The sequence below is a fragment of the Micrasema longulum genome, unplaced genomic scaffold (assembly GCF_059751315.1).
Source record: "Micrasema longulum isolate JH-2025_06_02 unplaced genomic scaffold, ASM5975131v1 h1tg003068l, whole genome shotgun sequence".
NCBI lineage: Eukaryota > Metazoa > Arthropoda > Insecta > Trichoptera > Brachycentridae > Micrasema > Micrasema longulum.
In genome coordinates, this window is record NW_028280170.1 from 1 (window position 1) to 112,440 (window position 112,440).

Genomic DNA, 112,440 nt, shown 5'->3' on the forward strand with positions numbered 1-112,440 from the left:
TGTACAACATATATTATGTCACTTTTTTTGAGAAGAAAATATTAATTCTAGGCAATTACAGGGCTTATGACCTGTCATTGGCTGGTTTAAGTAGCCACTTTACACACTGTGTAACATTCACCATTCTGCCCATATTTGAACATCTTTATTCCTTCAATTCTTCCATCTGTTGATGTTTGTGAAGTTAAAGAGCTGAAACCTTTATTTATGCTGGTGAGATTCATCTAATTGAATTTTTCATCTACATACTAGGCAGCGCTCTATATTACCTTCTCTTAAATGTTCTTCATCTCTGTTGTAATATGTTACTATATACAATTGTTAATGAATCGGGTTGTGGGCCCGTGGCTAATGTTACGGACTCTCGGATCAGAGGTCTGAGGTTCGGACCCCACTCTACCCCAACTTGATTCCCATTTTCTAATAGTGAGTTATTAAAACTCGTTAAAAATGGCTCCAAAATTGAAATATTTGGGTAAATAATAAGAACACAAATGTTTCCATTTAAAAAAAAAAAATATATGAAATATATTTGGTTTAACAAGAAGGTACGATTTTAAACCTATCATTACTTTTTTAAACTAAGTTCAGACCAAACAGGTTCGACGGAAACACCTTCACGGTGTATGACGTAGAGACTTGCTTCATTAGAATTCATGCATATTTGAACTTGAGTTGCTGTTTCAATGGTAAATAATTCATTCAGGACACGAGTAATGAACACGCCCTCGACTTTACGATTTCAGCATGATGGATGATTAGAATTACCAATTATCAAGTATTTAAATGAATATTAAGGTACGATTAAATTTAAATGAATATTTAAACGGAATTAATCTTAGTAATACTATGACTGTTATTCACAGAGTCCCACAAGGAACGGTTCTTGGACCTTTGTTGTTTCTGATAATATAATAATGATCTTTGTAATATAGCTATCCCTAGTAAATTAGTTTCTTATGTAATTGATACTGTAATAATTGTACAAAGTGATACCTGGGATAATCTTGTGTCCTGGTGCACCAAAAATGCTCTTTTTCTCAACGTGGATAAGTTATGCGGTTTTCTCGAATATAAAATCCATTGGTTTTTCAATATAGTAACTCGTGTAAAGAGAATAAATGATCTTGGTATCATATTTGATGATAAATTAACTTTTGTTACCCATATAAATGAGAGGGTTAATAGAGCCACAAAAACCCAAGGCTGTGTTATCAGAACAACAAGAAAGTTTAAGTCTGTTGATGCATTAAAAATATCATACATGACCCAGTTAGAATGTGGGTCCTCATTATGTTACCCATATAAACAGTGTGGAGAAGGTCCAACACAAGTTTTTAAGATTTATGAATTTCAAACTAAAGATCCCAATTGAAGAGCTAAACTACAAATGTTTAATGAAGCAGTTAAAATTAATATGTGTTAGTGATTGTTAGATAAAGAGGTACTGAAGACCATAAAGAAAAGAAAACTTGAGTACATTGGGCTTGTGATGAGAGGCAAAAAAAAAATACAAGTCATTCTACAGGGAAGGATTGAAGGGAGACGCAGTGCAGGTAGAAGGCACCTCTCTTGGCTTAAGAACTTGCGCGACTGGTTCCATTGCAGCACTCAGCCCTTGTTCAGGGCAGCGCCAATAAATTAAGAATCGCAATGATGATTTCCAACCTCCATCGGGGAGAGGAACCATAAGAAGAAGAAGAAGAAGTGATTGAAGGGAAATTTCAGATTTAGTGCTGCTTTTCAAGTTATTAAATAATGTTCTTGAAAGTCTTGAACTTGTAAATTGTGAGAATTTTTATATGAGATAGCGTAGGACGAGACAAAATACTTCTTTTGGTGTTGATTTGCATAGTTCAAACTATGCTAAATATTCACCTATTTTACGGCTCCACGTGTTAGTAAACAAACATGGAAACTTAGATTTATTTCATTTCTTCTTCTTCTTTTCCACATCCGAACCTAAATTAAGCATGTGGACATCACCAGTTGCCTCCGAGAGACCCTATCGCCAGCCAGTATTTTTGCCTCTTTCCACGTCAATCCAGCGCCCCTCAATTCCACCGAATGAAGTCTAAAGATCGTCATCGACGGCCTTCCAGGACGGCGTGAGCCCACAGGTTTAAAGAGGAGGCAACTTGCGTTTAGGTTCTCCTGAGGCATGCGCAGCACGTGTCCAAGCCAGGTCCACCGCCGCATCTTCAAGACGCTCGTTATAGGAGGCTGCTGCGTCTGTTCTCGGACTTCAATGTTGGTTATAAAATCAAACCACCTTATACCTAATGTTCTTCTCAAGCACTTACTCTCAAAACTCAGAAGTTTGGTGTTCTGAGATTTGGTAAGGTGCCAAGATTCGCACCCATATAGGAGTACTGGCTTATACAAGAGTTGGATAATCGGCATTTCGTTTTGACCGAGTGTAGACTTGAGTTCCAGAAAACACGCATCATGTTAAAAGTTGCTCCAGCAATTCCTAGGCGGATTGCGAGCTTATTTATTTTATTTATATTTATACCAATTAAAATCATTACTTTATAATTACTTCTTTTCTAAATTATAAAAATGTGTTATACTTGTTTTACTCACTGTTTATGCTATGATTCATCGCCACTGTTACTTCAAAACTTTTAAAATTTAAACTCTATATTTATGTCTCTGCGAAGAAAAGCCCGGGAACAAATGTCTTGCGAACAAGTGTTGGTGAACAAATTTCCGAGAAACTTATAATGTGTATAATCTTTGTATATAGACCGCATTTATAAAGGCTATCTTCATCGGTACATACCGAGACTGTATACTCAACTTCTGTACTTATTCTATCTACCTCGGTATGTTCTACTGATTTGTCATCTCGACATCATATGACCGAATCCAACCAATGAATGACCCCGAAAATTTAGTCCGCATTCCTTAGAACTCTTTGGCCCGTCAAAGATTTCTGAATCGTCCGCTTAGCCTGACTGTTAAAAAGATAGAGCAGCCTTGCTCTATGTAAAACGTAGTCAGTATTATTCCCAAAGCAGTGAAGTAATATGACTGAACTGATTTTAGAGTGATGTACCGTTATTTAACCTCATGTACAAGTATTATAAAATACATGATTTTTTTCATATCATAAACCAGTTATAGAGGTTGAAGGCATAATTTTTAGGACGTTAAACCATTGACCCATTGAAAAAAATAACAAGTTTTATAAAAAAACTATTCTATCCTTTGAGACGCAATTTTAAAAAAATAATATTTTTAGAGTTTTTTTATCCACTCAAACATTTCAATTTTGGGAACCATTTTCAACGAGTTTTAAAAAACTCACCATGAGAAAATGGTTATCAAGTTGTGGTAGAGCGGTGTGCGAAAAAAAATCAGGTTGTGGTCCCGTGGCTAGTGTTGTAGACTCACTGATCAGAGGTCCGAGGTTCGAACCCCACTCGACTCCAACTTGATTTCCATTTTCTAACAGTGAGTTATTTACAATCCGTTGAAAATGGTCATCAAAATTGAAATAATTTGATAAATTATAAGAACACTAGTATTTCTTTTATTTTTAAAAAAAAAAAAACCTCGGAACTTTGACCCTTTATTCCACGATGCTAACCACTGGACAAAAATCCGATTTAAATTTTTTTAGTTTTTAAGATAATCTAAATATTAGAGTGTTTTAAAAAATAAACGTTTCTTTGAATAATAGTTTATTTATTACGTTTTTTTGAATAATAGTTTATTTATTACACGCAAGAGGACGGACTGCCACACACATCTATCCCGGCATACATTCCTAGCTTCTTTCACACTCAAACATCTTGTCATCCGTGGCCATGAGGTTCTGTCTGCTTTAGACATGACCAGACATAAAATTTTGGTTTATCTTATCATGCCATTTTTTCTTTGTTCGTCCTCGTCTTCCGTTACCGTTTATTCTCGCAATATTGATTTATTTTACTTACTCATGTTTATTCACGTTATAATCAGGCATAGAAGAAACCTTTACATTCTATAATTTCTTCGCAATATTTTAAATAATCCCACTTCGCCTGTTTATCTGAGAGAGCTCTTCCAACCTCTATCACAGCATGGGCTAACTCTTCGCTGTAGTCACAAGAGAACCCTTTCAATACCCATTCACGGCTCTAATTTTTCTGGCTCCTTTTTCACTGTAGTAGCCACTCGACTAGTTTCCGAATAGTTCATTTGGATCCAAACGTACTTTTACTATTTTTTTATTTCATTTTGGAAAAACTTAGCCGTACATTTAAAAACACTTATTTTTGGAGCAGGATTTTTTTTAAAAATCAAATTTCCTAAAGTTCTTCCTCATAACCCGGTTGTGAAAAATGAGAATTTCATAGTTAGCACCTTATAATTTATCCTATCATTAAAATCTAATAACAACGCCACATATTTATGCAATTAATAGCTGTGCAATATTTCAACTTATAGAAAAAACGTAAGCGGCTTTGTCAGATTATTAATTTTAATTTTATGTTTTTTTTTTGGGAAAATAACAGAATGGCCATTTATTATCATAAAGTCTTAAGGACTTTTTCTTTTAATGCTAAAAAAAAACAACGCATTTTAGTATGTATGTAAATGAAAAATACAGTTGTACGTGTGAAATAAAACCGGAATTTTGGACTTGTATTTATTCTTAGACTAACAAAGCTAGCATTTCATACTATATTTTATAATTTTAAAATTAAGATAATCAAAAACTAAGAAAGTGAGATTTTAGTTGAAATCTGAATTGATTGGGACTGTCGATAATTCGCACGTGTGAAGGCAATTGAGTGCATTGGAAGCAAAAATAGCAAACTACCGTTTTGGTATTTTAGAGAGAAATAACAAAACCTGCTACACTAATGCCAAAGAGAGTCTTCATGTTAGAAATGTTATTTTCACTGATTTTAACTTTAAGAAACTATTAAATTTGCTTTAATAGAAACACGCATATAAAAAGCTTTCGTTATATTTGTATGGCACGGCCATTTTAAAAATTTAAATCTCAAGCCTGTCGTTGGTCGAATAAAATATCTGGTGGATATTGCTAGGTTTGCTTCCAAACACTATTTTCAAACCATCAGAATTATGATTTTAAACTACATTTGCAACACAACTCATTATAGGAGCGAAGATTTTCACGGTCACTGTTATCAATATGTTTCTTTTTTGGGTGATACCGTGTGTGTTGGATTTGTTCCGACGTTTCGGCTACCATTGCAGGGGCCATCATTTGTACCGTGTCGCAGTCGACAAATTACTAGTACTTAAACACAATTTTTTTCTACAAAACACTCAGTTTACCTTGAAGATGGCTACTGCAGTGGTAGCCGAAACGTCGGAACAAATTCAACACACTCGGTATCACCCAAAAAGAAACATTTTATCAACTCATGATTTTTATTTTAAAAAGTTGATAAACTACAGAATGACAAAACCAAAAAAATTTTTTTTTGAGGTTGCTATCTTTGCTTCCAATGCCCTCAATTAAGGTAATTCTTAACGATAATTCGAAATTACTTATTCATAGATGGCGCTTTTATCATTTTTTATTAAAAAAATCAATTTATACGTTTATTTTCAATGGGATCTTTATAAAACTTGGTTTGCGGAAACTGTACACTATATTGATTGTAATGAATACCAAAACACTAAAATATAGGTTCTTTTCACGAAATGGTGTACAAAACAAAAAATAACATAAATGTTGTCAGTGGAATTTTTATATTTTTTAGTTTGTTTATAGATTATTAAACTGCACCATTTTTTTTTACATTTTTTATATATCGTATTATTAGCCCTTTATTTTTTTAAAGTTTGTTGTTTCTGAAATAATTCCGCGTGTGACGTCAGAGGTTCTCTTCCGTGTATTCTCGATCAGTTCTGCCATTGTTCCATTGACGGAAAGCAAACCAGAATTCTTCCATGACTCTCTTGTCATTGGTTGATTCATATGAAACTGTGAAGTCGTAGTTAGTTTTATTTAAAATATGTTTTATTATTTTTTCGTACATTTTTAGGAATCTTTGCCGTACAATTTAATGCTCCAATTTTCACCGTGTGCATGAAAACATTTACTGCATCAAATTGTAAGTTCCTCATTTTTTTTTTTTTTGTTTTCTTTTTTAAGTTTTTTTTTCAAAAATATTTACAAAATAGTCTTAAATTGAAGTTCTGCTGAGTAGCATACGTACAACTCGTCAGCAAGTTTTTATTAATTGCTAAAATTATTCATACTTAACCTACATTAAGAATAATTTTACTTGAAAGACATTACATATTACATTATCAAAATTTGACAGGGCAGGCGCCGTGGCGCAGTTGGTTAGACGGCTATCTGTGAAACTGGCGTCGCGGGTTCGATTCCCGCCAGTTGCAAGAAAAAAATCCAAGAAAGATTTTTTTCTCAATTGGTCTGGGTGTTGTGGTGTATTTTTCATTACCTTCTTCCATATCCCCTCTATCCCACCTGCTGACAAGCCTCAAAATAGAGGCTTAGCGGGTTATTCCTTAAAAAAAAAAAAAAACTATTACTATTACAAAAAACTTTTTTCTATTAACCATAATTTGAGCAAACGTCTCACTCCTGTATTTAACTCAATATTCTTAATATTGTTTGGTAACATGATAAATATTTTAGGCACAGTCTGTCAATAAAAAGTAGAAAACAAGGGAGGGCGCCACTGTTGTTTAAATGGCAATACTAAAAATAGAACACATGCTGGAAATGTAAAGATGTGTATCCTACAATTTTGTAAAATATTAATTACACAAAAATATTTTTTTTATATTTCGTTTACAGTATTCTGCATTTACAGTGTCATTATGCTTAAAGAGAACTGTCAAAAAAGCATGTAAACATAATCTAAAATAAATGTAATTTTCAAGTGTTTTCAAGCAACAGTGCTCAATATATCATTTCAAAGTGTTGCAGAATTAAAAATAAATAGCAAAAACTTGAATACATACCAGTCATCTTGGAAGTTCGCCCATAAACGTTCGTTAAATCCATTGAGATTTTTTCGGCTTTACATTCTTCCAAACAACGTTGAAAAACGTTAAAAATTACCTCCCTAGTGCCACTTTTTATTGTTTTATTCATGTTGATAATAGTTTTTATAATTAGTGAAATTTTTAAAATACATAAAGCCAATTTAAATATCAATATCACATGAAAACTCGTACGCCGACGCTAAACAAAATGTGTTTGATACTTTTGACAATTAAATATTGGTGTTGCCAGTCTACAAATTATTACTGTATACTGTATTGCAGTGTCCTTTTGCCATATTTATTGCAATATCTAGGAAGAGCTAGCCCTTCCATACTAGTAATCCTGGTGTTGTTATCAAATGAAAATGTAGTTTCATCATTAAATTTTAGTTTCTTTGAAATGTAGTTTCTCAGTATTTTTTAGAAATGTAAAAGTTTATTTTTATTTTTATTAATTTAGGTTGATTTGAAAGAAATATGGCTGTAATTATAATCCACTTTATTTGTAATTTATTTATGTTTTATTTAATTTAATTTGGTATAAATCTCAACTTTATTTAGTATCATTTATATTTAAGTACATACGATTTAGGCATCATTATAGTTATTTTTTACTGATATTATGTTTCAATCTTACTGTTGCATTCTATTATGTATACTTTTTTGTAGTTTTTTTATTTTATTTGAATTTAATTATACCCGAATACAATATGTTTCATATTATTGGTATTGTAAACTCGAGACAAGATCTGGACTTTTTTGGTGAAACTCTTTATAGTTTTAAAGACAGACCAGATCTTGTCTTGAGGTAGTAATTTTTTTTTTTTTTTGTCCTAGCTTTAATTTTATTAAGTTGTATTTTATTTTATTAGTGCCTGTATCTATTATAAGAAATTGTATTTACCATCGTTAGAATGGACTGCATAAGTCCGTCAAATAAATTAATAAATAAATTTTGTGTTACATTGAACTGTGTTCTCTGCTGTGATTATTTTTGTATTACAGTTTTTGCAAAAGGTTCATTATAAAATACATATTTTGAAAAGGTAAGGTGGGTTTTTATACGTAGAATACACATAAAAGTAATTATTTGTGACGACATGTAGTCATATTAACCTTGAAAAGTTTCTCTTAAAGAAAGTACATTCCTTCGTAATCGTTTCGTCCACTCGCCTGGGTCAGCCCATATCGAAAAAACGATAGTTTAGTATTACGACATACTTGAATGCACGCACGTTGCATTTGTATCTACCAGTGCGTAATCTATTTTTATAAACCGGTTACGAAAACCAGCACCTGGGCCTCGATTATGATGGGAAGATAAAGACGTCATACCTTCACCTTAACGTTATAGTTGGAGATAAATTCCCTCTGGCGATTATAAAGATATACTACGGACCCCCACCCTCAAGATTTGGGTCGGTACATCGATATGAAACAAGGGGAAGCGCACATCACGGTACACATATCTACGCTCTAAAATGACATAGCTTCAGTATTACGTTATTGTTGAAGATAAAAGTCTCCCGACCGACTACAAAGATATAGTACCGATAAGTTTTGATGTAAGTACACCGGTTTATACCGGCGGGTCTAGAACCCCCCGATACGTTTATCTACGCATTAAAAGTGTCAAAAATTTTGTTCCACCGAGCAATTTTTCCTTAAATTATGATTTATTCCAAATTTTAATCGTTTTGATGTTGGCACCTTTTTTCTTTAAAGCCTATTAAAAATATGAGAGAGAAATAAGTAAGTTTTGAAGTCGAATTTAATTCCGACGTTACGGTCACTTTAATAAAACGAACGCCATACAACAATGCAGACCGCACATAACACTTTACCAATCTTTACCACTTTACCAACCTCAAAAGCAAATATGTCTATAATAAAAATAAATAATCAAAAAACACACCGAACTTCCTCGTTAAAAAAGATAATGAAATTCAGAACCTTTTTTGAACTCCAATTTGTGCGCAATTGAAAAAATGATTGCATATTGAACACGTATCATAAAGTTACTAACACTCGTACTAGCCTTGAGACTGGCATTTTTGGTTCGCCGCGAACTCAACAAGATTTGAGTCAAGGTAATGAAATTAACATTAAACCACAGGTATACTGTAATCAATTCTCCCCTGTAGAACTTAACCGCTAAATGAATCTGAACATATGAATTTCATTTTATAATTATTACTGGCACTTATCGAGAATAGGTGTCTTTATTTTGGTAAAGTGCCTTTGTGAAAATGACGATAAAACATAAGGTCATCAGTAGCTCAATCACAAATAGTCTCACCATGGTTGTTTATCGTTTTCGCGATCGAAATGGAACGTCCTGCTGCGCAATCACATATTTGAATTTCACCGGTGTAAATATGGAAAATATTCCAAAACTGCTATTTTTATTTATTCAATTTTTATTTGTCATGCTATTAATTGCATTTAGCCGGCGGTTGGCAAGTCGACCAATTAAACCAGCCAGTGACAGGTCACCGCTCTAATTTTCTTGCCTCCTCTTTCACAGTAGTAGCCGCTCGATTGTGGAATAATCTACCCACTAATGTTAGAGACGCCCCTTCTTTATTTACATTTAAGTCAATATTGAAATGTCACTATCTTAAAAGTTAAATTTTTCCTTTATCCTTCTTCTTTTCTGAAAATCTTATTGTGCACGCGGAAAAAATGATTGACACAACGCAGTATATAAGTCGAGGTTAAGTTAATAGGAGTAATTGAATTATTGAACTTTGAACTTAAAAAATGTAACAAATTTTATTTACATAAAGCGGTTATTTTTATGTCATGTCAAATAATATATGAATGGCAAAGGCGTGAAAAATTTTACTACCCTGGCAACACTTACAAAATGTCCGTTTCGTTTTTTTGACAATCTGATAGTAAATTCTGAAGAACTGCTTTAAGTTTACGACTGACTTCGTTTACCTGATCATGCCACTCTCAATTCTTTTTTATGACAATACCCATGTTTTTGAAGGAAGTCATAAAAGGAATTTCTGTGCCATTTATTTTGAAAATGAGACGTGTGGGAACATTTGCTTTCGAATACATTTTTTTACTACCAACAACAACAACAACAACAAACCATCACGCCGTTTCTTCGTAAAGGTAGGCAGAGAGAATAGAACGCCACATCACTCTAACTTTGCATACAGATCTCGTTTCTATACATTCATATATCTTCTCATACACGCGCGCTGATTTTTCCTACTTTAAACATGTCCCTCTTTAAGTATTTGTTGGATTGGTCATGCCATGTCTTTCTCAGTCTTCCTCTATTTCTGCATCCATCAACATTACATTCTTAGCCGTTCTTTCACTGTCCATTCGCTCTACATGTTCAAACCAGCACAGAGCTCCTTTCTTGATTTTTTCGAAAATGCTTGTCTCAGCCTTACATAATGTACAGATCTGAACATTCGTGCATCTATCGTACATAGTTTTACCACACATTCGCCTGAGAGACCGCATTTCGACAGCATTCTTTATTCAGCATACTTCGCTCCCATACATCAGGGTCGGGACCAGGACTCCGTTGTGTGCGACAAACATTTATTTGCCAGGGTTGATTTAAGTGCACCGTTTACTCTGTTCCGGCACTCACCCTCCTTTCAATATCTTTCTCAGTCATTCCATCCCTAGTAAACATACTTTCCAGACACTTGTTTTAGTATAACTCCATTCACAGTGAATTCACATTAAGTCATACTTTAATTTCTCTCAAAAACCATCACATCCTATTTATAGCCATTCATCAGCATATCGCCTCCCTTGCATACATCGTAGACCTTTGTTACCAAGAATTGCAGTTCCTCTTAGTTGTAAGCAAGAAGCACGGCATTATCAGCATACAAAAGACAGTTGATATTTTTACTACTAACAAGTTCAATTTGGGTTTTTGATGGATTTATGATAAGTGCATTTTTTTTTCGTTTATGATATTACTTTGTGTGCTTTATCAATGTTATCAAAATGTTCAAAATGAATATATAATTGCAAATCACTGGCATGTAAATGGTATAAGTAATGATTTAAAGCTACAGTTGTATTGCATCCATGTAAAATTAAATTATTTACAAATCTAGGGTTTCGAGAATTTTGTAAATTAGTGGGTAAATTAGAATGTACATATGTACACGTATGATTATCATGTCATCGCTAATTTGTCCATAATGGTGTTATGCTAATTTAGAGCAATCAACAAAGGTCAACAACCTTAAAAATAAAATATTTGATACTAATGACTGACTGACGCGACATTTTATCGGTTCGGCAATTTTTATTGCGTATGTCGTTTGTCTTAATTTGATCAAGTCCCGAATCTTTGATAATGTTCTAAATATCTGCATCCGATAAAAATTACAGAAATTGCGTCATATGTTAATTTTACTGAAATTTTAATGTATTAATTTTTTTTTCTTTTGAAATTTATTTATTTACCCTTACGCATTCATTTCACAAAAAAATAATTTATAATTTTTACTTATATCTATAATTTTTACTTATATCTATAATTTTTACTTATATCTGTTGTTGATAATTATTTTTTTTACGCCTTTTGAAAAGTTTGTCCGAGTCTTTTGTTTAGTTTTGTCTGGTAGATTATTGTATAATTTCAGTCCCTGATTTATTAGTCTCGATTGTCCTTGTCTTGTTTTGAAATAATGTATGTGATATTTATTTATTTACGGTTCCATGAACCTTTTACATAATTACAATAATACCAGTGAAAAAAAAATACAAAAAAAAAAACATAATATTAAAAAAAGAACAAAAACATCGAGAAAAGTATACAATGGTACACAGTATTTATATAATCAGGTTGTGGTCCTGTGGCTAGTGTCCCGGACTCACGGACCAAAGGTCCGTGGTTCGAATCCTACTCTACCCCAACTTGATTCCCATTTTCCAATAGTGAGTTATTTACAACTCGTTGAAAATGGCCCTCAAAATGAAATATTTAGGTAAATCATAAGTACACAAATATTTCTTTTTCAAAAAAAAAAATATATTTATAAAAAAAAAATACATCTGAAACAAATATAAATATTAACCTTTATAAAAGAAAGGTTAATCAAAGAAAATACCAGTTTTTAGAAAAGAGAAAGAGAAAAAGAAAAAAAAGAAAATGCTTTAAAAGGAAAGTTAAAAAGTTTACTTCATGGTTTTATTTGTAGTTATTTCTTCAGATAACTCATCGTACAGCTTCAATCCCTTGTACAATGAGTTTCGAGATTCTGTTTTTTTCCTCATTGCTAATCTTATCTTTTTTTTACCCCTTGTTTCATATGTATGACATTGTTGGTTAAATTTTATTATTGTTTTTATTTTATTCATCCCCTTAATTATTTTATGTATAAAAATTGCCACATTATATTTAATGTGTTGCTTTCCTGTGAGCAAGCCAATTTTTTTGTGCATTCTTTCCACGTTAGAATATTTATTTCTTTTGAGTATAATCCAATCAATCCTATCCATTATGTCCATAATGTTCCCTCACTGGCGTGTCCTGTGCCGAAGGAAACCTTCTACAAAATGTGAAACATGCCTAAGATTAGCTATTTAACCAAGTTAACATAATAAAAACAATAAATAAACGTAGTTCATTCAATTAACCTAATTATCATTAACATAATAAACAACAAAAAACTAAAATAAACATAACCAATTTATTTATTGTGTATGCAGACAATTGGTAGAATTCCATATTTAATTTGGTAATGTATCCAAAATAAAACAAGTTTATTGGATTGTAATTCTACTTTATTTTTTATAAAATATACAAAGAGTATATTGTGACGCGTTTCGTCTTGTTAGGTCATTTTTAAACAAACTAACTTAAATATTTACAAAGTTTCCTTATATACTAAAAATAATTGCTATTTTATGTTTGTGGATTTCTATACAAGCCAAAATAAGTAGAGTAATTAAAATTCAATTAGGGTATACTGAGTATATTAGAGGAATATTTTAGTTAAATTGGGGAAAAACCTTACAATTATTTAAAAACATTTGTAATGGTATGACTTTAAAATTAATGTAATAATTATAAAAATATTGATTTCATTTATACAGGTTTATTTTGAAAATTATTGTTGAAATTCTACATTGGTGTTTTACACAGGTTTCATTCATGTTTAATGTATATACCCTTTGTATATTTTATAAAATATAAAGTAGAATTACAATCCAATAAACTTGTTTTATTTTGGATACATTACCAAATAAAATAACCAATAGAACAAATTTCGTAAACAGTACACATATTTTACCGATTTGACTTGATCCACTCATCGATCCATGCGCAACCCACCTCCACTATCCATATAAAAATGTTATTTTCATGTACTCTTAAATATTTTTCAATAATCAGAGATTTTTTTTTAAGAACAGTAAGTTATTGTAAATTGGGCGGAATTAGGACAAGGATGCTTGAAGAGAGGATAAGGATGGGAAGGGAGATGCACATATTTATTATTATAATTTCTGCCAAGTTATAAAATGCACTTTTAGTGTAAATTTTAAATCTGACAGAGTGATGTTTGTGTTATCGATGTCTTCAAATTTTGTATTATGCACTGAAGAAGTCCTACGAAAAAAAGCATTTTTAACATCCGATGTTTTACTTATTGGTACATGAAACAGGTGGTACCGTCTACAAATCCTGGCGGGCACATGTATTGTTATTAAACTAAGTAGTTCTGTAGAGTCAACTATTCCTGTCATATTTTTTTAAAGCAGTAGTTGGTCCGCACACACTCTGCGGTATTGTAGAGAAGTGATTATGCAGATGCATTCGTTTTTCTTAAGTAGTACGTAGTTTATCTGACGAATTTCTACTCGTGCGAATAAATAAAACAGGGGTAAATTGATTAATATGCAATATTGAGGGGAGACCCTTAAGCCTACCATCCACTCGCAGCTGTTATAGAGTCCCGAGGGACTCTCTGTCAGCTGCGCATAGAGGAAAGTTATTATAAATATTCCTAAGGAATACAAACTCTATGCAGATTAAGGAGGGGGGAGGAGGACGTATGGACAGAGGCCAACACGTCGTCCCCACCCCTCAGGATCCCCTCAATGCCTCTGTTTTTTTTATTTAAAAAAATATGTTAACAAATAATTTACATAAATAAACGTATTCAAATATACAAAAACATTTTCTTAAAAACTATAGTAACATAACAAACATAACTTACACAAAACATAAGTAAAAACACGGATATTTACATTAAGAGAACGACGTTGGATAAAGAAGGACTCCCTGGGTGGTCAGAGGCAGAGGATCCGAATACCACCCCCGTAAGGAAGCACAGACCCAACTGAATGAGCATCCTACAGGATTAATATGCAATAATTACAGGTCATGCATTACTAACAAAACAGCATAAAATACATTATATTTATTGGTTACTGAATAACAACAACAACAAACCATCACGCCGTTTCTCCGTAAGGGTAGACAGAGAGGATATAACGCCACTTCACTCTACCTTTGCATACAGATCTCGCTTTCTCTACATTCATTAATCTTTTCATGCATGCGCACCGATTATTCCGACTTTGGCTTCAGGGCTTTTGACCTGTCATTGGCTGGTTCAAGTGACCTGTCATTGGCTGGTTCAAATGGCCAATGACAGGTCGTAAGCCATGATGCCTAGACTTCTATATTACTTATCAAACTGTTATCCATCTCTGTTGCAATATGTTAATAAATTTGCGCGTTTGGTATGGCGATATGGAATTTTAAATTTGTCCTTTAAGGTCGGAACCGGAAACAGCAGAGTTGTTGACCCCAAATAATGTCCGTGAATTAAAATGTTTTGATTAATCATCTAACAATTACCCACCTTCTGCTTTGGCCTTAATATATCAACTCTAAGATTGTTTAATTATGTTTTAATTTCGCTTATTATTGTAGTTTCACTTATTCAAAGGCCCAGATTAAAGTTTTTTTATTTATTTATTCAAAGGATGTACATTTTAAATTTTTAAGACGTAAATCCCAACTCCATCAGACGTTTGTTTCAAATCTCACAGGCTGTTTGGAAAGGGCTATAATAAATATATTATAATTTATACATGTAGTGGAGAGTATTTTTTTTTATGTTCCAAATGACTACCTTAGACATAGGCAGCTTAAGCTATTTTATCTTCCTGCTTGCAGAACCAACCTGCCGATGGTAATGCCAGTAGGAAGAGCAATGTCTTTACTCAACCGTATTTCTTCGGATATTGACATTTTTCATATTAGTGAAAAAAAAAATCAGAGAAGAGAGCATTCTTTTTCTATAATTGCTGGGTATTTTTATTTTACCATTTTGTATATTTAAATTTATGTATTAATTTTCGTGTTTGTATGCATTTAAATATTTTTTATAATCTACATAAACGTAAATTCAATCAATAAATTGAAATTGAAATTAAAATAAAAATTCAAGTGGAGCGGGGCGCGAACCTTGGACCTCTGATTCGTGAGTAGCCACGGGACAGCCCGGTTCTTATCTTTTATTATATATTATCATCGGGGCCCAGCGTTCTGGTTCAATCACATGCAGAACACATATCTTCATGAATCTTCTTCATTATTTCTGGGCCCGGAAAATATTAAATATGTTACCCGTAAATTGCAAAACCATGACCCGGATTCCACTAAATAAATTTGTTAAAATTGGTTACTGGGTTTAGACAGAGAAAAATCGGAAAATTGACTTAGAAACATTCTAAAATAATAAATGGTATAATGGAATATTGCGTAATTGTATAATAAATTAACTTGTACGTGGAAATGTTATTGTTTATTTTGCATAAAAATGTCTGCCTTAAAACAGGTTGTACCTAGTTAGGCAGACTTGACATATACCAAAGAAATTTATTACCTCAAACATGTACTAGATAAAGAAATTGTATTTTTGTTAATAAACCGAGATATTAACATTTTTATCAAAGACACGAAAAAGCGTCTTTCTTTTTAATTAGTTTTGTAAAACCAATGGGCATTAAATACACCTACAGTATGTAGTTGTTATCAATAGAAAAATATTTGGTAACATTTCTTAAAGGTCAACAATCGCGAAAAAGGTAATGAACTCTTTTTAATTCCCCAAAGTCCAAGGACTTCTGCTTAATAAACAACAAATTGATTTCATTGGCAAAAATACACCACGAGTACATATTATAATTATGAATAAGATTAGAATCTTTAGTGTTTTATTGTTTACATTTAAAAAAAAAAATATTTACTGTTTGAATTTCAGAGTAATAATGCGCCAAGCTATAGAGGAGCCCAAACGTAGGAAAACCATTATTTGACTGTTGGGTATTAAGTTAGGTACAATTCGCAGCAAAACAATAAGCCGTACTCAGGTTGAAAATTGACAAATGGAAATAAAATTGCATTGAAAATACTTTTAAATATGTACCTGTGTATTTATTGTTGTAGGGTTATTCCAATTTATTTTTCCATAATTTGCCTATATTTATTTTGCAAAACTGAAAATAGGGGAAGGGTGTACAAAATGACATAGGCGGGTAAAATAACATAGTAATCATTTCTCAGAAACCAAACTCTTGGTCATGTTTGAACCCGCACAAGAATGAGCACTGGTACGACACATAAATACTCACCAATATTTAGTACGCTTATGGCGACCGCCCGAGGAGGACTTGTTGCGGGTTACTTTGTGAAATAAAACAATATTTTTGCTACGCGGACACCGAAAGTATTATTATTATTTTATTTGTATTATTCTACAACACAAACTGAAAGGATATGTTGTGTCATTGTTAATCTTCATGAAAAACTACAATTTTGTTAAAATTTACAAAGGGTAATGTGATATTTTTTAATGTTTTTAAAAACTCAGGTAGTGGAGCAAAACGACATATGTACCGGTAGGGTAAAATGACACACTATATCATTTTTCCCCGCTTAATACTTTTTTTCTTAGAATAATAATAATGCTTCGCAATTATGAGCGTAAAACATGATATTTGAATACAGCTCCAAATATATCAGAGGCTAAAGCTAAAGGTTCCAAAAAACTTATCCTGGAAAAGTGTAAACAAGGTATATGTAAAAAAATGATTATTGATTCAGACACTGAAGACCTTTTACTTACAGACGATGAAGATGACTGCTCATGCATTTATTGTAATGAGTTATATACGAGACCAAAGCCAAGTGAAATATGGTTAAAATGCAAGTGTGAAAACTGGGCTCATGCAGAATGTGCTGGTTTAAATAAAAAAAAAACAAGATTTTTGTTTGTGAAGTGCGCATTCAATATTTTAATTCTTTAATATTTATAAAAAAAACTTATCAATTCTGTTTTTAAAAAGTGTTAAATAATCATCCCATCCAAGTATATACCGTATGTCATTTTGTACACCCGGTGGGGCAAAACAGATTTTTGCAGTATGTTTTTATTTTTGTATTTTCATTTGATAGATTTGTATTTTTTACAACAACAGTCCGAACATGTTAAAAAATAGTGTACATTTTGAACCAAAAAGATTTTTTACTAAATATGTTACCAATTGATTTTTTTTTCATTTTACAAAAAAATCTACGTTATTTTGTACACCCTTCACTTACATGTTTGTGTTCATTTTTTTATTACTTATGTTACAATGTCCATTTTGTTATTTTTGCCAGTTTAGTATTTTTTTTTTACCCTACTTTGCTCATCCAATGAGAGAACTAATGAAAATTGGACCTCGGATTAAACAACTCTGTGGTGGATATTTAACCGATATTATCTTTAAAACATAAAATATTATTTCACATGATATAAAAATATCCGTTTTATGGAAAATAAAATTTGTTTTATATTTCAAGTTGAAAGTTCATTAATTCAATTACTCTTATTAAATGACTCTTTTTTTATCTACTCTGTTGTGTCAATCAATATTTCCGCTTGCACAATAAAATTTTAAAAAATTAACACATTGTTTTTTTTCACCTTACATTTGTGTTATGATTATATTTTTTATTAAAACTTTCGATTGCGTTCATTTAATCTATGTTATAAGAATTTTCATCGAGCTGAAGCAAAGCATTGCCGGGTTCAGCTCGTAAACTATAAAGCAACCTTTCTGCATTTTTGTGCTGCAAATTCCTTTATTTGCTCATCATATTGTAAGCCCTTTGTTAAATCGCAATTTGTGGAAAGAACTGATAGATAATTTAGTCGATAGTTCGACATTGTTGTCTTTTATTTGTTTTCAATATATGACACCCTGGAGAAAGAGCGCTTAGCAACTTTAAGATGGTACACATAATTTAAATTATTTCCTCATATTCCATTTTTGATAAGTAATATATTATCGGCTTTAGGCGCAGCTCTCGTTCAATATGTTCACTATATTGTCTATTGTTCTCAATGGAGGCTGGGGGCCTTTTGTATCCACGGGGCTCTGGGCTGCAGCCCAAAAAGCCCTTGTAGACCCGCTCCTAGGTTTGATAATGAGTGTATATACTCGGCCTTGTTGTGACAGCCTGATTACATATGCGGACAATGGACGCACGCACAGTTGGACCTTTATAAATATTGTGATCGTTATAAATATTGTGTAACGTCCATGTAATTTACGATGTGTAGCCAGCATGGCTACAAAACTACTTATTAATATTAATAAAATTGAATATTTGTAAATATTGAAATATATTCACGTTCGATCCTTGAACCAGTAAAAATAGCACAAAAAATTTTCCAATTTTTATACTTCTTCTTTTACCAGGTAGTAATTCAACAATGTTTGATTATGTCCAAATGCTTGCAGACTGGCTGGATTTCCTCCCTAGGGAGTTGTTCATATTTAAATTTATTTCAACAGAGAGGGAACAATTTTCTGAGAAGGGAATATGGAAGTCTATAAGAAAATTGTAAAATTGTTTTCAGGCGTTGCCTAGTAGGTGATTTGGTTCAGCCGGATGAATCTCACCCACGTGATAAAGGTTTCAGCTCTTTTACTTCACAAAAGTCAACAGATGGAAGAGTTGAGGAAATGTGGATGTTAAAACATGGGCAGAATGGTGAATGTTACACAGTGTGTAAAGTGGCCACTTAAACCAGCCAATGACAGGTCATAAGCCCTGTAAATGCCTAGACTTCCATATTTCCTTCTCAGAAAATTTTTCCCTCTCTGTTGAAATAAATTTAGAGAGGTCAAAAGAAGCCAACAGAATATAAACACTCGTTCAGCAACACAAATTAACTGTATTGTCCCATTTGTATCAACCGCCTTTGGTAAAAAGCAATACAATGTAATTGCTCCAAAAATATTTGATGATTTATTGCCAAATATAAATGGCTCAAAATGTAAAACAAATTTTAAAATAAAAATAGCTGCACATATAAATAGTGTAGAGAGAGATTTTTTTGAAAAATATATGTAAATCAATAAACGTAGTACTTTATATAATTGGTACACATATTATTTATATTTTTATGTATTTCATTGCTTTATATTTGTTTTATTATATATTATACCATATTATTTATGTTTAAGTAACATGTATTCTTGGCACATATATATACTTTATATTTGTATAATAATGATTTTTAATTTCTTACATTTGATTAGCTAGGCATTTATAATTAAGTAGTTTTAGTTTTTCTTCTTTATGTTATTGTTTTATTAGTATAGGACTACTTACGCTCTAAAGATAAACAATCTCCATCTTAGAACAGGCTATGCCATGTTAGATGGAGACTATCATAAACAGAGAACACTCCGTTTTCATTTTACATCAATTATTTTTTTTTTTTTAAATGTGTAAATTAAACAGAATTTATAATTATGTAATATTTTCATGGATATTTATGTGTGTATATGTATGTTCATATGTATCATGCGCGGTCCGTCCATAGATTGGATGGAACCAATGCTTCCTTTAAAACTTAACTTTTTTAAAAATGATTGCGATAATTCACAAGTCCGCGCATGCGTAAATTAAGATCTTTACTAGCTCTGTGGAAGCAATTCTAAGAAACCAATCAACGAATATTTAAATTATATTGTGATTATTTTAAAACAAATTTACCATTTAAATCAGTTGACTCTAGAGTATTTTAATATTAAACTATGAAATATAACTCTTTTTTGGTAAAATTATGAAACAAAATATCTTTTTAGGTTATTTTAAAGCACTTATATCAATTAACAGTGTTAGGCACATATTTACCTATGTACCAAATACCAAGTTACTGCTTCCCTAATCTAAAACCTCACCACACGCTCCTGAAATGTATGTATGTATGTGTATGTATGTGTATATATGTGTAGATATGTATGTGTGCATGAACGGGTATATATATATATGGATATGGATAAGGATATTATATGGATATAGACTTAGATATAGATATGTTAAGAAATAATGTTTTTAATAAAATGCTTTGTGCCTATTAAATATGTACACACTTGTGTGTTAAATTTTGCTACTCTGGTACTGTATTTATTTTTTATCTTATAATTGCGATATCATTTACTTATTTTTTGCTTTTTTTTACATTTTTCCAAATATTTTTTAAAAACATACATTAAATGTACTCTTTTTCGCTCCTTATATTTAAGTTAGTAGTAATTATTATTATGCAACTATATAGTGTTATCATATGATTTAATGTAAAGGATCTTTACCGACATGCCATATTAATTGGCTTGGTGAGTCCTGTAAAAAAAAGTTTAAAAAAATAATAAAGATTTAATATTGTATGTAAATAATAAATAAATAAAAAAAATAAAGAAAATAGAATCATGTGTTTCTATTTACTGCAAAACGAAGGTTCTTTCTGACTGCTCTAACTATTATCTAATCTGTATTAGTAAATTGAGTTTTTCTAGTGACATTTCTTGGTGGAACTGTATTTTATTTATAAAAGTAAAAAAATACGATTTCAAACTGCATATTCCCATAGAACAAAGCAAGTCCATGTCTTTGTTAAACTTTTTAAATTAACCTACTCTGGAGGATCGCAGGCAAATAACTGACATAATAATTAATATTTTTATATAAAATCATTCATTCTAAATTCGATTGTTGCGAACTCCTGTATTTAATAAACATTCATATATCAATACGTAGAACTAGACCAACTATCTTTGTCACTCACCAATACCGCGTGTACACAGACTAGGAAACGAACGTACCTCTCATATCGACATTTTTAACTATAGTCTGTGATTTCAAATTATCTCTTTATAAATATTTTATGATGTTCTATAGTAACGATAAACGAATTATTTGCAAAAGCTACTTAAGCTAATGATCGGGTTTTTATTCATTTTATATTTTTTATATCTATTGTATGCTGACATACATACATGTATGTATACATATTTTTTGTTATTTTTCTTTTTCTTTTTATGTCCATGTTTTAATATTGTTTTTAAATTTTTGTTTATCGAACTCATTATTTTGTATATTTTATATTGTAAAAGGCACTTGTGCCGTAAAATAAATAAATAAATAAATTCCGCTTTTATTTATAAATTTTAACAGTATAAATTACTAATCATTTACTCAGATTTTTTACTCTTGGGTTGAGAAGTGGGAAACTCTCAGGGGTACGCCATAAGTGGTGACCGATAAATGAATATGCAATAAAACCAGTAGAGGTCACACGTACCATCAAAAATTGCGTGTTCGCTTCCCTTTCAAGATCAAATATAATCCATAATTATTCGCATTATGCAAGACGAGTCTTGTATGTGCCATGCATACATATTAAACGCGACTAAACCAACCTTAATTAAAGAGCGAAGTCGTAAAGTAAATTAAAGTCACATTCAAATTCATTTTTACTAGCCAAAAACAACAAATTAAACATATTTAAGGTGTTAAAATTGGAACAACATATCAGACCAGTAACCCTCGAGCATGGATCGATATTATAAAGGCAAAATACTTTTTAATACCATGAATATTCTCACATCTCACATCTTTGAGATTTGCACTGGTTAAAAAGCCCAGAGATAATAAAATACAAGCTTTGTTGGACAGTATTCAAATCCTTTCATGAAATGGCTCCGAGATATCTATCGGACCTTTGTATAACGGAAAATCCATGTCAAAGAAAATCTACTCTTAGGTCAGAATTTGCTTCAGGCAGAGGAAAACTTGTTGAAATCCGGCGCTCCCCAGCAACTATAGTCGGAGATCGTGATTTCGCCGTGGTCGGCTCCTCTGCCTGGAACCAATTGCCTCCAATTTTACGAATCATCAACAGTCCCAGTCAGTTCAGGGGCCTTATGCTAGACTCGTTTGTCTTTAGAATCGTATGCGACCTCCGTAATTCGACGAGTGACAGTATCCTTGAACCCCCCATACGAATGCAGTCGATTGAAAACCAATCGACTTTATCTCGAGTGCCACAAACACTCGACATTGATAATCGAATGCGACATCGTAACTTCCGCTGTCAAACTTCCTTCTTGTAAAACGCTCGGCATTTGTGATTGAATAACGAGTACCTAGGTATTTTTGTTGTTATTTAACTCGAAACTTACAAGTTTATTATTTATTGTTTCAGCATTTACTTTGTGGAAAAATATTTTTAATCCATTTAAAATAAAACACTTTGTAAATTTACCACACAAGAGTTTAATACATTAAAACACGACTAGTTTTAAGTAATCAGTAGTTAAAATAAATTCTGGAATAAAATTCTATTCACTGGTCCGATATCTTTAAATATTAGTAAGTTCTTACCCCCCAATATCCAACCCGCGTTCTATACTAACAACAATTTAGGAAAAATACTTAAAAACGTGTTATGATTCATATCATTAATTGTAGTGCTTTCGCACTTATAGTTTACGCAGACAGGGTATAGTCTAAGCTTATAACCGAGTTACACAGTTTAAACCCGCGCTGTGCCAGCGGGTACCCTGCAAGACATCGGACCCTCCCTCGATAATAATAACTTGATAACTCGAAATCAAAAATAGAACTTTTAGGAAAAAGCGGTGTATATGAAATTACGTGTGGAGATTGCAACAGCAAATATATCGGCCAAACTGCTAGAAATAAAAAAATAGAATTAACGAACACCGCCGTGGACTTTCTAGTAATAGTTTTTCTGAATTCGCGAACCATATTAGAGATACAAACCATTCGCTTCATTCACACAAAATTAAACTTTTGCATACGGTCATAAATAAAGGAATCAAAATGAAAAATTTAGAAAATATTGAAAAACAAAAAAAAATAAATTCAGAGTAAACATTCATTAATAATATTATATTTCAAATTGCATCACCCCTGCTATCAATATTCCCCATAATTAGGAAAACCACACCCCCTCCACCACACATTGCCTTCCCCCTTCCGTCCGACCCTATCAGTACCTAAGTATTAATCTGTGTATGTATTTGAGTTTAGTTTATATTTACACCTGAAGATGGGTAATACTGATTACCCAAAACTAGTCGTGTTTTAATGTATTAAACTCTTGTGTGGTAAATTTACTAAGTGTTTTATTTTAAATAAATTGAAACATACAACACTGAGCAATGTTTTGATGATGACGAATCAACAAATATACAACAAATATAACTGTACTTATTTTCAATCCATTATCAAACAAAGTTACACTAGAAACATGATTTCAAAATTATTTTATCGCTCGCCAATGTCAAAATACGTATTTGAAATATATATTATACAATATGTTTTTGAAATCAATTAATTTTTTATAAATATATTTTTATGAAAGAAGGTAAAAAAACATGAACATATAATATAAAAGGAAAAATAATGAAACCCACTAAAATTTCCTTTTCCTTTACAAAGAGAAAGGTTAGAGAAATTAATTTAATTTAAAAAGTAATCTAAACATTATTAAAAACTAAAAGCATACCCAGTTTTCACGCAAAATTTATTTACAAAAATTCAAATAGATGACATTAAATGATAATCAATAAAAAGCTTTGTGACACATTAACCATTAAAATATTTTTTTTCTTAAAAGCTTTGTCAACATTTTATTTTAAAATCATCTAAGGAATCTTATTGAAAATTTTAGTAATTGCATAATGAAGTGTTCTTTGGCCATACTTGTTTACAAACCTCGGTACTAACAAGCTTTCACGTTGTGCTAGCCTTGTATTATGTGAATGTAAATACCTTTTCTGGTAGTTACTATTGTTGACGAAAAAGCGGACTGTAAATGAAAATCGAATTTCATTCAGTTTTGTGAATTGGGAAATATTTGAGAAAAGAGTACATGGAGTGGATACCTACCTTTAATATTATCTGAATGTTCTTCAATTTCTGGCCCTGGATCACAAAATGAACTATAAAATGAGACAATGTTTTCCACGACGCGCGACGATTCCAACCACTTATTTATCCGATTTTTTGTCAAGTCAAAAATGTTGTTTGGTTTTTGTTCTAAATCCGAATCTTTTAATTTTGAATATCTTCTATCTTGATGCTAGGTAGGTACCATAAGGATGGGTCAAAGGAAGGATGGGAACGAAAGGTAATCAGCCAGGAATAGTATCGATAAATGCTGTTATTTACTTAACAACTATCAAATCGATATCTAGTAACAAATTTGAGCCATAGAATAGCATTTACGGACAGGCACCCTTGCTTTTTAAAAAGATCGGGTACCTCTTCTTTGTCAAGTCTAGGTGATCTGTTAATTAATTTAAGAGCCAAGGTTTGTAAAGATTGAATTTTTTGAATGTTGGTTTTACAAGAAAGGCCCCAACTGGTAATACCGTACCTAATAATTGATTCTACTAATGATTGAAAAATAAGTCTTAATGTTTTTATCGGTACAAAATATTTTATTTTCAACATGCTGCCTATAACTGTCGTTAATCTTTTACATGATTTGGTAATATGTTTATCTCATTAAAAAAAATCAATAGTAATGCCCAAATGCACATATTCATCAACTACATCAATGAGTATGAAATATTTCTAATAACTTGTGGATGTGTGTTATGTCATCAGGTTTTAGAAACAACAACTCGTGTGAATCTGCAATTAATATTGTCATTGATACTTGGAAAAGGGAAATGGATAAAAATATGTATGTTTTAGCTGTGTTTTTGGACTTTAAAAGGGCATTTGAAACAATAGATCGAAAAAAATTACTACAAAAACTTGAAATAATAGGACTATCAAATGAGGCCCTCAATTTATTCAAAGAATATCTTCAAGGAAGAAAACAAGTAACTAAAATAGAAAACAAAATATCTGAACCATTGGAGAATAATTTAGGAGTTCCCCAAGGATCAGTTCTAGGGCCAATTTTATTTATAATATATATAAACGACATCACAAATATAATAAAACACTGCAAACTACAATTATTTGCCGATGATACATTAATCTATATAGCGGGAGAAAATTATACAGAGACTTTACAAAAACTAAACGAGGACTTAAACAGAATATCTGAGTGGCTCAAAATTAATAAACTTCAGCTTAATGTTGGAAAAACAAAATACATGGAGTTAGGAAGGAAAAAGCCAAACCCAAGGATGAATGTACTTATTGATAATGAAACCATAGAAAAGGTTAATGAAATGAAATATTTGGGGATAATACTTGATTCAAAATTGACATTAAATGCAAATTTTGAACACGTTAATAAAAAAATATTTAAAAAAATATTTTTCCTTAGTAGATTGAGAAATAAATTAAATAAAGATACTGCAGAACTAATTTACAAAACAATCATTCTTCCACATATAGATTACTGCTCAACAATATTATTTTTAGCAAACGAAGGAAATTTAAATAAACTAGAAATTTTACAAAATAAAGCGATGAGAATAGTTCTTAAGAAAAATAAATATAGCAATGTAAAAAAAATGAGAGATGAACTAAAATGGTTATCTGTAAGAAGGAGACTTAAATTTAATATGTTGATGTTTATACATAAATTTTTTCACGATAAATTACCAAAATATTTTAAGGATAAAGTTGTCTTAAATAAAAATTGTCATGAATATGCTACTAGATAAAAGGATAAAATAAGACTACCATTATTGAAAAGAGCTGAGTCGCAAAATTGTTTGATGCATAAGGGTTTAAAAATGTATGATGAGATGCCTGAATGTATGAAGAATGAAAAGTGTCTGAAAGAATTTAAAAATAAATGTATAAGTTACTGTAAGGAAATTTAAATATATATAGATGATGTAAATGTACATAATAGTTTATATTAGTTTTAATATAAGCTAACTTAAGAATAAATAAAAAAAATAAAAAAATAAGGTAAATGATAATTATCAATGTTGCAGTGTCTCAGTAAAACATTTTCTTATATTTTTTTCATAATATTTCGTAAAAAATATATTTAACGGAAGAAGTCCGACAAGAAACATTAAGAGTTTACGTGTGGCAGAAGAGCCATAGATAAATAAGGATTCGTTAGTGTTGCCACTTTCTCATTCGTCTTTGTAATTAAATTGTCGGAGGGTTTTCAAGAATAGCATTATGACAAAGCAATCGAGATGCCCAATCTACAAAACGTGTGTCAGACCAAATCATGGTGTATACAACAGAAGCGAGGATAGATTGAGAAAAAATAAAAAATACGAAAAACCAAGTAGAAAAACTAAATAGAAAAACTAAATAGAAAAACCAAATAACTGCTCAGAATGTCAGAGATGAAAGTAAAGTAAAGTTTGATTGAATAAGCTACAAAAATTATGTTGCATGACATTTTTAATTACAATACTTTTTGAGTTGCATTGAATAACAATAAAATTGCAAACTTAATGCTAATGATATGGAAAACTTTCACTTTTTATTAGGAACATAATCAATTGCAGTGTCTTGAATAATTATGTTCACACAGTTTATGACACAGTGTAATCATTAAGTCATGTTAACCGCCACATATCGACGTTTACGTTTACACGTATTTTACTCGATTCTACAAGAGTCTACTGGACAATAAGTTAGCTTCTGAAGCCCATGACAACGCAATAGGAAAATATCACATACTACGAATACCGAGAAAAATATATGAAATGGATTTAAAATAATTAATTGTATTTTCAAAATCAATATGGAGAAATATTTTCATACATATATTTATTTACATACATAAGTTTACTGTTCATTTTTTGAGACAATAAGTCCCAACTCCATGGGACTAAAAGTCCTGTGTTGAGATGGGACGAGCAATTATATGACACAGACACACGAGTAATAAAAAAATATATAAAAATATTTACAAAAAACAAATATATGGCACATCAATATGGTAAACATTACTCAAGCATTTTGAAAATCTTTAAGGAGTTTCCCACTAAAATCCCTCCCACTAAGGAGAGAATTCAGTCCTTAACTCCTTTCTTGAAAACTATTTTTGTCCTTGATAGCTTAATACGTTCTTCCAAAATATTGAACACTCTCGGTGCGATAAATGAGAGATTTATCTGAGCAAAAGTCGTACGGGTTTTGGGTATGACATAATTCATGCTCTGGGAAAACCTCGTACGGACATTCTGCTGAGACCTCTCCTTATTGTTTGACCAGAAGTGTGTAAGTGCTTCTTTTAGGTACAGTTGTCTCATATCCAGCACCTTCATGTATTGGAACAGCTGTTCTGACGGGTATGTTGGAGGGCGCCGGAACATTATTCTCAATAATAATTTCTGTGAAATAGCGGCTTGAACCCCCCCAGCCAGCTATTCCATCGGTTGCCGTGGATTGAAACAGAGCAAAGTACACACTTCTGAGAGTGTCAATATCCAGAATGTCTCTTGGAGAGCAGAACAGATGGCACAGCTTTCTCAACCTAGAGTCTAGTGACTGAACCTGAGCCTCCCATGGCAAAATCCTATCAATGATAACACCAAGGTATTTTATGGAATCTACCCGTTGCAGAAGTTGATATGTTTTATCACAGTAAATTCCTAGATTAAGCATATTGCTTGGTAGTGAACTATTATTTATACAAAATTTTATGAATAATTATATATCATATCATATATTAAATATATGTATATTTTTTTTTTTTTTAATACGCTCGTAGAAAAACGCGACGTGTTTAGCCTTGGTTGTTGTTACGTCAAGATTCGTGATGTCCTACACAAATTTCAATAACAGGAACAAATAAAGATGAATCGTGACTTATTAGGGGCGTGGCCAATGCAATCGCCGTTTTTGCGGGAATTCAAAATTACAAATTTAAAAGTATTTTTTATGCCACTAATAAAAAGCAAAAAAAAATATTTTTTTACTGGACTGTATTTAATAGAGCTTTGTTTCTTTAAAAATGTTAAAAAAATAAATTGCATACGAACTTTGAAATCAAAATATAAAACAAATGTTATTTACATAAAACGGATATTTTTATGTCATGATAAATAATATTTGATGTTCTAAAGATAATGTCGGTCAAATGTCCACCACGGCGTTGTTTAATCAGAGAGGTCCAATTTTCATTCGTTCTCTCATTAGATGAGCAAAGTAGCGTAAAAAAATTGGTTTTCTATTACAATCTGACAAATGGAAAAATAGTTCAATTTTTAAGTAATGCATTTGCTACTTACACATGAAATGTGATCCCATCTTGTTTCTCTTTTATCCCAGCAGTATTTCTACACATTAAAACGACACAACACGGCATAGTTAACATCAAATCGGGAGTTGCGTACTGAGCGACGTCTACAAAGAAACTAATGATTCAAAACGTAAAACTACTCCTTTAAGAGTAGTTTAGTCGCCTTCTGTTTGATGCGCGTATGCGGTTTCTCGACTATGCTTAATTCTGTGGCCGTACAATTAAAGGCCCTAATTTTTACCGCGCGCAAGAAAACATTTTTTGTATCCAATTTCCCGTAGGGCTGAAATTCCTCATTGTTAAAACGGTGACAGGTCAAAAATCACGTAAAGGATTTCGTTCGATATTATTTCGTCGTAATTATAAATGCTCTTTTGCTTGCTCTTTTACTTGCGCAAAAGTATGCATGTTGACACGATAAATCAAATTGCATAATATGATATAATCATGTTAATTCAGTCTGCAATAATGAAACAATGGATTTTAATTATCAGAATGTAAAGACATCATAGTTATTGCTACGTATTGTTTCTTTCAAACGTTCTTGTGCAGAGTATAATTTCAATATTTGAAAATTAATTATTGAATGTTTTGAAATTCAACCATGAATTAAATTTAATATTTGACTTTTAATAATTTTTAGTTTTGGAATTCAATAAAAAACAAATACCTAGGTACCAACTTTTCAACGAAAGATCTTTTTCCTTTTATCCGGACTGTTTTACGGGCTTTCACGACACAGTCATTTTTCTTTTCTTTTGGTTTCAAATCAAATGTCAAGATCACATCAAAACCCGACTAGCGGTTAAACAATGACTAGATTCGCGTTGAGCATGAGTTGAGTGTCATAATTTTAGAATGCTCAGGGTAAATCGCGCTCTGAATTTTATTCATTAACATGTATTCCCGTTTTTTCTCACTGGTTTATGGCACTAGAGAAGTGATTTTTGCACAGTTTTGAGCATGGCGAGGACTCTTAGCCAATAACACGAGGAGATGAAACGAAAAACTAACCGTTATTACGAATATATAAATGGCTCATGAAAGTTCAAAATAAATAACCTGTGCCTAATTAATGAAAAATAAATATAGATAATAGCAGGCTAGCCAACGCTCGGGCAGGACAACGTCTGTCGTGTGCGTTAGTACTTTATATAAAAAGCAGTTTATTTGAATAGTAGACAAAAATTTAATTTTTCTATTTATTAAAATTTAGTTTATCCCACCCTGTTATCCTTTTATTTAGCATATAAAATATTCTGCAGAAATAAATCATTTTTATTATCCAAATGATACCGTAAAATGATTTTATTGAAATTATTTTTATGAGGTCGAAAATCAATTTAAATTGAGTTCTAAGTCTGCGAATAAAGGATAAATCAGACATAAAATTTAGCCACTTAACCTAATAATGTTGGGTCTCACATAAATTCTATTGTTGAAAAAGCTTTCCAAATGCTGGGCTTCATTTTAAAAATTTCCAAACCCTTATACATTGAAGACTCTATACAACACTTATGTACGCAGTAACATCTGTTGTGTGGAGCCCACAATACATCATAACAAACATCGAAAGGATTGAAAATGTTCAACAAAATTGTTTTAAATACCTAGATTATAAAAACAATAAAACGTTTTGCACTTACAGCCAATCTGCTAAACAAAATGGATTTCTAACCCTTGAAAATAGGAGCACTTCATCTGAATTATGCTATTTAAATATATTATTAAATAATAAAGTAGACTCTTTTAACCTACTCTCCAAAATTAATCTCAATGTCCCCTTTTGCATGACAAGAAATAAGTGTTTATTCCATCTGCCAGTCTGTAGCACTAACTATGCACAACACTCTTTCCTTTATCGTTCTTGCTCAAACTACAATGCTTTTTTTCATCTTTTGAAATATTTAACATGCCCCTAAATTTATTTAAAAATAAAAGAAGACTCATTCTTTCTGGCTGCGATTCGCTCCCACTTGCTATTTAATGATTCTCAAGATTACGAACACCTGAACACATAGTCCTACACAAACACACCTTTACACTTTCTCTCATACAAATACACACAAACACACCCTTTTGTTGCACTACAATTTAATATGTATGATTTTTATTTAGAAACTTCGTTGGTTTGTCTTTAAACTGTATATTTTTTAATTATAAAAATAAAAATACTTTATAGTTTTATTCCACTTTTATTTATATTTTTTTTACCAGTGACTGGGTTTCGTCGTGACCGACATCGTCAGACTGGTGGGAGACTAAACAAATTTCTATGTTATATACAAGTGCAAGCAGGGGTTGCAAATCATGATTTTATATAATTATGGAAATGAAAAAAGAAAATGTTAACTAATGATAAAGATCAAAGATACTAACTCAGGTTCATATTTATTATGCTGCGGTTCATGCTAAGCCGGGTACGTGGGCCAAACGGGAAGGTCGTTCAAAACTAGGATTAATGAACACTTAAAAAATTGGAGAAAAATAAAAAACTCATTGTATCTTTTTTATGTTATAATATCATTATTGACTTTGTTTTTATAAAATAAATAAATAAATAATACAACGGAATAAAAAGTATAATTTCTACAGTTTAGCAGTTATCTGCTTTCTATTTATTATCTTCTACCTTGCATTAACAGACGTTACAAAATTCATCCTTAAAAAAAATAATGAAAACTTTTTTGAGAAGGGAACATGAAAATTAAAAAAAAAAACTTTTCTTGTAATTTTTTTTTCATTATTTTCAGATAAAACAAAGGTGAAAAGTGCAGACAGTCCACATAAAAACAGTTCAAAGACAACAAGACAAAAACTGCTGGTAAAATGCCGCCTGCAGATCCTGAATTCGACCTCATTCGAAATGGGGAGGTGTCGGATGTTGCCGATTGGTACAAGGACCGATCTGCGTTGATTACAGGAGCTACAGGCTTCCTTGGGAAGGTGCTGATAGAGAGGATCCTCAGGGTTACTCCAGCACACAAGTTATACCTGATGCTGAGACCGAAGAAGGGCAAAGACGTGAAGGAGAGGCTTGAAGAATTCTTAAGCAGCCAGGTAATTTTGATAATAGGGTATTATCATACGAGAAGAATATCGGATTCAACCTACTCTACAAATAAAGGATTAGTGTTTATTATATAAACCTTTATAATAAGTATTTTTATTCATTATTTTCCTTTCGAAAACGATCGTTTCGTAAGTTGGTAATAAATTTTGTCACAGAAGTTCACGAGTAATGCATTCATTTTAATGTTGGTTATGCCACAGGCCACAGATAGAAATATAAGGAGAGTTGTCTATTATTATCTTACCCCCTTACCAACTCCTCACTCCAGTTCCAGTCACTGACAGATGTAAATGAAAACGGATAACGTCTTACATCTCGAATTTCTTTTATTATTTTCTGGTTTTTAACCTTTTCTAAATATTAATTTATTGTGATAATGATAAATTGAATTATCAATTTATCATGAAAATCATTAACCACAACTCGTAGCGTTTGATAAGTGACAGGACGCAATAAATGTAAACAAACGATACATAGAAAAAGGAAGCTATCTACAATACTCTATAAAATTCATAGACATTGATAAAAATTAAATCCGATGACGTCACAAACATCCGAAGACGTCATACTTGATGACGTCACGAATTGTTTGTTTTTGGCATTATTCAAATTACTAGAATTTAATCCTTTATATCTCCCTTATTTCTTAATGGATTTTAACAAAAAAAGTACTGATCGGCTTATGATTTTTCAGATTAATTTATTAGTTTATAAAAAAACAATTGATTTGATGACACTTACCTTAAAAAAAAACATTGAGGTAAAATTAAATACAGATGATGCTTTATAAACTCTTGTGTGGCTGTGATGTCACACTAGTCGACATAGGACACAAGACTTGATATATATCTCTATTTTTTTAAATGATGAATTCATGTTTTTGTAATTTTCAAATGGACATTTTCACACCGGATTTGGAAAGTAAAATTTGTATAACCATGCTAAATGTTAATTAAAAAAATATGTGTATTTGCTACGCGAAGAATGAATGTCCGCTAATTCAGCAACACACCTGCATAAGAAAGAGCACTAATATAGAATTCATAACAAGGAAGACAGAGACGCTGTTTTTTGGCGGGTGTTGTGTATAACCTATTCAGTATTCAGTCGGTTGATGACAGTGATAGAAGACGCACGTGCGTAATATGAGCGACGTATTGATGATATTTATTTGATTTTGCTATTCAAGTGCTCAATTATACGTTTATTTGCATACATTATGAATAAGAAATTATTAAACAGTATGTCACCATGTTTTTTTTTCAGATGTCTATACTTTAGAATATTCCGTCTTTTACTAGTCGTAACACGAGGTTACATCACCGCGCGCAAAGGGATTATTTACCACAGTCTTTTTGGAGTTAAACAATTATTTGAAATCATGTTGCCGTACAAAACGCGCAGTAGAGTAAAAAAGAGTAACTGTCTATGCCAGTTTACTGTGAATTCAAAGCTGTATGTCGGGCCTTTTTACGCTGCTTCGCGTTTACTGATTACGAGTAATGTTCCGGAACTTAGGTTGACTGGAACGCAAGACGGGTTCTTAGTGCTGCATCTAGTGTAAGCATAGATATAAATTTAAAAAAAAAAACATATTTTTTATAACAGAGATGAAAAACATTGTAGAGAAGGTAATATAGAAGTCTAGGCATTTACAGGGCTTATGACCTGAAAAAATTTAATAAGATGAATCTCACACGCATAAATAAAGGTTTCAGCTCTTTTACTTCACAAACATCAACAGATGAAAGAATTTAAGAAATATAGATGTTTAAATATGGGTGTCGGCCTCGTGGTGTAATGGTCAGTGTATTTGTCTACCATGCAAGAGGTCTCGGGGTCGATTCCCAACATGGTTGATATGAAATATTATTTGAAAGAGTTTTTTTACACTAAAATATTTTATAGTCCCAGGAGGGTACCTGAAGCGTAAGACTGATCATCTTACCTTCATGTAAACAAATATCAATATACGCTGCGATTGGTGTACCAATACAGTGCCCTATGCACCATTAGGTGCGGAAAGGGAATGATGATGATAATGAAATATGGGTGAAATGGTGAATGTTACACAGTATGTAAAGTGGCCACTTAAACCAGCCAATGACATGTCATAAGTCCTGTAAATGCCTAGACTTCTATATTACCTGCTCTAAAATGTTCTTAATCTCTGTCATAATATGTTAATATTAACAGCTCCCCAGAGAGTTAAATCCAGTCCTTGTCCACAAAAATTGGGACAAACTCAGATTATGGTTGATGTGTTCATCTGGTCCATGAAGAAGTATAGGTATTGAAAAATGTTTAGGCGTTGCCTAGTTTGTAGGTGAAATAATTCAATTAGATGAATCTCACACGCATAAATAAAGGTTTTAGCTCTTTAACTTCACAAACATCAAGAGATGAAAGAATTGAAGGAATATAGATGTTCAAATATGGGCACAATAGTGAGCGTTACACAGGGTGTAATGTGCTAATTTCATTTTATTATTTTTTTGTTTTAACAATATACATAGAGGTAAAAAAGAGTATTAAAAAATTAAAGATATTTATATACCAATGAAATACATATTAAAAGCAAAAAAAGTAAACAAAAAATCCCACAAAGAAATTGCCTGTCTGGATATACAAGATTTTTTTATGAATTTTTGCTCCTATAATAAATAGACAGTTATATTATTTTTGTGTAATTTAAGAAACAGAAAAGAAAATATTTTTTAAAGAATTATTAGGTTTTTTTATAGCAATTAAAAATGGAATTAAAAAATGTAAAAAACATAAAAATATTCCTTATTGTTAAAGGGCAACAAAATATATCATTGAAAAAGAGTTCATATCTTTTGTTTGAATCCAGGATAGTGAGTGTTTTTTAAAAGAAGGAAAATTTTGAAAGTTTGGAATCAATGAAACATTATCAGTAAAAAAAGAATGAATTTTTTTGGACCGATAAAATATGCATGTCTCTGTGCTAGCCTCGTTTTACAGTGTGATATTTTATTTATTTATTTAAATCTTAAAGTAGGGCACACATATCATACATATTGTTATGTGTGTTCTAATAATAACATTGCAAATATATTTAATTTATAAATTGTTTATCACATATGTCTTGACCATTATTTTAAATTTTGATATGTTTTTTTCTTCATAAATATATTTTTCCATTTCGTAATACTTTTTAATTGCTTTAAATAAAATTGAATTTTGTGACTTTGCCTTTTTCCTAAATGGAAGTCTAATTTTGTTCTTTTCTCTAGCATTGTGATCGTGTTCATGTTTCTAACATGACGATGTCTTGACTTCTACATTACCGTCTTTAAAATGTTTTTCATCTCTGTTGTAATGTGTTAATATTAACAGCTCCCCGGGGAGTTGAATCCAGTCTTTGTCTACAAAATTTGGACGAACTTAAAATATTGTTGATAATTTTTAATGTTATTTTTTCTACCAGGTGTTTGACAGCCTCCGAGCGAACTTTCCGGAACGCCTTTCGCAGGTCGTCGCCATCAGAGGAGATATTCTACAAGAGGAACTCGGCATATCTTCAGTTGACAAACAAGAACTGATCAAGAACTGCCAAATCGTCTTCCATTGTGCAGCTAACGTCAGGTATAAAATTCAACTACCATAGGTAGTTTTTTACATACACTTTTTTTTGTTAAAGTACATAGCGTTCAAACATAACCAAAAATAGCCTGTGCGTAGAATATACTGATTTACATTTAATAACATATATATACAAAAATCAAAAAAATGTTACTTGTGTCGATATTCGCTAATAAGCGGAATGGGGAATGTTGTAAAACGTAAAGTGGCCACTTAACCTAGCCAATGACAGGTCATAAGCCCTGTAAACGCTCGAATATCCATAATCCTGAATTTGAAAAAATTCTACCTCATCTCTGTAGGGATATTAATAAAAATATATACTGATTTAATCGGTTTTACGTTACAGCACAATTGTATGTTCAATTTTGCACATATATATGTACATACACACACATACGTACCCAAATATACACCAGTGGCAAATGGTGATTTTATTTACAGGTAAGCTGTAAAAAAATATCATATATTTGTACCTACATAGAAGGTACATAATATAAAGTAAGTAATATATACTATAAATTGTTATTTTTCTGTGGTTCTGTGCGATACAACAACTCTCATCCATGAAATCAACTCAAACGATGTAACTTCGTTTTATGTTATATTATATATATATTATCAATTTATTTAAAATATAATTCATTAAAAATAAATAAAAAATACCACAATGAATTCAGTCGATATTAGGTATTCAATTGAAATGTCAACTGACCGAATGTTCTAGTAATTAATAGTGCTAAAAACGGCCGCGTAGAGCGCTATATGTCCTGCAATATGACGCATGAAAGTAATTATGGTCTTATGTTAAAAGTACCATCTCAAAGAAAAATAGTCCTTAAGAAACAATGTTTGAAATACCGTTTTCCAAATCAAGAATCTTTAAATAATTAGCGTAATCTGCAAGTTTAATCTAGGAGAAAAAACCCACACAGGGTTAATGCATTCAAAATACAGTATACTTATTTGTATGAAAACATAAGCTGGAATAATCGGCTAGTTTCTTGGCTCACCGCAGGCGCTAGACACACTTCATTAAAATTTATATTTATATTAGGATAAAAATACAAACGGTGGAAATGATTTAAAATAAATATTAATTATTTATTTGTTTTTCTGTAAATAAAGTTACAATAAAACATGCTTATGGTTAGTCAAATAAGTAGAAAAGGTAACAAATAAAATGCATTGTCTCATTTGCCCAAACCAATATTGAATCAACTGCTCTAAAAAATGTATAGCTTATGTTATATTTTTGTTCTTACATTGTGCGTTTTGTAATATAAATAATATAAATGTACATAAATGAATGAGGAAGTTCAGTCGTTTTTAAAAAAAAAATATTTATTAATAGACTGTTAAACTAAGTAAAAAAAATTTTTTTTATTTTTATATATCGTATTATGGGCGCTACGATTTTTCAAAGTTTTGTATTTTTGAAATAACTCCGCGCGTAACGTCAGAGGTTCATTTCCGCTTATTCTCATTCAGTTCTTCCCATTGGTCCAGAAGCGACAAGCATACCGGAAATCTTCCATAGCTCTCAGATCATGGATTGATTCACATGAACCAGTGACGTCATTTAAAGTAGTGCGTTTTTGTCAAAATATTTATTATTATTTTTTCTGTACATTTTCAAGAAACTTTGCCGTACAATTTAATGCTCTAATTTTTACCCCGCGCAAGAAAACATTTTTTGTATCCAATTTCCCGTAGGGCTGAAGTTCCTCATTATAATAATATATACGTAGCGCTTAAAACTGTCTGTACTTTTTGTTAATTATCTCTGTTTATTAAGTCTTCTTTGTTTATTCTCAAATGTAAACATATCTTTTAAAAAGTAAATTGTTAAGTGTCTTCGGCACGGGTTACCCCAGTGAGGTCACATTATTTTTATTTTTATTATTAATAATATTTTATAATGGAAAAAAATAAGGATAAATAAATAAAGATACGTATACACATAATAAAAAATACGCAATATTAATATTTTAGAATAAGAAACGAAAAAAAAACTGTTTTACTAGCAATTTAGCTAAAGTAACCAAACAGTTCCATGGTTGACTTGAACATATTTACATGCGGATTTTTTGATTCTCTATATTTTATGATACGTTTGAATATAACATTCCAATGCGTGTTGGTTTACTATGGATAATGAAAGTATGGAGAAATCTAGCGACATCTTTGAACCATGTTTTGGTTCCATGGTAGTATTGTTGACTCACGGACCAAAGGTGTCCGAGGGTCGAATTCCACTCTACCGAAACTCGATTTCCATTTTTCCACCACAAGTTATTTACGACTTCTAGGAAAATGGTCTGAATATTTAAATATTTCACTAAACAATAAAAATAAAAAAGTTGTTGAATAGTTTTTGAAGACCTGTTTATTTATAGATATAGGATATTATATTGTTATCATGTAGCATTGGTTTCCAACATAAAATCAAAATATTTCTGTTCTTGTTAATATAAAATAATACTACAATATTTTTGAACTAAAATTAAAAAGTGCAAAGTTTATTTTTTATTTTTCGTAAACTAAATATATTTATCGCCTGCGGCATTAAAAATTTCCGCTAAGATCAAAATAATTATTATTTCTGTCACATGCGGTTCCGGGCCATCTGTCGTATCTGTTGCACACGAATAATGCAAAATGTCTATGTTTTTGTACGATTTCTTCCAGTGCAAACTTTATCGGCTTATACGGGGCGAATTGCTATTCCAGTAACTCAATCCCCGTAAACTAAAAATTCTGAGAAAGAACCTGAGGCCCGAAGGGCCGAACTTTCTAATATGTACCAGTCAGCAATAGTTGGTCTTTGCCTGATTTTATTTTTTAAATAATTTATATTATTTTTAATTTATCAGTGTTAAGAATATAATGGACAGTTCGTAATAAACATGATTTTAAGCTATGAAAAAAAAGCATAACGTAACGAATTTTGTGTGATATTTATTACAGATTTGATTTAAAACTAAAAGATGCAGTCACAACAAACACAGTTGGGACTAAAAAGGTTCTGCAGTTGGCAAAAGAAATGAAAAAACTTGAGGTTTGTAAAATTTTGCATTTGAGGTTTGTAAGATTTTGAAATCCTTTTTTTTTTCTTTCAAGTTCGTAAGATTTTGTATTTAGGTTTGTAAGATTTTGCATTTAATGTTTGTAAAGTTTCGTGATTAAAATTGTTTAAATTTTGTATTTGAGGTTCTTTAATTTTTTTATTTGAGGTTTGTTAGATTTTGTATTTGAAGTTTGTAAAGTTTTGTATTTGAGGTTTGTAAAATTTTGTGTTTGAGGTTTGAAAGGTTTTGTGTTTGAGATTCGAAAGATTTTGTGTTTGATAATGCAATTATTACCTTTATTATTATTTTTTAAATTAATATTTGAGTTCTTATGATTCACTCAAATATTGCGCTATTCCTTGTTCTTGTAAACATGTTTTTGTTTTTTTAAGGGTTTATTTTCTTTATAATTTTCAATGTGTCTGATCTTTTCAAAGATTAAAAAATTCTACAAATAATCCATTTATTATTCTCAATATAAAATTTCAGGCTTTTGTCCATGTTTCAACATCCTTCTGCCATTGCAACAGAGAAGTTCTGGAAGAAGTGAGTTATCCATCTCCTCACGATCCAGAAAAGATCATCGACCTAGTCAACTGGATGGATCAAGATATCCAAGATCAAATCACCCCCAAGTAAGAAAAGTCCATTACATATTATAAAAACAGAAACGTTACTCAAGAAACATTAAATTTAATTCTTTATGAAACATAACTTTGATTGAAATATTTCAACACTAGCGTTGTCCATGAACATATGGACAAACTCAACATTTTATCGATTAAACTAACTGGTTTTATAAAAGTATTTTTTAAGGCCTAGTAGGTAAAATAATTGAGACAGATGAATTTCATCCACATCAATAAAGGATTTAGCGCTTTTACTTGTGACTAAAATGTGACGATTTTAGACCTATAAATACTCTATAAAATATGAACAAGTTCTTGAAAAAGTAGTAAAGTTGCAGCTTACAAAATTTTTAGATGTAAATGATATTCTATGTGATCAACAATCGAGATTAAGGTGTAAAAATTCATGTGAAATGGCCCTTAATATTGTTGTAGATGACTGGAAAGAGAACATTGATAAACATAAATATGTAATTGCAGTGTTTTTAGATTTTAAAAGAGCGTTGAAACCATTGACAGAAATACAATCATTAAAACATTAAAAAATATTGGTATTTAACACACGGAAATAAAATGGTTTGAAAATAACCTCAACAATCGCATGCAAATGACAAAGGTTCATAATGAAACGTCGGATCAACAAAAAAATGATTTGGGAGTTCCACAAGGATCTGTTCTGGGACCACTATTGTTTATTTTGTACATAAATGATATGACTTTAACATTGTCTGATTGCCAAGTTTGACTTTTTGCAGATGATACTTTAATTTATGTAGCTGATAACTAATATGATTCAGCAATGAGAAAAATAAATGCAGAATTAAAAACAGTCTTAAAGCAAATAAGCTAAAACTAAATGTAGGAAAAACAAAATGTATGATAATGGGTAAGAAACGCTGTTTTAACAGTGATCACAGTGTTAAATTAGATAGAGAGGTTCTTGAGAATGTTAAAAGCATAAAATATCTAGGAATGTGTATTGACTCTAAATTATCTTTTCAAAAAATGCAGACTATACGAGTAAGAAAATCGCAAAGAAGGTATCCCTGTTAAGAAGGATAAGGAATAAATTAGACATTAAAACCTTTCTGCTGATATTTAAAAGTATCATCGTTCCCCACATTGATTATTGCTCCAGTATTTTATATTTAAGTAATGAAGAAGATCTAAAGAGACTCCAAATAATACAAAACAAAGCGATGAGGATAATATTAAGATGTGGGAGACGAACAAAAGTTGAGAAAATGATTCAACTTCTAGATATCACGACTATTGATCAAAGAATCAAATCCGATGTTGCTAATGAAATAAACAAAATAATTAAAGGAATAGTTCTAAGATATTTTCAAAATAAACTAAAAAATAATGAGTTCTTTCATAGAAACTATGCAACAAGAGGATCTAAAAATATAAGACTGGAAAAGAAATCAAAATCAATGTCCCAGAACTGCCTTATGTACAAGAGAATACAATTATTTGAGGAAACGCAAATTTGAGGAATGCCAGAAAGCATAAAAAATGAAATAAATGTAAATATATTTCAAATCAAATGTAAAAAGCATGTATGTGAAAAATATTAGGTAATATAAGTGTAAATAGTGAATATAATTAATGAAAATGTACATATGAAACAGTGAATATTATAAATTAGGATATTAAGTGTATAATAGTGATAAATAATGTTAGAATAAGTATAGATGTAAATATTGTGTTTGTAAATATATATTAGACTATGTTAATCATAGAACTAAATAAAATAAATAATAATAATAAAAAAAAGTCAACAGATGAAGGAGTTAAGGAAATGAAAATTTTTGAACGTAGGCAGAATCAAGTAAACTAAAATGATCACTTAAACTAGCCAATGACAGGTCATAAGCTATGTAAATACCGAAACTTTAATACTCTCTCCTTAAAAATGCTTTATTTCTTTGCTGCAATAAACTTCAAAGTTTGTATTTTTAATTATTTCAGGTTACTTGGAGGCTTGCCGAACACGTATGCCTACAGCAAAAGTCTTTCTGAGCAACTTGTGGCGAACAGCGCTCAGCATTTTCCTACTGTGCTGGCGAGACCATCCATTGGTAATTATATACATTTAACTTTAAAACGTTTAATACAACAATATAATCATATCAAATATTCAATGTTCCATCAAACGACAGAACATTAAAAAAAAAACAATTTTACAAATCTATAAAGAGAATAAAAAAAAACTTTACTTTATGTTATTCACGTAGACGCCAACATTATTTTAATATGCCAACATTTTCTACTAAACATTTTGAAAAGCATAGTAGCATTTTATTTTTATCAAACAAAGAAAACATAGATAAACTAACTGTATTACAAAATAAAGCCTTTAGAATCATTTTGAAAAAAAAACAGATACCCGAGGGTAAAGTCGATGGTAAATGAAATGAAATTATTAACATATAAACAAATAATATTTTACAATACAATGATATTTGTTCATAAAATTATAAACTCTAATAAAAAAACAGAATTTTGGAAAAAAATTGATCGGAACCAGCATGAACACGATCACAATACTAGAGAAAAGAACAAAATTAGACTTCCATTTAGGAAAAAGGCAAAGTCACAAAATTCAATTTTATTTAAAGCAATTAAAAAGTATTACGAAATGGAAAAAAATATTATGAAGAAAAAAACATGTCAAAATTTAAAATAATGGTCAAGACATATGTGATAAACAATTTATAAATTAAATATATTTGCAATGTTATTATTAGAACACGCATAACAATATGTATGATATGTGTGCCCTACTTTAAGATTAAAAAAAAAAAAAAAAAGTTATGTATATCAGGGAATAAATTTTCTATAAAAATTTGCCTGATGAAATAAAAAATTATCGACGCCTTTTCAAAATTCAAACCAAAGGTAAAACTGATGGACATGTCAACAGTAGGAATAATCGGCGTGCGTGCATGAGAAGATGTATGAATGTAGAGGAAGCGAGGTCTGTAAGCCAAGATAGAGTGTTATGGCGTTCTATCCTCTCTGCTTACTCCTACGGGGAAACGGCGTGATGGTTTGTTTGTTTGTTTGTTTAATTAAATGTTACTTTTTAACATTTATATCATATTTAAGTTTTTTATTTTAAAATTGAGGAAACATGTTTTTTTTTGTTTTTTTTTCAGTGTATTTTTCTACAATACTTGAAGTTTTTTTGTTAAGTAACTTGAAAAGCTTATTTTATAATTTTCTTCACCATGTGTAGTGTGTATATGGGCGAGTGTGTATGTGCGTGTGAGTGAGTTTGCGTGTGCGTGTATATGTGTGGATATTTATACATGCGTGCGCACGCAAGCGCATTTGCATGCATATGTATGTGCACTTATTTATAAAAAAAATATTTATATACCTTTATTTATTTTTTGAAATATAGGTGTATTTTGTACTTAAAATATTAATATTTTGATCCCACAGCAAGTACAAGAGGTTGCTTCTTTTTTGGTGTGGTATTTCGTTTCGTTTTTAGTTTTTGTACTTTTGCTTTATTATGTATTTAAAAAAAAAAAAAAATTAAATATGTATCGTCCCGTTATAAGCGTAGAATTCTTGATGATATTTTTTTTTAATAAAAAATATTATCCGCCCTCTAATTTTGAGCCATTTCAGTTGCTTACGATTAACTCTAAACTCTCGTGATTTTATAACTGTGCTTCTTTTAAAGCTGTTTAAAAAAAGTGTTTTTTTGTGAAGATCAAGTGCCGAAATTTAACTATTTATTACAAAACAATTTCTGTATAATATAGTGCTACCTATCTATGTTCATTTAAAAATACAAATGATACGTTTTTTCTTGTATCACGTAAAATTACTCCAATATCAAAAGTAATATCACACAAGTTTATCTGACATCTTAATCAAAGTAAAATAATAATAATCAGAAATTTTAAGCGGTAAATAATGCGTTTAATAATAACGAACAAAATTAACAAGCGGATAGATTCCTTGGTACCTACACTCTACACTACGCGCACAGATGCGCATCTACTATTATCTCCCAGCCAAATGTGAACCAAGTGTTTTTACAGTTATTTACTAGGAAAAAGACAATAGATCCTGTTTACTGCATAAAGTAGGGACGAGTTTGAGTTTGAGTATCGTCTACTGTCTTGTTAACCTTAATAATAAGTTAAGGAATGCTATCTTTGTTTAGTTTTTTTTATATTTTACTTTTTGTGCTGTTACATGTTCACTTAATTGCCATACTTACTAGTTCTTTGCTCAATGTATTATTATTGCGTTTTTTAAAATATTTTTTTTTTATTAACTTTTTAAAATCATTCTTGTTGTTGAAATTGAAATTCCATTTGTCGATGCGTTTCGAAGCTGCAAGACTTTTTGTGATGTTAACTATCATATTATGTAAATGTTATCAACTATCAAATTTAGTAAATGGGGTCTAGAATTTCAACCGTTCATGCGCTCAGTGGCTGCAAGATTTGTTGTTATCTAACTTCCAATTTTATAAATTTGCTTTTTATTTCGTTTTTAAAATATCACTTATACTCTAAACTTCATTGTCAAATATAAATTGCAAAAATAAAAATGTAAATAGGGGCTGGATTTCTTATTGTCCATGCGCTCTGTAGCTGCAAGACGTTCTGTTATCTAGCTCATATATATCATTATTGGAGACGAGGAACTAGAATCCCAACCGTCCATGCGCTCTGCAAGCTGCAAGACGTGTTGGGATATTTATTTATTGTACAGCGCCCTTGAGGTGATTTTCACAAAAATATCGCTGTATAAATTATCCAAACATTATTGTTATCAGATAGACAACATGTGGTAATAAAATGTTTGTTATATTGTTTAGTAATTGCTTCATGGAAGGCGCCGATGCCAGGGTGGATAGAGAACCTTAATGGGCCAACAGGACTTATAGTCGGGGCAGGAAAAGGTAAGATGATTGTACTACCTGAAATTTTTGACCACAAAATTAACAAAATATAATTAGTGGGGTCTAAGGGGTACTGTTCAATTGTATGCCGATGATACTGTTATTTTCTACCATAATCGTAACCTGAAAGAACTCGAAAACATAATGGAGACAGATTTCAATAGTCTAGCTGACTGGATAAGATTAAATAAATTGAGTTTGAATGTTAAAAAAACATGTTCCATGATTTTTGGGAACAAACTGGACTTAAATATCAATATTTCTCTCGGAACTGGCTATATTGAAAAGACCAATGTAACTAAATACTTGGGACTATTTATTGACTCCAAACTTTCATGGCGCTACCAATTTGAGCATGTAAAATCAAAAATAGCACCCGTAACTGGTGTATTGCATAGACTTCGAGGCTTGCTTCCTCATTCCGTTTTGTTTGCCGTCTACTACGCTTTGATTTATTCCCACCTATCGTATTTATCAGGCATATGGGGTTTTGCCAGCAAAAATCAGATCTCGGAAATACAAGTTCTTCAGAACAGAGCTCTAAGAAACATTCTTGGACTTAAACGGGATTCCCATGTCAAGCATATCTACCGACAAACAAAGATACTTCCTTTCAAGGTAATGCCATTGCATGACATAACCAATACTAATATAAATATCATCAACTTTTCTGCTCACTCAAATTTAAAACACACATTTGGTCATAATATTCATAGTTAAAATTCGCGTTATTCAAGTAATCTCCATGTGTCTAAGTTTTGCTCAGCAAAGTTTGGCAGTAGGTCCTTGGAAAATATTGGCCATTCCGAATATAATAAACTGCCTGATGAGCTAAGACACGAAAAACTGAATAAAAAATCCAGGAGTGTCGCAATTAAAAAATATTTCTTAAATCTTTTTGATAGTGATAATTATTAATGTAGTTTATATAAGATGGTGTTTTATGTTTCTTATACAATAATGTTTTCTTTTTATTTTGGATGTATTAATTTGTATAATATTATGTATTGTCAAAAAAATGTTTTTTCTTAAGTACGGTCCCAAATGAGTTTCTAATAACTCCTGGGAGTATAATATGTAATTTTTGTATTATATGTTTTATGAATAAAAATTCATAAAAAAAATAATAATAAATATATAAAGCAACTTCTCAATAAATTAGAACTAAATATTAAAAAATGCAAAATAATGTCATTTCATAGAACAAAACAACCAATTTCCTTCGAGTACCTATTAGAAAACTCCAAAATTGATGTAGTCAAGTCCATCAGAGATTTAGGAGTTGTTTTGGACTATAAACTGACATACAACGAGCATATAGATAATACAGTAAATAAATCACTGAAATTACTTGGCTTCATTAACAGAATATCCTCTGATTTTACTAATGTCCGTACAATCAAAACTCTTTATTGCTCAACTGTTCGCCCTCTTCTTGAATATGCCTCAGTGGTCTGGTCTCCATTCTATGTCAATCGCATAAATCACATTGAATCAGTCCAACATCGCTTGCTTCGAAAAATAGCGTGGATGCTCGGACTAGAGAGAGATAATTATTCTTATGCTGAAATAGAGTCAATGTTAAATATTTCTAGTCAACAAAAACGTAGAACTAATATTGACTCCATATATATGTTCGGCATACTAAATGGTATAATCGATGTTCCATCATTACTGGGACAAGTAAAAATCAATATTCCGACTCGTAGATTGAGAAACAATGAAGTACTGTTCATCGATCAGCATAGAACAAACTATGGCCTAAATTCTCCAATGACCCGCCTTTGTCGTATTGTTAACTCAAGACAGGATCTGGACTTTTTTGGTTTAAGTTTACAACGATTTAAACGAGCACTAAATAAATAGTCCAGATCTTGTCTCGATGTCCCTTATGCTTGTCAATGCTTCTTTCTTTTTTCTTTAAATGTTTTAAACTACTCTTTTATTGTAATATTTAAACCTTATAAATTGTATACATGGACAATGTCCGTTAATAAATAAATAAATAAACTTCGTTTTTTACCACTTTTTTGTAATTTGTCTAACGACCGATTTCAAGGCTACACAAACCTCTTTGTTTATTTATTTATTCATATATATATACATATTACAAAAAAATATATAACGCATCCCTAACTCTGAGGCCAAGAGCCCTGTGTTGAGTTGGGATACAACATAATGGAAAGGGCATATTATTCAAGAATACTACCAATAAATATTATAACCCAACATAAATTTCAAAAAACATCTGGACAACACGCTCCATAGTACTATATATAAATCTATTCAATGTCTCGCAGCAGTCTCCTGCAATGCTCTCTTCCCTTAGACTAAATCCACACTTGTACACTTCTCCTGAAAATGGCATTTGTTTTGGAGAAATTTATATGTTATACAAAAGAGAAATTTCTCTGAGTGAAAGTTGTACGAATCTTTTAATTTTTTTAATGAAGGTACACATAAGGCTGCAGTCTGTTTATACGAACGTATAGTGTGTATGTGCGTGTGAGTGAGTTTGCGTGTGCGTGTTTATCTGTGGATATTTATACATGCGTGCGCACGCATGCGCATTTGCATGCATATGTATGTGCCTTATTTATAAAAAAAATATTTATATACATTCATTTATTTTTTGAAATATAGGTGTATTTTATACTTAAATTATTAATATCTTAATCCCACAGCAAGCACAAGAGGTTGCTTCTTTTTTGGTGTGGTATTTCGTTTCGTTTTTTGTTTTGTACTTTTGCTTTATTATGGATTAAAAATTTTTTTTTTTTTAAATATGTATTTACATTTTTTTTTGCACCACAACAGGCCAGGAGGCCTAATTACAGTGGTGAATTACATCACAGAGCACCCAGGCTTGAGAAAAATCACATTTTTAGTTTTTGTGTTCTCACCGGGAATCGAACCCGGAACTTTCCGTGCGTGAGTCAAGCGTCTTGACCACTACACCACGGAGGCCGCCAAAATATCGTATCGTCCCCTTATAAGCGTAGAATTCTTGATGATATTTTTTATGATGATATTCTTGAGAAGTTTATATGTTATACAAAAGAGAAATTTCTCTGAGTGAAAGTTGTACGAATCTTTTAATTTTTTCAATGAAGGTACACATAAGGCTGCAGTCTGTTTATACGAACGCGAAATGAGGAAATCATACGATTTTGCCATTTTAAAACGAATGTTTTTTTTCATTGGCACAATAATAAAAAAACATAAACTAGATAAACACAATATTTTATTATAAAAGATTTATGTAACTAAAATATAATTACTTTTAGACCGGCAGATTACACCACTTCAAATTAAGACTGAACTTAGGTATCAGGGATCTCAATAAAGACTAAGTATCTAAGTAAAATTTGTTGTTATAATTTAAAGATAGTAAATTGAACATGAAAATGGCCGCAGCAGAATTTTATTTTTTGTTTTTGAAAAGAAAAACAAGCATTTTAAATCACACACATTTTTGTGACCATTTCCTTTATTTATTTACAAAATGCCTAGACTTCCATATTCCCTTATTTAAGGTATTCTCCATCCCCGTTGTAATTTGTTAATCTTAATGACTCCCGAGGCGGTGCAATCCAGTCTTTCGTCTACGAACATTTGAACAAACTCAAATATTGTAATGAAACCAACTGGTCCAAGAAGAAGTTTAAAAATTGGAAAATCGTTTTCAGGCGTTGCCTAGTAAGTGAAATAATTCAGTCAGATGAATCTCTTCGCAACAATAAATGTTTCAGCTCTTTAACTTCACTAAAATCAACAGATGGAAGAATTGAAGAAATATGGATGTTTAAACATAAGCAAAATGGCGAAGGTTACACAAATGTGCCTAGACTTCCATGTTCCCTTATTTAAGGTATTCTCCATCCCTGTTGTAATTTGTTAATATCTATTTCATTTTGAAATTCCCGTCTTACAAGAGCAGCATGACAAAAATACTTGATTTATACATAAACACATATTTTTTCTACAAAACACTCAGATTACCCGGAAGATGGCTCCTGCAATGGTACCCGAAACGTCGGAACGAATCCATCTTACACGGGATAACCCAAAAATTTACATTTTTTTTATTATTGTTTATGTTTTTCAGGTGTGATAAGAAGCATGCATTGTAAGGAGAACTATTACGCCGATATAATGCCTGTGGACATATGCGCTAACGCTCTTATTGCCCTGGCATGGAGAATCGGAACGACGAAGTAAGCATTTTTTTCTAAAGTCTTTTTTAAAATTGTGATACTTTTATTTTTTTATATATTTTATCTGCAAAATCGGCGTTTGCAAAGGTCAGCATAATTGCCTGCCATGCAAGAGGTCTTGGGGTCGATTCCCGATATGGTTGATATGAAATATTTATGTAACCTTTCCCTCACCAAACATCCAAAAATTACACATGATCCGAACGGGGGGGCCAAACGACCCCAGCGCGTACTTGTATATGGCTTTAGAAGACATGCATATTTCATGCATATCGAAAATGTTTAATTCTTTTATTACTGATAATATTTAATTGATTCCAAACTTTTGAAATTTTCCTTTTTTTTCAAAAAATGTACTATCCTGGATTCAAACTAAAGATATGAACTCTTTTTTTCTATGATTTATTTTGTTGCCCTTTAATAATAATAAATGTTTTTGTGTTTTTTTTTTCAATATTTTTTATTTCCTTTTTTAATTACAAAAAAATACCATATAACCTTTTACAGAATATTTTATTTTTTCTTTCTTATGTTTTACAAAAATATTTAACTGTCCATTATTTATTAAAGGAGTAAAAATTCATTAACATTTTCTTGTATACCCACGAACAGGCCATTCCTTTGAGGGATTTTTTGTTTGCTATTTTTCTATAAATATGTATTTCATTGCCATGTATTTATGATTTATTTTTTTAATACTCTGTTTTAATATTATGTTTATTGTAAAAAAACAAAAAAAAATAAAAAAATAATAATGATAAATTAAAAAGTTGTGTTTATGGCCGTGCAATAATTTTAATCATTTGTGTATTTTACTTATTTTTGTTAGTTTGCCGAATGCTTATGTACATAAAGTAAAATTGACCCTTGTATACAATTTAATTATTTTAATATTTAAAAAAACAACTTTTCAAAAATTTAAAAATAAAAACAGGAAAATACTTTTTTCTATCTATTTCACGATTGCAAAAAATATACGGCAAATAGCTTTAATAATACTTGAGTTATCGAATTAAAGTCGGTATATGGGGGATTCGGATCCCCCCCTTCGGCCCGGCTAGGTTAAAGGGGTGTTTTCACACTAGAATATTTCACTATCCCTAGACTGGTACCTAAAGCGTAAGACTGATCATCTAACCTTCATGTAACTTTTTTTTATCAATATACGCAGCGATTGGTTCATCAATTCTGTGCTCTATGCACCATCAGGTGAGGAAAAGAAATGATGATGATGATATATTTTTATACGCCCTCAATGAGTTCTTACGGTTTTTAAATTATTCTGATTCAAAACGAATATATGAAACTAATTATTCATAGATGGCGCTTTTATATTTTTTTATTGAAAAAATGCTATTTTTACATCTAGTATCAATGGAAAATTTACAAAACTCGGTTTGCAAAAAGTTTACACTATATTGATCGTAACAAATACCACAACAATATACTTTTTCTCTTTTTCACAAAATGGTGTACAAAACAACAAAAAAAATATCTTATTTTTTGTAAACGTCTTACACGGGGCAGTTTCAGTACGTAAATGTTTTCCTTGCCATGACAGATAACGAGCAGTTTTGCAGTTGACAAAACGACCAATCTTGTGACGACCGACTGTTTCATTAAATTCTTGACTTGCTTATTTGTAAAAATTTCAGTACAACTCAATAAAGTGTTTATTTAATAAAGATATTATTGTTACACTGTTTCAGGCCTAAAGAACTAATGGTTTGCAATGTCACAGAGTCTGGAGTCAATCCGATAACATGGGGACAAGCTCTTAACTATGGTAAAAATTCATGATTAAATTACTAAGTCTATCTTACAGAAATAATTACAATCGATTCTGATTGTGGATACAGAATTTTATTTTTTAATTTGTGGTCGAAGTTGACTGGCGCCTGTAAAATGTGGCTACGCACACTGCATATCATAAAGATAACTTTTTGAAGTTGAATATTTTAACAGGCGCAAAATATATGATTCGTTAGAAGATTTTACCGGTTTAAGATTAGTTTAATTAGAATTTTGAAGGTTATGATTATTTATGATGTCAAATGTATTTTGTATTTTTTATTCTGGTTTAAGTATAATTTTCACATCATGAAAGATCTAAAGATAAAAAGGCGTCTCTCCCACACTCTGAGGGAGAGACGCCGCGGTACGTGTGGACGTGCCCTATGAATCCATTTTCTAATTTTATTATTTTTTTTTTTTATTTAAAACACAGTGAGTTTTTTTTGTAAGAAAATAACTGAAAATAAATTATTTTTCAAGCCTTAACACCATTCCTGCTTATTCTTGTGAAAAATGACTTCCTGAATCCGAATATCACCCACCGCTTTTGGGGAATATCACCACTTTTCAGTAGTAACACTGGTCTCTTCCTTACACTGTCAGCCTCGCGGTGTAGTGGTCAGCGCGTTTGCCTACTATGCAAGAGGTTTCGGGTTCGATTCACGACTCGAATGACATGAAATATTTATTTAAAACAGTGTTCTTAAACAAGAATATTTCAAAGTCCCTAGACTGGTACTTGGAGCGTAAAACTGATCATCTTGTCTTCATGTTACAAAAATGATCAAGATACACGGCGATTGATGCACCAATGCAGTGCACAATTAGGTGCAGAAAGGTAATGATGCTGATGATGAACACAGGTCTGCAAAAAAATATTTTTAGATACCTGTCACCATTCCTGCCGATTCTTATATAAAATTGCTTCCTGAATCCGAATATAACCCCAGTTTCCCCCCACCGTTTTCAGAAGACCTCCCTTCCCCCCAATTTTCTTCACTTTTCGATACTAATTTTATGCCCATGAATTTGATTTGGAGGGGTGAAAATGATCATTTTTTCATATTCTATTTTATACAGCGTTTAGCAAAGCAAAGGGGAAATTCTGAGAAGAAAGGTGCCGTTCTTTAACAAGCCGCGGCTCTGACTTGTTCATCAGCTCTCCCATTTCCTACGATACCAGCATTTCCTCTTATCCAGCATATTTGAATGATCATCCCTCTTATTTTTAGATGCTTAATTTTACTTTGAATATTTACAAATAATGGATTTACTGAGTCTCAGTTATAGCTTGAACGCCCGAACGACAATCTGATAATATTTTTGCAATAACCCATCTCTCGGGTAGTTTTTTAAATAATCATTCGAGAGCTTTTGGTATTGCGAGTATTTCAGCCTTAAAAACTCGGCAGAAATTGTCTAATTTAAATGTTCTGCCTGGTAATTCTGTATCACTCTTTATACAAATGCGGCGTCTCTCCTAACGCGGCGTCTAACCTGAAATGACCCTAATTATTAGATTCATAAGTTGACAAAAATCGAACTTAGATTTTAATAATATTATATATGATAAGTGCAAGTTATTTAAATTCCATATTTTTCAACAATATTTTGAGTTTGTCCAAATTTTTTAAGACAAGGACTGGATTTAACTCCCTGGGGAGCTATTAAAATTAACATATTACAACAGAGATGAAGACCAAGAAGGTAATATGGAAGTCCAGGCCTCTACATGGCTTATGACCTGTCATTGGCTGGTTTAAGAAATTAAAAAAAAATAAAAAATTCAGGCGTTGCCTAGTGTGTAGGTGAAATAATTCAAATAGATGAATCTCACCCGCATAGATAAAGGTTTCAGCTCTTAAACTTCACAAACATCAACTGATGAAAGAATTGATGTTTGTGAAGTTTAAGAGTTTGTTTTAATAATGTTTGTTATGTTACTATAGTTTTAAGAAAATGTTTTTGTATATTTGGATACGTTTATTTATGTAAATTGTTTGTTAACATATTTTTTTTTAATAAAAAAAAAACAGAGGCATTGAGGGGATCTTGAGGGGTGGGGACGACGTGTTGTCCTCTGTCCATACGTCCTCCTCCCCCTCCTTAATCTGCATAGAGTTTGTATTCCTTAGGAATATTCATAATAACTTTCCTCTATGCGCAGCTGACAGAGAGTCCCTCAGGACTCTATAACAGCTGCGGGTGGATGGTGGGCTTAAGGGTCTCCCCTCAATGATGAAAGAATTGAAGGAATGTTGATGTTCAAATATGGGCAGAATGGTGAATGTCACACAGTGTGTAAATTGGCTACTTAAACCAGCCAATGACAGGTCATAATCCCTGTAGATGCCTAGACTTCTATATTACCTTCTTTAAAATGTTCTTCATCTCAGTTGTAAAATGTGTCCATATTTTTCCTAATATTTGTATGTTTAAAGCTGTATTTTTTGTTTAAGGACGAAAGCACATGTATAAATATCCCTTCTCCATAACCCTTTGGTATCCTGACGGGTCCATCAAAGCAAGTTGGATCCTTCACTTATTAAGCGTCATGTTATTCCACAAGATCCCGGCCTACTTGATTGACATGTTGCTTGTTATCCTCAGGAAAAAGCCTTTGTAAGTATTGATTGAATTAACAAATTAAATGTATCAAATTAAATGTAAAATATTAATTCCATGCCCTCGAGACGGCCCCTTCTCGTATATTTTATGAGCGAAATAATGTTTCAACTTTTTCAACGACAGATCAGAAGCCCTGTAATTGCCTAGAATTCCATATTTCCTTCTCAAAACATTTTTCCCTCTGTGTTGCAATAAATTAACATGAAATATTTTAACAAAGTTTCAGTATGTCGAAATGCTTCCAGACTGGCTGGATTTCCTTTCTAGGGAGTTATTCATATTTAAATTTATTTCAACAGAGAGGGAAAACATTTTTGAGAAGGGAATATGGAAGCCTAGGCATTTACAGGGTTTATAACCTGTCATTGGCTGGTTTAAGTGGCCACTTTACACACTGTGTAACATTGATCATTCTGCCCATGTTTAAACATCCACATTTCCTCAACTCTTCCATCTGTTGACTTCTGTTGACTTTTGTTGAATTAACTACCTGGTAAAAGAAGAAGATTAAAAATTGGAAAATTGTTTTCAGGCATTGCCTAGTAGGTGATTTGGTTCAGCCGGATGAATCTCACCCTCGTGATAAAAGTTTCAGCTCTTTTACTTAACAACAGCCAACAGATGGAAGAGTTGAGGAGATTTGGACGTTCAAACATGGGCAGAATAGCGAATGTTACTCTGTGTGTAAAGTGGCCACATAAACCAGCCAATAAAAGGTCATAAGCTCTGTAAATGCCTAGACTCCTATATTCCCTTTTCAAAAATGTGTCCCTCTCTGTTGAAGTAAATTAAAATTAATTACTTTGATTCCATAAAACTACAAATACATGCCTAAAAATACAAATTTGTTATGGTTACATATTTTTTACAGCAATTTACATTTATTGGTATAATATACAAAAGGATTAATACGTTTAATACTAACAAGTATTTTTAAAATGTTTTTTTTTGACAAACTCTAAAAATATGTTTTTTTCTGAATTAAGCCTTCAATATGTTCATATTTACCATGTGAATTTTTAAATCAAACCGTTTATGGGTAGGATAAAATAACCTTAAGGCAATACACCCGCCCTTACATGTTTAAAAACTGTACATGTATAATGTGAACTATTTAAATATTTAAAAAAAATTGGTTTGTTATTTCCATTTTTGTTTTTATTATTGATGTAATTAATGGTCAGGGCATTAATCTACCATGCAAGAGGTCTCAGGTTCGATTCTCGACATGATTGATATCTAACATTTATCCGAAAGGGTATTTTTACTTTAAATTTATTTCAACAGAGAGGGAAAACATTTTTGAGAAGGGAATATGGAATATACAGGGCTTATGACCTGTCATTGGCTGGTTCAAGTGACCACTTTATACACTGTGTAACATTCACCATTCTGCACATGTTTAAACATCCACATTTCCACAACTCTTCCATCTGTTGACCTTTTAAAGTAAAGGAGCTGAAACCTTCATTATTTTTTAAATGTTTTCCCTCTCTGTTGAAATAAATTTAAATATAATTAACTCCCTAGGGAGGAAATCCAGCCAGTCTGCAAGCATTTAGACATACTCAAACATTGTTGGGTATTTATGCACTTAAAATATTTAATAGTCCCTGGACTGGTACCCGGAAGCGAGAGACTGATCATCTTGCCTTCATGTAACAAAAATGATCAAGATACGCTGCGATTGGTTTTCCAATGCAGTGCCATATGCACCATTATGTGCAGAAAGGGAATGATGATGATGATTTCCATTTTTTGGCACAATAGTTCAGTAGACCTAATTATGTATTTATTTATTTATTTATTAACGGGAATTGTCCATGTATACAATTTATGGGACTTAAATATTATAATAAAAGAATAGTTTAAAACATTAAAAAAAAAAAAAGAATCATTGACAAACATAAGGGACATCGAGAAGAGATCTGGACTATTTATTTAGTGCTCGTTTAAATCGTTGTAAACTTAAACCAAAAAACTCCAAATCTTGTCTTGAGTTAACAATACGACAAAGACGGGTCATTGGAGAATTAAGACCATAGTTTGTTCTATGCTGATCGATGAACAATGCTTCATTGTTTCTCAATCTACGAGTCGAAATATAAAATTTTACTTATCCAAGTAATGATGGAACATCGATTATACCATTTAGTATGCCGAACATATATATGGAGTCAATATTAGTTCTACGTTTATTAATAATTACAATGGTTAATTAGAGCAACAAACGTCCGCTTAGACTTGAGAAAAATCACACTTATTTTTTGTGTTCTCACCGGGAATCGAACCCGGAACCTTTCGTGCGTGAGTAAGGCGTCGTAACCACCGCAACACAGAGGCTGCCATACCATATAACTGAATTTTAATTTTATGTCTGAAATATATCTTCTTAGTTATTGATATCTGGGCTCATCTTAAGGGTTTTCGTTTCAGCATGGTTAAGACCCAGAAGAGAATATCCGGTGGACTTGATCTTTTAATCTACTATACCACTAAGCAATGGATCTTCGACAACGCCAACTTCCAGGATATAGAGTCCTGGCTGAACCCCAAGGATTCCGCTCTCCTGTACACGAATATTAAAGCTATTAATTGGAACAGTTACATGCTGAATTACATCCTTGGCGCTAGGGAGTACTGCTGTAAGGACTCCCCGGATACGCTTCCCAGAGCAAGGAGCTTGTTGAAGAAGTAAGTAGGAACCATAGTAAAATTAAAGCAATTTATTTAGGTTCTCAAGTTTTAAATACTTGGGAGTTAACTGGGGGTGGTGGCATAAACGAAGAACTCGCTACCCGCCTAGAAATTGCAAGAGCAACTTTGAACACGGTGCGTGCTGTCTGACACCAGTCGAGCGGTTCCTAATAGGTGTTCCGTGGAACCCTGGGATTCAAATAAGTTCAGGAGAAAGCTTTATATATTAATGTATATTTTATTTTATTTTTTATTTTTATTTATTAAGGAAAAACAACAGTTATTATATAAGATACAAAATAGTACATATATCCAGTTAAAGGTTTTCACAAATATAATGATCGAACATGTTACACAGTAAAGAGAAAGATAATATATTATATAAGACATGAGAGAAAAAAAAGAACTCCTAAGAAGGTTAAGGGATGAGGAAATAGAGTGGAGGAGTGGAAAAGAGGGATTCTCATAATATAGTTGACCAATTCAAAATTTTGATATTATAATACAATAAACATAATTAGAGGAACATAAACTTATTACACACTGACAAATGTTTCATTTTACAGTGTTTCAAAAAGTTTTTCTTTGAAGTCACAATTTTTTTCATTAAAAATATCTAAATGGGGACAAAGTAAATTAAATTTGGAGCAGCTACGATAAATAAACGAGTTTTGAACATAATTTTTTTTGGGCATTGAATTATAAAAAAAAATGAACTTGTCGTGTTGACTTTACGGGACAATTGATTGAAATACGCTCCCAAGAGATATGGACTATCGATAAAATTGTTTAAAATTTTGAAGAGGAAAGACAGATCAGAAATGCTTCTACGTTTAGTAAGGGAAGTTAAACTATGAAAGGAAGAAGAGTCTTCATATGAGTCAAAATATGTAAGTGATTTTCGATCCAGAAGTTTAAGGAATCTATTCTGTATTTTATCTAGTTGTGATAAAAAAATTGTATTGTATATCTAAATGGGGACAAAATAAATTAAATTTGGAGCAGCTATGATAAAAAAACGAGTTTTTTTGGGCAAATGTTAATACAAAAAATATTTATCCTTGCTACGCGAAGAATGAATGTCCGCTAATTCAGCAACACACCTATACAAGAGAGAGCACGAAGATATAAGTCATAACAAGGAAGACAGAGACGCTGTTTTGCGACGGATGTCGTCTAAAACAGATTTAGTCTTCAGTCAGTTGATGACAATGATGGGGGACGCACGCGCGTTACATGAGCGGCGATTTTAAATTTATTGTGCTATAACAAGGCTTCATTAAATGTTTATTCGCATAAATTATAAAAAAATGAATTATTAAACAGGGTGTCTTTAAAAACATAAGTTTTGAATTTTTTTTCAATGTCTGAACTTAAGAATATTCCAACTTTTACTAGTAGTAACTCGATGTTACATCACCGCGCGCAAAGGGATTATTTACCACAGTCTTTTAAGATGTAATGTTTTATTTTTCAGACTCTACATTCTGGATCAAGTCATCGGATACTTATTCTACGGATTCATCTTTTGGCTTCTATGGACATATTCCACGACTATTCTCAGCCTAGCAGAATCCACTTTGAATTCTCCGACGCTTCTATTTGGAACACAAGAAAAAGTCCACGCGTCATAGAACTTAATAAATAGTTATACAATTTATATTTGAAGCACTTACTGTGAGGTTATTCATTATAATCAAACAATAAAAATTACTTTTTTTTCTATTTTGTTTGATTAAATCTACAGTGGAAAAACTAAAAGAATCTTTAATATTCACTCTTGTGTGGCTGTGATGCCACACTAGTCGACATAGGACACGAGACTTGATATATGTTCAATGTACTTCACTGCTCACTTCTGTTCAATGTACTTCATAGTCCTAACGCTCCTATATACCTGCGTGAAAAATGTCAACGCTTATCAGTTCATGGTTTACCTCTTCGTTCTAATTCTCAAGGCACTCTCTTAATACCCATCCACAATTCCTCTTTCTTCTCTAACTCATATAGTGTCCATGCGGCTCGACTCGCTCCAATCATCTCCCATCCATCATCAAAGATGTTACTACATTATCTCTATTTTAATCACGTCTGAAGAAACATCTCTTTTCTCTTCCTTAATCTCTCCTCCTTACTTTTTTCCTCTTTCCTCTTTTTTCCTTTTTCCCATTGAGTAATAGTTAAGGTAAGTTATAAACAAATATGTTTAATTTTTTTTATATATCTTTAGCTTTTTAATCTTTTTTTTTATTAAATATGTTCTGTAACTTGAATTATAAAAATAAAACTGGTATTTTATTGGTTGGTTGGAAGAAATTGCCATTTGGCAATAAGCCCACAAATGTACAAATAAAATTATGTACAAAAAGTTCAATTAAAAAAAATATGTATCTTTATTTTTTTTCAATGATGATCTCGTATTTTTCGTAATCTTCAAATGGAAATTGTCACATCGGATTTGGAAAGTAAAATTTGTATAACTATGCTGGATGTTATACAAAAAAAAATATCCTTGCTATTTTATAAATCTCTGCTAATTCAGCAAAATATTTGTATAAGAGAGAGCACGAAGATAGAACTCGTAACAAGGAAGACAAAGACGCTGTCCTGTGGCGGGTGTTGTCTAAAATAGATTCAGCCTTCCTTCGGTTGATGACAGTGATGGGAGACGCACGCGCGTAACTTGAGCGGCGTATTTATTTTTATGAAACATAGATCACTTGGCCGCAGGTTGAGGGGACATATTTCGAACGCCTATGTTAACTCTAATTATAAACCTCAATGTTATTTAAGCGGATAATGCATACCCTTATAACACCTACACTTATGTCTAGACATAACCGCTGATATCAGATAGAGTCGAAATTGGTCAATAAAGGAACACGCTTTTACATTGTTTGCTATCACGCCGGGGTGACCACTTTGAACGTAGGTGCGGTAAGGCGAGGGTAAAATCATGTGTAGAGTTGCATGTTTATATAATGACTAATTATGACTCCTTATATCTGACATTAGCTGGTATGCGTGTACGTAAAAAGTAGTATTATACGCAATAATGTATTCAATTACTATATTTTGTACTGATACTTATATATGAACAATATTTTGAGTTTGTCCAAATTTTTGTAGACAAGGACTGGATTCAACTCCCTGGGGAGCTGTTTATATTAACATATTACAACAGAGATGAAGAACATTTAAGAAAAGGTAATATAGAAGTCTAGGCATCTACAGGGCTTATGACCTGTCAATGGCTGGTTTATGATATGACTTATATATGATATAGAAAATATGCTGAAAATAAATATTTTTGAATTAAAAAAAAGTTTTTTCTACGTTTTATCTTTTTCTATACCTTTTTAAAATTATAAATATGAATAGGTAAAATAATTCGATATATTTTTAATTGTTATAAAATTTGAAGTTTCCTTATCTGGGCCCAATAGTATTTCTCTTTTTTTAAAAGGTGCTGCTAATTTAAATGTCATTTATAAATTTAAGAATTGATTAATGTAAAATTAATCAATTAAGTATTATAAAACAATGTTTATGTATGTCCAAATGCTTGCAGACTAGCTGGATTTCCTCCCTAGGGAGTTAGTATAAAAATTGAAAAATTGTTTTCAGGCGTTGCCTAGTAGGTGATTTGGTTCAGCCGGATGAATCTCACCCGCATAATAAAGGTTTCAGCTCCTTAACTTCACAAAAGTCAACAGATGGAAGAGTTGAGGAAATGTGGATGTTCTAACATGGGCAGAATGGTGAATGTTACACAGTGTGTAAAGTGGCCACTTAAACCAGCGAATGACAGGTCATAAGCCCTGTCAATTCCTAGACTTCCATATTCCCTTCTCCAAAATGTTTTCCTTCTCTATTGCAATAAGTTTAAATATGTGTATTAAAAAAATCATAATCCGAATTGATGGTGCGTGGGTTTTTACGGTCACTTTTATCAATATGAATATTTTCTGGGTGATCCCGTGTAAGTTAGATTCATTACGTCATTTTGGCTACCATTGCAGGAGCCATTTTCAGGGTTTGTCTCTAATATAGCTTCCAGAACAAATCCAACTCTACCCGGAACGGATCCAACTTACACGGAATCACCCAAATAAGATTCATATTACGCATTAGTGTAGAGTTTAATGACGATTGATTATTTATATACGACGCCGACGGACTTAAATTAAACTCACCAAGGTTTTCAGCACTTTATATTACAAAATCGAATAGAAATGTGCCCACTGCCGACTGCGACACGGTACAAATTACTAGTACATGAACACATATTTTTCTGCAAAACACCTAGTTTACCAAAGAAATGTCAGGTTTCTGGGCCCCAAAATATTCAATATGTTACCCGAGCATTTCAAAACCATGACTCGGAATCAATTTAAATAAATGGTCACTGGGTTAAGGTAGAGAAATATTGGAAAATTTACTCAAAAATATTCTTATATAATATATATATTTTTTAGAGGATTAAGAAATATTTGCGTTCTTATGATTATTTCATTTCGAGGGCCATTTTTAACGAGTTGTAAATAACTCACTATTAGAAAATTGAAAACAAGTTGGGATAGAGTGGGATTCGAACTACAGACCTTTGGTCCGTGAGTCCGAGACACTAGCCACAGGACCACAACCCGATAAATGGTATAAATAAATACATCTATTTTTTTTTTTTGGGGATATCAACTGTAATACATGTAACAAAAATATAACAAATAAAATACACAGATAATAAAACCAATGACAGATATCCACAGGAATACATTAAATACACGTACAATACATACTAGTGTGTTTGTGTGAGTGTAAGTGAGTGAGAGGGTGGGTGAGTGGGTGTTATATTGGAATGAGGGTGGACATGTGTATAAATATTGCACAAGTGTCAAGTGTCGAAAATACAAATATATATAAAATATTAGGAATTAGAGATAAAATAAAATAAAATTAGATAAAATAAGACTTTATTATTGAAACTAAGTATAAGACGAAAAAGTATGCTTTAAGACGGGAATTTTAAATGTTATTTTTTTACTATCAAATGGATCAATAAGGGGAAAGTTCAAATTATATTCACGAGCAAAACGGATAAGTGGAGAGTTCAGGGCATAGTTAGTACGAACTGCTGGCACATGAAATAGAGAGCTCGACGTGTGACGGGTGCGTTAGCCGGGGACATTTAATGATAACTCCGACAAAAGAGCCGGACTATCAAGGCGTCCACTGAGTATGTCACGAAGCACCCCCATGTCTAATAGTAGACGGCGATCTTCTAAAGTAAGCGAGTGGTGCTTTTTGCAGGAAGATATATAATTAAGATCAGAATTCCTGTATCTCCAGTTAAAATTAAGATAAGAGATTGTCTTAATTAAATTAAGCGGGCGTTAGTAATGTTATTGTGTATTCTGCATAAAAATGTCTGCCTTAAAACAGGTTGTACCTAGTTAGGCAGACTAGACATGATCCAGAGAAATCTATAACCTTAGTGTGTATGTATTAAATGAAGTAATTTCTTATTTTTGTTAATAAACCATGATTATTATTATTATTATCATTACCCTGAAGATGGCTCCTGCAATGATAGCCGAAACGTCGGAACAAATTCAACCCACGCGGTATTACACAAAAAAGAAACATATTTACAACACTGACATTAAAAAGGAAAAAACTTAAGACCGTCAAAAATACTGTGCAATGGACCTTAACACAAAAAATAAATAAAGAAAGGGCTTACTCTGGCATTAGTGGGTAGGTTATTCCACAATCGAGCAGCTACAACTGTAAAAGAAGAAACAAACAAATTAGAGCTGTGAATGGGTATTAAAAGCTTTTCTTATTAAATCATCAGATATTACAATAAAAACGAATATGTTTATTTTGAGTGACGTCAGCAGGCGCTACTCAGGGCTAATTTTATTGCAATATGAATTAATTTATTTATATATACGCCCAATGGGCATTTTTAAGGACATATTTATGCATAGAAAATTATTATAAAGAAAAGTAGAAAGACACAATGGTATATTTATATAGTAGACTTTGTGGGAGTGGAAGCAGGAGAGAGGTGTTTTTAATTTAATTTGATCCAGTGATCGTTTAAAAGAAGACAACTTGTTATCAAAGAAATCAAGACTGGTATGTTTGTTGGCAGACCTAAGAATTCTGGGCACAGGGGAATGAAAACCGTAGTTAGTTCTATGGTTATCGGTATGAAAGAGTAAGTTTTGTCTGAGGTTTTAAGTTGGTATATTTAATTTTATTGAGCTCAGTAGTTCAGACGCATCAAAGAGTGAGTTGAGAATTTTAAATAGGACTAGAAGGTCGGATTTATTTCGACGGTCTTGAAGAGAATATATATTTAGGCTAGTTTCTAACTCATTATACATACGTATATTGGTATTTGGATAAACCCAACCTCCAGCCTATCTTTCTCAAAAATTGATGTTGAACTGATCCAATATTCTTGATGTGAACATCATAATAGGGAGACCAGACAACAGAAGAATACTCCAGGTGCGGGCGAACTAGGGAACAGAAGAGAGTTGTAAGTGTTTGATATTTTTGAAGTCAGTTGTGCTTCTGTTAATAAAACCAAGGAGTTTTAAGGATTTATTGATAACATGTTCAAAACGAATTGTAAAAAAAAGTTTGGTAGAATTTCAACATAAAGAGCGCCCGAGTGATTCCGAAGCATCCCGAACGGGAGACGGATTTCCGAGTGATACCGATGCATCCCGAATGGATAACCCGTCGAGTATTTCCGAATATTTTACAAGTAGGTTACCAGATAATTGTGTTAGCATGCATATTCAAAATGAGAACAAAATAAAGGAATTTTGATAAGTTGAACTGTCAAAGATTATTGTCAATCTCGTTACAATCAAAATGGTCCATTTCAACACGTGGATAAAAGCGTTGTTATTAAAACATATCTATAATTTATATGTTGACGCTAAACTAAAAGCTTTTAGAGCAACTGAAGAAAAACCCAATTTAGTTGACGGAATCAAAGACAAAATAACTGCTACTTATTTGTGTAAAAACATCGCAAATTTTTGGAAAACAACAGGCGGATGTCGGAGATTTTTCAAGTATTTTTTAAAGACATTTGTGGGTTTCATTATCGGTCTAGTACTAACCTACGCGTTTTTTTTCGTCCTTGTTTACCAGTTTCACGCTTCAGTTCATTTTGCAGCCGTGTTCTGTTTTTTCTTGGGTTCATTTCTCGGATTGGGCCTGGCCTTTAGCTCTTCCGTACGGTAAGACTATTTATTTATTGATTAAACTAACAATGATTATTGCGGGAAAGCGGACAAAATGACATACATGGGTATAATAAAATGGATATGGGTATGGGTATGGGTTTTAAGCAAATATTTTTTTCATACTTACGCACCCACACACACGCACCCTCTCCCTCATTCATTCACACACGCACATGTATCCTCTCCCTCATTCATTCACGCATACACACATTCACATACACATGAATACAAACGTCACACAAATACAATTACTAAACTTCTTTTCTTATATATTATGTGTCATTATATTTACAGTGGATTTTTTTAATTGGCTTTAGTATTGTTAAGATTTTTCTAATTATTTTGTTTATGTAATAGCTGTAAAAATCCCAAATAAAATAAAATAAATAATCATGGCATATCGTATCATATTCAAAATACGCGGGCTTTGTGGTGCCAGTCTCTATTGCATCACGTGACTTCAACGCAGCATTGCCAACCCTACCGATTTTTTGGTAGATCAACCGATTTAGGGAGCAATCTACAGATCTACCGAATCAGACTGCAATTATACCGATTGATAAAAATATATTTGTAGATGCAGGCGCCGTGGTGCAGTTGGTTAGATGGCTAACTGGCTCGATTTCCGCCAGAAGCAAAAAACCCCAAGAAATATTTTTTTCTCAATCGTTCCATATGCTCTCTTTCTCGTCTGAAGGGATTGAAAATGTTCAATGAAAATTTTTTAAATACCTAGATTATAAAAACAATAAAACGCTTTGTACTTACAGCCAATCTGCCAAACAAAATGGATTTTTTACCCTTGAAAATAGACGCACTGTATCTGAACTATGCTATTTACATAAATTATTAAATAATAAAGTAGACTCTTTTAACTTACTCTCCAAAATTAATCTTAATGTCCCCTTTCACGTGACGAAAAATAAGTTTATTTCAACAGAGAGGGAAAACATTTTTATATTCCCTTCTCAATAATGTTTTCCCTCTCTGTTGAAATAAATTTAAATATGAATAACTCCTTGGGGAGGAAATCCAGCCAGTCTGCAAGCATTTGGACATACTCAAACATTGACGAAACTTGACTCAAACATTGACGAGTATTTATTCCATCTGCCAGTCTGTAGCACTAACTATGCACAACACTCTTTCCTCTATCGTTCTTGCTCTAACTGTAATGCTTTTTTTCATCTGTTGATATATTTTACATGCCCCTTAATTTATTTAAAAATCAATTAAAACTCATTCTTTCTGGCTGCGATTCGCTCTTACTTGCTATTTAATGATGCTCACGCTTACACACACCTGAACACGTACTCTCACACAAATACACACAAACACACCCTATTGTTGTGCCACAATTTAATATGTATGAATCTTATTTAGAAACTTCGCTTGTCTGTCTTTAAACCGTATATTTTTTATGTTATTAAATAATTTTCGACTGTTTGTTTCTTAAAAATAAATAAATAAAAGTCTTCTCTTTGTGATTCCGAATCTGTAATTTAAAAAAAAAAACATCTAAAATGCTAGATTCACTTTGCGTAAAGACGGCAGATTTGTCGAATATTATTTTTTTTTAAATAAATCTATGCTTTCATTATTTCTAACCCAATCAAAGCTTGACAAGAATTTTTAATTTAATGTTGTATTACACTTTAAAGAAACAACTCTTTTTTTACATTTCAGCTGTTATACATACATAATATTACCACAATTTTGTTCTTCAAGAGGAAGGCAAGCAGTCATAGCATACATCTATATTTTGATATTAACAGGACCCACAGAAAACACCGTTTTGAACGTCTCCAAGCTTTCTAGAGGTTTGCTTTGTAATGAGGTAATTAATACTGGATCGGCTGATAATAAGTATCTAGGAGCTTATTATAGCCGAGCTGTGGTCTCGGGGTAGTATTTTTAACTCACGGAACAAAAGTCCCAGGCTCAAATCCCACTCTTCCACAACTTGATTTCCATTTTTCCAGCACAAGTTATTTACGACTTTTAGAAAATAGCCGGAAAAATTTTAACATCAGTAAATAATAAGAGTATTAAACAAGAACATAATACAAGAATATCAGAACAATATCACATACATTCCAAAACGAGACAAGGATAATCGAGACTTATAAATCAGGGACTGAAATTATACAATAAACTACCAGACAAAACTAAACAAAAGACTCAGACAAACTTTTCAAAAGAAGTAAAAAATATTATTTCGAACAGAGTATGAATGAAAAATGTATACATTATTTTTGGAAAATCAATGTAAAGGTTAATAAATAAATTTTCAAAAAAATATATTTTTTTAAAAATCATAGTTATGCTAATACGTAGATACATATTTTTCGTTTTTTTTAATTGGATTAGTTTGATAGTCTATTAACACTTTGAGTACCGGCCGAATACACATAGAATAAACTCTGTGCCCGGCCCATTTTTGTGAAATTTCATGTTTTGTGAAGGGTTCCTTAAATGTGTTATAATTATGAAAATACTAAGTTAAATCAATTCTTACTTCTCATGTTTTTTTGAAACAATTTAATAAGTCATTTTTATATTATAGTTTTCAATTCAATTCAATTTATTTATTTCAAATATAACATATACATTACAAAAATACATTCAATACGAACATATTATAAAAAAGAAAAAAAAATACACGAAAGAGACTCATGTCAAAGTAGTCGAAGAATCCTGCTCCGGAAAACCCCTTCGGATACATGGAACAGATCAATATCCAGAGCGATGTTGTTCAGCATAGCGGTAGCCCTTCCAACAGGCATAACCATAGGCAGGTTAATCCTGAATATCAGAATATGAAACAATCTATGCTGACGCTGTCTTAGGTAATTATTAGGAACATACAAACCAATGCTCATCATAATTTCAGAATTATCGATCATACCGCGCAACAATCGATAAAAATGTGTAGTCAAATACACATTCCTTCTAGTCTCTAAACTGTTGTAGCCAAGCATACCCTGGAGAAACTCGGTCGGGTAGAGCCAAGGATAATACCCGCACTCTCTCATGTAGAGATATCTCAGAAACTTCTTTTGGATTTTCTCTATCATAAGAGAGTACTTCAGTTCATATGGCCCCCAAATCATCGAGCCACTCTCGAGTCTACTTCGCACCGAGGAGTTGTAAAGAGTTCTCAGTACGCGGGTATTTTCGAAAACCCTGGCAGTGCGCAGAACAAATCCTAACATCTTCAATGCATTACCACTGATTGTCTCTATGTGTTCATGAAATGTCAGAGTGACATTGCCGACATTCGCCTTTCTGAAGAGCCACATTGCAATGTTCGCAACATATACCCACGGTGTCTCACTCCTTTTTTTGTGCTTTGTATCCCAGAACCGTGTAAACACGCGATTATAATAACCATGCGTTGTGTCCCAGTCCCGTGTTTTCACGTAGTTTACCAGCAGCAAAAAGTACTAATAAAAGCCACAAGATGTCACAAGATGTGAATAAAATGCACTCTTTTGAACAGCTGGTAAATCACGTGAAAGCACAGAACCGGGACACAACGCGTGGTTATATAATCACGTGTTTACACGGCTCCGGGATACAAAGTGTTAACAAATAATAAATGAAACCTTAAAAAACAGACTGAACTTCCTCATTGTGGTTAAATATATTTTTTTGAATTTTTTTGGCGTATTTAGTAAAATGAATGCAGAGAGTCAGTTTGCAAGACGCAACGACAATTTGGAAGTCAACTGTCTAAGATTGTCTATTTTATTATTTTCTTTCCAAGCACAAGTTACATGAAGCATATCTAAAACTGAAGCACGCTATAAAGCAACCCTTTATAGAATTGAGGCACATTTTGAATCAATTAGTTGGCGTTATAAGGGAAGAGGTAGAAACATTACTAGAACCATTGATGGAAATTGAAAAAGTGGTTTTAAAAATTGGTAAGTTAAATATTATAATTATGCGAAGGAACACGTATAAGGGTTCTCGCAAAGTTTTTCTTTTGACTTAATAACGCTCTGCCGAAATCTAGTAAGGGTTCATTTTATTTATTTATTTATTTTACATGAACGGCATAAATTGCCTTTAAATATATTAAACATAAATATGAAAAAAAAATACATATATATAAACATGGCAAAAAATAATAAAATTGCATAACTATAACAATAGTAACAAGTAGGTAAATACACATAAGCAACCAAAAATATTAACGAAATAAATACATAAATATATAAAAAAAAGGAAAAACATTTTTAAATATAAAGAAAAGTTTAAGAATAATATTGCGAGAGAAAAAAAGCAATCAGATTCGTTTTATAACTATCAGTCTAGAACCAAATATATTAATAAATATATATATTTAAAAAAATATATATATTACTATTTTATTTTATTTTTACATCTGATCATGTTTTTCATTCTTAATTTTAAATTACTCTTACAAATTTTCTTCATCTCTAATATTATATCCATTTGTAAATACTCACTACAAACTACAAAATTTTTAATATCTTTTTTTCACTTAAATTTTAATTTTTAAACAACTTTCATTAATGTTTTTCTTTTTCTTTCTCTTTTTATACTTTCATAATTAACCTTACATATAATTGCTTTATAATATGGAAACTTCACTATTAGAATTAAGTCTAATTGTGTAAAATATTAAACTTTGTAACTGTACTGTATGTTTCCTGAATAAAATAAAATAAAAAATAAAAAAATAAATAAATAAAATATCAGCCTTGTCTTCATACTAATTGCCATATCTATGGAGCCTAGAGATAGGCGAGTGCATGTGATAGTTGGTCCTAGAACTTGCAGAGCAAAAAGGAGATCTGTGGCGGGTATGTCTACCAGGTACACGGAAACACACCAACGCCAGCAAATCAGGACAGTCAATTAATGAATTGAACACTTTAAAAGGTTGTCACTAGAGTCCTTGCGGGGCACTGCAGATTGAACAAACACCTTGCCAGAATGAACCTTTCCGAAACTTCTAGATGTAGGTTCTGCTGTGCAAATGAGGAAACACCTATACGCATTATATGTGACTGTGATGCTTTGCATCATAAAAGAAGCCTCATCCTCGGGAGACCACTGGTTAAACCTGAGGATGTTAAAAAACTCGCCCCCGACCTAGTATGCTGATACTTTACTGATCTGGGCTTAAAGGGGGAGATTTAAATGTAAACTCTCGTCTTCCACACAGTAGCCAGGCTCTTTATAGACCCGGGCTTGGGAGGGCGAGTACTGTTCACAGGGACCCGTCACAATAGATCTTCACAGGCCGCAGTGACCTCAGGAGCTTGCGTAACACTGACCTCCACCTCTAAGGATAAAAATACGACGTTTAATATTAACAATCTATTAACATTCACAGCATTAACTTTCTGATTAATAAACTATGTTTTCAGTTTGTCTAAATTTTCGTACGAGGACTGGACTCAACCCTAGGAAGCTGTTAATAAAAACACATCACAACATAGATGAAGAACATTTTAGAGAAAGAAAAATAAAAGTCTAGGCACCTACTGGGCTTACGACCTGTCATTGTCTGGTTTAAGTGGCCACTTTACACACTGTGCATCATTCTGCCTATATTTGAACATTTCAGGCGTCTCTGTTGTAATATGTTAATGTTATCAGCTTCCCAGGGAGTTGAATCCAGTCCTTGTCTAAAAACTTTTGGAAACACTCAAAATATTGTTGATAAATTCAACCTGGTCCATGAGGAAGTGTAGAAATGGAAAAAATAACATTTTCAGGCGTTGCCTAGTATGAAGGTGAAATAATTAAATTTGATGAATCTCACCCGCATAAATAAAGGTTTCAGCTCTTTAACTTCACAAACATCAAGAGATGAAAGAATTGAAGGAATATAGATAGAACATCTCATGTCTCATTTCTATTAATGTTATATTTTGCAAGCATTGCAAGCATTTGGACATAATCAAACATTGTTGTATTACTACCTGGTAAAAGGAGAAGTATAAAAATTGAAAAATTGTTTTCAGGCGTTGCCTAGTAGTTGATTTGGTTCAGCCGGATGAATCTCACCCACGTGATAAAGGTTTCAGCTCTTTTACTTCACAAAAGTCAACAGATGGAAGAGTTGAGGAAATGTGGATGTTCAAATATGGGCAGAATGGTGAATGTTACACAGCGAGTAAAGTGGCCACTTAAACCAGCCATTGACAGGTCATAAGCCCTGTAGATGCCTAGACTTCCATATTACATTTTCTTAAATGTTCTTCATCTCTGTTGTAATATGTTAATTTATATTTCCATTTCCAAATCCCAATGACAGGTCATAAGCCCTGTTGATAGATGCCTAGACTTCTATTTTCCCTTCTCTCAAATGTTCTTCATCTCTGTTGTAATACGTTGACGTATATTTATGTTTTATTTCAGCTGACGCCTTTCAAATAGTCTTCCAATGGTTGTCCTCTGTCGTTAACATATGCAACAAAAGACTGGGGAGTCCTTTTGACCGCTGTACGAGGATGTTCAACGGTGCCATAGCCGATTGTAAGGCCAGCATGGGACCAGCATTCTCCACGGAGTGTAGCCAGGAATACTTGCTGAAGAATATTTGCTACTTCACCAAACCGCTCGACTTCATGTGCCAGATGATAGACGACATCGAAGTTGGTGTTGTGACGAAAATTAGGAAAGGTACGTAAATCTTATCGCAAAAGATTTTAAAATATTTAGTTAACGTTAGTTAAGCTCGTTTTTTTCATTAAAAAAATTGGCACCACAAGTAAAAAAATGGTCAAGGTTATTTGAAAGAAAAATATCTTAAATTTTGCAACCGAGAGCGAAACCATTTTTGAGAAGGAAATGTGGGAGTCTCGGCATTTACAGGACTGATAATCTGTCATTGACCAATTTACACACTGTGTAACATTCACCATTCTGCCATTGTTTGAACATTCAAATTTCCTCTACTCTTCCATCTGTTGACTTTTGTGAAGTAAAGGAGCTGAAACTTTTATCGTGTGGGTGAGATTCATGCGGCTGAACCAATTCACCTACTAGGCAACGCCTGAAAAATAATTTTTCAATCTGTTATACTTCTTCTTTTACCAGGTAGTTAATTCAGCAATGCTTTGAGTATGTCCAAATGCTTGCAGACTGGCTGGATTTTCTCCTTAGGGAGTTGTTCATATTTAAATTTGTTGTAACAGAGAGGGAAAACTTTTTTGAGAAGGGAATATGGGAGTCTACGCATTTACAGGGCTTATGACCTGTTATTTGCTGTTTAAGTGGCCACTTTACACACTGTGCAATATTCACCATTCTGACTATGTTTGATCATCCACATTTCCTTAACTCTTCTACCTATTCCCATGTTCGATGGTATCCCTCTCTGTTGCACCAAATTTAAATATGATTAACTCCCTAGGGAGAAGATCCAGCCAGTCTGCAAGCATTTGGACATACTAAAAACATTGTTGAAAAATATATTTTCTACGAGGTTGTTTGCTTTGACGTTACACATATTATTTTCATAAATTTTAGTTACAAGTATTTTTTTTATTTTTTTTTATTATTAAAAAAACATTTAATACGTATCTTCATAATCATTTTTCCCTTTTTGCACCTTATGGTGCATAAGGAACTTCATTGGTCCACCAAACGCAGCGTATCTTGATCATTTTTGTTACATGAAGGTAAGATGATCAGTCTTATACTTTAGATTCCAGTCCACGGACTATGAAATATTCTGGTGAGAAAACACCCTTTAAAATAAATATTTCATTTCTGCCATGTCGGGAATCGAGCCCGAGACCTCTTGCCCGGTAGGCAAACGCGCTGACTATTACACCACGAGGCCAACTGTATAATATGTATGTGCAAAATACATGTAATGATTTACTGCCAACCTATAAAATTGTAAGACATTCAATAATTACAAAAATCATTTTAAAAAATCACTGATACAGTTGGCCTTGTGGTGTAGTAATGTTCAGAGCGTTTGCCTACCATGCGAGAGGTCTCGGGTTCGATTCCTGACATGGTGGATATGAAATATTTATTTAAAAGGTGTTTTCCACACTAGAATATTTCATAGTCCCTGGACTGGTACCTGCAGCGTAAGACAGATCATCTTACCTTTGCGTAGAAAAAATGATCGAGATACGCTGTGATTGGTATACCAATGCAGGGCGCTATTTATGTATTTAAATTTTATTTATTTATTTACGTACATAAGTTTACTGTATATTATTTGAGACATAAGTCTCAACTCCATGGAACTAAAAGTTCTGTGTTGAGATGGGACGAGCGATTGGGACGAGCAAACAGCGAAGACAAAAACCTGTAGCAATTGCACAGAAATCTTTAATCCGAGTCATTTAAAAAAAAACATTTCGTTATCCAAGTGACTTGCTCTTCAAAGAATTCAGAGTACTGAATATTATTCAACAGTATATATTGAGAACGGTAGTGGTTACACACATAAAGAGAGACATTTACCCGAGCGTCAACCACAACCATAATACAAGATACTCTAATAGGGATCTGATACTAAGTGAAGGGGTCAACACTGTTCTGGCATCGAGACAACACTATAACGTGGGCAAAAAGGTCCATAATCTTTTGCCAGAATCGTGGAAAGACGGGAGTGTTGTCAAGTTACGGAAGGTGTTGACCTCGCTCTTTCATGACATTGGTCGTAGGGAGTCAGAAAAGTTGATGCATGCCACGGATTGGAGAACCTTACTGGATGTCAAAAATAAAATATAAAAAATAAGGAATAATTTTGATAAAATATATTTATAGATGACAACCATGAAGTTTCGCATAAATAAATTGTCTGTTTTTATGAATGTATGTATGTGTATGCGCATGTGTGTATGTACATGTGTATATATGTGTATATTTATATATACATGTGTCTATATATGTGTATGTCTGTATGTATATGAATCAAAATGTGTATCCGAATAAGTTTATATTTTGTTTGTCTGTGCTCTATATTAATTTGTTAACTATTATAATATAATAAAATGCCTAGCTTGGAACGGGGTATGTACCCTTGTTAGCTGGGCAAAGTGAACATAGAATTGTATTTTGATAAAGAGTGTGAATAAATAAATAAATAAATAAATTAGTTGACACTGACACATGAGTATATCACGACAAATATAGGATCAGAAACATCAAAAATATTTTTTTAAAAACATATGCGAGTATATGGCCTATTAAGTGTGAAAAAAGAATGATGTTTATGATTGATAAAGTGGTTTCTCTCTGGAATAGGACGTAGAATCCAATTCCGGTCTAGAAATATTAAGATCCTTTGGCTTATAATATTACTAATCATATAACTCGTTTACTGGTTTTAGAACTCCACATTTTAAGCATAAAGCTAAAACATGCTTTGTATGTCAATATCAAATTTCACGAAAGTTTCCACGTAGCGACAAACACTTCAAAATCATTTGAAGAAATATTCAAAGAGATAAGGGTCGAACTGAGGAGTAAATTTACTCTGATTAAGTGGTTTTCTGTCGGCTGCACCGTGTTATCGATGGCTTTTATATTATTACTTGTGTGCACGTGAGTATTGCATTAATATATGCGTTTTTGTGTATTTGTGTGGTCAGTAGCGGCGTTAGGGTAGGGCGCGGTTGATATAAAGGGGCGCTGCAGGCGCCCCATTTTATCCACTCGCTCATCGAGCGAGTCCAACTTACTCGTAAATTTCCTAAATTTAGCGACAAACTCGTTATAGTGGCCCACGATGAGACTATAACTACACCAAAAAAGTCATTTGAAGTTGATTTTTCTGCAGCCTTTTGGACACTACCTTTATTTCACTCCATGAAAGATTTGAAAAGTTAAATGAGTACTCAAAATCTTGGTTCAATATAAAAAAGATTCCGGAAAAACCAGACCTTCTCAAACTCTGTGGTAATTTCCAATTGAAATTAACAGTAGATTCTAAATCCGATATAGATGGTTGTATGTTGGTGATGAACTCATAAGTCTGAAATCGTTGTTGCCTGATCAGAATGTGGTTAATCCTGTCATTGTTTTGAATTTTATCAAAGATCGTAACTTACAAGAACTGTACCCAAATTTATGGATAGCGTTGCGAATATTGATCACTATACCTACCTGTAACGATTGCTAGTGGGGAAAGGAATTTTTTAAAGCTTAAACTTAGAAAAACTTATCTACGATCGACAATATCTCAATCTAGATTCACAAACCTGGCATATTTGTCAATCGAAAATGAAATTGTGGAAAACATTAACTTAATTATGTTTATAAGAGTTCATTGATAGAAAGGCTAAAAAAGTAAAATTTTATTGGTATTTTTTTTAAAAATAGTTATTTCATTATGAACCTTGCCTTTTTTCGTATGGGTCTGAAGGAGTGGAAGATAGGGGGCGCCGTAGAAATCCCGCCCAGGGCGTTGGTAGTGTTAAAACCGGCCTGTGAAACCCGTGTGTGGCAGTAAGTGTTTAGGCGTGTGTAAGCGTGAGCTTAAATGTAAAAGCAAGTGGGAGCGTATCACAGCCAGATAGGCTGAATTTATTTTTAAACAAATTAAGGGGCATGTTAAATATATCAATAGATGAAAAAAGCATTATAATTTGAGCAAAAACGATAGAGAAAAGAGTGTTGTACTTAGTCAGTGCTACAGACTGGCAGATGGAATAAAAACCTATTTCTTGTCACGTGAATGGGGACATTAAGATTAATTTTGGAGAGTAGGTAAAAAGAGTATTCTTTATTATTTGATAATTTATTTTAATAGCAAAATTCAGATATGGTCCATCTTTTTTCAAGGGTAAAAAATAGATTGGCTGTAAGTGAAAAGAGTTTTATTGTTTTTATAATCTAGGCATTTTTTAAATTTTTGTTAAACATTTTCAATCCTTTCAAGATGCAAATTTCAATATATTGCGTACAAAAGTGTTATAATGTATACGGTTATATAAAGGGTTTGGAAATTCGTAAAACGAAGCCCAGCATTTATGTGAGACGCAAACATCTAGCTACAATCAAAAATAACTCCTAAGTTTCTAATCTCGCTACACCGTGATAACTCTCTTATGAGCAAAAAACCAAACAGTTGGTTAAATATATCGTTAATAGTATCTTTATATGTTTTTTAGTGTTTTTCGATATCGCTACCTTTTTCTGACAAGGGATCGATTCGACAATTACTACATCAATTCACAATTCAGAGAAATTGACAAACAAAGGGCTAAAATGCAGCTACCCTCCGTTTTACCCCTCACGAGACGAGAAACGAACGAGTACACAAACGTAAGTTGTACCAGGGCTGGTATTCCAAACGCTCTCTTAGCCGCATTATCTCGTGTATTTGCATACAAAATACACGATAAAAACTGTTTTATCGTGCTGCGAGAGTGGTTTAGAATAGCACCCTAGCTATTTAAAAACTTGAGGGTCTAAATATGCATTTGTGTGTTAGTTTTGAATCAACGTTCGCGTATTGTCAAACCTTATTTTATTGTTGTCATTTTTTCGTATTTACTGCATTTTGTGGTTACATACCGTATTGTATGGGACTCGTCGTACATTATTCATTCGATGTGTATCAGTTAAATTTAAAAATAAAATGCTTTTTTTTTCAGAATACGGTTTTGAAATTTAACATACTTAAAAAAAAAAAAACAATTTTTATCATTTCGTCATTTGAATTTTAATACAATTTACAAGTTTTAAACAATTATTTTTTTCATACTTACGCACCCACACACACGCACCCTCTTTCTCATTCATTCACGCATACACACATTCACATACACATGAATACAAACGTCACACAAATACAATTACTAAACTTCTTTTCTTATATATTATGTGTCATTATATTTACAGTGGATTTTTTTTATTGGCTTTAGTATTGTTAAGATTTTTCTAATTATTTTGTTTATTTAATAGCTGTAAAAATCCTAAATAAAATAAAATAAATAAATAAACGATATTTACATAACATATTATTTACTATTTAGAAAAACTACAAACAGAAAATTCCGATATAATGTGTATTATACCAACATATTACTACAGAGATGAAGAACATTTAAGAGAAGGTAATATAGAAGTCTAGGCACCTACAGGGCTTACGACCTGTCAATGGCTGGTTTAAGTGGCCACATTTATCTCTCATTCAATAACAATACATTTTTATTATTTTCTCTTGTTTCTTTCTTATTTTGTTGACATTATATTTAAAATCATAATGTAAATAGATACTTTTAATTTTTAATGTTTGTTTTCTACATATAAAATATAAATATTTGATTTATATATTCTATTATGTATTTTTTTCTGTCTATTTTCTTAATACTATTTTTTATACTATATATAGCATCTAAAATCATATAATATAAAATTATATGTTGATTATTTTATTTGTGTTCAAAATTATGAGTGTGGTCTTTTATTTTCATTTTAATCTTAATTTAAACTATTTTTGGGACGAAATTTATGTTTTAATTTTTAAAAAAATATTATTTATTTTTTCAAAAATATTTACAAAATAGTCTTAAATTAAAGTCCTGCTGAGTTGCATACATACAACTCGTCAGCAGGTTCTTATAAATTACATCGATTATTTACACTTAACCTACATTAACAATCATTTTACTTGAAAAACAATTACAGATTACATTATGAAAAATTAAAAACTATCACTAATACAAAAAACTTTTTTCCAATAACGATAATTTGAGCAAACGTCGCACTCCTGTATTTAACTCAGTATTTTTAATATTGTTTGGTAACATGTTAAATATTTTAGGTATACTGTATTGCAGTGTCCTTTTGCCATATTTATTGCAGTATCTAGGAACAGCTAGCCCTTCCATACTAGTAAACCTGGTTTGATAGTGGTTGCGAATTATGTGGGTGTGCATTAGTCAATTATTGTCACAATTTCTACATTTTTTGTACCCACAACATCTGATTACTTCCCACCTTCAGTATCCTTTGATAACCCGCCACAGCAAGACCTCGTGTCGTATATATTATTTCGTTGAACGTGTGCCAGGTCAGATTGGTGATTGCCCTAGTGCTGGTGCCGCTCGAACCCAAGCAATTCCATCAAGAACGAATCAGGTTAGTGGCTTCCATTCCTGATTTATTTCATTGGTTGGAGTTGTGATTGATTGACACAGCATACAGCATAGAAGGATATTAATTTATTTATATTAAAATTAAAATACAGTTCACTATATTTTAGATGCCCTAGGGCTTCGTCCCCCGCTATTTCTCGCTCCGCATCCACGTGGAAATTTGTTTCCCATCAGATAGTAATTACCAATTACTAATATAATTTTTTTAATCACTGAACTTTTTATTAATTTTATGTTTTACTTTTTTTAGATAAATTCAATTTGGCTATTACCTAAAGAAAAGTTGCGGATAGTTCACACTTGCGTTGCACTCTTTCTGATGTCATTAAAAATTGCATGCCATTTATCAGTAGACTATAGTCTTTATTGGCTAATGGACAGAATATTCTACTACGAACTATTAAGATTGAATTTATCACGTTAAGTATTTAAAATGCTAAACTTTATTTAAGTATTAATTGTTACGTAGTTTGATAAAAGTTTTAGTTTGATAAATACACGAAATTTGTGCACATTAAAAAAAAAAAATTACAACAATGTTTTGAGTATTTCCAAATGTTTTTAAACAGTCAAAAGTCAACAGATAGAAGATTTGAATAAATGTGGAAATTTAAACATTGACAGAATGATGAATGTTACACAGGGTGTGAAGTGGCCACTAAACCGGGCAATGACGGGTCATATTGATGGTAAAATTATTGAAAGGGTTGATGAAATGAAATACTTAGGAATTATTCTTGACTCCAGATTAAATTTAACATCACACTTTGAATATATACATGAGAAAATTTCAAAAAAGATTTACTTCCTAGGAAGAATTCGAAAAAAAATAAATAAAAAGAGTGCGGAACTTATATACAAAACAATAATTGCCCCTCATTGGGACTATTGCTCTACTTTATTATATTTAGCTAACGAGGGAGACATAAACAAGTTTGAAATACTACAAAATAGAGCAATGAGAATTATACTGAAAAAAAGCAAATATAATAGTGTTGAAAAAATGAGAAAACAATTGAACTGGATAGGAATAAAGAAAAGACTATTGTATAATGTATTTGTATTTATATGTAAAGTGTTTAATAATCTCATGCCAAAGTATTTTATAAGTGAAATTATATTAAATAGAAATGTTCATATGTAAATATAGGACAAAAAATAGAAATAGGATAAGACTACCACTTAAGAAAAAAACAAAATCACAAAATAGCTTAATGTATAAAGAGTTAAAACTGTATGATGAGATGCCTGAAAGTATGAAGAATGAAAGAAAACTTACGGATTTAAAAAAAAAAAGTTATGTTTATTGTAATAATGTAGTTATGTAAGAAATATTTAATAAGTATTTGTTATAATTGTAAATATATTAGTTAATATACAATGTAATATTAACTAACTTAAGTTAATAAATAAATAAAATAAAATAAGTCCTGTAAATGCCTAGAGTTCCATATTCTCTTCTCAAAAATGTGTACCCTATCTGTTGCAACAAATTTAGATCTAAATAACTCCCTTGGGAGGAAATACAGCCTCTTTAAAAACATTTGGACGTTTGGCGGCCTCCATGGTGTAGTGGTCAAGACTGAAATTGGGCCTTCTGGCCTGTTGTGTTGCAAAAAAAATAAATTTTTAGCATCTGTGCATGCTCAAAATATCGTTGAATGAAAATATTGTTCATATGGTTATTTTTTTCACGAACCGCTTTTTTAATTTCTTAGATTTCCGAGTGGTTTAACTTTAATATTTTCTTTTTAACATTAATAACTTTTAATCCAGAGTCTTAACTGAAATTATGATTATTTTCTATCACATGATCTGCAAATTTAGAAAAAAAAAAAATATTTATTAATAAGTGTTCTTTTCCGCCGATATTAATGTTTCTTTTAATTTTTCAGATGTAGATTGAGTCGCAATCATTTCAATTTAATTGGTATAAGCCAGATTTTTTATCAAAAATATTTTGAGTTTGTCCAAATTTTTGTAGACAAAGATTGGATTCAACTACCTGAAGAGCTGTTAATATCAACAACTTACAACAGAGATAAAGAACATTTTAAGGAAAGCAATATAGAAGTCTAGGCATCCACAATAATTATGACCTTTCATTGGCTGGTTAAAGTGGCCACTTTACACACTTGTAACATTCACCATTCTGCTCATATTTGAACATCTATATTCCTTCAATTCTTTCATCTGTTGATGTTTGTGATGTCAAAGAGCTGAAGCCTTTATTAATGCGGGTGAGATTCATCTAATTGAATTATTTCACCTACATACTAGGCAACGCCTGAAATTTATATTTTTTTCAATATCTTTTCTTCTTCATAAACCAGGTTGATATATCAACAATGTTTTGAGTTTGTCCAAATTTTTGTAAACAAAGACTGGATTCAACTCCCCGGGGAGCTGGTCTATAAGGAAGCATAGAAATTGAAAAAAATATTGTTTTCAGGCGTAGCCTAGTTTGTAGGTGAAATAATTAAATTAGATGAATGTCACCCGCATAAATAAAGATTTTAGCTCTTTGACTTCACTAAAATCAACAGATGGAAGGAGTGAAGAAATATCGATGTTCAAACATAGGCAAAATGGTGAATGTTACACAGTGTGTAAAGTGGCCACTTAAACCAGCCAATGACAGGTCACAAGCCCTGTAAATGCCTAGATTTACATATTCCCTTATTTAAGGTATTTTCCATCCCTGTTGTAATTTGTTAATCTCAATTTATTTCCTTATTTTTTTTGGAAGCTTATTTTATTTGTATGGGCTCTCTTTGTATAAATTATTGTTTTGCCAATGGAATTTTAAATTTACTTTTGTTCCTGGTGTTATAAAAGTCACTTTGAATGTTTGTGTGTTTTTTTTTTGCTGTTTTTTCATGAAAAGTGTTTTTGTTTTCAGCGTCTTCTCTTGGGGGTGGAGATTTTCACGTAGCCGGTTCCGGATTTTACCTGCCAATATTTAAAAAGATCGAGCACTACATAAAATCAATGAAGTTTCCCGACAGTGTTATAGACACAAGATCCTGTCTCGTCAGGCCAAGAAAACCCAATTATGTGAACTACATACATATTTGTAAGTATTACTTTTGATTTACTCCTTCATTTCATTTCATTTATTTATTCAGATATTTAGAACATTACAGAAAAAAGACCCAATTCATTTTAAATTCATTTTAAATACAATAATAGATCACAAATTACAGTAGATTGTTATGTTATTAAAATAATATAACAAAATGTAAAAAGAAAAATTAAAAGTTAGAAAGTGCTTTCCTAAGGGAAGGCCCACTGTCGTGAAATATGCCAACATCCGAGGCGATGCGATTAAATAGCAAGATTGCTCTACCAACCGGCATAACCATTGGCAGGTTGGTTCTGCATCGCGGTAGGTAAAACAATCGATGCTGTCTTTGTCGAAGATAATTATCAGGTACGAACAGACCTACATCCATCAGAATTTCTAATCACCTGGAAAAAGTGAACACCCAAATGAACGTCCCTCCTCCTCCATAATGACTGATGGCCTAGCATCCCCAGTGAAAAGTCGGTTGGGAAGAGCCGAGGATAATATCCACACTCTTTTAGGTACAGATAGCGCAGAAATTTTTTCTGCACTCTCTCCACCATCAAAGAGTATCGAGTCTCATGTGGCGACCAAGACTCTAGACCTCGAGCGAGGTGTCTCGCGAAAGCTGTTAAGTCGCGTTAGGCCAATGATCGAGATATATTGCGCGTACTTTGCGGCATAAAAAACAGAGAACTGAAAAGGCATTGAATTTGAATAGTCTAGAAACCGCACACACGCATCAAACTGAATCTGACTAAACTACTCTCAATGGCTTTACATTTTGGCCATGAGGTACTCTGTAGACGTTTTTTAGTACGCTACTGTCGATTTAAATTAAATGATACAGTGTTGTGTCGTTTGCAAGTGTCAAAATATTGCTGGGATTAAAAAGGAATGAAGGTCATTAAATATTGAAACTTTTTGCAAAAAATAGAGAAGGTGGTGGGAAAACAAATTCCTACGTGGGTTTGGGGCGAGAAATAGCGGGGGGCGAAGCCCTGGGATTTCTACAATATTATTGAGCGGAGTGGACCGTATTTTAATTTTAATGAAATAAGTAAATATCCTCGAGCGGTATGCAGTGTCAATCGGTCAGAACCCCAACAAATGAGACAGATTAGGAATGAAGGCCACTAACCTGGTTCGTTCTTGATGGGATTGCTGGGCTCCGACTGGTCACTTGCGAGCGGAAACAACATTATAACAGGCCCCCGATCCGAAGCTGAACACTGGTGGCTGGTGGAAACAAAATCTATGATGCGGTAAACATGCAACAAAATAAACACTTGATTTACGACTCGAGGTCTTATTGTGGCGGCTGATCAAAGGATACTGAGGTTGAGAGTGAACAGTGGTTATGGGTACAAATGATGTTGAAGTTATGACAATACTTGAACAATGCATACCCACATCATTTTCACCCGGAAGGTAAACACCTTTGAAGATGGGAATGTAGAAATCTGGCCATTTACAACATATTTTTTACTTATATTTCGGGATTATTTGAGAATGCACCACATATAAGATTATTCTACTCCCAAAACCACAGAAATTAAAAAAAGGGCGAGTACATTTATTGCTAGTTACGCCCTAACTGCGTGTCTATTTTTTGGTGCTTAAGTCGGTAGTCAACATAACACAAAAACATTATTTTTTTCTGTTTCACGGCTGACTTCTAGTTCTGAATATATAATTTGTTTTTTTTTCCAGGTATTCTGATACTGTTCTGCTGGATTACTATTTTGATAGAACCTTATGTTCTAAGGCTAAGGAATCGCGTAATGAGCGGCCATTTTGACTACAGGGCTAGGCAAAGAGCTATTTGGCTGAATCGAGAGATATTAAAACGCAGAGGTAGGACAATTTTTTATCTGCAGTCCATTATGGCTGCAAGAAAGAAATCGGTTTTTCAAACAAAGGCAGTGATAGCTCTCCCTCCACGTACTCGAATAGCTTTTGAAACTTCGTGGGTCTTTCTATTGGTTTCCCTCACGCTAAAAAGCTACTGTAGTAGCATTTTATTTTTATCAAACAAAGAAAACATAGATAAACTAACTGTATTACAAAATAAAGCCTTTAGAATCATTTTGAAAAAAAACAGATATACGAGGGTAAAGTCGATGGTAAATGAAATTAAATTATTAACAAATAAACAAATAATATTTTACAATACAATGATATTTGTTCATAAAATTATAAACTCTAATAAAAAAACAGAATTTTGGAAAAAAATTGATCGGAACCAGCATGAACACGATCACAATACTAGAGAAAAGAACAAAATTAGACTTCCATTTAGGAAAATGGCAAAGTCACAAAATTCGATTTTATTTAAAGCAATTAAAAAGTATTACGAAATGGAAAAAAATATTTATGAAGAAAAAAACATATCAAAATTTAAAATAATGGTCAAGACATATGTGATAAACAATTTATAAATTAAATATATTTGCAATGTTATTATTAGAACACACATAACAATATGTATGATATGTGTGCCCTACTTTAAGATTTAAATTTTAAAAAAAATTTAAAAAAAGGAAATGTTTTTTGTAAATAAACGAGTTACTTTAAAAAACTTAAACGGCGATTTCACTTTTCAATGTTAGTTTGACAAAATATATGGAGGACATATTTATTTTATTAACATAAACGGCAAATCTGCATTTTACAAAAATTTATAATATTAACATATTTGGCTTAATATTATATTATTATTATTATATATTTTTTTTAAACGTGAATTTTAAAAACAAGATTTATATTTAAAAAAATAACCTAAAAATTATACAACATATTCAGTAGAACTTTTAAATAATAAAAGATTCTACAGTAAAACAACAAGAAAATCATAAGTACTGTTTCACACAGCTGGGCAAAGTGAAAAAAAAATATTTATGATGAAATGCACTAATAAATAAATATAATTACCATTCACCATCTTTGAAAAAGTTCAAAAGGTTTGTTCTATAGGAACAATACCCTACACTAAATATATCAGATTCGTGGAAATAACTATTGCCGAGTTCGTGAAGTCTATTTAATACGGCATTACAAGTATACACTGTCCGTGAATTGTTGCTACAAAACGGTGGCACCTGTTTAGTCATATTATGTCGGCTACGTCAGTTGAGAAACAGGTAATAAATAAATAACCCTAATAACGTTATTTTTAAGGCCCAGTAGCTCAATTACAAATAACTATTTTATATATTTATTTAACTTTTTGTACCTTGGCGGGCTTATTGCTAAATGGCAATTTCTTCCAACCAATCAATAAAATAAAAGTTTTATTTTTAAATTTGAGACACAGAACATATTCGATAGAGAAAAATATTAAAAAGCTAAAGATATATAAAAATAGAAATAAACGTATTTGTTTATAAATTACCTTAAATCAAAACTATTACTCAATGGGAAAAGGGAAAAAAGAGGAAAAAGGAAAGGAGGAGAGATTAAGGAAGAGAAAGGAGATGTATCTTCAGACGTGATTTAAACAGAGATAATGTAGTAACATCTTTGATGGTGGATGGGAGATGATTCCACAGTCGAGCCGCATGGACACTATATGAGTTAGAGAAGAAAGAGGAATTGTGGATGGGTATTAAGAGAGTGCCTTGAGAATTAGAACGAAGAGGTAAACCATGAACTGATAAGCGTTGAAATTTTTCACGCAGGTATATAGGAGCGTTAGGACTATGAAGTACATTGAACAGAAGTGAGAGGGAGTGATAGTCTCTCCGCTGTCTAATTTTGAGCCGTTTTAGTTGCCTACGATAATCAGAAATGTGGTCTTATTTCCTTATTTCACTATCGACGTGCTCAAAAACATGCTAAGCATTTGAGCGATCACAATGAACAATAATGAACATGCTTAAATTATCGCAGCAATAAGTCAACGCGTGTGTAATCTCTAAGTGAACGCTCGTGTCAGTTTATTTTTTGTTTTGCTCGTAAATAAATACAGTTCACTGGCGAAAAATCAGCGTTTACCATAAAAAATAATACAATATATTGCATTTGTAAAAAAATAAGGAGTAACTTATACAAAAAGGTAAAAATGAAATTACATCTAATATGGCGACTGCTTTTTTGCATTTGGCTTGCTAACCATCAATTAAATGCAATAAATAGCATGATAAAGAATTAGTTAATAAATCAATAAAAATAGCACATTTGGAATATTTTCCATATTTACACCGGTGATATTCAAATATGTGATTGCGCAGCAGGATTATACGTCGTGAAACGTAAATATTTTGGCATTAATTATTTGGTGGTCACAGATGTTTCATTGTGATCGCGAATACGATAAACGACCATGGTGAAAAATTGTTATCACGTCGCTGATTAGCACGTCGATAGTTATTTGTGATTGAGCTACCAACTAACCCCACGACTTTCATAAACAGGGGCCTTCTGTTACCAATTCGTTTCGTAAATTATTCGTATCGAGTGAGCAGGAATGAGAGCGAAATGCGGTTTTGATTGCGTTAGAGTGAGATGGGTATATGAGAATCGAACGAACTTCCGAAACGAAATTATGAAAAAACACGGGGTCAGTGCCGCGCTTATGAACACTGTCTTTATCTGTACATATCGAGACAGTACACCTAACTTCTGTACTATTTCGAAATGTTCTACCGACTTAACATCTCGATCTCATATGATCGAATCCAACCAATGAATGACCCCGAAAATTTAGTCGGCGTTCTTTACTTCTTTGAAATTTCAAATTGGCTTCCGTGATAAAATGTGCTCACTTTAAAGCGATTATAAACTGAAATAAATCCCAATTTAAACAAAAAAATACTTATTTCATTTAAATTCTACCAGTCTGAAGATGACCATTAGAGCGCTAATTGGTCAAAATAAATAAGTGAAAGTGTACCAAGTATTTTTTGAATTAATAACTTATATGTAAATATAAGTTTATTACATCAAACAAATACTTGCTTGAAAATGATTTTTATATTACTTTTGACAATTACCAAGACGGTATGCTTAATGATCGTCTAAATTTATCTACCGAGCGATTACAAAACTGACTCCTTTTACGACTCATTTCGTACACTCATGAAGATTGTAAAACAGATGCAAAAAATAAAATAAGTAAATTTATTTTTCATAGTGGCGTTTACGCATTTATGATCTAATATATTAATAGGGCAGAATCTAGCCACATTATCTGTACATGTAGGCATTCATTCTTAAAACTGACAGTTATGTCGGGATTCAATTTGACTTCAAAATTTACTAATTTCTCTCAAATTTTTAATAAGCTTTTATGAAAAAAAGTTCCAAACTCAGAAAGATGAAAATTTTTATATTTCGTAAATAATGGAAAATTCGCAAGGTGGAACAAAATTTTGAAATCTTTAAAGCCTATTAAAAATATGAGAGAGATATAAGTTAATTTTGAAGTCGAATTAAATTCTGCAAAAACGTAGAAATAACATTGACTCCATATTTATGTTTAATTTACTAAATGGCTTTATTGATGTACCATCGTTACTGGACAAGTGGCTTTCAATGTTCCGATCCGCCGGTTGCGAAATAATAATATGCTGTTCTTTGATCAGCTCAGCACAAGCTATGGCTTGCGTGCACCAGTGTCCCGATTGTGTCTTAATGTAAACTCAAGACAAGATCTGGACTTTTTTCCTGTTAGTCTTTCTAGATTTAAACAATCACTAAAGTAGACCAGATCATTTCATTTTTGTCCTAGCTTTAATTTTCTTTATTTGTAATTTATTTCAATTGAAACTATATGTATTATAAGGAAATGTGTTGGCTATTGTTGAAAAGACTGAATAAATCCATAAAAAAAAATAAGAGACGGTTTTAGCAATCTAACTATTGCGGCCAAAAAAACCTGTCATTTTAACAAACGGTTTTTTTTCAGAAACGTTGATAAAAGTATCAAGACGACGCCTCCGTCAAATATTTATCAGTAATCGAAGACCATACACGCATTTGTCAATTCGAGAAACCATAGAAAATTTGTTACCGTAAGAATTTTTTCATAATCATAACCCTTATTCACAAATCCGCAAAACGATTCATAGGCACTACTTTGAAACACCAATCACAGCGTACCTTGATCATTTTTTTGGATTACGTGACGACAAAATAATCACTCTTACGCTATTGGCTAATAAAGTCGCCCATACGGACAAAACCCATTTTTTGATTATCATCTACGAAGTTAGCTACAGTTTGCAGCAATACAACGGGCTGTATGTACCAGTGGCGAGCGGTGATTTATTTTATGGGTAATCTACAAAAAATGTTCGTTCATTTGTACCGATAAGTACATAATATGCAATGCAATTTTATCACTAATTAATTTTAATATACCGAAAAGGACAACTCGGCTAACCTACCAATACTGTGGCAAAAATACTTCGACATCATATGGTAAAAATGCAGTCATCAATAGACTTCACTCTCTAGGCAATGAGTACCAGGACGTTGGTGACTCATTTGACATGAAATTTAGTACATATAGAACGGCTCTTGTTCTTTATTTCATTGGTAATAGTTCTAGGTAACTATTCGTTACTATTGTTAAGAATTGTTTTAAACTTCTTTATTAGTGCTTTTTTTTATTTTATTTCTTTTCTTAAATAAATTTACAAGTACAAAATATTTCTATTCATCATTTTTTTACATCATTATATATTTTATACATAAATATATACTATTTTACCCGAGTATTAGTTTTAAATAATAAAACATATATTTTTTTTTTTTTTTTAATGTTATTCAAAATTGTTTTCTTAGTTTTTTTTAACTGATTCAAAGTATTTCTAAATACCAAATTATCCTTTTTTATCGATAATTCTATAACTGGTAATATTTTATTCTTTTATATAGTCAATCTTATTTAGATTTTCTCAATTTGTTAATTAATAATATTGTTTTGAATGCTCCGTATTACTTATGATTATGCTTACATGTATGTATATTTAATTGTATTTGTAACTAATATGTAAAAGGCACTAAGTGTCGTTTATTTCAATAAAATAAAATATGTAAGTAACGCTTGACTCACAGAAGGATGGTTCCAGTTTCGATTCCCGGTGAGAACACAAAAATTGAAATGTGTTTTTTTTCAAGCCTCGGTGTTCTGTGGTGTAATTCACCACTGTAATTGGGCCTCCTGGCCTGTTGTGGTGCAAAAAAAAAACTATTTTTTCTTTGGTTCTGTGGAAATTAACTCAAACAACAATTATTACTAACAGTGTTTCGAGTTTGTCCAAATGTTTGTAGACAAGGACTGAATTCAACCCCCTAGGGAGCTGTTAATATTAATTATAGACGTTTATATTAATTATTGTAGATGTTTAAATATAAGAAGAATAGTGAATGTTACACAGTGTGTAAAGTGGCCACTTAAACCAGCCAATGACAGGTCATAAGCCTTGTAGATGCCTAGACTTATATATTCCCTTCTGTATAATTTTCTTTATCTCTGTTGTAATACGTTAATTATTATTAACTTATATAACTGATATACGTAGCTTGTCGGCCTTGTGATGTAATGATCAGCGCGTTAGCCTGCCATGCAAGAGGTCTCGGGTTCGATTCCCGACATGGTTGATGTAAAATATTTATTTAAAAGGGTGTTTTCACACTAGAATATTTCATAGTCCCTGGACTGGTACCTGAAGCGTAAGACTGATCATCTTACCTTCATGTAACATAAATATGATCAAGATACCCTGCGATTGATGTACCAATACAGTGCCCTATGCGCCATTTGGTGCGGACAGAGAACGATAACGATATTTTAATGCAACACTGGAGCAAAAGTTTATTTAAAAATATCACATTGACTTTAAGCAGATATTTCCATTATGATTTAAATGTCAATACTGAGTACCGGCCGATTCCTTTTAAAATGAATAATGCCAAAAACAGCCACCTCGAACCCCTAAAGTCATGTGACACATAATATGTCAACGATATCCTATCAAAGAAAAACTGTCCTTCGGATATAATGTTCGAAATACTAATTTCCAAATAGAGAATCTTCAAATAATATTTGTAATCTGCAAGCTTGTTTTAGTACAAGAAAACCTAACTGGGTTAAAGATGTAAAAAATTGTGTTTTTTTATATGAAGGAATAAGCTGAGATAATTGTTTAGTTTCGTCGTTTGGACGGACTGGGCGCTGGGCGCAAACCGAATTCATCCTTTACACGTTTGTTGTTAAACTATTTTGTTAAAAGCTAAAGGGCTTCTCTTTAGGCGGGAGCGAATTATGTCTCTAAGATCTTACGCTTGGTAAAAAGTAGCGGTGATTTCTCAAGCGCATTGACATAATTGAATCGGGTTGTGGTCCCGTAGTTAGTGTTGCGGACTAACGGATCAGAGGTTCGAGGTTCGAACCCCACTCTGCCCAAACATAATTTCCATTTTTTAATAGTGAGTTATTTACAACTTGTTGAAAATGGTCACCAAAATTTAAATATTTGGGTAAATTATAAGATCGCTAATATTTCTTTTCATATAAAAAAAAAAACATTGGGAAGAAAATGACACAATGTACAGTGTAAGATTTGACTCAATATTTATTTGTTTCTGTAAAAAACAAATCGTCGGTGTAATGGTCAGCGCATTTGCCTACCATGCAAGAGGTCTCGGGTTCGATTCCAGACATGGTTGATATGAAATATTAATTTAGACGGATAAATAAGACACGAGGAAAAAATATTTTAACAATATTTTTAAAATGTTTGTTTTAATTTTAGGTTCACGTGGGTAAGACGCATAGTAGGTGGTCCTAACCATCCAACCTGCTTGCTGTGTGGAGAAGCAGATGAATTGATCAAGTATACAATTTTACTGTATTTTAAGCAATTTATGTTTAACATTGTTTTGAGTATGTGAAAATGCTTGCAGACTGGCTGGAGAGGAGGAAGGAAACACTAGGGAGTTATTTTTTATTTATTTATTTGACACTTTATATACATATACACTGTATATACATATAAGGGCGGGCATATCGCCTTAAGGCACCTACCCAAACCGTTCAGTTTGAGAAAATTATAAATACACGAACATTTTGAATCATACAATTATTTATATTTAAGTTATTCACATTTATATTCGCTGCAACAGAGAGGCAAAACATTTTTGAGAAAGAGAAAAACATTTACTTCGCAAAAGTCAACAGATGGAAGAGTTGAGGAAACGTGGATGTTCAAACATAGGCAGAATGGTGAATGTTACAGTGTGTAAAGTGGCCACTTAAACCAGCCAATGACAGGTCATAAGCCCTGTAAATACCTAGAACTCCATTTTCCCTTCTCGAAAAATGTTTTCCCTCTCTGTTGCAACAAATTGAAATTTATGTTTAAACTGAAAGCAGCCTATATAACACACGCCTAGCATTTATTTATTTATTTTACACGCCCAGAGGGCTTTCACATGACAAGTTGAAAACAAAAATTCCAGCTTAACAAATTACAACAGGGATGGATAACATTTTATAGAAGGAAATTCGGAAGTCTAGGCTTTTACAGGGCTTATGACCTGCCATTGGTGGGCTTAAGTGGCCATTTTACACACTGTGTAACATTTACCATTTCGTTTATGTTGAAATATCCATATTTAGCTCTTTAACTTCACTAAAATCAACAAGTGTTGAATTTATATATGTAAAAGGCAATGCTCACATGTGTGTCCTCGATAGACTTAATATCAACTGGACAGATTTACGAGCGGTTTTCAGCGACATATTGATCTTTGTCGCGAGCATATTTATAGCTATAAATATCCCCAATTTATTTAGTAGAAAAAATTAAGGAGCGTAAATGTTTTTTTATTTATCACTAGAGTTGCATTCTACGATAATGCATCTAAAAAAAAATGGAAGGATGTATTTCGTGTATATTTTTTAAAGTTTACAAATAACATATTATTTCCTTAAATTCCTCATTATTTTTACCATTTTATTTTTTTTACTGGATTTTTAGTAATAATAAAATAATATTAACCGACGTTCGATACATTTATAAAAATTGCATTCCTAAATAGAGTGCACCCAAGTTGGTGAGAAGAGCAGAGTTCGACATTTGCAAAAATAATTCAGTATTTGAAAATTATTGTCTTCGTCTTTTGGAATTCAAACATAAACAAGTACTTAAATACCTACTTAAATTCAATATTTGAATATTAATTATTTAAATCGGTTCAGTTTTGAAGTGTGAAAAACTATTTTTCGAAATTTTCTAATCTCTCTAAAAACTAATTTGGACTAAATATAATAATTATTTATATCAAACTTTCGATTATGTTCACTCATCTATAATCGAGTATGTACTTAAATCTAGCAATAGCAAAGCATTGCCGGATTCAGGTCATTACATAATAAATTTAAAAAACGATTTTGCAAAAGCGATGAAACCGGTCAATGGTATTGCCTGTTTTGTAAAAGCATCGTCTTTTATTTCTGTCATGAATTACAACCGTCATTTTTTAACTGTTAAAATTCTGAGGCATTTTTAAAGACTATTTAATGAATTAATTACTTTCGACTTCTTCTAGATGCCCAAATCTGAAATGCGTTGGTGAATTTTGCGAGCACTGCTGGAATGATCTTGGCAAAATTTGCTCCGTCTGCAAAACGCCTGAAGATTATGGTGATATCAGCGACATAAGCGAAGAAATGTAAGTATTGATTTAAAATCAAAATACTTTTTTACTCGTTGGTACATTATGTTGTTCTCAGGTGTTACTGAAAAAAGTTACCTCAATTTAACAAACTGTGATAATTAATTATAATTTAAAGCATTAACTTTGTGTAAACAGGTCGAAGAATTTGTATATCTGGGCAGTATGTTTACTAGAGATGGAAATATGGACAAGGATATTGAAAGGAGGGTTAGCGCCGGTAACAGAGTTAATGGTGCCTTAAAGTCTGTCGTAGCAAATAAGTGTCTATCGCAAGAGGCTAAATTAGCAGTTCATAATGGAGTTCTGGTACCAACCCTAATGTATGGAAGCGAAGCATGGAGTTGGAAAAAAAGGGACGAAAGTAGACTGAATGCTGTTGAAATGCGATCCCTCAGGCGAATGTGCGGAAAAACAATGTATGATAGGTGCCCTAATGTCGAAATTAGAGCAGAATGCAAGGCTGAGTTAAGCATTATCGACAAAATTAAGAAAGGTCTTTTGCGATGGTTCGGTCATGTGGAGCGAATGAATGATGAAAGAACGGCTAAAAAGATTTATGATGCGAATGTGTCTGGTTGTAGAAGTCGAGGAAGGCCGAGAAAGACATGGCATGATCAAGTACAACAAATTCTTGAAAGTGGTTATGTGAAAAGTCGGAATAATCGACGTGCGTGCATGAGAAGATGTATGAATGTGAAGGAAGCAAAGGAAGTGTGCCAGGACAGAGTGGTGTGGCGTTCTATCCTCTCTGCCTACCCCTCTGGGGAAATGGCGTGATGGTTAGTTAGTTAACTTTGTGGTCAAACATTTGCCTAAATGTTATTAAATCATCATTCCTTTTCCGCACCTAATGGTGCATGGCGCACTGTATTGGTTCACCAATCGCAGTGTATCTTGATCATTTTTGTTACATGAAGGCTTCATCTAATTCTTCGAGGTGAGGGTCAGTGCTTTGCAAGCTCTTGACGTCACTGCAACCCGTGAAGATCTATTATGACTGGTTCCCGTGAATAGTTCTCGCTCAGGTCTATAAAGAGCCTGGCTACTGTGTGGAAGGCGAGAGTTCTCATTTTGCCAAATCTCCCCCTCCAATCACAAATCCGTAAACAATCGGGCCATTGGGTAGGGGGCGAGCTCTTTAACATCCTCATATTTAACCAGTGGTCTCCCGAGGATGAGGTTCCTTTTATGATGTGAGGCATCACATTCACATAGAATGTGTATAGGTGTGTAAATATAACATTTTTTCAAATGTCTGAACTTTTGAATATTCCGTCTTATGGTAACATAATGTTACATCACCGCCGTTAAGGATTTTTTCACCACAGCCTTTTGAGAGTTAAGATAAACAACTACTGCATTTTATTTATTTCAATAAATATAAATCTGTTTTAGGGATTCATCGGATGATGAAGAACAGATGCGGATGATGAAAAATAAATATGTAAAAAGGAAAAGTACGTAAATATAAATATTTATTTCTGCCATTAACTGGCTCTTAACTTTCGCTAAAAATATACTCTAGAAGTCATTGACATATTGAAACAAATAGACTTGCCCTGAGCCCTCAAAAATGATGACTGTAAACTAATGCCCAAACATTCAGTCATGGTAAATGCGTATTTTGTGGTTCTTCGACCGCCCGCCAGTTGTGACGTTTAGAATATTTCACATACTAGGCAACGCCAGAAAACAATTTTTGAACTTTTTAATTCAGTCAGATGAATCTCTTTACAACAATAAATGTTTCAGCTTTTTAACTTCACTTAAATCAACAAATGGAAGAATTGAAGAAATATGGATGTTCAAACGTAGGCAAAATGGTGAATGTTACACAGTGTGTAAAGTGGCCACTTAAACCAGCCAATGACAGGTCATAATCCCTGTAAATGCCTAGACTTCCATATTCCTTTATTTAAGGTATTCTCCATCACTGTTGTAATTTGTAAAAATAAGTTTTCTGCATGAAAAGCAGCAGGGACAAAGGAGCATATGAAGTGAGTGAAGCTGAGCCTCACAAAGAAATCATTGCTATTCACCAGTACCAAATATGGATTTTAATTTGAGCTATATCAACACATTGTGAACATAAAAAACTAGCAACCAATATAAAAATGCTTAAAGATGCCTACAAACATGGTCCGTACTGTGTTATTTGCTACAGGCACCTACTTAACATTTACACATATTATATTTATCCTTAAAATCTAAGCTTCACTAGAAATTTGGTATCAAAAACGCCACTGAAAAGCTGAATATGCATACAATTTTTCCTTCTAAACATGTTCAATTATAGGTTACCGACGAAGATATTTTAATATAAATTTGACCACATAACCGAGTATTGCACGCAACTACACTGGCCCAGTATCAGGCATAGAAGAAACATTCTAATTATATCACTTCTTAACAATATTTTAAATATTCCCACTTCGCCAGTTTATCTGAGAGAGCTCATCCAACCGTTTTCACAACACGGACTATCTCTTCGTTCTAGTAACGAGAGAACCCTTTTAATACCCTGTCATCGCTCTTATTTTCTTGCCTCCTCTTTCACAGTAGTAGCCGCTCGATTGTGGAATAATCTACCCACTAATGTTAATAATAATAATATTTTGAATCTTCATGCAAATATACTCATTTTCGTACATGTATATCGGTTTTTATTTATAGACAGCCGAAGATAACTCTCTTAACGTCTCATTGTAATCGGGCCCCAGATCATAACTAAAATCTCACTTCTTCAGTTTATCATACCCTCAATATTTCAAATCAGATACTATTGTCACTTATGCTTTGTTAGAATGTAAGTTTGCGTATACAATTGTGATGCTCCCTTGTGGTGATTTTTCACAAAAATGGCGCTGTATAAATCAGCCAAATTTATTATTATTACCTGTGAAGAGTTTAATAAACTATCCCACATACATGCATTTTTAACGTAACGTTTTTTTTTTGTATGGAATGAATTCAACGCGCGGACAGGCACGAAGTCCCTAACCGGTTGTGAATATCTACTACCTGAGTTTTGAAAGCTTAGCATATACACGTATAATATTTTTCGTCTGAAGTAATTATCTCTGATAATAAACATGTATGAGATCGACTTTATTTCTCGTTTGATTTATTTTATTTATTTATTTTATTAGGTAAACAAACAGTATGTACACATATATTGCCAATTTCTTTGTATATTAGTGTAAGAAACTCATGCACACACCAAAAATATTGTTAACATTTAATACAATAATTTTAATTATGTTCAATATAATAAATGTAAAAGAAACGAAATGAAAAAAAAATATATAATAATAATGTTATATGTCTGCTTCTCTCAAAATTTCTATAATTTTTGACCTAAATTTAGATACATTGTCACAAAAAATATCAGCCTCGGTAAATATATTGTTATATTGGTCGCATATTCTAGGTATTGTAGATTGTTTAAAATAGTTTGTTGACGCGTTTTCAGTGTAAAACAAAAGATTTTGTCTTGTCGGTCTAGATGGCACACGGAATGGAAGTCTTTCTGTAGCACGTATTCATTTGATTTTGATATGTAGCACGTATTCATTGTAGATGGCCATTATTATTAAAATAAATGTGCTCAATCGGATTGTGGATCCGCGGACCTTGAAGACTCACGGATTAGGGTCGGGTATCTCTGGTACAAACAAACTCTATAACTATGGGTACGTTTTCGTGTCACTAGTTAATTTAAATATTTTACTCTATAGGGTGCGTCTATTTTATTTATTTTATTTTATTTTTTATTTTTATTTTATTAGGGAAATCAACAGTTCTACATACATATTTTTAGTAAACAAACAGATATAGTGTATAAACTCAGAACCAATAACAGATTTCCACATAGTATACAAAGTTAGTAAAGAATATATACATATATTACATATCAAATAAATACATACAATTTATACATATAAAAATGTTATTTTCAAGTACTCAATAATTAAAGATTTTTTAAATATTAATTTTAAGAACATTAAGTTACTGTAAATTGGGCGGGATAAGGACAAAAATGCTTAGAGATAGGATAAGGAGGGGGGGGGGGGGAGATGTACATATTTATTATTATAATGTCTACTAAGTTACATAATACATTTTTAGTTTAAATTTTAAATCTGACAGAGTGATGTTTGTATAATCTATATTTTTAAATTTTGTATTGTACATTGAAAAAGTCCTACGAAAAAAAGCATTTTTAACATACGATGTTTTACTTGTTGGTACATGAAACAGGTGGTACCGTCTACAAACATCATTATACTTACAGAGGAATATTTTTCTCTAATGAAATAAACAAAGATAACACAAAGTACAGTCAGGAATACAATATGTTTAAGAAAGAAGTGAAAAATTATGTTTATAATTCTTCTTTATGTAGCACTTATTAAAAATATCGTTTATATTTTTTTTGCAATTTATAAACGTTATCCTAAAAAAATTAATAATTAAAATTAAATAAACTATTGTAAGATGTCACTCCTCATTATGTACACAATAAATGTTTATTTCTTTTACGTAATGGGAATCGTTTATGTAAATATATGTATCTGATTAATGTAAAAAATTGTATTTATATTACTAAAAACACAATATTAATTGTATTATTATTTGTTATCTGAATAAAAAAAAATAAAAAAACATGGGCAGAATGGTGAATGTTACACAGTTTGCAAAGTGGCCATTTTAAAGCAGCCAATAACAGGTCATCGTCATCAGTGGCGCTACAGCCCGCTGTGGGCCCTGGCCTCCTCCAGAATTTGTCTCCATTCGTCCCTGCACCCCGCGGCTCTTCTCCAGTTCGTCAGGCCAATCGCTCTTATGCCAATTTCCACATTATCCAGCCATTTTAATTTTGGTCTGCCTCTGCTTCGTCTGCCTTCCGGAGTGGTGTAAATAATATTTTTTGGGGTGCGGTTATCATTCATTCTATGCACATGGCCAAACCATTGTAATCTTCTAATTTTGATGAATTGTGCAATGTTGGGTTCGCCATACAGTGCCTCTTATTCATGATTAAACCGTCTCCTCCACACTCCGTTTTGGTTGACAGCACCAAATATCTTCCTAAGTATTTTTCTTTGAATACTAATACCATATTTTCATTTCTTTTAGTCATAACCCAGCATTCGGCACCATGTGTAATGACCGGTCTGAGGAGAATTTTGTAAATAATGGTCTTAGTTTTTCTAGTGAGCAATTTGGATCTCAGATCTTTAAACAAGCCATAATAACATCTGCTTGCTGCCGATAGCCGTGCTCTAATCTCGGTACTATAATTGTTATCATTATTCATTACAGTACCTAAATATTTAAAGGAATTGACATTGTCTATGTGGTGTGACCCAACGTCACTTGCCTGTTGTACATAGTTTATTTGTGACTAACAGATCATAAGCCCTGTAAATGCCAAGACTTCCATAATCCCCTCTCAAAAAAATTTTTCCTCTCTGTTGCAATTAATTTAAAGCTAAATGTATTTTTTTTTAAATTTATCTCGTTGATGCAAATGTCCTTAAACTATCCTTCAAATCAGTTTGCCCTTAATAATATTATGATGCAACATACTTTTAAGGTATTATTACAAGCCAGATCCATAATGCATGATGATAAAGGTTTCCACAGACTTAAGCTACTTCGCTTTCTTAAGTCAGATGACTTAATGGTGTTGTGAAATGCAGGGAAAATATTATACATGCCTTTCTGCTGACATTTCGAAACGAAGATAATAATTATTGTAACCTATGTATATATCAGAGTTCCAAGTGTAAATAATCACGGTGACGTAGTGTAATTTGCAGTTCGTAAAGACAAAGAATTGACAGATTGAAATCCCATATATGTAACACATAGATTGACATCTCTAAAGCGGCGATCAAATTATTATTGATTAAATATAGCTAAAGGGTGAAACTAATTGTTAAAATAATGCTTCACAAAAATCGCACTTTTCCCTCTTTCTAATTGTTCCAAGAAGCTAAACTTTTAGACATAAGACAAATATATTGTTTTCAATGTTTAAAATATACATTTAAGAACCAATATTTATTAACAAGTAATTCAAATAGATCAAGTCAAAGAAGGAGTCGTGTGTTAGAAATACCATATTGTAAATCGAGGCTTGCACAGAGACATGCATATTTTATAGACCCAAAATTGTTCAATTCTTTCTTTACTGATAATATTTCATTTTCCTTTTTTTAAATTTTCCTTCTTTTAAAAAACACGCACTATAATGAATTCAAACTAAAGATATGATTTTTTTTTTCTATGATATATTTTGTTGCCCTTTAATAATAAGGAATATTTTTATTTTTTTTATTACTATAAAAAAAACTTTTATCTTTTACTTTTATTTTCTCTTATGTTACACAAAAGTATTATTTATTATAGGAGCAAAAATTCATTGACATTTTCTAGTATACCCACGAACAGGCCATGCCTTTGTGGGATTTTTTTGTTTACTGTTTTTACTATTAATATGTATTTCATTGCTATGTAATTATTCTTTATCAATAATATTTTGAGTTTGTCCAAATTTTTGTAGACAAGGACTGGATTCAACTCCCTGGGGAGCTGTTAACATTAACATATTACAACAGAGATGAAGAACACTTAAGAGAAGGTAATATAGAAGTCTAGGCATCTACAGGGCTTATGACCTGTCAATGGCTGGTTTAAGTGGCCACTTTACACACTGTGTAACATTCACCATTCTGCCTATATTTGAACATCTATATTCATTCAATTATTTCATCTGTTGATGTTTGTGAAGTTAAAGAGCTGAAACATTTATTTATGCGGGTGAGATTCATCTAATTGAATTATTTCACCTATATACTAGGCAACGCCTGAAAATATTATTTTTTCAATTTCTAGGATTCAAGGTTTCAGCTCTTTAACTTCACAAACATCAACAGATGAAAGAATTGAAGGAATATAGATGTTTAAATATAGGCAGAATGGTGAATGTTACACAGAATGTAAAGTGGCCACTTAAACCAGCCATTGACAGGTCATAAGCCTTGTAGATGCCTAGACTTCTATATTACCTTCTCTTAAATGTTCTTCATCTCTGTTGTATTATTCTTTATTTTTAAATACTCTGTTTTACCTCTTATGACTATTGTAAAAAAAACTAAAAAAATAAAAAATAAAAAATAAATTCTTATATTATGTATTTTAAAAAAATATAAAAAATACTTAACTGGCAGTGCACAACGAAGTTTTTGTCCCATCACTTATGTATGGAAATGAAACATGAAACTAGCAAAGAAATAATGAAAGCCCAGTAAACGCGGTTAAAATGCGATCTCTTTCACAGTAGTAGCTGCTTAGAGACGCCCTAATAATGTTAAAGACGCCCTTTCTTTATTTACATTTAAGTCAAGATTAAAATGTAACTATCGAAATATTTGAATTGTTCCTTTACCCTTCTTCATTCCTTCCCATCCCCTCTTCTATCTTCATAATTTAGTGTTATTTTTTTATATTTTGTTAATCCTTGTTTTTAATTTTGCATACAATCGTAAGATTCAATATGTCCATGTACTTGTAATTTTCTCAAACTGAACTGTTTGGGCGGGTAGGAAGAAATTGCTTTATGGCAATATGCCGTCTCTTATATGCATATAAATTGTATATATATATATATATATATAAAGTGTTAAATAAATAAATGTGTAGGAAATCAATGTATGATAGGGTTACGAATGATGAAATTAGGCGAGAGTGTAAATCTAAGTCAAGTAAAATTGATTCAATCGAGAAAGGGTCTATGATATGATTTGGTCATGTAGAATGAATGGACGACAAAAGAATGGTAAAACAAGTATATATGGCGACAATGAACGGCAACGTGAGACGAGAATGACCAAGGAAGACGTGGCATGATCAGATAAACCATAGTCTTGTCATGTCGAAAGCAGACAGAACCGATGGGCATGTATGACAAAATGTATTAATGTTGAAGAAGCTATGAATGTATGCCATGAAAGACGTGTGTGGCGGACAATCTATCTGCCTACCCCCTGGGGAAATGGCGTGATGGTAGTAGTAGTGGTATAAGAAGTAAAACAATTAAAAATTATTTTCAAGCGTTGCATAGAAGGTGAAATGGTTTAGCCGGATAAATCTCACCCACATTATAAAGTCAACAGATAGGAGAGTTGAAAAAATGTGGATGTTTTGACTTGGGCAGAATGGTGAATGTTACACAGTGTGTAAAGTGGCTACTTAAACCAGCCAATGACATGTTCACAGTTGACCTATTCGTTCTTATTCTCAAGGCTTAATACCTATCTACAATTCCTCTTTCTTCTCTAACTCATATAGTGTCCATGCGGCTCGACTGTGGAATCATCTCCCATCCACCATCAAAGATGTTACTGCAGTATTTCTGTTTTAATCACGTCTGAAGAAACATCTTTTTCTCTTTCTTAATCTCCCTCTTTCCCCTTTTTTCATTTTTTTCCATTGAGTTATAGTTTTGATTTAAAATAATTTATAAGCAAATACATTTATTTCTATTTTTATATATTTTTAGTATTTTTTATATTTATTTACTATTGAATATGCTTTAACTTGAATAACAAAAATAAGCCTTTTATTTTATTGTCTGGTTAGAAGAAATTGCCATTTGACAATAAGTCCGCTTATGTACAGTTAACATTTTGTACAAAAAATTAAATAAATAAAAATAACATATTACAACAGAGATGAAGAACATTTAAGAGAAGGTAATATAGAAGTCTAGGCGTCTACAAGGCTTATGACCTTGTAGGTGCCTAAACTTCTATATTACCTTCTCTTAAATGTTCTTCATCTCTGTTGTAATATGTTAATATAAACAGCTCCCCAGGGAGTTGAATCCAGTCCTTGTCTACAAAAATTTGGACAAACTCAAAATATTGTTGATAAATTACCTGGTCCATGAAGAAGTATAGAAATTGAAAAAATATTATATTTTCAGGCGTTGCCTAGTATGTAGGTGAAATAATTCAATTAGATGAATCTCACCCGCATAAATAAAGGTTTCAACTCTTTGACTTCACAAACATCAACAGATGAAAGAATGAAGGGCTATAGATGTTCAAATATGGGCAGAATGGTGAATGCTTCACAGTGTGTAAAGTGGCCACTTAAACCAGCCATTGACAGGTCATAGGCCCTGTAGACGGCTAAACTTCTATATTACCTTCTCTTAAATGTTCTTCATCTCTGTTGTAATTTGTTAAAATAAAAATAACTTCTCTCCTTTATCGCACTGAGGGTGTTCAATATTTTGGAAGAGCGCATTAAGATCTTAAGGACCAAAACCATTGTTGGATGCTCGATACCTTCGACCTCGGGACTGTAAACAAGGCCTGCCCTCTCGCGATACGCGTGTTCGAAGAAAACAGGGAACGTTTGATTTTAGGTAAACTAATTGACGTTATGGTTTTGAGTGTCTATCCTGGAATTAATGAAAGGAGTAAGGACTTACGGTTTCCTCCCTTTGGCACTGGTCCAGAAAGACACCGATATCGTTTGCACTGGTCACTTTGCACGTTTTCTTATATGTTGGTGATTCGAAATCACTGTCACGCTCGCGGTACGGTTTTCGTTGTTGTTCGCGGTACGGTTTTTTTTTGTGTTGTCACGCGTTGCTTTTTTGACTCGCCGCCAGGGAGGAGTAGGTACATTGGGATTCAAAACAAGGACCACCGGAATCAAAGGAAGGAATGGCTTGACACTTGAATAAAAGAAAATGAATCCGAAACAACCATTTTCAAAAGAGGAGTTTGGATTTTCCTTAGTGGGAGGGATTTGATTGGGAAACTCCTTGATGATTTTCCGAAAGTTTCAGTTTACTGTTTGCCATATCGATGTGCCATATATATTATTTTACAAAATTTGTTTTGTTTTTTTACAGATGAATCAAACACGTCTGGCGAAAGAGATGTTGAAATCTCCAAGGAAGAAGAAATCGCATTGTCAAACGAAGAACTTTCTAAAAAACATTCGTAGTAACACATTTTACAAAAGAGATGGAGAATATAGGAAAATGAAGTATAGGTGTTGACAGATCTTTTGGTCTTTTATTGACTAATTTGGTTAGTGAAAGCATATCTCCACATACCCAAAAAACTGTTTTGGAGATGGAATTTCCCAATTAAATAAAAAATTAAAGATGACGGCATTTCTTATTTAGCAGAAAACACCCACAACACTAGAAAAATTTTACAGTATAGATTCTGATGGGAAGATTAATGCCTCCAGAAATCTAGTTCTCTGAACTCTTAAAAGACTGTGGTAAATAATTCCTTTGCGCGCGGTGATGTAACATTGTGTTACCACAAGTCCCTTTCCCCTTCTCTATGATTACCGAATGGAGCTTATCGCTACTATCCGTGGCCCTGTTATAGGTCCTGTCGGATATACAGATCTGGTGGCTTCTAAAAAGAATTTCAAGGCTTTTAAAAAGTTTTGTAATCATTTCGGCGAATTGATCATGTCCAATCAATTTAATCCCAGTCAGTGAAGAATTCACTTCCCTCTCTTCTCAATCCAATGAAGTACATATTATGTACTTCTGGATTACTTTCTTTCAGCACAAAGATGCTAAGGCTACCAGATTTCAGAGAGCTCCTTCGGGCAGCTTTTCTCGTTTGACAACGAGCAAATTTTCCGTGTATGTGGGCACCGCCAAGGAGACTTATGTCCTCAGATGCGGTGTGCGGTATGTGGAGGGTAAGCTGTGTTACCACAAGTAAAAGACGGAATATTCTAAAATTCAGTCATTAGAATTTTTTCCCATAATTTATGCAAATAAACATAATATTAAGCCCTGTAACAGCAAAATAAAATTTAAACCATAAATACGCCGCTCATGTTACGCGCGTGCGTTCCCCATAACTGTCATCAAGAGATACTCCCTCATGTTGGAGAGGGTTCAGAAAAAAATTCTGAGGTATCTCTACATGAGGGAGTGTGGTAGTTATCCGTGGCTCTATCCCACTGGGTTCCTCTTGGGTATGCTTGGGACCAATAGTTAAAAACTTAGAAGGGATGGGTCTACACTGACCCATTTTTTCAGACTGTTATTGTGTTTTCGATAACTCGGCCATTTTAGAGAGTATCATTTTTTATGTTCCTGATGGCTATCTCCGACAGCGCAGCAATTAAGGAAATAAATTTGTGAATGTAAGTATGTTTACTGTTGATAATGACAGTTCATTACGGGCAATGTGCCAAGGCCGCACTAGGCGTCCCAGGGGCGAATGCTCCTTATAATCGATTACATGCAGCTTACCATATTTTTTGACATCGAAAGTATTGTTTTATGTTTTAGTATTATTAGGAAAAAATACATCACCAAAAAATATATTACTTTTCTTGGGTAAGTAATTTTATATAATATTCCTTTATTCCATACAGCGACCAGTTGCGCCTCTATTGGCCAAAATTATTACTACTGGATTACACGAGATTACTCGGCTGACTTAAAAACACTAATTGAAGTATGTCTTTAAACCTAAAATTTTACAATCTTGTTCGAAAAATTACACTTGCGATTACAGTAAAATCTTGCAGCTTTCATTAATGCAATTTAATCTTTCAATACTTCTTCATAAGGGCTAGTATCCTTTAAAATACATCAATTTGACTTACGACAGTCTAAGGGAGGTGACAATATACGCACTCGTTATGTGTGAGAAAGAGATAACGAATATATTTTGTATGTCTTAACACGGAAGTTACAATAATAAGTAAGTAATTGATCATATTTATGTTTCGGTGGTTTGAAAGTAAGTTTGCTTTAAAATAAATAAATATTTTGATATTTTAATCGAAACGAATCGATATTTTAATCCATAATATAGTATAAATCCTTTAGTGGGTTTTAAAAAACAAAGATTCGCCAATTGTTTTTTGATTGTAATTCGTTTTTGTGCATACGATGACAGTTGAATATTGTAGGTTATTCTTCAGTATCCATTTAAACTTTAAAAATTCAGTTAGAGTTATGATAAAAAAGTTACTTGTGTATAGTGTTAAGAATAAATATATATGCAGAATTATAAAATGTATAACTTATGTCGTTTTGTGAATAATAATGTGATATAAAAGTCGATGAAACAATGATTCTTAAAACGTAATTTATGTTTTGTTTGGTGAACTATCGTACTCGGTAAGGAATACTTTTAAATTATTTAGTGTTTATTTCATTTATTAAGAAATAGTGTTTTATTTCAAGACAAGTAATAATAGTCAGACTTAAACAAAGATGCACCGGTACGCTAATAAATTATTTAGTTTTATATATGACTTTTTCGGCGTCCGACCCAAAACACGTAATAGCTGCGCGGATGGGTCGTTGCTTCTTTAATGACGAAGGCGGGGGTTCGAATCCTTGGGGTTCCATTTTTTTTGCAATTATTTTTTGCAATTGTATTCTTTAACTCAAATGTTTGTGCTACATTAGACAATATTTTTAAATTTAAAATATTAGAAATGAAACACTGATTTGAGTCTACTGAACACAGTGTTCAGTAAATATTAATAAATACGGAGTTCTACAAAATAAACACCAAATCAATCAATAAATAAAGAAAATATTTTTACTGGAACTATTTTCTTTTATTATTTATCATTTATAAAATATATAATAATTATTTATCAAATAATATAAAATAGACTTGTTTTTTATATGCCACGCTACCGCTATGGACATTTTATCAGAATTTTCGTAGCTTACTAATTCAATCAAGAGGTAGAAATAGAAAGAAGGCGAGGTTTAGCATGGGCCGCCTTTGGTAAGCTCTCATTTATCCTAAAATCTCCGAAGTATTCACATTACTTAAAGAAGAAACTTTTTGATGCTTGTGTTCTCCCTGTACTGATATATGGCTGTGAAACTTTTGTGTTCACGAAAAAAAATTTACATAAATTATCAGTGACACAGAGAGCCATGGAAAGGAGAATGCTGGGTATTTCGTTGGGAGACAGAAAAACCAATACATGGATTAGAGCGAGAACAAAGATCGCCGATGTGGTCCATAGGGCTGCCAACCAGAAATGGAGCTGGGCTGGTCATATAGCCAGAATCACAGACTCTAGATGGACCAAAAAGTCCTGGAATGGCGACCCAGAACGGGCAGAAGAAGTGTCGGCAGGCCTCAGGCAAGGTGGTCTGATGACATAAGACGAGTTGCAGGAAGTGGTTGGATGCGGTTGGCTCAGGATAGGGAAATATGGAGACTAAAGGGGGAGGCCTATGTTCAACATTGGACAAGAGACGGCTGATGATGATGATGACCAATTTAAAAACTCACCGCTCGCCACTGAGGCATCCATATAAAATTTGAGTTTTTATCGAGTAGAGGTAAACAAACAAACTCAACTCAGGACTTTGGTTCCATGGAGTTGGGATTTGTGTCTCAATGAATGTAAGATAAGTATATTGTGAACAAATGAATTAAAAAATAAACACACACATGTATTTTTAGTTTTGTAAAATAAATACAGGCGAAGTATACAAAAATAAATTGGAATAACCCTGCAATAATAAATACACAGGTTTATATTCAAAAGTATTTCAAATTAAAATATCTATTAGGCAATTGAACGTAGTTATACAGAAAGCAGCCATCCATAGAAAAGTGAAACTGAGATAATAGCCATTTTGTGAAAAGAGTTGATTATAAAATTTACACGATAGTTGGAATGTTTTTGACTTTAACAAACGATAAACAATGAATACATAAGTTTTTTTAAAAATATTATTACAAACAAGAATCTTATTATGTATTTGACCAGTTTAAAAGATTTTTAAAGTTCCATAAGATTTTTCTAGTTTTGTGGGTGTTTTCTGCAAATTGAGAAACATCGTTTTTGTGATCGACACCTTTATCCGAATGTGATTAATACAGTTTTTTGTATGAAAGCGGTCTGGCTGTTTTTAGCAAAACATAAAATCGACCTTACTGCACCCGATAACACGAATACATCATTTTTCCTAAATTGTGGACTGGCTGCTTTATGCATAACTACGTTCAATTCTTGACCTGAATACGGCCCATTGTTTTGCTGCAAACTGTAACTATCTTAATACCCAATAGTCATAGAGTGATTTTCCTACGTTTGGGCTCCTCTATGGCATGGCGAATTATTACTCTGAGCAAAAAACGAATTTATGCATTATTTATCATTTCTCTTTCTCTTTTCCTATATTAATGTTTATAGGAAAACTAATGTTTGCATTATATTGAGTTTTTCTACTGACATTTCTTGGTGGAACTGCATTTTAATTATAATAATAAAAATACTTTATAGTTTTATTCCACTTTTATTTGTAATTATTTTATAATTTTTTTACCAGTGACCGGGTTTTGTCGTGACCGACATCGTCAGACTGGTCAGACCAGTCTGACGATGTCAGTCTAAATAAAAGTGGAATAAAAGTATAAAGTATTTTTATTATTATAATTAATGTATGCATTGTTTATCATTTGTTAAAGTTAAAAACATTCCAACTGTGTTGTGAAGATTAATATCCTGATATCCACCGACACAATTAGTAACGAGAAAATGTTTAAAAAGGCTATAAAAAAATGGATAGTGGAGCTAGGTAGAAGTAAAATGGATTGTCTCATTCGCCCATACCAATATTGAATCAACTGCTCCTATTAGGTTTAAAGTGTATGGCTTATATTAGGTTTTTGTTATTTTCATTGTGTGTTTTGTAGTATAAATAATAAAGATGTACACAAATACCTTGTTTTTAAAACTGTCTCAATATTTGTTTATTATCTTAGTTTTTTTAAGTTAGTCTTCTTTGTTTATTCTCAAATGTAATTTTGAAAAAAAATATTGTTAAGTGTCTTTGGCACGGGAAACCCCAGTGAGGTCACATTATTTTTATTATTAATTATTGTTTGAAAGCAAAAAATGTGAATAAATAAATAAAAATAAATTCCATACAAATGTATTGTTGTAACTTACCGGGTGGGTACATTTATTTTGCAAAACGATAACTCGTAAGATGCAGTCAATTTTTTTATTTGCGTAAAAAAATAAGTTAAAGTTGATAAACATTACATTGAAAAAAGAATACTCCAGAAACCGCATACGAGCATCAAACAGAAGGCGACTCAACTACTCTTAAAAGAGTAGTTTTACGTTTAGACCCATTAGTTTCTTTGTAGACGCTCAGAACGCAACTCCCGATTTAAATTCACCTATGCCGTTTGTGTCGTTTCAAAGTGTAGAAATACTGTTGAGATCTTAAAGAAACAGTTTGGGATCACATTTTACGTGTAAGAAACAAATGCATAACTTAAAAATTTCATTATTTTTTCATCTGTCAGACTGTAAAAAAAAAACAAAATTGACATTTTGTTAGTGTTGCCAGGGTAGTCAAATTGTTTACGCTACTTTGCTCATCTAATGAGAGAGCTAACTAAAATTGGACCTCTCGGATAAAACAACGCCGTGGTGGACGTTTGACAAACATTATCTTTAAACATCCAATATTAACAATATTTTGAGTTTGTCCAAATTTTTGTAGACAAGGACTGGAGTCAACTCCCTGGGGAGCTGTTTATATGAACATATTACAACAGAGATGAAGAACATTTAAGAGAAGGGAATATAGAAGTCTAGGCATCTACAGGGCTTATGACCTGTTAATGACTGGTTTAACTGGCCACTTTACACACTGTGTAACATTCACAATTTTGACTATGTTTGAACATCCATATTTCTTCACTTCTTCCTTTTGTTGATTTTAGTGATTTTAAAGAGCTGAAACCTTTATTATTGTGAAGAGATTCATCTTTAAATCTTTAAACATCCAATATTAACAATATTTTGAGTTTGTCCAAATTTTTGTAGACAAGGACTGGAGTCAACTCCCTGGGGAGCTGTTTATATGAACATATTACAACAGAGATGAAGAACATTTAAGAGAAGGTAATATAGAAGTTTAGGCATCTACAGGGCTTATAACCTGTCAATGGCTGGTTTGAGTGGCCACTTTACACACTGTGTAACATTCACCATTCTGCCTATATTTGAACATCTATATTCCTCCAATCATATTCATCCAATATTATTTAACATGACATAAAAATATTTATCTTATCTGAAATAAAATATTTTTTATTTTTTTAAGTTAAAAGTTCATTAATTAAATTACTCTTTTTAATTAACCCTTTACTTATCTACTTTGTTGTGCCGATCAAAGTTTCCGCGCGCACAATAAAATTTAAGAGAAATTAACAAATTGCTTTTTTTTTAAATAAAATTATCTAACATTTGTGTTATGATTATATTTTTCGCGGTCTGGCAACATGACGCGGCAACTTCACGCACGAGCGCGGTGAAAATGGGCAATGTGGGGTTTTTGTCGACGCAGTCCGATGTATTTAAATATGATTCTACGCTCCTTCTGGAGTATTCTTAATTATATAACACATCAATAAATTAATATACAAAAACGTAAACGTAAACAAGGAAATGGAGTGAATGGACTAACCTTTTTGTAGTTTTTTTTTTTCTCATTCCTCTGCTCAAGCGGCAAAACTCCACACTGTAATATCTTCCTTTTTCTTTGTCACAATAAACTTTTTTTCGCATATTATTGTCGGCCCGGTGGTGTAATGGTCAGCGCGACTGCCTACCACGCAAGAGGTCTCGATTTCGATTCCCGACATATTTAATTCAAAGGGTATTTTTACACTATTATATTTTATGATGCCTGGACTGGTACCTGAAGCGTAAGACTGATCGTCTTACCTTTATCTCGAAAAAAATATCAAGACACGCTGCAATCGATGTACCGATGCAGCGCCCGATGCACCATTTGGTGCGGAAAGGGAATGATAATGATGATGAGATTTTATATTTTGCAATGCGTTTTCGTACCGAAAACCGATTAGCTATAAACGTGGCTTTCTATCGAGTTCAAAGCGAACACTGAATTTCAGGTGACAAAAATTAACTATTTATTTGTTTTTCGAAATCTTCACATGGGTACGAAAGAGACAGGATTGATTTTGGCGAGAGAAAGGGGGACAGGTAAAGGAATTAATTTACCTTGTGACAAATTGTGGAAATCGGTCAAACTAATATAGTTTGTACGGCTTAAGCCAATTGCAACAATTACATGACGAAATATGAAATATTTATACGAAAGAAACGGATCAAAAAGAACATGAAAAAATGTAGCGAAGAAAAACAGAGGCAGCAAAAAATACATTTATTTTTAAATTTGTTGCAACAGGGAGGGAAAAATAGGGCTTATGACATGTCATTGGCTGGTTTAAGTGGCCACTTTACACACTGTGTAAAATTCACCATTCTGCCAACGTTTGACCTTCCACATTTTCTCAACTCTTTCACCAACTAATTCGCCTACTAAGCAACGCCTGTGAACAATTTTCCATTTTTGATACTTCTTTTTTTACCAGGTAGTTAATTCAACAATGTTTTGAGTATGTCCAAATGCTTGCAGACTGGCTGGATTTTCTCCCTAGGGAGTTGTTCATATTTAAATGTGTAGCAACAGAGAGGGGAAACATTTTTGAAAACGAAATTTTTTATTTTATTTTATTGAAATAAACGGCACTTCAAATGGGCCAAGTGCCTTTTAAACAATATTAGCTACAAATACAGTTAAGTATGCCTACATGTAAGTAAATACATTATAAGTATTAAAAATAACATTATAATTAAAAAATTAAGAATGAGTAAAAAAAATAATTAAAAAAAAATATATATATGTTACCAGTTTTGGAATTATTGATATAAAATAATAATTTGGTATTAGAAATACTTTGAATCAGTTTTAAAAAAAATTAATATGTTAGTCTAGGCATTTACAGGGCCTATAGCCTGTCATTGGCGGGTTTAAGTGGCCATGCGTTTTGCCTAGACATTGCCTAGTAGGTGATTTGGTTCAGCCGGATGAATCTCACACACGATAAAGGTTTCAGCTCTTTTACTTCACAAAAGTCAACAGATGGAAGAGCTGAGAAAATGTGTATGTTCAAACATAGACAAAATGGTGAATGTTAAACAGTGTGTAAAATTGCCACTTAAACCAGCCAACGACAGGTCATAAGACCTGTAAATGCCTAGACTCACATATTCCCTTCACAAAAATGTTTTCCCTCTCTGTTGCAACAAATTTAAATATGAACAACTCCCTAGGGAGAAAATCCAGCCAGTCTGCAAGCATTTGGACATACTTAAAACATTGTTAACAGTTTTTTCAAAATTAACTCTTATGATTTACTACATAATTTATTTTCATGTTGAAATTGAAAACATGCAATACATAATTTAAAATAATATTCTCAAGTAGTTTTTGGAAATTTACAGACTTGTGTATATTTTAAATTATAATGTTATAACAAAAGCAGAATAAAAATTATGATACATTATAAATCAGCAACTTACCGCAAAAAAACATTATTATTACAAACTTATCCTCTATATGATAAGCTATTATGATCATGTAAAAGTTCATATTATATAAGACAAGGTATAAAGTATGAGATATTAAGAATTGAATGTACGTTATACAGCTTAAAAGTAAACAAACAAAAAACGTTGTTTCTCTGTAGGGGTAGGCAGAGATGATAGAACGCCATTTCACCCTGTCTTTGCATACAGACCTCGATTCCTATACATTCATACATCTTCTCATGCACGCACGCCGATTATTCCTACTCTTGACACGCCCATCTTCAAGTATTTGATGGACTTTTTTTTTTCATTTAAATAATATCTAAAAAATTTTAAATTTAAAAAAATTTCAAATGTTATATTTTTTACTAAAACTAAAATCCCACCAAGCCACTTTCTGAAGCTTGTTGGTGGAGATTATATTCATACTCACTTACATAATATTATTTACATTTATAAAAACAGTGAATAACAGATATAAATAACAGCCGGAAAGATCAGAATATACATGTATATACAAGTAAGAAATACAAGAAATTATATGAAAAATAAAAATATTTACACATAAGCCACTTATTTATTGTGTATGCAGATAATTGGTAGAATTCCATATTTAATTTGGTAATGTATCCAAAATAAAACAAGTTTATTGGATTGTAATTCTACTTTATTTTTTATAAAACATACAAAGGGTATATTGTGACACGTTTCGTCTTGTTAGGACATTTTCAAACAAACTATTCAAACAAACTCTCTCAAAAGTTCGTCACAATATACCCTTTGTATATTTTATCAGATATAAACTTTTGATCGAGTAGCCACTCTTTTATTTTGCTTTTATTACAATGAGAGTCAAATTTAAGTTCGCTCGGTCTTTCTCGTTTTCTGCATTCATCAACATTTGCATCGTAGATCCTTTCAGTCGTTCTTTCGCTGTCCATTCGCTCTACGTGTCCAAACCAACGCCACACCCCTTTCTTGATTCTGTCCGTCACTGCGACCTGTGAATATCTATTGTGACGGGTCCCCGTGAATAGTTCTCGCCCTCCGAGGTCCTTAAAGAGACAGGCTACTGTTTGGAAGGCGAGAGTTTAAATTTGGACAAACATCCCCCTCCAAGCCAAAGTCTATATAGAGCCTGGCTACTGTTTGGAAGGCGAGAGTTTAAATTTTGCTAAATCCCTTCCTCGGAACCCAGATTTGTAAAGTATCAGGCTATTAGGTAAGGGGTGAGCTCATTAATATCCTCAGGTTTAACCAGTGGTCCCCCAAAGATGAGGCTCCTTTTTATGTAAAGTATCACATTTACAAATAATGTGTATGGGTGTTTCCTCATCTACACTGCAGAACCTACATCTAGAAGTTTCGGAAATATTAATTTTAGTAAGGTGTTTGTTTAATCTGCAGTGCCCTGGGTGGGCTCTAGTGATAACTTATAATTAGAAATCAAACACTGATTTGAGTCTACTGAACACAGATTATTTGGATTAAATGTCCTTATATAGTTACATAATTCAAGGTACTTAAGTAGAAAATAAAAATAATCTTATGAACTATAGCATGTACATTAATCATAATTGAGGGAATAACCAATGGTAAAGGGTGAGGCTAATTGTTAAATAGGTAATGGGGAATTTAGGGATTTATATTTGAATTTCGGGGAAAATATAACAAAGTAAGTATTTATTGACATACAAGTATGTATTGTGAGATAATTAATGAAGCCTTATAGTTTTGTTTGTTTTTAAATATGGAGTTCTACAAAATAAACACCAAATCAATCAATATCTAGTGATAACCCTCACTTGATGAGTCTGAGCTTTATTGGGTCAAAGGCAAACCTTTGCGAGTACCCCTTTATCAGCTCCTTGCTCCTTGGTGCAGACCAGGTACTTTTTGCCTGAGCATGACGCTTTGCTTCCTGGCCCATGACTTAAGCTGGTTACGAGGAACACATTTGGGCAGCCCATTACTCTTTTAGTTTTAAAATAGGAAAACAGTCTGCATCGTAAATTGTCGTAGCTAACTCAAAGGACGTCATTTGTATTTCGTATTTATTGATCACATTTTCCTGAAGTTCTTAATATATATTAGTGAGAGATTATGACGTCACAATCAAGTATTTTTAAAGTTCATTATCCTTTGTCAGATAACATTCGAACGACCGCTACGTAGAAATTTAAAAAATACGGTTTGTGAGAATATTATAAAAAATATAATTTATTTATGTATTTCACTGTGTTGAAATGTACAATTTTTTTTTTATTTCAGGTCCCGTCTAGCAAGGAAATTCCTGTGTTTTAGCAAGGATCTTCTTTTTTACATGTGTCTTTTTTTATTTCATTAAATGATGCTTAATAAATTCAAAGAATAATAAAAACATTGAAAAAATCAATATAAATATAAATTAGAAAACATGCAGGTAAGAAAAATAAAAACTGAATCATAAATATAAATTAGAATATATAAATTTATTTCAACAGAGAGGGAAAAATTTTTTGAGAAGGGAATATGGAAGTCTAGGCAAATGCCTGTAAGTAAATGTGCCAAAAATGTTAATACAGGGCTTATGACCTGTCATTGGCTGGTTTAAGTGGCCACTTTACACACTGTGTAACATTCACCATTCTGCCCATGTTTGAACATCCACATTTCCTCAACTCTTCCATCTGTTGACTTTTGTGAAGTAAAAGAGCTGAAACCTCTATCACGTGGGTGAGATTCATCCGGCTGAACCAAATCACCTACTAGGCAACGCCTGAAAACAATTTTTCAATTTTTATACTTCTTCTTTTACCAGGTAGTAATTCAACAATGTTTGATTCTGTCCAAATGCTTGCAGACTGGCTGGATTTCCTCCCTAGGGAGTTGTTCATATGTAAATTTATTAATTATACGTATATTGGTCTTTGGATAAGCCCAACCTCCAGCCTATCTTTCTCAAAAATCGATGTTGAACTGATTCAATATTCTTGGTGTAAACATCATAATATGGAGACCAGACAACAGAGAAATACTCCAACAGAAGAGAGCTTTAAGGGTATTGATATTTTTTATGTCAGTTTCTAACAATGTTTGATTATGTCCAAATGCTTGCATTTGGACATAATCAAACATTGTTAGAAACTGATCAAAATATAACATTAATAGTTAAGAAATGAGACATGATTATTATAAATTAGAACACATACCGATAATAATTAAAATTGAAACATTAATACAAATCATAAAATAAAGCATTAGTAATTAAGAAATAATTCATAAATATAAATTGGAAAACATACCGATACTTGCTTACCGTGTCCCCTCCAGGCCAACTAGACTCTCTGATATTTTCTATATTTGTAAATTTAAAACTAATCATCGGAAACATTCTACAAACCCTCGTTTATGTGAAACATTTAACAAAAAAATTAATAGTCTTGATATATTTAACACTCCATACAATATGTACAGAAGAGAATTAATAGGCTTGATTCATGCTCTTCATTCATAATTCGTTTAATCATTAAATCAAATGCAATTTTCCACTCTCACTTTCCTTCAATCATCCTTTACCACTCCTTATCAATTTCCTTCTTTTCCTTTCCACTATCTCCTTGTTTTGTCCATATTTATCTTATTTTAATATACAGTATATTTATTATTTATATAGTTTAAACTTCAAGCCGTCGTCGCTTCATTACAGTATTATTTAGTGAATACATATAATTGGATGGCAGGCCCTACTATGTATACATTATATATATATATTTTTTTTAAATATTCATTTAACCTGTACATCTGTTTGTATTCGAAATAAATAAAATAAAATAAAAATCACCTGGGATGGGAGAGCAAAAAAAAAAGTCGACTGCCGCATACACCGAGAAAGGCTTGCGTTTAACAAAAAATCAAAGATTTTTTAGTCAAATAATATCAATCTAAAACTCCGCAAGCAACTTGCCGAGACATATGTATGGACTATATTGATGTACGGTTGTGAGACATGGTGCCATATCGAAAGAGATAAAAAAAGACTAGAGGCCTTCGAGATGTGGTGCTACAGAAAAATATTAGGAATTTGCTGGAGACACCACATCACTAATGACGAGGTTCTCAACAGAATCGAAGAAGGTAGGCACCTAATCAAAACCATCTCAGACAAGCGAGCCTGATGGATCGGCCACATTATGCGCCAAGAGCGTCTCCTGCATGACATCATAGAGGGAATGGCTGAGGGGACAAATTATAGAGGGCGCCCCCCGACGGGAATATTTGGAGCAAAAGTGCAAAGATTTTAACTGCGCCTCATATGTCGAGCTGAAGAGGGCTGCAGAAAATAGAGACTAATGAAGGATGAGATGCAGGACTTTGCTACAAACCAATCCCCAGGATTGAGACTGCAAAATAAAAAGGGAGCATGTTTTTCAGAGATGGTAGATGTGAAAAAAATGTTAAAAGGAGTGTGTGTGGTCAGCAAAATGAACGGCGCACGTAGCAGTAATTTATAATTTTATTATAAATTACTGCTACGTGCGTAGAGTAATTTATAATTTTATTAAAAATAATCATATGCATAAAATCATACATTCATACTTATTTATTTACGACAAAATACATCGTTTA

At 32.3% G+C, this 112,440-nt stretch overlaps 3 protein-coding genes across 4 annotated transcripts; all 3 read left to right on the forward strand.

Moving 5' to 3' along the window:
• The first annotated feature begins 31,310 nt into the window (after positions 1-31,310).
• Positions 31,311-56,930, forward strand: LOC148271151 (putative fatty acyl-CoA reductase CG5065). Its single transcript, XM_088241773.1, has 11 exons — positions 31,311-31,616; positions 35,081-35,238; positions 38,206-38,296; positions 38,796-38,941; positions 40,910-41,019; positions 43,788-43,871; positions 47,980-48,088; positions 49,798-49,874; positions 52,342-52,504; positions 54,947-55,204; positions 56,685-56,930. The coding sequence occupies exons 1-11, from the start codon at positions 31,386-31,388 to the stop codon at positions 56,839-56,841; spliced, it is 1,584 nt and encodes a 527-aa protein (XP_088097899.1). The 5' UTR covers positions 31,311-31,385; the 3' UTR covers positions 56,842-56,930.
• Positions 56,931-62,110: 5,180 nt separating this feature from the next.
• Positions 62,111-78,692, forward strand: LOC148271152 (uncharacterized). The gene is made up of 5 exons (XM_088241775.1): positions 62,111-62,475; positions 64,168-64,318; positions 66,251-66,410; positions 68,884-69,147; positions 78,502-78,692. Exons 3-5 carry the CDS (start codon positions 66,380-66,382, stop codon positions 78,690-78,692), a joined length of 486 nt encoding a protein of 161 aa, XP_088097901.1. The 5' UTR covers positions 62,111-62,475; positions 64,168-64,318; positions 66,251-66,379.
• Positions 78,693-80,386: 1,694 nt separating this feature from the next.
• Positions 80,387-99,430, forward strand: LOC148271153 (uncharacterized). 2 transcript variants are annotated; one of them, XR_015825190.1, is made up of 5 exons: positions 80,387-80,523; positions 84,575-84,680; positions 87,429-87,509; positions 89,227-89,349; positions 90,751-90,812. XR_015825190.1 is itself a non-coding variant. In XM_088241774.1 (5 exons), the coding sequence occupies exons 1-5, from the start codon at positions 80,451-80,453 to the stop codon at positions 99,294-99,296; spliced, it is 387 nt and encodes a 128-aa protein (XP_088097900.1). In that variant the 5' UTR covers positions 80,387-80,450; the 3' UTR covers positions 99,297-99,430. The 2 variants fall into 2 exon arrangements, 1 of the variants encoding a protein (XP_088097900.1); XM_088241774.1 differs by lacking the exon at positions 90,751-90,812 and adding an exon at positions 99,293-99,430.
• The last annotated feature ends 13,010 nt before the right edge of the window (positions 99,431-112,440 follow it).

What these genes read in the sequence shown, in the direction of transcription:
- LOC148271151 (XM_088241773.1), top strand. Translation starts at nt 31,386, where the DNA reads ATGCCGCCTGCAGATCCTGAATTCGACCTCATTCGAAATGGGGAGGTG. An exon ending in AAGAATTCTTAAGCAGCCAG is followed by an intron (nt 31,617 to 35,080) that starts GTAATTTTGATA and finishes TTTTTCTACCAG; the next exon opens with GTGTTTGACAGCCTCCGAGC. An exon ending in GCTGGCGAGACCATCCATTG is followed by an intron (nt 41,020 to 43,787) that starts GTAATTATATAC and finishes TATATTGTTTAG; the next exon opens with TAATTGCTTCATGGAAGGCG.
- LOC148271152 (XM_088241775.1), top strand. Translation starts at nt 66,380, where the DNA reads ATGGAAATTGAAAAAGTGGTTTTAAAAATTG. An exon ending in AAAAGTGGTTTTAAAAATTG is followed by an intron (nt 66,411 to 68,883) that starts GTAAGTTAAATA and finishes GTTTTATTTCAG; the next exon opens with CTGACGCCTTTCAAATAGTC. An exon ending in TGTGACGAAAATTAGGAAAG is followed by an intron (nt 69,148 to 78,501) that starts GTACGTAAATCT and finishes TTTTGTTTTCAG; the next exon opens with CGTCTTCTCTTGGGGGTGGA.
- LOC148271153 (XM_088241774.1), top strand. Translation starts at nt 80,451, where the DNA reads ATGAGCGGCCATTTTGACTACAGGGCTAGGCAAAGAGCTATTTGGCTG. An exon ending in ACCATAGAAAATTTGTTACC is followed by an intron (nt 84,681 to 87,428) that starts GTAAGAATTTTT and finishes TTTTAATTTTAG; the next exon opens with GTTCACGTGGGTAAGACGCA. An exon ending in GAAGCAGATGAATTGATCAA is followed by an intron (nt 87,510 to 89,226) that starts GTATACAATTTT and finishes GACTTCTTCTAG; the next exon opens with ATGCCCAAATCTGAAATGCG.